The following is a 144,179-nucleotide window of genomic DNA, read 5'->3' as shown; positions in this document are numbered from 1 at the left end:
TCGCATTGAATGGCGGAGCAGGCTCGAGGGGCCAAATGGCCTACTCCTGCTCCTATCTTCTATGTTTCTATGTTTCTATCCTCTGTTCCGAGGGATTGCCTGAGAGCATCAACATAATCATGAATCTAAAATAATAAAAGGTTTAGGACATTTTTGCCATTTTTCAATTTTATTCTCTGATTTCAAAGTATACAATAATGCAATTCACCTGTGCCACCACTGTTTTGTCAAATGAATGCAAGGTTACATTTTGCTTCAGTCGTATGACACAGGCATAGTTTCTGAAATGACTGAGTGCCATCATTTACTGTCATGACTGGGAACAATCTACTGTTGTGCACTCATTGTGTATCTCTTTACAGCAATTCCCAAAACAACCTCAGCCATTTCCTGGATTGTACAAAAGCAGAAGAAAGTGGTCAGACTTTGACATCAGGTCACATGCTGGACATTAGGGAAGGTTTATGTTATTGGCTTTTGTCTCCATCTCAAAAAATATCAAAGCTGCAGTAACAAACCATACAATCTTATGTCACCCTTCAATTTAAAAAAAAATAGAAACCCTGTATATGTTATCTCCCCTATTTTAACTCAAGGTGTGAATGTAGCATGCAGAGACCGGGGCATGCAGGAAATGCCCATGATTGCGCCAGTTTGAAGCCCCGGCCATTTTAATTGCACCAGGAATGCAATGGGTAGCGCCCGACTGCTATCTTAACCCCCGCTTGCCCCGTTCACGCTGGGCAGGCCGGGTTAAAATCAGGCATACATGTTCTGCTGAAACTGAAAGTCAGATGTTTACATGGGTGGAAGTTTAGTCCATCGATAAAAATAAGGCCAAATGGAAAAATTGCACCAGCATTTTTTTTTAACATCAATTGTGTGAAAAAGAATGAATAAACACGTTGTGTATGTGCATTATGCTTTTTTCCAAAAACCTGGCTAATTGTTTTGAATTGTGTACACGATGACCGGATAAACAGAGGTGCGTTGGTGGAATCAGTAAAGACTACAGTCTGTTCAACCCGTGTTGTTGTAAATGTGTTGCAAACTCCCACCCAGAACCGAATGTCAAGCAACAATACAACTTTGTTAATTAGAGTAACATGCTTATGATTGTATGTTATTTAGAAGTTGTTTAAACCATGAATTATCTGTGTAATGTTGTGAATGGGATCATGATCAGATGTTAGAACAATAGGGGATGATTTTTCATATGTAGCCTAAATTGGGTGGGCAATGGGCGGTGCGTATGCTCCGTTCGGCCAGAGGAGGTAGCATGCGCCCTGTTATAAATCTCTTCATTCATCAAGAAACTACTCGTGAAATAACGCTGGGCGGCCAGCTGGTGGTACCGTCCAAGGAGTATAAATACTCGGGCGTCGGCCTCAGCTTTCCAGGGACATTTTGTAAGACAAGAAACTAGTGAAGTACAACTAGACTTCCATGTTCTGAAACAAGTTGATTAAAGCCTTGCTTTATGCTCAAACCAAGTGCGTAGTGAGTTTTATTAAGTCAATTTAATCAACTTGATATCAACTCCACGCTTTGGGTGATTCAGGAACAGCCAGCTACGACTCAAACCGTAGAAGGGAACTCAGACAAGTAATCGATCCATCATGGAGAAACTACTCAGACCCGCCCGTCTTGACCTGGAACCGAATTCACTTACAGCCGCTAAGGTATGGAAACATTGGTATCGTACCTTTAGCAACTTCCTTGAGGAGTGTGGTGAGAATGTTCCTAACAAGTTACAAATGCTTGCTAATTATGTATCCCCTCATTAGTTTGATTATATCGAAGACTGTGTAGACTATGACGCCGCTATCCAAATACTACAGCAGCTGTATGTCAAGTCCCCAAATGAAATTTTTGCTCGGCATCTACTGGCCACAACTCGACAACAACCCGGGGAATCACTTGACGAATTCCTTCAGAAACTTTGCAGGCTCAGCAAGGATTGTAATCTTAAAGCTGTTACAGCTGAGCAGTACCAGGAGGAGTTAATTTGTGGTTCCTTTATTAATGGGATTGCGTCTCCCTTCATACGTTAGTGTCTGTTGGAGAATAAAACCCTCAAGTTACAGGCTGCCTATGACCAGGCATGTTCTCTGGAATTAGCAAAGAGGAATGCAGACACCTATCTTTCACCATGTGCACGGGCTGCTGCTATCACTTTTAGTGACTCTTTCGATAGGCCTCGGGCGGAAGCCCTCAGGGATGATGACTCCAACCCGGCTGATGAAATCCCTACCCTAGAAACCTACACTGATGACGACCCTGCCCTAGCGGCATCTTGGCAATCTGCAAGGAAGTGTTTCTTCTGTGGAGGTGCGTTCCATTATAGGAAATTTTGTCCTGCTCGTAACGCGACCTGCAATCATTGCAGCGAGAAAGGTCACTTTTCTAAGGTATGCCAGTCAAGAGCTGCTGTTAGTAAGAAAGGCTACTTTTCTAAGGTATACCAGTCGAGAGCTCCTGTTAGTTTTGCAGCTACTATCAATAAAACTGCTCCTCCCCCAAGAGCCACTACTAAGGTTACAGCTGCAATCTATAAAACTGCTCCTCCCCCAAGTACCACTACTAAGGTTATAGCTGTCAAGGGTAAAACTGCCCCTCCTCCCATCACAGCTGTTTTTCCCCAAAGTCTGTCCCATGCAGCCACGAAGGTTTCGGTAAATGGACACATTTTGAGTGCACTAATCGACTCATGCAGCTCTGACAGCTTTATTAGTGAGCGGGCTGTCAGTAAGTTAAAACTGCGTATTTACCCCTCGGACAGAGAAATTGCAATGGCTCTGACAACACTGACCACCAATTCTTCCGGCTTTTGTCTTGTCGACCTTATTCTCAATGGCCGCACTTATTTCTGCACCCGGCTCGGGGTGCTCAAGAACCTATGCAGTGTTGTGCTCCTGGGACAGGATTTCCAGAAACAACACAAAAGACTCACTTTCGAGTTTGGAGGGTCAAAGCCGGAGCTTACTATTTCCAAAGTACCATTCTTTGCACTTTCGCCGGCTTCGCTCGACGAGCCCTCCTTGTTTGCCAATCTTTCCCCCCGATGTAAGTCGATAGTCACGAAATCACGACGTTTCAGCCAAGATGATCGATCCTTTATCGAGACAGAAATCTCTCGCCTTCTAGCTGACGGTATCATTGTGCCATGTTCATCTTCCTGGCGTGCTCAAGTCGTCGTTGTTAAAAATCCTCTGAAGCAACACAAGAAACGTCTTTGCATTGATTACTCGCAAACTATTAATCAGTATACCGACCTGGATGCCTACCCACTACCACGCATCGATGACATGGTCAATAACCTTGCCAACCACAAGGTATTTTCAACTTTTGATTTAAAGAGCGCATATCATCAAGTGCCGTTAAAGGACTCTGACAGGAAGTATACGGACTTTGATGCCAATGGTCGGCCTTACCAGTTTTGTTGCCTTCCATTTGGGGTCACCAATGGGGTGGCCGTCTTTCAACGGGCAATGGATAGCCTAGTCAAACAGGAGAACTTAACGGACACTTTTCCATATCTGGATAATATCACCATTGCTGGTCATGACCAGAAGGAGCATGATGCCAACCTCCAGAAATTTTTTGACGTTCTCCGTCATCGCAACTTAACCTTAAATGAGTCCAAATCTGTGAAATCAGTACCATCAGTCAACATCCTTGTCTACTGGGTGGGCAACAGTGTCATCAAACCGGATCCAGAGCGACTTCGTCCACTTCAGGAGCTCCCTCCCCCTACGAATCTCGGCTCTCTTCGTCGGGCACTCGGCATGTTTGCCTATTATGCGAAATGGATACCCCACTTCTCCGACAAGATCCAGCCCCTGCTTCACGCAAAGTCATTTCCATTGGAGGCAAAGGCTATTTCAGCTTTCAACCTCCTCAAGCGACAACTGGAAAATGCCACGCTTCGTTCCATTGATGAAAATCTTCCTTTCGTGGTTGAGTGCGATGCATCAGATGTGGCGATCTCTGCTACCTTGAATCAAGGTGGTCAACCCGTTGCATTTCTGTCCAGAACTTTGCAGGGTAGCGAGCTCCATTATCCTCCTGTCGAGAAGGAGGCTACGGCCATCATCAAAGCGATACGTAAATGGAGTCATTTTCTCACTCATCGCCATTTCACACTTATAACCGATCAGCTCTCCGTGGCCTTTATGCTGGATAACCGGAAACGCACTAAGATCAAGAATAACAAAATACAACTCTGGAGGATGGAATTGGCCGCCTTTGGATACACCATACATTATCAACCCGGCAAAGAGAATGTGGCCCCGGATACCCTCATGCGAGCATTCTGCTCTTCTATGTCAACTTCGACTCTGGCGGATCTTCATACTGACTTATGCCATCCTGGCGTTACCCGTATGTTGCACTTTGTGCGATCTAAAAATCTCCCATTTTCTACGGAAGATGTGAAAAGAACGTGCTCCTCCTGTAGAATTTGTACGGAATTACAACCGCAATTCTTCCGTCCATCGGATGGCTTGCTCATACACGCTATGCAGCCTATGCAGCGACTCAGCATTGACTTTAAAGGGCCATTGCCTTTCTCAACGCGAAACACCTACTTACTGACTATGGTGGACGAATATTCACGCTTTCCCTTTGCTTTCCCCTGTCCCAATATGCTTACTTCCACAGTGATGAAATGCCTTGATCAAGTCTTTTCCCTTTGCGGTACGGCCAATTTCATCCACTCTGATCGGGGTCCCGCCTTCATGTCAAGCGAACTCAAAAGTTATCTCTCCCAACGGGGAATCACCACAAGTAAAACGACACCATACCATCCCATCGGTAATGGACAGATTGAGAGATACAACGCTATCATTTGGAACGTTGTTCATCTTGTGCTGAGGTCACGCAACCTACCAGACCAGCAGTGGGAAGCTATGCTCCCTGACGTATTGCATTCCATCAGGTCTCTCCTTTCTATGTCTACCAATGTCATACCTCACGAGCGATTCTTCAGCTTCCAGCGTCGCTCCACCCATGGGACGTCTCTACCGTCATGGTTGGCAGCTCCCGGCCCCGTGCTGCTCGGAAGATTCGTCCGATTATCTAAAACCGATCCTCTCGTCGAAGAGGTAGAACTCTTGGACGTCAACCCCACGTACGCGCACGTGTGGTACCCGAATGGCCGGGTGTCCACCGTTTCACTCCAGGACCTGGCTCCCTGTCCAGCCGGTTCCACGGACCCAACCGATAGAGGGACCCACGGGGATGATGCCGACACTCTGCGCTCCCCCGAAGATGACGCCCTACCTGGGGTATCGAGAGATCTGCCAGCTGCCCCACTGGATCCACTCGGGGAGCCGAGCGCTCCCCGTGGGATGGCCACCCGAGGCCAGGACGCCGGTCAATCCCCGGCTATCCAACAGGATGAAGCCAGTACTGCGCCCGTGGGGACCCGCACCCAGAGTCAAGACCTCCCCAGCCTCCCTCAGGTCGATCAGAGCAACATGGGCCCTGTCGATCCACCGTTACGGATCAAGCGGCCCAGGGACCAAGACACGGTCCGGGGAGACGTGCCTTCTAGCCATAAACAAAAATCTAAAAGACTGCGGCTATTCATGGTCCGTCTGATCCGCTAAGAGAAAGTCGTCGGACTTCCAAATCTTTTAGGCAGGAAGAATGTTATAAATCTCATCATTCACCAAGAAACTACTCGTGAAATAACGCTGGACGGCCAGCTGGTGGCGCCGTCCAAGGAATATAAATACTCGGGCGTCGGCCCCAGCTTTCCAGGGACATTTTGTAAGACAAGAAACTAGTGAAGTACAACTAGACCTCCATGTTCTGAAAGAAGTTGATTAAAGCCTATGCTCAAACCAAGTGCGTAGTGAGTTTTATTATGTCAGGCCCCTTTAAATTCTTGTGACCAGAGCTAATTTAAATAGAATCAGTGCGCTGCCAGCACTCATCTCACTCTCTGTACAAACAGCCTGCCATTTGGAAGGGTGGGAAGTCTGGCAGGGCGGCCACTACTTAAAGACAGTCTACAGTACCTTAAAGGGGAGGTGCATTTTTAGTGGACAGCAATATTCTGGAGCAATAGGCAGCATGACTTCACCCAGGGTCCCCCAGATTCTCAGATTCAGCAGTGGAGGCGCTCACAGGAAAGTCAGCAGCAAGAAGGAGGTCCTCTTCCCCTCTGATGAGCAAGAAGTGCACAAACAAATTGCTTAACAGGAACTGGGAGAGGTGGCAGAACATATAAATGCCACAGACATTGTTCCCAGGATGTGGCTGCAGTGCAGGAAAAAAAATAACCTCAACAGGATAGCTAAGGTAAGACTTCCCTTCATATCTCTCTAACTCTCCATAAAGCCCTGCATGGCCTCATTTTAGCTCTAGGACCATCAATCCTTCCCTTCCGCTTCCCATCCCACTCCTCAAGTCAGCAAGGAACACTTCACTGCACCTCCTTCTACTTGCACTCACAACCAAACACCCATTACTGTTCTCACAGCTACTGCCCACTCTTGGCCACACTTGCTGCTTCTTACTGTACTCATGCACACTAGGCAAAGATTCCTCGCACATTTAAAAATATGCTTCAAAAGGGCTCACTTTCACTATTCTTGCAGGAGAAGCTGACACACAACAGAAAAGAGAGAACAAGAACTTGAGGAGGTTCTCCCTCTGTATAAACCCTGACACCAATGGAAGAGGCTGACTTCAACATCATTGACAGTGCAAGGGCATGCACAATTGGAGATGGCCAGGCTGGAGGCCATTCACAGCAGGGTATTTCCTACTCATCTGCTACTGCTTACCCTTGCTACTTCGTATGTGCTAACCTTTGTCCCTCTCCCCTTTTTCTCAGACTATTAGATGTCTCAGGCCTTGCAGTCACACAGACTGAGGAGATAACCCGCCCAAAGTTACTTCCTCATGCTCTTCCAAACATCAGCACAGAAATACACACACTGCATAGAATAGTCGCCGGGAATTTCCTCGTGGCTTCTCCCTATCAGCCACTGTAACTTTGGCAGAAGATTGGCGGAAACCCCAGACACCACATCAATGGGCTTTCCACTGATCTTCTGCCAAATCTTCAGCATCAGGCAAGGAGAATCCCCAAGGAAATTCTCAGCGAGTGAATTAGTTCACCAAGCACAAATGAGCATGAGCAGGTGCAGGTGGAAAGGACGGTTCGCTGCAATCAACCATGGAGAGTATTATCACATCAATAGATGCTACAGCTGGGCCCTCCCTACTGGAGTCTGTGGCACCATTAATAGCATCTCATAGGGATTCGTACTGGGGCTCGGGCTCTGGGCTCAACCTTCTCCTCCATCTTGGACAGGCTGAGAGAATGAATAGAGGCGGATCAGATAACGGATCTCTTACAGTCTGCTCTCTTGTAGATCAGTGGGAGTGCTTAGCCACAGCCTGATAGCAGGGGCAGTCATACAATGGGAATGGAACATGTTGCCATCTCTCAGGATGAAATGTCTGGACCCTCATCATCCCCTCAACCAATGCCTGTGCTGGTGCCAGAAATGCAGCCGACCAAACTGCCCCAGCAGTCGTCGAGTTGCTGCAGTTTGTAGCCACTCATCTGCTACTGCTTACCTCTCATGCCCAAGCTTCAAAATGTAGCTGACCACAAGTATCTCAAAAGCCCTTGACTGAGCCACAGCAGCCTTCCACTTCTCATGCTGCAGCCAATGAGGGAGCATGTCATAGAAGCACTGGACTACGTAAGAGATCACTTAAGACAGGCTCTAGCGTAATAATTACATGGTAATAATTAGTGTTAAGTATTTGTATAATGATGTAAAATTATTAGCCTTTTTGAAATCATTGTGAAGCCATCAGACTTGTCCAAGCATTGGAATCATTGCTTAAGGACTCCAATGGTCTGCTCAATGAGGACACTAGTTGACCCATGAATCTTATTATAGCACATTTCAGTCACCCAGCGTGGGTTACTGAGAGGAGTCCTTGCTGCCAAGCAGCCAGCTTCTCATTTGCTATGCAGGGTGTGATAATAATAATAACTTCCGGGAAGTTATGTGCACATCACTTCCTGTGAACTGTGAACTGTGAACTCTGTGCATACATCACTTCCAGTGCATACGTCACTTCCTGTGTTTGGACTAGTATAAATACTGAACTGCTCAGTATGGTAAAAGGGCTTCACCTAGAGGCATGGTGAAGACTGCTCTTGTATATAGTTTAATTATAAGTTGCTTAAAGCTTACTTTAAAGTTCCTTGATGTGTGAGACTCTTTTGTTACATCAATTTAAGCAACTTAGTATTTACACTCACAAATACTAGACCTTCAGACAAACTCGGAGTTAAGGATCCAGGGAACCACCCATCATGGAAAACATCCTTAAACCTACTCGTCTGGACTTGGACCCAAACGCACCAGCAGCTGGCAGGGTATGGAAGCATTGGTACCGTACTTTTGAGAATTTTCTTGATGAATGTAAAGCGAATGCTTCTACTAAACTGAGGATATTTATCAACTATGTGACCCCAACAGTGTTTGAATATGTTGATGAATGGGATAATTACGATGAGGTGATCCGGGCACTTAAAAAACTATATGCCAAGACCGCAAATGAGGTCTATGCTAGACATCTACTGGCCACAGCCCGACAAGGGCCAGGGGAATCGATTAATGAATTCCTTCAAGAACTTCGCAGGCTCAGTGTAGATTGTAACTTTCAGGCAGCCTCGGCTGAGCTGTACAGAATCACACAGAATCACAGAATCTACAGTGCAGATAGAGGCCATTTCGGCCCATCGAGCCTGCACCGACACATATCCCACCCTATCCCCGTAACCCCATGTATTTAATCCCCTAACACGAAGGGTCAATTTATCATAGCCAAATCAACCTAACCTGCACATCTTTGTACCTCGAAGAAATGATTCATGATGCCTTCATCTGCGGGATTGCCTCTCCATTTATACGCCAGCGTCTACTAGAAAGTAAAACACTTGAGCTACAAAAGGCTTTTGACCTGGCTTGTTCTCTGGATTTGGCAAAGAAAAATGCAGACCTCTATCAGCTGCCCAGATCTCGATCTGCTGCTGTAACTGCAACCAGACGATTCAAGTGGCCTCAGGTGAACCCTATCATGGAGGAATCTAATCCTGATGATACTTCTGATGAAGAAGAGGAGTATGACCCCACTTTAGCAGCCTCTTGGCAATCTAGGAAGGAATGCTTCTTTTGTGGAGATTCTTTTCACCCTAGGAAATTCTGCCCTGCTCGCAATGCGATCTGCAGTCATTGCGATAAAAAGGGACACTTTGCAAAAGTTTGCCAATCAAGAGCCTCTACGAGGGCCTAGCCAGCTAAGGCCTACCGAACTGCCCCAATTAGGGCCTATCAAGATGCTCCGGCTAGGACCTATCAAGCTTCCTCTCGAGCTCTCTCCCGAAGAAGCACACCTAGAGTTTCAGCCACTCTCTGTGCAACCACACCAATTACAGCTGCTTGCCCACAGAACCTGTTTCATGCAGCTACAAAAGTTTCAATTAATGGGCATACCTTAGATGCCTTAATTGACTCAGGAAGTACTGATAGTTTCATTAGAGAACAGATTGTTGCGAAATTGAAACTACATATCTTCCCATTGGACCAGGCAATTGCGATGGCTCAGTCATCACTTAATACCAGAATCTCCGGCTTTTGTATTATTGATATGACACTTAATGGTCGCATGTATCCCTCCACCCGACTTTCGGTGCTCAAGGACTTATGTAGTGATCTCATCTTAGGGCTGGATTTTCAAAAACAGCATAAGAAACTCACCATTGAGTTCGGCGGATCCAAACCTGGACTTACTATTTCTAATATACTGTCTAAATTACCGTTTTGTGCATTATCAGCAGCTTCACTTGATGAACCCTCATTATTTGTCAGTATTCCTCCTCGATGCAAACCAATAATAACAAAATCACGGCGCTTTAGTCAGGAAGACCAATCTTTTATTGAGGCTGAAATCTCTCGACTTTTAGCAGAGGATATCATCGAACCATGTTCGTCGCCCTGGCGGGCTCAAATCGTCATCGTCAAGAACCCTCTAAAACCTCACAAACAACGACTATGCATTGATTATTCGCAAACCATCAATCAATACACTGACTTGGACGCCTACCCATTGCCGCGCATTGATGATATGGTTAATAAACTGGCCGAATACAAAGTTCTCAACTTACGATTTAAAAAGTGCCTATCATCAGGTACCCTTGAAGGTTTCAGATAAGCAGTACACGGCCTTTGAGGCTAATGGACGGCTGTACCAATTTCGTCGCCTCCCATTCGGGGTTACTAATGGAGTGGCTGTCTTCCAACGGGCAATGGATGGCCTGGTTAAGCAGGAAAACTTAAGGGACACTTTTCCCTATCTTGATAACATTACTATTGCAGGTCATGATCAACAGGAACACGACGCCAACCTCCAAAAATTTCGGGATGCCCTCCATCACCGTAACTTAACTTTGAATGAATCTAAATCTGTTGAGTCGCAACCGACCATCAACATCCTTGGCTACTGCGTAGGCAATGGTATCATTAAGCCAGACCCAGAAAGACTTCACCCGCTCCAAGAGCTCCCGTCACCTAAGAATCCGGCTTCTTTACGTCGGGCTCTCGGTCTGTTTGCATACTACGCTAAATGGATTCCTCATTTTTCAGACAAAATCCAACCCTTGCTGCATGCTCGATCATTTCCATTGGAAACAGCAGCTGTTGCAGCCTTTAACCTTCTCAAAAAACAGTTGGAGAAAGCGGCTCTTCACTCCATCGATGAGAATCTCCCTTTCATAGTCGAATGTGATGCCTCGGAGGTGGCGATCTCGGCTACTCTAAATCAGGAAGGTCGTCCTGTAGCATTTATGTCCAGGACCTTGCAAGGTGCCGAGTTACATTATCCTCCGGTTGAGAAGGAAGCCACAGCCATCATAGAGGCGGTACGGAAGTGGAACCATTTCCTAGCTCGCCAGCACTTTACATTAATCACGGACCAGCGATCAGTCGCCTTCATGCTCGATAATCGAAAACGAACCAAAATTAAGAATAATAAAATACAGCTTTGGAGGATGGAACTGGCCTCTTTTGGTTACACCATTCACTATCGACCTGGCAAGGAGAATGTGGCCCCGGATACCCTCACATGAGCATTCTGCTCCACTATGTCGTCCTCTACTCTCATAGATGTCCATAATGGATTGTGTCATCCTGGCGTTACGCGCATGCTACATTTCGTACGATCACGGAATCTCCCTTTTTCTACTGGAGATGTAAAGAAAATGTGCTCAGAATGCCGGCTTTGTGCAGAATTAAAACCACAGTTCTTCCGCCCCTCAGATGGTATGCTCATACACGCAACCCAACCAATGCAACGACTTAGCATCGATTTTAAGGGCCCAGTACCCTCTTCAACTCAGAACACATATTTGCTCACCATGATTGATGAATATTCACGTTTTCCGTTTGCCTTCCCCTGCTCCAATATGCTGGTGTCCACAGTAATCTGCTGCCTTGAGCAGGTATTTTCTCTCTGTGGCATGGCGGCTTACATTCACTCGGATCGGGGTCCATCCTTTATGTCAAGGGAACTCAAGGACTACCTCTCAGAACGGGGAATTGCTACAAGCAAAACGACGCCATATCATCCCATCGGAAATGGGCAGGTAGAGAGGTATAACGGTATCATCTGGAATTCTGTACATCTTGCTTTAAGATCTCGGGGCCTACCAAACCAGCAATGGGAAACAGTGCTTCCGGATGCATTGCACTCTATACGGTCCCTTCTTTCTACAGCCACAAATACTACACCTCATGAGCGGTTCTTTGGATTCCAGCGTCGCTCATCTTATGGGACATCCCTCCCGTCATGGCTAACTACTCCTGGACCTGTACTACTCCGAAGATACGTTCGGACATCTAAAAATGACCCTCTCGTAGACGAGGTCAAACTAACCGATGCCAACCCCACCTATGCATACATACGATATCCCGACGGCTGAGAATCTACCGTATCATTATGGGATCTGGCTCCCTGCCCACCAGGACCTAGTGGGACATCAAGTGATGGTATTTTACCAGGAGCCTCTTGGAACCTACCGGGTACCCCTCTCCAGGATCCTGATCTGACACCAACTAGCTTGGTGCCGGTAGAACCCCGTACTCAAAGTTGCGACACTCCCAGTACCGCGCACCAAAGTACTGATCCGCCACAGACCAGCTCTGCACCTCCCTCTGAACAGAGACAGACCGACTCTGCACCTATTGGGACTCGTACACGAAGCCATGATCTCCCCAGCCCTTCACAGGGTAATCCAGGCCACACAGACTCTGACCAATGGCCAACAGCATGTAAGCGGACCAGCGACCCTCTACGACGGGAACCCAAACGGGTGCGACTCTTCCTCGTTCGGCGGCTGCGGAATAAAAGGAAGACCACAGCCTTCTAATCTCGCAGGAGGGAAGAATGTGATAATAATAATAACTTCCGGGAAGTTATGTGCACATCACTTCCTGTGAACTGTGAACTCTGTGCATACATCACTTCCTGTGCATACGTCACTTCCTGTGTTTGGACTAGTATAAATACTGAACTGCTCAGTATGGTAAAAGGGCTTCACCTAGAGGCATGGTGAAGACCGCTCTTGTGTATAGTTTAATTATAAGTTGCTTAAAGCTTACTTTAAAGTTCCTTGATGTGTGAGACTCTTTTGTTACATCACAGGGGAATTGAGGATTGTCGAAATGCATTATGGCAGCTTTCAGAAAACCTGCATGATATGCTGCTGGTGATCATGCACCAGTTGCACATTAATAGAGTGGAAGCCCTTACCATTCATGAAGGCAGTGGGGTTGTCTGAAGGAGCCCGTTGGGCAAAGCGGGGACAGTCAATGATACCCTGGACTTGGGGGAACCCTGCAATCTGTGTGAACCCCAGCCCCCTATTTTACTGCTTCCATTTGTCCATGGAGAAAATGATGTGTGTTTTTTTTTATTCGCTTATGTGATCTGGGCGTCGCTGTCAAGGTCAGCATTTATTGCCCATCCCTAGTTGCCCTTGAGAAGGTGGTGGTGAGCCGCCTTCTTGAACCGCTGCAGTCCGAGTGGTGAAGGTACTCTCAGTGCTGTTAGGTAGGGAGTTCCAGGATTTTGGCCCAGTGACGATGAAGGATCAGCGATATACTTCTAAGTCAGGATGGTGTGTGACTTGGAGGGGAACTTGGAGGTAGTGGTGTTCCCATGTGCCTGCTGCCCTTGTCCTTCTAGGTGGAAGAGGTCGCGGGTTTGGGAGGTGCTGCCGAAGAAACCTTGGCAGGTTGCTGCAGTGCATCTTGTAGATGCTACACACTGCAGCCACAGTACGCCAGTGGTGGAGGGAGTGAATGTTTAAGGTGGTGGATGGGGTGGCAACCAAGTGGGCTGCTTTGTCCTGGATGGTGTTGAGCTTCTTGAGTGTTGTTGGAGCTGCACTCATCCAAGCAAGTGGAGCGTATTCCATCACACTCCTTACTTGTGCCTTGTAGATGGTGGAAAGGCTTTGGGGAGTCAGGAGGTGAGACACTCGCCGCAGAATACCTAACCACTGACCTGCTCTTGTTGCCACAATATTTATGTGGCAGGTCCAGTTAAGTTCCTGGTCAATGGTTCCCCCAGGTTGTTGATGGTGGTGGATTCGGCGATGGTAATGCCATTGAATGTCAAGGGGAGGTGGTTAGACTCTCGCTTGTTGGAGCTAGTCATTGCCTGGTACTTCTGTGGCGCGAATGTTACCTGCCACTTATCAGTTTGCTTATGACATCAGTCACCTGCTTAATGCAAGCATGAACTGCAGATTGGCTGATGTTACTTATATCCCCTGTGGCAGGCTGGAAGTAGCCAGAAGCAAAGAAGTTCAGGGCTGCCGTGACCTTGACTGCAAGAGGCAATGCTGTGCTAGCTGGTTGCAGGACTTGTTGCAGGAGGTGACATAGGTTTGTCAAAGCCTCACTAGGGAAGCACAGCCGACTTCTGCACTATTTCTTGGAGAACTACAGGTATGTTGTCCGGGCCTATAAAACCTGTTAGAAGGGTAAGAATTTCTATGAGCACAGCTCCTTCTATTTTACTTCCTGCAGCTGCAGCTCTTTTTACTCCTTCCTCTTACTGTTGCTCCTCCTCATTCTCTTGCCAGACCTCCTTGTTTTTATATTTAATAGCATTTGCCCATTCATGGCTTTTTCCATCTGCAATCACACTTTTAAATATCTGTGTTTCTATACCCCAAGATCTCTCTGTTCCTCCAAACCATTGAGAATTTGACTAATTATGTTATATTTTTATTCTTCGTTCTATTTCCCTAAATGTACTCCTTTATATTTATCTACATTGAACTGCAGTTATCACATTTCTGGTGACTCCCTTAGCCTGTCTATGCCCTCCTACAGTCTATTGAATTCTTGCTTAAGGTTTGCCACACACCATACTTTGGAATGGGCAACTAATTTTGATATTAGTCCTTCGCTGTTCCTGTCCAAATCATTTTTGCATATAAAGAAGCGGTCCTAACATAAATTCCTGGGCACACCATCAGATACATTTGCCAGTCCAAGAGCCATCCATCTTTTCCTACTGTCTGCTATTCTCCAGCTAAATCTCTGTCCATGCTACCACTTTAGCGTTAATAATATGGGCTTTAATCTTCACAAGTCTCTTACTGGCTCTCACATTGTCAAATGTGTTTTGAAAGTCCGAATGTACTACATTCACTGCATTCCCTTTGCCTATACATTAAATAATTTCCTCAAAGAATTTCATTAGTCAAGCCTGGCCTGCTCTTTACAAATCTGTGCCGACTGTTCCAGATTAGCACATGCTTTTCTAAGTGTTCACTAGTGTTATTTCTTATTATAATGTCTAATAGTTTCCCTACTACTGACTTGAGGTTAACCGATCAATAATTACCTTGCTTAGGCCTCTCCCCTCTTTTGAACAGGGAGCCAACATTTGCCACTCTCCAGTCCTTTAGTACAATTGCCACTTTCAATTAATTTTAGTAAATTATGGTGAATGCTTTCGCTACTTCATTACTAACCTCACTAGGTATTCTGGAGTGTAGATCAGGAGCTGCAGGAAATAGTGTGCTGTTTGCTTAAGGATTTAAAGGCCTGGAGCAACTAAAAGCATTGTTTGATTTGTTTTTCCTGCATCCAAGCAAGATCTTTTCCAAAAAATATCACTAGAGAGGAAAGTGCCTCCCTGCTTCTTAATAGGTAATGCTATGAAACATGTGAATTGTCATGCACAAGTTATGAAAAAGGGTATAAAAAGTGTGTGTTGGGACAAATACTTTGGAATTCGAAGGTCTAGCCCACCAAGTACACTGAGCTAGGAAGTGTGACGTGCTTTGAATTTCCCAGCTAAAACACGCAAGATGTTGTCGTAAGTATTACTGTTAAGTGTATGTTTAATTATTGTCAATAATACTTATAAGCTTAATAAATCTGTGAATGACTGACATAAATGCTGTGAACCCTATTATTTTGAGGAGTAATTAAAAGTAAGAACACTCATCCTCTAACACTTACCATCAATACCCATAAAATAGCATGGTGCCTGAAACACCCCCAGCCCTTCACCAGCAAGTGTTCCTTCACTCACATCCAAACATGCTTTCAGCCCACAGAAAGGCAGTGTGAGAGGGAAGTCATCCTATGAGGTCATAATATATAACTGCCTGTTGCATACATATGTCATCACACCCATTATGGCTGCATGCGAGGAACTGCATATTGATGCATGTCATGGCAACTAAATGTAATTTGGCCCTTTCTACTTTCTTTTTCAAGGGGGAAAGACCAGCAAGAGGTGATGATGGTAAACCTCTGCCCTCTCACCCTCTATAAGGAGGAAGCATGGAGGGAAGTTTAGAGAAGATGTCAGAAATGATGGAATAGGAGGGTATGTGGCAGCTGTGGGATTGTGATAACATTCTACTCTTTCTTTTCTTTTTACTGTCCCAGACATTAACTGGCACTGAACCAAAGTATGGAAATCTCATGCTACTCCCCAAGGATCTATTCTTTGGCCCCTCCCATTTCTCATCCATATGCTGCGCCTTGGCAACACAGTCCGAAAACACAACATTGGATTTCACATGTACGCTGATGACACACACCTTTGCCTCACTGCCACCTCTCTCAAACCTTCCACTGCATCTGATTTGTCACGTTGCTTGTACAAAATCCAGTATTGGATGAGCAATTATTTCCTCCAATTAAACATTGGGGAGACCAAAGCCTTTCTTTTTGTCCCTCTGCCACAAACTCTGTTCCCTAGTCACCAATTATAACCCCCTCCTTGGCCACTGTCTGAGGCTGAACCGCACTGTACACAACATCGGCATCTTATTTGATCCTGAGATGAGCTTCCGACCTCATATTGTCTCCATCACCAAGATCATCTACTTCCACCTCCGTAACATTGCCCATATCCACCCCTGCTTCAACCCATCTGCTGTTAAAACTCTCAGCAGTGCTTTTGTGATCTCCTTTTGCAGACGAATGATCTCCTAGCTGGCCTCCCATCTTCCTTCCTCCGTCTACTCAAACTCATCTAAAACTCTGCTGCCTGTATCCTACTCTCTCCAAGTCCCGTTCACCCATCACCCCTGTGCTCATTGAATTCTGTTGGTTCCCAATCTAGCAATTCCTCAAATTTAAAATTCTCATCCTTGTGTTTACATTCCGCCATGGCCTCACCCCTCCCTATATCTGTAACCTCCTCCAGTCCTACAACCCTCCGAGAACTCTGCATTCTTCCAATTCTGGCCTCTTGCACATCCTTGATTTCCTTCGTCCCACCATTAGCTCAGGGTCAAATAAGATGCCAATGTTGTATGCAGTCTGGTTCAGTGTAGAATGCCTTCAGTTGTCTCGGCCCTAGCTCTGGAATTCCCTCCCTTAACCTCTCCACCTCTCTCCTCTCTTTTAAGACGCTACTTAAAAGTTATCACGTCACCTGTCCTAATATCTCCTATATGGTTCGATGTCAAATTTTGTCTGATAATGCTTCTGCAAAGTGACTTGGGACATTTTACTACGTTAAAGGTGCTATATAAATGCAAGTTGTTGTTGTTGAAAGTGGTATGTGAGCTCTGCTCCTCAGGAAACCATTCTAACCTCTCTTCCTTCTGTAGATGTGCCATAGGATGAAGACACAGGTTTTTCTGCTTCTGAAGCTGCCAGCAGCAGTAACATATCCCATCACTCTATCCATCCCAAGCACCAGTTCAGAGATATGCACCCCGATGAATTACAGAGTGAGCCAGAAGGGAGTGCCTTGAGTGAAACACGGAGCAGGAGTGAACAAAATTAGCTGGTGTGGCATATGAGGAGCTTTGATGGCTAAAGGGCCAGGATGCGTCATCTCTCAGCTGAAGTACCTGGGAATCTAGAGCTCATAAATCCTGATTTTAGAAGAACGATGCTGGAAGAGCATCAAGAGTTAGAGCTGCATCAGGCAGTGTGCTGCAGGTAGTGATGGATGAGTCCACCAACAGCATACTCAGTACATTAGAGAACAATTTAACAAAGCTGCTGGCCATTATGGAGCATGTGGTAGCTCTAGAAATATTTGCAGAGAAGGCCCCTGCGACAAAGGCACTAAGGCCAGTCTGTGCTTCCATCACAACATAGACTGCTACCATATTGGTTTCACTTTCTGGATTGGAGAGGGCTGTCTCTTTTGTCTTTGACAGGTTTGGCAACCAGTTACAGACAAGCATGTGGCAGGGCTTAATTAATCTCACTGCTACCATTACGTCTGTTTCACTGTACATCAACAGCTATGTTGTACTATAGTCCAACCTTAGTAGTATGACATGAATCGACATGGAGGATAATGAAGTCTCTCAGGATAGCAACACATCTGGGCCCTCTCACCAACCCTCTCAGATGATTGCACATGTGACTGAAAGGATGCAAGCCCAGACTGCCCATAGAAGCAGAAGAGGTGCAGTCTAGATCCATCTCAGAACTTGACTGCTGTGAGACGACAGCCACCTTGGTCTTAAGAAGCTCCTACTGGATCACAGCGGCCATCCTGCTACTCTTGCCAATCAAGTGGAACCGAGGAGAATCACAAGAATAGATTTAAGAATGCACACATCGCACACTGCCACCAAGGCAAAACAAGGTGGTAAAAGAAATTAGGCACACACACACTATGGGCTCCCTATAAAATTTATGGCTGCACTGATGGTGCCGAGTATGCAGACATTGTTCATGACAAGATCTGGAAGTTTCTTTCATTTGTAGCATGAATGGGAGCTTTGCATGCTGTAGCACCCGGGAAAGGTTCTGTAGATGATCGCACACTTGTGGACTGAAGAGGGAAGATGTACACTGGACGGTTATTAGCCATAGAAGTAGTCAAGAAAAACTCTCCTGTATGAGAGTGGCATGAGTGTAACTTGTAACCAGCCAAGGTTTGTCCTCCGCATCCCCTTCAGTCTACTGCTGCTCCTCTTACTGATCCCCTTAGTGCTCGTGGGGTCTTTCCCCTCAGGGGCTTCATGTGGAGGTCTCTTAATAATGTAAAGTTGGGCAGCATGCAGCACACAAACATACCCTTTGAGATCTTCGCAGGACTATATTACAGGACACTGCCAGAATAATCCAGGCACCTGAAGTGGCCCTTCAACATATCAAATATTACTCTGGTACATGAACAGATCTCTTGTGTGGAATCTTATCAAATGCCTTCTGGAAATCCATATAGATAACATTCATAGACACTCCCTTGCATGTTACATCCATCTAATAAGGCCAGTGGCAGAACCATGGAAAATTGGTTCCACCAACCTGATTAGGATAGTACTGGTGAGTTGTGGGTGCCATTTGCAACCCAGAGACAGCTCACCGGTCGTGAAATTAGCTGGCAGGCCTCAGAAGAGTTGCGGGGGTACTCAATCGAGGGGCTGGGGGAGGGGGGAGGACGGTGGTTGCAAGTGGTACCCGACAGCAGCCTGCAGTTTTAATGTGGAGTCAGAAGGAGCTAAGGGAATTAAGGTAAGTTAAAACTCTTTAAGGACCGCTGAGCACCTGAAGAAACTGACTGCAGCTTGCATGACAGACATTGCAGTCATTCGCAGACCAATTTGGCAAAGGAGCCTGAAACAGGCGTTAGGTCCCCGATTTGCATATGCAATGGCCCTAATACCAGTTGCAGTCGTGCGCCTTGGATGCCTATTGAGCAGCCCCAACAAATATGGGGGATGGAGCATTTTCGGCGCAGAATGAGCAATGTCATCTCCCGCCATATTGGGCCCTTCTGCACCCGTTTTACTCCTGTAAAACAGACACAGCGCGATCCAATTACTAAGCCATTGACTTTAATAACTTCCAACTTTAACTATAGCCTCTATCCTTTTTACTGAAGGAGATGCTGGCAGTGTGGGATGGGTGTGTCGATGTCGGGTGGAAGGGGGGCTGGCAGGGGAAGGTAGGTTGGTGCTTGGGTTGGAGGCCCTCCATTGGAACACCATGCTGGCAGAGGAGTACTCGCTTTCATGTCGGCCCGCTTTTCTGCCCTTAGGATCGCTGGACCCGGCCCTGTTTTGTCAATTTCTCATGTTTCAATTTCATACCTAACTTACCTTCCACTGCCTCAGCTATTCTGTGTCTATTTCTTTTATTATGTTTTGTCCCATCGTTTTATTTCATACATCTTATTATGTTATATAATCTCAGTCATCTAACCATCTGTTTTTCTTTGAAGCGCATTGCAAGTTATTCCACCCATATTTCCTCCCTCAAGTATATGCTGTTACTTCTTTTCCTCCCTCTTCCCTTTGTTCTGACCCTTTTTAAATGTTGTGCATTTTTCATTTTGTCAGCTCTGATGAAGGGTTACACAGAAACATTAACTTTTCTGGTCTCTCCACAGATGCAGACTGATCTGCTGTATGTTTCTAATATTTTCTGTTTTAGTTTAAGATTTATTTTATACTCAAACTGGAACCTGAAGAATATTGGAATTTTAGATTGACGTTATTAAATTTTAGTTTTATTATATATTGGACGCTTGAGCAATCTGAGTGATTGCAACGAAGTGGAATGTTTGAAAATGTTCATTTGAAAGGGAGTTTCAAAATAACAGAATGTCAATGTGATTGTTGGTCCAATTACCCTGAGATTGTTTTATTGTTAATTTTGGCAGAAAAAAAATAGAGAACAGTGTCCTTTAGAATGTTTTGAATGTTGGGATCCAGATGTTATCAGATCAGAAAGCAGAGAACATTTATCTTAGAAAATTTAACTTAGTCTTTCATAGAGTAAAATGTTAACATATATAAAGTGTATGCTGTTCACTGTTTCATTTTTAACACCAGAAGCACTTGTGATGATGATATTTACACATATAGCAGGAAATAATTCAGTTATACAGTACAAATGTCAAATACTGCATAATCTTATTGATTTATTTATTCTGATTAAATTTCACATGTAAAAAGCAGAATTGCTTAATACCTTGGCCTTGAATTTGCGGTCGGTATGATGGCGTACTCTCATACCGCCTTTGAAATTGACTGCAAGTTCGGGATTTCCACAGGCGCTTGTGCATACGCTAAATCCCGAACTTGTGATCTGTCAAGTTTGAACTGCACATCAGCTTCGCTGCACGTTTCACCGACCCATTCAAATCAATGTGCTGGCAAAAAGTTGGGCTAATTGCCCACCTACTGCGCATTAATTACCCTGAAATTTTTTATGTCTGGTGCAAACAGACGCAGGAGCCTGTTGCACAGCGTAAGGGGAGGGGGGATGAGAAAATTGGATTAGTTGACAGCTGCTGACTGGCCCATTTTGTGTAGACAATATTTTCTGAATAAAAATTTACAGGCCAGGCATCTTTTCATGTGTCAAAACCTTTCCCGATGAGTTTTTGAACCCAGAAATTAAGCACAGTAAAAACCAGCAATAGGCACTCTATAGATTGGATATATTGGTTTAAGGGCAACGTTTTGTGTGCCGATTATTTCTCCACATATTACAATAAAAAAAAACTACTGATTGATACAAACATTTTTACTGGGGCTTGCTACTTTATGGGCACAATTCAAATAATGGAGCATCTAATCTAATACTATATAGGTAAGAACCATATATCTAACAAATGCAGCATCATTATTATTATTTACACACAATTATGAAAGATGTTCATTCAAATGTATATCTGGCAAAACTAAAATATATATACCTACCTTTTTAAATCCCTTTAACCAACATTTCCAATTAAGAGTGGCTATTAAACACTATGTAGATTATAAATATGCCAGTAGAAGACTTCTGTCTTTTATTGACGTATATTTACAATCCTGTTTTAGCAATCTCCTCTGTTTCCTGATTGGCTAAGAGTCAGGAAGTGCCCGGTGCGCCCCTGGGATCTGTGGGCCACTATGCTGCGCACAACTCTGCAGCATCTAAAAACAACTTCACAAAGGGGAGTTTGCACGAGGGAAGTGCTGATTTCATGCAGATGTCGACGGCGTACTCCTTGTCTACACCACCGACCGCGAATTCAGAGCCCTTATGTTAGGTTATGATACTCATTCTGTGACTTTTTAGTTTAAATTCCTTCTGCTGTCAATGTTCTTCAAAGTGCAATTTTGATCAGAATATGTTGTTACTTTTTATTCAACAGCCAGAATGAGAGAAACATTCTTTAAAAATTCACTTGCATTTACTAATAGTTTAATGCAATCAGAACAAAAGAAATAGGAGCAGGAGTAGGCCATTTGGTCCTCGAGCCTGCTCCACCATTTAATAAGACCATGGCTGATCTTCTACCTCAACTGCACTTTCCTGCACTATCCCCATATCCCTTGATTCCCTTAATATCCAAAAATCTATCGATCTCTGTCTTGAATGTACTCAACGGCTGAGCCTCCACAGCCCTCTGGGGTAGAGAATTCCAAAGATTCACCACCCTCTGAGTGAAGAAATTTCTCCTCATCTCAGTCCTAAATGGCCAAACCCCTTATTCTGAGTTTGTGACCCCTGGTTCTAGACTCCCCAGCCAGGGGAAACATCCTCCCTGCATCTACCCTGTCAAGCCCTTTAAGAATTTTGTATGTTTCAATGAGATCACCTCTCATTCTTCTAAACTCTAGAGAATATAGGCCCAGTCTACTCAATCTCTCCTTATAGGACAATCCTCCCATCCCACGAATCAGTCTGGTGAACCTTTGTTGCACTCCCTCTATGGCAAGTATATCCTTCCTTACTTTGCAACCCTTACTCAGAGAATTATTTTAAGTAGAGTTACATAAAGCATACATATAAGAATTCAATATAGAGCAATATAATTGAATTACATTAATTGTAAATAATGTATATAATCTTAAATTAATTATTTAGTAAAGTAAACAATGTTGCACACTGTAATGCTTCCATTATACTGAAGCTAATTGGTCTTCATAATAGTCATGTCTGTTGATGTCTGTGTATGTGTATGTTGCAAGTACAATAGTTGGACAATAGTTTCTCATTTTTATAATGAATCAGCTGCAGGAACTAGGACTACCCGTGCTTTCCTCTGTTCCTTAATTAACTCAAAGTTCTGAACAATATGCAGTACTTTAATCATTTGTCATGGGGCTATTTGTAGTTTCTCTATGCTCTATGACTCATCAGCATTGTACACATTACAGAAACATAAATGAATATTTAACAGTGTAGCCTTAATTCTCACTGCTAAGTATCAAGAACAACAAATTCCATCCTATTTCAATTTACCATTTGCCAGGTGAAGGGAGAACTTAAATCAATGTTTGTATTCATGAAATTGGTGTGGTAAGGGCACATATCTGGACCGTTGCATTTTATAACATTTAATTTAAACATTAATACAAAATATATAACATGATATTCTAATTTTGCAGCCAGAATTATTTCTTTATCCTCGCTATTGATGTATAAAATATTTACCCTAGTCATTAATCTGCCTTCTTTTTCAGAAACAAACCTGCTGTATATTTCCAGCATTTTCTGTTTTTATTTCAGATATTCAGCATTTACAGTTTTTTTTCTTATTATTTATTTTATCTTTATGGTTTGATTCAGTGCAAATTATCTTCCAGGTGTGCTAACCTGAAGAAGTTCTTGTTCATTCTTCAGTGTGATTTTTTTTGTTTGTCCCTTTCATGCTCATCACAGTATGGAGGAACAAAGAGATCTAGGGGTACAGATACATAGTCCTTCAAAGGTGGGAGTGCAAGTAGAAAAGGCCATGAAAACAAATGAGATTCTGAGTTTTATACATCGGGGCATTGATTATCAAAAGCAAGGAAGTGATTCTGAATTGGTACGTAAGTTGTTCATGCCACAGTTGGAGCGTGGTGTGCAGTTTTTAGGAAGATATTAGTCATGGAAAGGTTCACAAGCACAATACCAGGAATGCAAGGTTATAGAAATGAAGAAACACTCAATATTTTTTTCATTGGAATATAGAAAATGAAGGGGGAATCTAATAGAAAGTTTTCAAAAATGTTAAAGCTTTTGAGGGGTTAAGATTGTTTCCACTGGTTGAGGGCAGACTCTGGATGATCACTGGTAGAATGATGGGGGAAGTTAAAAGACAGTTTTTCACTCAGATGGAATGCTGTACCACAGGTAGTTTTTGAATGAGTATCTGGAAATGAAGAATATAAAAGTTTATGGGGAAAAGGCAAGGAGATAAGATTAGAGCAGGTAGGTCCAGTATAGGAGCCCTGCATAGGTATGATGAACTGAATAACAGAAAGAATTTGCATTTATATATAGTCTTTCACAACCTCAGAATGTCCCAAAGTGCTTTACACCCAATGAAGTACTTTTGAAGTGCAGTCACTGTTGTAATGTAGAGAAACATGGCAGTCAATTTGCGCACAGCAAGATTCAACAAATAGCAATAAAATAAATAACCAGGTCATCAGTTTTAGTGATGTTGGTTGAGGGATAAATAATGGCCAGTACACCGGGGATAACTCCCCTGCTCTTCAAATAGTGCCATAGGATCTTTTACTTCCACCGGTTTAATGTCTCATTCAAAGGATGCCACCTCTGACAGTGCAGCACTCCCTCACTAATGGCTTCCTCCATGCTGAAATTTCTATGATTGGTATGCTCCAAGGATCCATCTTTGGCCCCCTTCTTTTCTTTGTCTACAAGCTGTCCCTGATAATCTTATTCATGGACATTGTTTTAACTTGTCTGCCACGAACTTACCTGCCACATTTCCTACATAACAACAGTGGCTACACTTCACAGGTACTTAATTGGCTGTAAAGTGCTTTGGGACAGCCTGAGGTCATGAAAGGCACTACATAAATGCAGGCCTTTTGTTTGTTTTTCTTTTTAAGTTTCATATATAGTTTGATGACACCCAGTTCTGCCTCGCTGCCACCACTCTTGACTTCTTGACCACCAGTGTGCTGTCCAAATGCTTGTTCAATATCAAGTCATGGATGAGAAAGAACCTCCTTCAACTCACATCAGCAAGACTGAAGCCATCTAGTTCAGCTTCCACCAAAAACTCACAACTTAGCATTCAACTCTCTCTGGCAGCTCCCAGACTAAGCCTGATGGTGAGTAATCTCAGTGTCATGTTTGACTCTAAGCTAATCCTTAAAGCCCAGATTCTAGCCACCACAAGACTGCCTATTTCCACCTCTACAACATTGCTTGCATCCATCCTTAGATCGCCACCACGCTGCTGAAATGTTTATCCATATCTTTGTCACCTCCAAACTCGAGTAACCCAATGATCTCCTTGGCAGTCTTCCAAGTACTGTCCTTCACAAATTGCAACCCATCCAAAACTCTGCCACACATATCCTTTTCACTTTAAATGTAGATCCCCTATTACACAAGTACTTGCTAAATTTCATTGGCTCTCTTTCTACCTACACAGAAATTTTGAAATCTTTGTCTTCATCAACAAATCCATCCATGCCCTCACTGTAAAGTCTGTGGGTTGTGCAGTTAATTACGACACAGACTTCAGGAGTAACATACAACAGGACTTTACTATTCGAAGGTCAGGGCGAATCTGCCCTATAAATCATGCCACAGCACTTATATACCGGTGTGGTCACCGTCGGTATTACCGTATACAGAAGCCAAACAAGTAGTGCCACACCTAAAATAGTTCTCTTAAAGGTGAACGGTTACATACAATAGTCTCTTAAAGGTAGACGGTTACATACACTACAATCCTCCCTTTTTAGCTTACAACATACTATTTCTCATTAACATACATATATTCAACTTCAGGTAAACAATTTACAGATATAGTCTCTGTGGGAAACAGTTCACAGGTTCAGTCTCTGTGGGAACAGTGTATAGATTCAGTCTCTAGTCTTGACTCGGTCCGAACAACATCGCTGTGGTGTAGCCGGTTCACATTGCTAGCGTGACTCCTCCACTAGTCTTCCCCTTGACGTAACAGCTTGAACTCCCGTCCTGCTGAACCAGCAATGCTGACTTTTACAAACAGCTGTATTGCCTTGGTAATTTTCCTTACTTTCCAACTGATTTATCTCCCTTTGTAGGGCCCACGTGCATGATCTGGTAGGAGTGATAATGATTTTGATGGTTATCATCTTCTGCTTCTTCTTTTTCTTTTCTGCTTCTTGGAGACTCTCGGGGCTCCCTTATCAGCTGCCAGCTGTAGCGCCACCATCTCCCTATGTTCCTTAGACTTTAAGTGCTTCATCCTGATTTCTGCACTTTGGGAGTTTTCATCACAAGCTGGGCCGACCAGATCCTCGTAATATTCAGTGTCACTCAACAGGTCATGATAATATTCGGTGTCGTCCTGAGCTAGTCTAGCGAGAGGGCCTGCTACTTCTTCCGTACCCAACCGGACGTTAGCCGACTGTTGTTCCCTCCCTAGATATCTTTCCTGAAGAGACTTCTTCATGCGTTCATATTCATCCCGCTCTTCCTGGGTTTCCTGCAAATCCTTCACTAATGACCTCGTTTGTGATTTCAATACTTCCCCTTCCCTCGGGGATTGATTGATCAGGCTATTCAATCCTTCTACTGGAGCAGCTGTTTCAACATTCTGCTGTTCACATTGACGTGATTCAGCGTACTTTTGGCATCCCTGTAAAATCTGTGTTGCAACCTCAGCTATTTCCATAACTTTTGAGAGCTCCGAACTCCTTCCCTTTGAAGATTGAAGCTCGTGTTCAGATTGTTCCCATTGTAGAGTCTTGTCCTTCAGCATATGAAGGAGTTGGCTGACCGTTAACTCTTCCACGGGAACACTGTGGGTCAGAGTCTTCTCCATTTCATCCACCTTTTCCTCCAATGCTTTCACCTTCTTTTCCTCTTGTACTTTGGCTTCCAGCGCTCGGAGAAGTTGCGCCTTGATGCTCTCTAGCTCATGTTCAGAGGCCATTCTTACAGTCTCTGTGTTTCTTACAGTTCCCTTTTCTTCCACTGAATGGATTCCCAGTTGAATCTGTTCTTCAAGTTGTTGAATCTCGGTCATTGCCGCCCCATATTTGTCTTGGGTTTCCTTTAATATTTTTATGAGTTCTTGTACATCTTGTCTTTCAGGTTCTGCCATGTCTTTCACCTCTAATTTCTCATCTATGGATGGAACTTCTACCGATGAGTCTGTCTTGGCCTTGAGCTCATCAAGAATTTCCTGCAGCCTTTGGACTTCTTGCTCATGTTCAACCTTCAGTTGCTCATATGCTTCCACTGAAACTAGCTTTTCGGAGGTTGCCGAGTTAACCCCTTCCAGAATTGTAGCCTGGGCCTGTTCATACTGTTCTTTCAACTTCTCACACTCTGCTTGTAAGGAGTCGTAGAGAAGAACTGGAATAAAATCCTGGCTTCCTGAAGATTCCTCTTCATTTGCTTCTTCCTGCAAATATTCTAACTCCTGAACAGCATAAGGGAGATGTGATCGGTAATTGGTCACGATGGCTCTATGGTCGCTCTCTGCTTGAGCTAGCTGCTTCTGTTGTCTTTCCAGATTCTCCCATTCGGTGTCATAGAACTTTTTCATTGTTTTCATCTCTTGTACGAGACGGTAACTCAATTGTTCTAATTGTTGTCGTAATTTGAAATAAGTTTGAGTCCGAGCTCGGTGTTCTTCCGTCATGGATATGTCCGTAACTTGAACAGGCTCAGAATTTTCTGTCGAACTAGGTTGTCGTTGTTTGGTGGAGTTCTGTTCTGAAACTTTGTTCTTCTCTGGAGCATAAGCCTTTATGCATGCCTTCGTTTTTCCAACCTTCGTCGGCAAGTCCATTTCAGCCTTGTCTTTCATATTTGGGTTGGTCTTATCGTCATCCGTTTCAGAATCTGAGCTGATTGTCTGCACCGAGTCCTCACTCGTTATGGCTTTTAGATAGTGCCATTCCATGTCTATTTTCTTGATCCACTCCCGTCCTAGAAGTGGTGGTCCTCCCTCATGTAGTACGTATAAGTTCATTCTTGGGTGCTCTTTACCCCTATCTCTCACTTTGACTCTTATCTTTCCCATGGGGTATACTTTATGCCCCGTGTATGTCTGCAATACGAACTTGGTATCTCTTAAGGGTATATGTGAGAATAGCCAGTGGTAATCCCTTCGATTTATGACTGATAGAGCTGATCCAGTGTCCAACTCCATTTTCACTTGGATTCCAGCTATTTTTAGCATGACCCAGATAGTTTGTAGGTCAGCTTCCTTACTCACATTGTGAATTCTCAGACTACCCAGCTCCTGGCCGTTTGGGTCTGAGTCTGAATTCTGTTCGTCTGAACTCTTCTCAGCCACCTTGTGTACCTTGTTGTACTTTTCCTGTGATGGCTTCCTTTGGTTGTTGGTCCTTTGGTTGTTGGTCTTCTTCCCTGACCGGCATACCTTAGCTATGTGACCCAGTTTGCCACATTTCCTACATTCCTGGTTCTTAAACCAGCATTGGTTCTGGTCGTGTGTTGTCTTCCCACAACGATAGCATTTTGTTGTTGTCGAGGAAATTTGATCCACACTTAGTGCTGCTGTCTTTAGCTGCATTTCCGCAGTTCCCTTCGCTGCGGCTTCGTGCGATGCTGCAATAAGGACAGCCCTGTCAAGTGTAAGGTCGTTCTCTTCGAGTAGTCGCTTTTGCGTTCCTTCCTTTGCCAACCCGCACACGAACTTGTCTCGCAATGCCTCTGTCAGATTCCCTCCAAACTGGCAGTATTTCGCTAGTCTACGCAGTTCGACCAAGTATTCTGCGTTGCTTTCGTCTTTCCGTTGCGTTCTCGCATAGAATTTGAATCGTTCCGCCAACATCAATGGTGTAGGGTTCAAGTGGTCCTTCAGGACAGCCACAATATCATCGAAAGTCTGATCCGCCGGTTTAGCTGGTGCTAGTAGATGCTTCAAGAGCCCGTATGTCTTTGCGCCCATCGAGTTCAGTAAGGTTATAGCTTTGTCATCTTCTATTTTATTGGCCTCACAATAGATCTCAATGCGTTCCACGTACGTGGCCCAGTCTTCTACCTCGGAATTAAAATCGTTGATGTTACCACGCTTAGGCATCTTCCTCTCTTTGGGAACAACACAAGTATTTCTTTAAATGATTCTTTCTTTCTTTTTTTTCTAAGATGGCGGTTTTCCCTCGAAAATGGCGGTTTCCCGCTCTTATCTTCTCTCCCCGCCCACTTCAATGGCGGTTTCCCGCTTCTGTCTTCTTCCCCCCTAATGGCGGCTTCCCGCGTTTCTTCCCTGGCGGGAGGGGTACACTTTCCCCACGGGCGACGGCCGCTGGCTTTCAGGTTCACAGCCTGCGCGTCGGCTTCAAGGCTTTCCCTTTTTTTTTTATTTTATGGCAGGGCGACCGGCTCTGGGTACCCCGTTGACGGCGAACAGGTTCAGCCGCTGGGCTGGCTCTCGCACAGTTCCCCTTGCTCGGCTCTGTCTCTCTCCCGCTCGCTCGGCTCTACCGGCGCTGGGTACACCCCGTTGACGGAAGACAGTTCAGCCGCTGGACTGGCTCTCGCACAGTTCCCATTGCTCGGCTCTGCCTCTCTCCCGCTCGCTCGGCTCTACCGGCGCTGGTTACACCCCGTTGACGGAGGACAGATCAGCCGCTGGACTGGCTCTCGCGCAGTCTCTCTTGGTCGGCTCTGCCTCTCCCGCTCGCTCGGACCCCAATCACGCCTCCCAGCCCCTCGCAGTCCGGTGCTTCTCTCCCCGGCTGCGGCTGAGTTTCTCTCTTCCCGTGCCTACGCTCCCGGTCGCAGCGCTTCGTGGCTTCGGTCACCGCCCGGCTTTTCTCGTCAGTCGTGGTCTCTCACGACGCCGTTGGACCCGACTTTTTGTCCGGCTTCTTTTCCCCCTGGACCGTGGTCGAGTGCCCAGCCCTTATCCTCCGGCTATTCTTTTCACTTTCCCTTACTCACAGTCACCGTGGCAGAAGGGACAGTCAGTGCCTGTTGCTGATGGAAGTTTTTGTCGCTAAAGTCTTCCTCCTTTCTATTGCTGCAGCCTTGAGTTTTCTCCCAGCCGAATGACGAGGGCGGTTGCCTCTTTTCGACGCTCTTTCGTTGCTTGAAAATATTGTTGCCGCAGGGTACGATCGGACTCGTCGCCACTGTAAAGTCTGTGGGTTGTGCAGTTAATTACGACACAGACTTCAAGAGTAACATACAACAGGACTTTACTATTCGAAGGTCAGGGCGAATCTGCCCTATAAATCATGCCACAGCACTTATATACCGGTGTGGTCACCGTCGGTATTACCGTATACAGAAGCCAAACAAGTAGTGCCACACCTAAAATAGTTCTCTTAAAGGTGAACGGTTACATACAATAGTCTCTTAAAGGTAGACGGTTACATACACTACACTCACTCTTTCCTATCTCTGCAGTTCTGTCCATGCCCTCACTCCTTCCTATCTCTGTAGATCCATCCATGCCCTCACTCCTTCCTATCTCTGTAGATCCATCCATGCCCTCACTCCTTCCTATCTCTGTAGATCCATCCATGCCCTCACTCCTTCCTATCTCTGTAGATCCATCCATGCCCTCACTCCTTCCTATCTCTGTAGATCCATCCATGCCCTCACTCCTTCCTATCTCTGTAGATCCATCCATGCCCTCACTCTTTCCTATCTCTGTAGATCCATCCATGCCCTCACTCCTTCCTATCTCTGTAGATCCATCCATGCCCTCACTCTTTCCTATCTCTGTAGATCCATCCATGCCCTCACTCCTTCCTATCTCTGTAGATCCATCCATGCCCTCACTCCTTCCTATCTCTGTAGATCCATCCATGCCCTCACTCTTTCCTATCTCTGTAGATCCATCCATGCCCTTACTCTTTCCTACCTTTGCAGATCCATCCAATCCATCACTCTTTCCCGCCTCTGCAGCTTCCTTCACCCCTATGTTTCTGTTCACACCCTCAGCTCTTCTGACTGGCCGTCTTTGGATCTCCCATTATCTCTGATTTGCCGTCAGCTGCAGAACCTTCCTCCTTTTTGACTAGGGTTCCCGACCTTCCCGAAATGACCAGGCGTTTCCCAGAATAGGGGATTCCTATCCCGAGCGCTGCCTCCAGCATGCTGGGAGATGCGATTTAAATTTCCCACAGCAGTGCGCCCACGTGGAAAACAGACACTTCTGTGAGTTACCGTAAATAATCACTGTTAGCCTGGCATCGGGAGTCAGAACGAGGTTAAACCGCATTCATTTTAAACAATCATTTTCCACAGAGTGTGTCACCGGCTGCTGCTCAGAGCCATCACCCGCGGAGAGCTGGGACCCGCCAGGCCAGGGGGTGTCAGGGATGAGGGGCCTGAAATCGCAGCGGGGCGGCCTCGAAATCATCGGGGCTCAAGTTAGAGGGAGAGGGAAACTGGAGAATGGGGGCTTGGGGGAGTTGGAGACTGCAGAATGGGGGATCAGGGGAGATGGAGTCTGCGGAATGGGGGATCAGGGGAGTTGGAGACTGCGGAATGGGGGATCAGGGGAGTTGGAGACTGCGGAATGGGGGATCAGGGGAGTTGGAGACTGCGGAATGGGGGATCAGGGGAGATGGAGTCTGCGGAATGGGGGATTAGGGGAGTTGGAGACTGCGGAATGGGGGATCAGGGGAGATGGAGTCTGGGGAATGGGAGCTTGGGTGAGAGGGACACTGGGCAATAGGGGCTAGGGGGGAGAGAGAGACCGGGGAGTGGGGTTGAGAGGGAGATGGGCAAATTGGGGCTCGGGGGGGAGAGTGAGAGACTGGGGAGTGGGGGTGAGAGGGAGACGGGCGAATTGGGACTCGGAGGAATTGGAAACGGGGAATGGATGCTCTTGGGAGAGATGGAGACTGGGGAATGAGGGCTCGGAGGGAGTTGGAGACTGGGGAATGGGAGCTTGAGGCAGGGATGGAGACTGGGGAATGGGAGCTTGAGGCAGGAATGGAGACTGGGGAATGGGAGCTTGAGGCAGGGATGGAGACTGGGGAATGGGAGCTTGAGGCAGGGATGGAGACTGGGGAATGGGAGCTTGAGGCAGGGATGGAGACTGGGGAATGGGAGCTTGGGGGGAGTTCGAGACTGGGGAATGGGAGCTTGAGGCAGGGATGGAGACTGGGGAACGGGCACAGGGGGAGTTGCGGAATTAGGAATGGGGGCTCGGGTGGAGTTGGGGAATTGGGGCTTGGTAGCTGGGGAATGAAGGCTCGGGGGAGAGATGGAGACTGGTGAATGGGGCTGGGGTGGTATTGATGGAGACGGGGCAATGGGGGGCTGGGAGTGGGAGAGATGGAGACTGGGGTTTGGGTTAGGGAGAGATGGAGAGAATGGTTTCCCCTGTACCCGCCCTCGGTTTCCCCTCTTCGCCTGCTCAGGGGTGGCCTCCTGGCCCTTAGAACTTCTCACACAACGGCTGCTGGCGCGAAACCACAAATAAAGATTCTCAACTACAGGAGATCCAACCTTCATAAGGTAAATCCATTAAGGTTTGTAAAAGTGATGTGATCTGGTGTCACGTGATCCGGTGTCATGTGGTCAGAACATCATGTGATCAAATCTCCAGGAATACCTCCAACTAAGTTGGCAACCCTACTTTTGACCCAAGACTATGGAATACTCTCCTTAAACCTCTCCACTTTCCTACCTCTCTTCCCTCCTTCAAAAGCCTCCTCAAAACTTACCTCTTTGATTTTGTCTTTAGTCATCACCTATAATTCTTCTCCCACCACTGCTTGATTTCTGTTTATTTTCACTTCTCAGCTGCACTCTGAGACGCTCTATTACAGTAAAAGCACTAGATAAGTGCATATTGTTGTAAGTTGTTGATTCTACGATTCTTATGATCCTGTGAACTGTGTGGTATTCCTTACCCTTTTTGTTTGTGACTGTATTTGACAAAATGCATTTTCACAGCCATATTGCTTCTTTTTCAGCATGTGCCTCTCTACTCGTCCAATTGGACCAATTAGGCCAACACTGGGTTGCCCCAGTATCATCAACCCAAATCAAAATAAATCTAACAAAAATGCCCCCTTTTTAAAGGGATACAAACAATAAACACACAAATAATAAAAAAGCAAAGAAAACTTCTCAAATTAACAACAACAACAACTTGTATTTATATAGCGCCTTTAACATAGTAAAACATCCTTCACAGGAGTATTAAAAGACAAAACATTTGACACCAAGCCACATAAGGGGAAATTAGGGCAGATGACCAAAAGCTTGGTCTTAAGGAGCATCTTAAAGGAGGAAAGAGAAGTAGAGAGGTTTAGGGAGGAATTTCCAGAGCTTAGGGCCTTGGCAACAGACGGTGTGGCCACCAATGGTTGAGTGATTATAATCAGGGATGCTGAAGAGGACAGAATTAAAGGAGTGCAGATGTCTCGGGGGTTGTGGGGTTGGAGGAGATTACAGGAGGGGCAAGGCCACGGAGGGATTTTAAAACAAGGATGAGAATTTTGAAAGCGAGGCGTTGCTTAACCAGGAGCCAATGTAGGTCAGTGAGCACAGGGGTGATGGGCGAACGGGACTTGGTATGAATTTGGACACGGGCAGCCGAGGTTTGGATGACCTCAGGTTTACGTAGGGTAGAACGTGGAAGGCCAGCCAGGAGTGCGTTGGAATAGTCAAGTCTAGCATAACAAAGGCATGGATGAGGGTTTCAGCAGTGGATGAGCTGAGGCAAAGGTGGAGACAGGTGTTGTTACGGAGGAGGAAATAGGCGGTCTTAGTTATGCCGTGAATATGTGGTCGGAAGCTAATTTCAGGGTCAAATATGACACCAAGGTTGCAAACAGTGTGGTTCAGCCTCAGACAGGGAGAGGGGTGGAGTTGGTGGCTAGGGAACAGCGTTTGTGGTGGGGACTGAAAACAGTGGCTTCGGCCTTCCCAATATTTAATTGGAGAAAATTTCTGCTCATCCAGAACTGGATGTCGGACAAGCAGTCTGACAATTTAGAGACCGTGGAGGGGTTGAGAGAAGTGCGTGCTCCTTCTCCAGGGTGTCATCAGCGTGCATGTGGAAACTGACACTGTGTTTTCGGATGATGTCGCCAAGAGGCAACATGTAGATGAGAAATAGGAGGAGGCCAAGGATAGATCCTCGGGGGACACCAGAGGTAATGATACGGGAGTGGAAAGAGAAGTCATTGCAGGTGATTCTCTGGCTACGATTAGATAGATAAGAATGGAACCAGGCGAGAGCAGTCCCACCCAGCTGGACGATGGTGGAGAAGTGTTGGAGAAGGATGGAGCGGTCAACCGTGTCAAAGGCTGCAGACAAGTCAAGAAGGACGAGGAGGGATAGTTTACCTTTGTCACAGTCACAAAGGATGTCATTTGTGATTTGATGAGAGCCGTTTTGGTACTGTGGCAGGGGTGGAAACCTGAGTGGAGGGATTCAAACATGGAGTTATGGGAAAGATGGGCACAGAATTAAATAAGAATGTGATTCCCTGTATCTACTACACACTCCAATCCCTGTGGTACCCACCGGTTGCGGAAAGCCTCAAGTGTACCAGTGGGCACTGTGTGCTCCTTCTCCAGGATAGCATCTGCTTCTAATTCAGATTCATTCCCTGTAGATTCCAGTTTAACTTTTATCCTCCTCTCAGTGGAGCCACTGCACTACCACCACTGGAAGGAGGGTGTAATTGCAGTGCGGCAGGTTTATCCAGGCAGTTCCATTATAAATGCGAGCAGTACAACAAGGGCATAATTTCCATACATTACAACAGTGACTGCACTTCAAAAGTACTTAATTGGCTGTAAAGTACTTTGGGATGCCCTGAGGTCATGAAAGGAGCTAAATGTAAGTTCTTCTTCTTCTATAATGTATGACTTTAAAATGGGCACTGAATTATATCTGCATACCATGGCCCACATAACTCCTGGCCTGTATCCCCACTTCACTTGAAGACTACTCTTGGTTTTGACTCTCCATATGCAATTCCACAGGTGATCGACTAATACTAATAAAAATAGCTTTTACAATTACAGCTAGCACTGTCGTTTGGGATCCCAGGATTGTGTGTTGTTTTGTGCAGACTGATAAGTAGGGGTACTACCAGAATAAGTACAAGTACCATTCTTTAAGGAAAGCATAAAATGATGGATAGCCGGTCCAAACTAAAATCAGTGACCGGAAAATTTTGAATCTGTAATACATACATGTCTGTGCACACTTCCCGTCAACATTTACATCTATGCGCCATTGTCCAATTATCCATCAGCCTCTAACCCCATTTGAATGGAAGACTAGATTTAGTCATGACTTCCTGTGTACAATGCCACAGGAAATCAACTAGTTATTAAATACATTTTGTCAAAATGGTGGCAATATGCAACTGAATGTTGTTCCATCGTGGCAGATAGGGTGACACAGGGACCAAGCTTGAGTCTCCTTTAAGTATTCTTAAAATTGTGATGGTGCCACTTCAGCAAGCATATTCATTTTTTTAACCTAATTTTATCCATACATGACGTAACATGTGGCGCTGCTAATGCAGCAGAGTGGGTGGCTGCACAAATGCAGTTTTACAGTGCTGCAGAATGATAAAATCTAGCTAATAGTGTTTTGAGCTGAGAAGGTCCATGATTTTGATCATTCCTGTTATGAAATTAAAAAAGAAATGTTTGGTACGCATTAAAGTGAGCGAATATATTCACTAAATACTCATTAAATATATTCAAGAAAGAGTTGGATATATTTCTTGAGGCTAAAGGGATCAAGGGATATGGGGAGAAGGCAGGGACAGGGTACTGAATTTGGATGATCAGCCATGATCTCATTGAATGGCGGAGCAGGCTCAAAGGGCCGAATGGCCTACTCCTGCTCCTATCTTCTATGTTTCTATGTTTCTATGTAAGTTAGTTATGTGAAATGGAATTTTGGGTACACAGAGCCAGCATGAAGCACTCCCAAGTCAGTTATAGCAGTTAGCTGCATGGTTAGACGCAGAGAAAACTCACACTACTCTGCCCCAACTATGCACTTCAAATCCAACCTCCAGCGAGCAGCAGCAATGTCACAATTTTCATTTCCTATCCTATAGTCTTTCTGAGTTGCCAATTTAGTATCAAGTGGAGCCAAATTAGGGGCTGTTTTTAACCATGTTTATGTGTGAATTTTGTGCTCTTCAAGCTGTGGAATTTTTTGCACCTATTATCAGTAGCATGTATTTCCAGTTCAAGCTGTAGTACAAGTAGATGCAGAATAAAACTGCTTCTACGCTGTGTTCACAATATGCTGCAGCCTCAACCTAGTTTTATCAGTGTGACATTTTTTCATTTGCCACATGAGCCATTCGGAGTAAGATTGCTAATTTAGTGCCAATTCGGTGCAGTTTTGTGATGTCGTCCCATTACCATTAGGAATTGGACTGAGATGTGCCAGATATATTACAGCCAGCTGACAAAGAGGACTGTTATCTCATTCGTGTGGGCTCAATTTAAGCCCAAATCCTTTGTTTTCTGTCTACAGGTGAGGAGTTCAAAGTAAAGGAAATGGTGTTGAGCTTGTGTGGGACCTTGGTTGGGCTGCACTTGCAGTGTTACATGCAGTTTTGGGCACCCCTTAGTGGGAGAGATGTAGAGACAATGAAGGAGGTGCAGTGTGGATTCCCTGTGGTATTCAGGACTTTGCAGCTATTGGGAGAGACTTGAGAGGTTGTAATTTTTTTATTGGAGCTTGGACCCTTGGGGGTGGCCTGGTAGAGGTCTTTGACACTGTGAAGGCTGCGGTGGGGTGAATTGTTTCCACAGATTGGTGGGGCAGTGGCAAGAGTGCAGTGCACAGACTTAAGATAGTCATGACAGGAGTTAGGAGATAGGTTGGATGAGGACTGGTTGGATTGTGGGGTTCTCTGCTTTGGACAAAATCCATGGACTATTTTGAAGGGGAAATTAATGGAGGGCTACTTGAGAATAGAGAATGTTGAATGGTGTGGGGAGTGAACAGCACAGTGAGGTTGGACTGAGTGGCTCATGTGGGGAAAAATACCGACATAAATTCGTTGGTCCAATTGGTCTGTTTCTGTACTGTAATGTTTCGTGGTTCTATGCAGGTGCATGTATAACAGACTGTCCACCACCTAGTCCGCTTCAGTCTTTTTGTGGACTATATTGCACATTTTATACTGGGTACCTCCTTCATCCCAGACTATTGCAATACATTCCCGATTTTTTTCTGTCCAATGTTGACCCTGATTGCAGCTGACCAGAAACATTAAATGCACTTTTGTGTAAATATAAAATCTTGCACATTACCTTAATGGTAAATGATCTGCGTACACGGGCAATTTAATTTGTAGGTTTCCTTTCATATAGTGGCAACAGAATCCACGACTCTTGACAACGTCTCTCTGAATTGAGTTTTGAAAGTCGCATTTTGTTGGATATCGGAATACAAATGTATTTATTAGTTCTACGACTTGATAAAAGGGGGAAAACTGAATTCACCCAGGAATACTGCAGCACCCTTAATACGACGTGTTAAGTTTATCAGTATGACCCTAATAGTGAGAATGTAACTTATGTTTCGGGGTAATACAGTATATTACTTTGCTTTCTTTCATCAGTGTTGTCGATAGAAAACAATGAAGCCAAGCTATAGATGAATTATCAATTACTGTACTATTGATTTTATTTTGTGTTATCTAAGCTCATCGAGTATTTTTCGAGGTAGTTGGGTTATTTATGCAGGCTGTCTACCCTGCTTTTTAAAAAAAAACACACAGATCATCTTGGATGAAACAGCTCGAGCGCTCTCCGGCAGCGAGCTTTCCCTGCCCTTTGTGAATGGTGCCGGCGCCGCAGCCCGGCTTGCCCCTCGCTGATTGGCCAGCGCGCTGTCACTCAGGGTGTTTTCCCGGGGATTTCCGCTCTCGCGCTCTGTGACTCGGAACACTTTGTAACAAAAAGAGCAAGCGGAGAACCGGGTGCTAGCGGGCGCGCGGCCTCTTGTCCAGCAGCTGCTGCAGCATTTAAACCCCTTCCCGCTCCTTCTCTTGTAGCCAGAGCAGGGCCGCTTCAAACCGACGCACTTTATAGTCAAATAACTGCAAAAAAACAACCAGGTCTGTCTTTATTTTATGTATGAACCTGGGTGTGTGTTTTATTTATATATATATATATATGTGAACCTGGGTGTGCGTGTGTGTATATAAACCTGGGGGTGAATATGTGCACATTATATCCTTTCCGGAGTCTTGGCCGTCTGTATTTTATTGGAGTTTCTCCCGGGGAAAGGGCAGCTGATGGTATGTCCCTTCGATTTTAATCTCAGCCTTTGGGTTTGATGGGGTTTTTTTTTGGTGTGGGGGTGGGAGAACAGAGAAGGTTATCCAATTGATTTTCCGCTGACATCCGAATTTGTGTCATGGAGGGCAAACGGGGGAGTTGGAATCTTATTTTATTTGTAGTTTGTGATGTTGTGACTTTTAACATTATATAAGGCCACACGTTATTTAAACCCCTTTTAGACTGGAAACGATAGACCCCCCCCCCCCTTATTGGAATATGCTTAATTAGTGTTTCTTTGTTTATTTACACCAATAAAAGGTTAGTCGTAAAATATATTAGACAACATGTAATTGGTTGGTAATTACTTGGATGTTATGTCTCTTGAGTGCTTTCTGTAGTTAGCACTCACTCATCTTGTGTGATGGTAAGATAACCTACTGGCCCTGACTTGGGTCTCCCTTCTGTCGCTGATCCTGCCACTGCTCTGGGTTGAGCACTGTAAATTTACATAGCTGCCTTTCGTTTTCTTCTTGCAGAATTCCCGATAAGAAATCTACCCGGCAATGAAGAGCACTTTGTTCACTGGTTTTAATGAGTAACCTAAGCCTACAGACGATTCAGTTTACTGTGCGATGACGTTGAACTCGCAGTTTCCAAAAAGAATCGTCTGAACCTGTGATTTCGCAATGTTTGTAAATACAATTTAGGAAGAACAAAAAAGCGAGATTGTATTTGGTGGGAGGGTGTTACAGCGCAGGTTTGATCTTGTGTTGGAATTACAGGGTTGTTTAAACAGCGCTTCCTCAGTGAGGCCTGGAAGGACTCGCCAGTGCTTCCCCCCCCATCATTTCTGTCCGCTTGCATGTCCAGCAATGGGAATGTTGGCTCCAGGGTCGCTGTAATTTCCATGTGTTGCATTTTTTTTTTTTTACACAGGCCTGGTTTAAGTTTGCTGGAGCTGGCTAATCAAAGCAAGCCATGCGAGTTGTAAAAGTACGTACTTGTGCAGATATAGAAGGATGCCTGGCCAGCTGTGGAATATGATTTATTCTATTCAACAAGTGAGCTGCTGGCGACTTGGGGCCTGCCTCTTGCATCGGATACAAAACCTGTTTTGTGAATGGCCACGACCTATTCTTTTTATAGCACATTTATTAAATGGAGAATAAGGGCAGTTGGTTGAGGCCGTAATCTCATTGAAGGGTTCACGTTCTAGACAGGGGGAGGGATTTGCAATGCTCTTGTTATTTTTTTTTATAATGTACATGCTCTGCAATTCATGCAGGCTCGAGTCGCTGGTGATTTAACTGACCCCCCAAAATACCATGCGATGAATTATTTTAACAACCCTATTCCGTGGACACTCACCGAGCAGAAAGAAGGCTGTTGCTTTCTCGACGATATAAAGTCGCTGTGTTGGGATATAGGGGCAGCTGGTGAGTTCAGTGTCGAGGCAGGCTCGGTGGTTGTGGAGCAAGGAACAAAACAGCCAACATTTTCATCCTTTTGTTACAGTATCAATAATTTTAAAGAAATGGATGTTGTGGTAAGGATTGATTGACGGTTATAAATTGGTTGAAGGGAGGACAGGTTGAAAGACAGCCATCATTGTGTGATGACTCCTGCAAATTAGTGAGTCAAAAAACGTGGTGCAGGTAGTTCAGAAATAATCAACGCCAAATAACCAGTATACAGTCTGCCTATGATATAATATACCATGATTAAGGCTATCAGGGTGTAAAATTACAGTCTGCATACATTTTGTTTTAAAAATGTGTGCTTTTATAATTTTTATTAACTCGGACTATTATTCCATGTTTATATCTTGAAAGTTTATGGAGCATTTATTGAAGTTGAAAATTTGGGCCAAAAACAAACTTGAATTATTTGTTATCAAACTGCTGCAGTTTGGGAGGATTATTGGTGAATCCTTTCCTACTTTCTGTTCCTTCTATCCCATGTACCATTTAGGAGGTTGAAGGTAACCAGGTTTTGGATTTATTGGATTAATGTTTGTTACGTGTTAACCAGTTCACTAAAAATAATGTGCTGAGGAAATGAAGCTTGTTGGCGTATGAAAATGAATGGTTGTCACTTTGTGTCGCCTCTTTGTAAGGAAGTATCTGATCCAAAACATTGCAGGTAGGAATTTGTGACTTTGCACCACATGCCCTAGCATGTTAGGCAGTGCCATATTTTGGTTTACCAAATAAGTATGTAACAAAACTGACCACAAGTGAATTGGCTTACTAGTATCTTTTCCACTAGTAAATATTATGGGTTCTTGGCCTTGCTTCTAACTATATTAGTTCCTGATCATTTTGCATACCAGCATATACTGACATATCTAATACAAAACTAGAGGTAGTGCTATTGGCACCACAACGTGTAAAGGAGTGAACACACATTTTATATTAAAAGTTAAATAAATTTGCTGTGCTAAAATTGTGGGCCAAGCTACATGCACATATGGATACTTTCAAGTGAGTTTTTTTGAGCTGTAGACTCCCAGCTCTCTATCTCTTATACTTAACTGTGCTTACTTGGCTGCAGTTACTGGATATCAGCCTCCAGGTCTTTCAAGTATCTTTTCCCATCTGTTTTTCTCTCTTCCTCTCCAGAAGAAGTTGAATCATACTGTGAAATGGTTCTATGGATGCTAACAGTTCTCTGATCCAAGTGGTCATTCTTTATCAGTGAGCTTGGACAGTCAGTGTTAGTGAATGATTGAATCATGGGGAACGTCACAGTTGAGCATGTCCTCACTCTGTTCATGTGTGTACTTTCCAGTCCCTAAGTAGTTTTCCTGCTCCTACCTGCAGGGCACTAAAGTAAGTTGGAGCATTCCCAACCTGGCTCAGTATCACACATGATGGTGCATTTACTTTGAGCCACCAGGAGATTTCCTGTAAATAAACTATTAAATGTGAGAGTGGCTTGGGAATGATTCTTCTGTGTGTTTCTTCTGCAGTCTTCACTCAACAGTGAATAGTGTGGACGCAAACCCAAATCTCACTACCACGTGTTGTTACTTCACAATGGGACTCTTATTACTTAAACCTGTACTTTATGAACAATTAAAATCTAATACTTAGATGCTATACTTGCCTCATCTTTCATTGTTCTACTTGCTCAGTGTATTTTCAAGGTGATAGAAAGTCATTGGATAAGAAAAATGATGAGCAAATCAAATTGCAGGGGGGCAGCAGTGGTAGAGGAGATGCCACAGTAGCTGTTGCACTGGAGCTGATGCACTTGTTTCTGTGCTAATAGGTTGTGATTGTGTGTGAGAGAGTTTGTTTTTTGGCAGGTAACATGACACTGGAAAACCGTTTTTGGCAGGTAACTAGACACTGGCAAAGAGGAAGTGAGTATGGAGCCACAGTTATATATGCAGTTAAAGATCAAATGAAGAAGTAAATCGGATGCGCAGTGACTGGTCTTTATAGACTGGCAGTAGTCCCTGCTTCTCCCCCCTCCCTCTCCATCTGTTCCATGTGTATCCTTTTTTTGGTGTGGAAGCTATTTGGAGTTCCTACCAAATTTGAACTGGTGCTTTACGTGCCAAGTTGGAAGAAAACAAAATGCTGAATCCCAACATGAATTTTTAATTCCCACACTAGTTGTACTTAAGGTTATTCAGTTATGATTGCCCAACTTTGTACAGTATTTGAAAATTACGCACTTTTGACATCTTCAATCCACATTTGAAAATGACAAATGACAAAACTTCAGTAGCAGCTATGAGTTGTCCACCTTGTTGCTTTCTACGTCATAAAAATGAGCAAATTACCAGTGGGCAGAATTGATGTGTTTCATATCAAATTCAGTGATGGGAATTATCTTGGGACTAAAGTGCAAGATTTACAAAATTACCAGTTTTGAACTGTTTTTGTTTTGGGGGAGGATTGGTCACTTTTAAGAAAAGGGAAGAAAACTGAAAGGACATGCAGATTTGCTGATAGTGTAGCACGGAAACGACAGGCAACGCTTGTGCATTGAGCTTCATTTTTTTTCAAGAAGTTCTTGGTCTGAATTAAACCCATGTTAATTTGTCAAGTATCCACTAGATTGAAATGATTGAAATGATTAGAATTCCAACAAGAAATTTGCCATCCTGGCTCAATACCCATGATCCTGTAGATCCAGCATTTTCTGTTTTTTATTTCAGATTTCCAGCATCCGCATCAGTTTCCAAAAACATAAGTGCATCTTTAAGTAAACTTTAACAGCCCCAAGCTGTTTTTTGCTTTTGTATCCTGTGAAGTTTGTTGGTATTTAGAACGTGTATTTTCTCAGTGGTTTGCACTCCGATATTATTAAACTGTGAAGGATAATCGTTCAAATTCCTTTTAATCTCAACCAAAATAATGCTTTTGAAACTGTTGAGTTTTGGGAGCCTAATCATATATTTTGAAACATTGGTTAGATCAACTTTTAGTGCACACCACACCACAATATCAATAAATTACTGCAGGTTCTCCCTAAGGATATAGGCCTCTTCTGAAATTGTCACTGCCTCCTCAGTGAGTGAAGATACCCAGCAACCTTGTTTAGTGTCCTTGTTTGGTTGACATTTTGACAGGTTTTAGATGTCTACTCATTTTAAGTAGAGCAACAGCCTGTGTCCTGCAACCCTGCTTGGTTCAGTCAGATAATCTTTAGAAAGGACCCTATACAAGGAATCACTTTTGGAAACATTTTAACTTATCAACAAAATTGGGCAGCTCTTGGGGCTGTTAAAGTTTACTTAAAGATGCACTTATGTTTTTGGAAACTGATTGATATGAAATATTTTAGTCCACTTAATTTTTGGAGCTTTTAGCTACTGGGTGGGTTACTTAGCTGGAACATTGCACTGAAACAGAAATAGATTGTTATCTGGAGACTAGGGTTTGTATTTAGTCCAGAGAAAGGAAACTGAGACCTATGTCTGGTGCCTGCTACGGGTGATATCTGAATTAAGTTTGGTGTATCCTCTGGTAGTTGGAGGTCCATAGCATTCAGTGGCCTCTGATTTAGAGCTTCATTTGGTAGTCCAAGTTCTGAGAGGCCATCAGTTGTTGGGAAGAAAATTGACCGGTTGTTTGTGAGGAGCTTTGTTGGAGCAGTACATAGTAGCTTGGGTTGTGCTAAGATCCTGATTGAGAAAGTAAATGCTATTGTAGGGGGCTCAACTTTTTCAATGTTATGTTTGAGTCCACCCAAAAAATAAATGCTATCACAGGAGAATTATTGGAAGTATCCAGTAGGATTCACTAATTTCTGGTTTTTGTTGGAATGGTGTGATAAAATTACCTTAAATTGCATATTTTAATTAATTTCTTGATTTTTTATTTTACAGTTTTCTCCCTCCTACAGTTCTTCTGGTGCCTCACCCAACTGGGCATTCTTTATGTGTGAGTCTGGACAGTGAATGTTGGCAGGCTATTTAATCATGGAGGGCATCATGGCCAAGCCTGATCCTGTTCTCGCCTGATGCCCACATGTTTTCACAGCAGGGGGTGTTGGCTAGCATTGAAGAGCAGGAATCCTAGCATCCCTTGCCTTTCCCCACCCCCATCCTGGAAACACTGCTGGTAACTGTCGTGCTGCCCTAGCTGAGATCACCTACCAAAGCGTGGACCAGGGATTGAACCTGGAATCTTCCTGGTCTGTATGTCTCAGTACCACACCACATCGTGCATTCACCAACTGAGGTTTTTTGGGCAGATATAACAATTAAAATATAACAGTACCACAACTGCTACAATTACTCATGTAGCATCCATAGAAGTGAGATTTGAAGGTACTGCTTGAACCGGAGGAAAAAATGTTGTCCTTTCATAATGTCGATGCATGCTTGCTGACTTGGCACTTCAGTGCAGTGGTCTGTAAAGCATTGAAGATAAATATTTAAAATCCAAATTTGATTATGTATTAATTTCTATTTACTACAAACATTTGTAAAATATGTATCATTTCAATTTTTATTTTGGTGTGTGCATGGACAAGGTTCTCACCTGCTTCAGAAAGAACATTAGTTACCTAAGTCAGATAACTTGGTATTCTTGCTGAAGGCAGGGTATATAGAATGCTTTGTTCTGAGGACAAGTCAACTACTGTATTAGTTTTGATCTTCGGCAGTTAGCGAGTCTCTTTATGCTCTTGGGGGGGAAAAGTATGTGGTGCTCTGCCTGCAGTAAGTAGCTGATGGCGTAGCTGTTCATGTCTGGGGTATACATACCACTGTAAGTCTGTTTGCCTCCCACTTTCAAATAACAGTGACAGCAGTGAATGATTTAATAACTTATTTATATTTTATTTTGCAGGTCTTCAACAATTGAGTGTACCGTTGGGACGATCATCTTATACAAATGGTGGAATTTGTTTATTATTGTTGTCGCTACCAAGGAAGCTTTTGCGAATGGGATGAAAATAATGATTTTTGAATACTCTGCCAGTAATTGAACAACTTGAGCTGCTACGCTGATTTTATTCCAGATGATGCTTCCGCTGTGGAACTATACAGTCTGAAAGTGCATAACCGAGTACATACAGAAATTTGCCATAAACAGGAACTCGTTATGGAGAAAACTAAAGATAAAGATAAAATGGATGAAAGATCTAGAATGGCAAGGAGTGGTGGACGAAGTGCCCACAATTCTGGTGTTTTAATGGTTGGACCCAACTTCAGGGTTGGAAAAAAGATAGGATGTGGCAATTTTGGAGAACTTAGATTAGGTAAGACAGTGTTACATTACACAACTTTTTGATGTATTATATATAAAAAATCTGAATTTCTAGCATTTATTTAAATGTTGCAATTGCTTGGACTTCCAGTTTTCCAGATCACTTAAGTGTGTCCAGTTTAAAAAAAAAAAAAAAAAAAAAAATTTAAATAAATAAATAAATTTAAAAAAAACTTGAAAATTGGGACATGGTTGAAAATTGTAAGATGATCACATCTGCTAAAGTAGTTGGATTGGTCACATTCTAGTTTTTGTCTTTTTGACAAAATGTGGGTTTTTATTTTTTGTCTTTACTGATGTTACAACGTAAACCCAGTGTTAAAGGATATACGTAGGCTTGAAAGTGTATCCGTGACAAAATATGTTTCCTGCATTGGTAAAAGATGATCTGTTCCTTTGCAAACAGGAGCTCCAGTGATGTAGGCCAAAAGCTTTAGCATGGGAAACCCATCCTAAACTTGGAGATTAGACAAGAATTAGTCGAGGAAATAGTGTTGCATGAGTTAGTAAATTCATTCCATGCAAACTGGATTAGTAAAATATTTCTTTCTGGTTTTCAAGGGCTTGAAGCAAGTAGAGCCTGAGCAGTGTTCATCCAGCTGAGCGAGCATGAAACTGTCCCAGATTATCTCTTGCTCGCACTGATTGTCTAGTCTTAGAAAATGGAGTGTCTGAAAGAAAGAACAAGAAAGAAAGACTTGCATTTATACAACGCCTTTCATGACCTCTGGGCTTTCTAAAGCACTAGGCAGCCAATGAAGCACTTTTGAAGTGTAGTCACTGTTGTAGTGTCGGAAATGTGGGAGCCACTTTGCGCACAGCAAAGTTCTGTAAACAGCAATGTGACAATGACCAGATAATCTGTTTGTGATGATGGTTCAGGGATAAATATTGCCCAGAACATCGAGGAGAACGCCACTGCTCTTCAAAATAGTGCCATCGGATGATTTCCGTCCACCCGAGGGGACAGATGGGGCCTCGTTTTAACATCTCATTCAAAAGACAGCACTTTCGACAGTGCAGCATTCCCTCAATATTGCATTGGAATGTCAGCCTAGACTTTGTACTCAAGTCTCTGGAGTGGGACGTGAATCCACAACCTTTTATCTCCGAGATCAGAGTGCTATCAATGAGCCACGGCGAAACTGTCCCTTGGGCCATACCTGGCCCAGGTGCTCTGGCAATCTGGTCATCAGGTTCAAGCACCTCAGTTTTTGCCTTTTTATATTTCTTCCTTGTTGGTTTATCCTGTCTTAAATTTTGTGGGTTTAGAGTTTGAAAAGTACTGTTCTTGGTGCTGTTGCCTTATTGGTGGATAATTCCCAAATCAGAATACCAAGATCTGCTAATATCCTCCGTTTAAGATAAATTCAAACTATTGGGAGCATTGATTTAAACTTAAGGTGTCCAATCATGCGGTGGTGTGGGCAGGTAGCATATGGGGTAGCACAGTGTCGTTAAATGTCCAGAGCCTGATTTTCAATCGAACCGACATTGATGGGATGAAGGTTTGCTCTGTCTGCTGGTGGGAAGGGACCAATGTGAAATTAATGTTGGCAGTATCAACCTAATTACTTGTGGCTGTGGGCTCTCAGCCCCAGTCTTACAAAGGCCAAAAAGCCAATTGGTGTGGGAAATAGAAAATATCATGCTGGTGCTGTGCAGGGAAGACTGTACTTGTGAGGTTAGGCTAGTGTACTCGGGAAATTTTCTTTGCATCTTAACTTGTGCTACATCTGACCCGGGAGGCTAAGTTTGGATTACAATGCAGTTTTTAAACTGCTTATACTTCTCTTTTGTGGTTTGAACATAAGAACATGAGAAGTAGGAGCAGGAGTAGGCCATACGGCCCCTCGGGCCTGCTCCGCCATTCAATAGGATCATGGCTGATCCGAACCTAGACTCGCGTCCACTTCCCTTCCCGCTCCCCATAACCCCTTATTCCCTTATCAGCTAGGAAACTGTGTATCTCCGTTTTAAATTTATTTAATGTCGCAGCTTCCACAACACTCTGTGGCAGTAAATTCCATTGATTTACTACCCTCTGAGTGAAGAAGTTTCTCCTCATCTCAGTTTTGAAAGGGCAGCCCTTTATTCTAAGATTATGCCCCTTAGTTCTAGTCTCACCCATCAGTGGAAACATCCACCCAATCAAGCCCCCTCACAATCTAATATGTTTCGATAAGATCACCTCTCATTCTTCTGAATTCCAATGAGTAGAGGCCCAACCTACTCAACCTTTCCTCATAAGTCAACCCCCTCCTCTCCGGAATCAACCGAGTGAACCTTCTCTGAACTGCCTCGAGAGCAAGTATATCTTTTCTTAAATATGGAAACCAAAACTGTACGCAGTATTCCAGGTGTGGCCTCACCAGTACCCTGTATAACTGCAGCAAGACTTCCCTGTTTTTATACTCCATCCCCCTTGCAATAAAAGCCAAGATTCCATTGGCCTTCCTGATCACCTGCTGTACTTGCATACTAACCTTCTGTGTTTCATGCACCAGGACCCCCAGATCCCTTTGTACTGTAGCACTTTGCAGTTTCTCTCCATTTAGATAATAACTTGCTCTTTGATTTTTTTCTGCCAAAGTGCATAACCTCACACTTTCCAACATTATATTGCATCTGCCAAATTTTTGCCCACTCACTTAGCCTGTCTGTCCTTTTGCAGGTTTTTTATGTCCTCCTCACTCACTGCTTTCCCTCCTATCTTTGTATCGTCGGCAAACTTGGATACGTTGCACTTGGTCCCTTCCTCCAAATCGTTAATATAGATTGTAAAGAGTTGGGGTCCCAGCACTGACCCTTGCGGAACACCACTAGTTACAGATTGCCAACCAGAGAATGAACCATTTATCCCAACTCTGTTTTCTGTTAGATAGCCAATCTTCCACCCATGCCAGTATATTGCCCCCAATCCTGTGATTTTTTATCTTGTGCAGTAATCTTTTGTGTGGAACCTTGTCAAATGCCTTTTGGCAGTCCAAATCCACCACATCCACTGGTTCCCCTTTATCCACCCTGTTTGTTACGTCCTTAAAGAATTCGAGCAAATTTGTCAAACACGACTTCCCCCTCGTAAAACCATGCTGACTCTGTCCGATTAAATTATGCTTATCCAAATGTCCTATTGCTGCTTCCTTAATAATGGACTCCAACATTTTACCAACCACAGATGTTAGGCTAACTGGTCTATAGTTTCCAGCCTTTTGTCTGCCTCCCTTTTTTAAATAAGGGTGTTACATTAGCAGTTTTCCAATCTGCTGGGACCTTTCTTGAATCCAGGGAGTTTTGGAAAATTACCACCAATGCATCCACAATCCCTACCGCTACTTCTCTCAAGACCCTAGGATGTAAGCCATCAGGTCCAGGGGATTTATCCGCCTTTAGTCCCATTATCTTACCGAGTACCACCTCCTTAGTGATTTTAATCGTGTTTAGCTCCTCTCTCCAGCCGCGCCCCGCCGCGCACCCCCCCCCCCCCCCCCCCCCCCCCCCGTAGCCCCCTGTTTGTCCAGTGTTGGGATATTTTTAGTGTCCTCTGCTGTAAAGACTGATACAAAATATTTGTTCAGCATTTCTGCCATCTCCATGTTCCCCACCACTAATTTCCCGGTCTCGTCCTCTAAGGGACCAACATTCACTTTAGCCACCCTTTTTCTTTTTATGTAGCTGTAGAAACTCTTGCCATCTGTTTTTATATTTTTTGCTAGTTTACTTTCATAATCTATCTTCCCTTTTCTTAATTAATCTTTTAGTTATTCTTTGCTGGCTTTTAAATGCTTCCCAATCTTCTATCCTCTCTCTAGATTTGGCTACTTTATATGCCCTTGTTTTCAGTCGGATACTATCCTTTATTACTAAGCCACGGATGGCTATCTTTTACGCCCCTTTTTCCTCAGTGGAATATATTTATCTTGAAAGTTGTGAAATATCTCCTTGAATGTACACCACTGCTCATGTACCGTCTTACACTTGGATCTATTTTCCCAGTCCACTTTAGTCAACTCTGCTCTCATACCTTCATAGTCTCCTTTATTTAAGCTCAGTATGCTGGTTTGAAATCCAACTCTCTCACCCTCCAACTGAATTTGGAATTCAACCATGTTATGGTCACTCATTCCAAGGGGATCCTTTACTAGGACATTTTTTATTAATCCTGTCTTATTACACAGGACCAGACCCAAGATTGCCTGCCCCCTGGTTGGTTCAGTTACATACTGTTCAAGGAACCTGTCTCTAATGCACTCTCTGAACTCTTCCTCAAGGCTGTCCAGTCAATATGAAAGTTAAAATCCCCCATGATTATAGCTGTTCCCTTATTACAAGCCCCAACTATTTCCTGATTTATATTCCGACCAACAGAGTTGCAACTGTTAGGAGGCCAATAGACTATGCCCACTAGTGACTTTTTCCCCTTATTATTCCTTATCTCCACCCAAACTGTTTCACTATCCTGATCCTTTGACCCAATATCATTTCTCACTATTGCAGTGATTCCATCCTTGATTAACAGTCACCCCACCTCCCTTTCCTTCCTGTCTGTCCTTCCTAATTGTCAAATACCCCTGGATGTTTAGTTCCCAGTCATGGTCACCTTGCAGCCATGTTTCTGTAATGGCTACCAGATCATACTCGTGTAGTTATTTGTACCGTCAACTCATCTATTTTGTTACGAATGCTGCGTGCATTCAGATGAAGAACTTTTTAAAATATGTTTTGTGACAATTTAATCCTGCTTTTACTCCCTTTACTACTCTACCTTTTATCTTTATACATTCTGTCCCTTCCTGACACGTTCTGGTTTTTAATTCCCCCACTGCTACCTTGCTCTATTGCCTTCTCCGCTGACATTTTTATTTTTTGCTCCCTTGAAACCTCCCCCCCACTAATTAATTAGTTTAAAGCCCTCTCTACAGCCCTAGTTATTCGATTCACCAGGATTCTAGTCCCAGCAGTGGTCAAGTGAAGTCCGTCCCAACGGAACAGCTCTCTCCTGTCCCAGTACTGGTGCCAGTGTCCCAAGAAACAAAACCCATTTCTCCCACACCAGTCTTTGAGCCACGCATTTAACACTCTGATTTTATTTACCCTAGCCAAATTTGCTCGTGGCTCAGGTAGTAATCCAGAGATTATTACCCTTGTGGTTCTGCTTTTTAATTTGGCCCCTAGCTGCTCGTACTCCCTCAGCAGAACCTCTTTCCTTGTCCAATCTATGTCGTTGGTACCAACATGGACCACGACAACTGGATCCTCCCCCGCCCTCTCCAAGTTTCTCTCCAGCCCAGAGGAGATGTCCTTAACCCTGGCACCGGGCAGGCAACACAGCCTTCGGGACTCTCACTCTCGGCTGCAAAGAACCCTATCTATCCCCCTAATGATATTATCCCCTACCACTACAACATTTCTTTTAACTCTCCCCCCCCCCCCCCCCCCCCCCCCCCCCCACCCCCACCCCACCACTTGAATGGCCCCTTGTTCCACGGTGCTGTGGCCAGGTTGCTCATCCTCCCTGCAGTCCCTGTTCCCGTCCTCCCGTTTGACTTCCTCTGAATCCCTTGATTGTATAACTACCAAGTTGTTTCTTCACAAATCTGTAGCCTTTTATTTCTCCTTACTGATACCTTTCAGAAAGCTCCTTTTGTTTATTTGCTGGGACATTTCATTATCTACTGTATTTCATGAGGTCCATGGTGGTTTTACTGACTCAAACTCATGAATTTAGAAAAATCCATTAAGTATGTAGGTAAATTCTGAGAATTCCTGTGCATAAATCACATTTTAACTGCATTTTTCTTCTTAAAATGGAATTTATGACCTGTTTGTAATGTCGATCCCATCAGGTGATATTGCTCTTGTCTCTGATGAGTAGGTTTCTGAGTAAGGTATATGACCGCTGAGTATGCAAGATTTATTTCAGGCTGTTTCCTCAAATTCTGCAAAGATGTGGTAGTATGTTCTGACAATGATGTCTCTTTGTTGACTTGACAATCTAATTTAGTGGGTATAAATTCAAGATGATAGCATACCTTTGCTATGATAATTCTATTTATGTAAAGATTTGAACTAATGTGACATTGAAGGGCTGATCGAGTCTGCACTTTGAATGGCATGCTTTTTACCAATCTCAAATTCCTAATGCCAAACTTAAAAAAAAAAAAAAAAATGCTGGATTTTTTAAATGTGCTCCTCGGTCAAATGCAATCATGGTATTTTTAAATCTAATTCAAAAGTTGTCCCCTTTTCTCCACTTCGCTAACAATTTTTGTTGTATATGCACTGTATAGAGCAAAGCTGTTCAAATCAGCAGGTAAGTAAAATAGCACAGGACTGAGATGAGGCAGTTCATTGCTATATTAGGAAAGGTGGAGGTTGGAGCAGAAATGTTTGATGGTATCCGCAATCTCTGGTAGGAAGAAATATCCTTCAAATGTTCTTGAAACCTCAAGAGAAAATTAAACATTTGACTAGGCCTTGTCAGTAAAATGGATTTTTGCTCTTCCTTTGATCAGGCTCCTCCTAAAGTGTGGAGAAGTTTAATCTCCTGTTTAGTTTATTATAATCCATCCTATTGCTACTACCCTGTTCTACAACAAGCGCAACCAGCATTTATATTGTGCCTTTAAAGTAGAAAAAATGTCTTGTGCTTCAGAGGTGCAGGGAAAAAAATGGGAATGGAAGCTCAGTTCAGGGTCAAATAGGGTGCTGAGGTTGCGAACAGTCTGGTTCAGCTTGAGACGGTGACTGAGGAGGGGTATGGAATTTGGGGCAATGGTACAGAGCTTGTGGCGGACGCTAAAGATGATAGTCTCAGTCTTCCCAATGTTTAACTCGAGTAAAATGCGGCTTATCCAAGACTAGATGTTGGATGAGCAGTCTGACAACAGGGAAGGATCGATGGAAATGATAGTGAGGTTGAGTAAGGTAAATGTGGATGCTGACCCCATCAATGCAGATTATGTTGCCAAGAGGCATTATGTAGATGAGGAAGATCAGGGGACCAAAATAGATGCTTGCGGGACCCTGGAGGTAAATGTTTGGGGGTGGGAAGAGAAGCCACTGCTGGAAGTGCTCTGGCTACAATCAAATAGCTAAGAGTGGAACTAAGCGAGGGCTGTCCCACTGCTAGATAATAGAGGAGGGATGTTCGAGGAGAATGGTGTAGTCGACTGTGTCAGAGGCTGCAGAGGGGGCAAAGAGGGATAATGCATTGCAATCACAGTCACATAATGTTATTTGTGACTTTGATTATGGCTATTTTGGCAGAGATGAAAATCTAATTGGAGCGTTTGGGAGGTGACAAAATATTGAAAGACTTTGGAGAAGAAAGGAAGATTGTAGATGGGGCAGTAGTTTGTAAGGATAGAGAGGTCAGTAGTTTTTTGAGGAGAGGGTGATGGCGGTGGATTTCAATGGGAGGGGGACAGTACTTGAGAAGGGACCATTTACAATGCAGTTGTTAATGGCTTGAGGGAGAGTGATTTCAAGGACGAGTGTTGAAGGAAGTGCGGTTGAAAGGTCGGGGGATATGGGTGATGAGGGGTACAAGTAAGTGGTTGCAGATGACCATGTCTGTGATGGAGATGGCAAGATTGAGGGGTTGCTGTGAATATGGATATGAGAGTTTTTATATGGAGGGAGAGGTTTAGCGAGGGCAGTAAAATTGGAGAAGTGGGTAAGCTGAACTGAGATGGAGATTGAAATTATTGAGGATCAAGAGTCGCTCAGTGCAGAGGGTGAGGGAGGATATCTTGGTGAGAAACTCTGGGTAGAGCTTTGTGTGTGGTAGACGATGAGGATTTTAATGCGGAGGCGAGAGGGGCGAGTTACTCAAAGGAGGTTAATGTTCCAGAGGAGTAGGGGAAGAGACCGAACTGTGATTTGGTGATCAGGGCCAGACCACCACTGCGGTGGTTTGGGCGGGGCAGGTGCTAAAAGTATATCCAGGCATGGTGGCTTCAGTGAAGGGAAAGATCTCGCTATTCATAAGCCAAGTTTCAGTAAAAGCCAGGACGTTGCAGTCATGCACAACAAGCTTGTGAATAGCAAGGCCTTTATGTGAATGGACATTCTGGAGGGAATTGCGGAAAGGGGCTGTGATTGATCCACCAGCGGAATTCGGCAGGGTCGTGGTGGATGCGGTTAATGGGATGGAAATGAAGTTGGCGAGTTTAGCCCCTCGCGTGCGTGCTGGGCGGGCAGGTCAGTGAGATGAAGATCGGGCGATCGGGGCTGCTCCTCGTAAGGATGAAGTAACTGGTGTCTCGATGGGCGCTCTGGAGAATGCGGAGAGGCACAGTGTAGCTGCAGGTTTCTGCTGGGGAATTTAAGCCTGGAATGGTGGTGGCAGAAGAATAGAAAGTGGGAGGAGTAGTGGTGGATTGGAGTATAGATGTGGGGGCAAAGTGCCCACGAGGGGAGGTGGCATGACTGGATGATGGGAAGGGGCAGAGGCAGGAGAGAATGTCCTGAGGGGCCAAGAGAAAAGAAGGGATATAGAAGTAATAGACTCTGGTCTGGAGTGTTTCAAGAATGTGCACGCGGATAGCCATTTCAATTAAACTATACGTTTTAAGTTTTTTATTATCCTGAGAAAGTTGTAAGTGAGTCAACTGGCACACTTCTGACTCCTGATATTAGCAGTTGCAAAGAACATTAGAACATAAAAAGCAGGAGTAGGCGATACGGCCCCTCGAGCCTGCTCTGCCATTCAGTAAGATCATAGCTGATCTTCGACCTCAATTCCACTTCCCTGCCCGATCCCCATAATCCCTTGATTACCTTGGTATCCAAAAATCTATCGATCTCAGCCTTGAATATATTTGCCGACTGAGCCTCCACAGCCCTCTGGGGTAGAGAATTCCAAAGATTCACCACCCTCTGAGTGAAGAAATTCCTCCTCATCTCAGTCCTAAATGGCTGACCTCTTATCCGGAGACTATGCCTCCTAGTTCTGGACTCTCCAGCCAGGGGAAATAACCTCTCAGCATCTACCTTGTCAATCTCCCTCAGAATCTTGTATGTTTCAATGAGATCACCTCTCATTCTTCTGAACTCGAGAGTATAGGCTCAATCTCTCCTCATAGGACAACCCTCTCATCCCAGGAATAAATCTGGTGAACCTTCATTGCACCGCCTCTAAAGCAAGTATATCCTTCTTCGGAGACCAAAACTGTACACAATACTCCAGGTGTGGTCTCGCCAAAGCCCTGTACAATTGCAACAAGACTTCCTTACCCTTGTACTCCAACCCCCTTGCAGTAAAGGCCAACATGCTATTTGCCTTGCTAATTGCTTGCTGTATCTGCATGTTAACTTTCTGTGTTTCGTGTACAAGGACACCCAAAACACTCTGAGCACCAACATTTAATAGTTTCTGACCATTTATAAAAAAAAAATAAAAAATTCTGTTTTTCTATTCTTCCTACCAAAGTGAATAACCTCACATTTCCCCACATTATCATCCATTTGCTGCCTTTTTGCCCACTCAGTTAACTTGTCTATCACTCTGCAGACTGTGTCCTCCTCCCAGCTTACGTTCCCATCTAGCTTTGTATCGTCAGGAAACTTGAATACATTACATTTGGTCCCTTCATTCAAATCATTAATGTAAATTGTAAATAGCTTGAGGCCAAAGCACCAATCCTTGAGGCACCCCACTAATAACAGCCTGCCAACCTGAAAACTGCTCTCTCTTTTCAGTCCTTTAACCAATCCTCTATCCATACTAATATATATTACTCCCAACCCCATGAGCCCTTATCTTGTGCAGCAATCTTTCGTGTGGTACCCTATTGAATGCCTTTTGAAAATCCAAATATACTACATCCACTGGTTCCCCTTTAACTGGTTCTCAAAAAGCTCTAATGGATTTGCCAAACACAATTTCCCTTTTTTATAAAACCATGTTGACTCTGCCTAATCATATTATGCTTTTCTAAGTGCCCTGTTACCACTTCCTTAGTAATGGATTCCAGCATTTTCCTGACATCTGATGTCAGGCTAACTGGCCTGTAGTTCCTTGTTTTCTCTCTCCCGCCTTTCTTGAACAACAGGGTTACATTTGCTACCTTCCAATCCACGGGGGGCCGTTCCAGAATCTAGGGAATTTTGGAACTAATCCATCCACTGTCTCTGCAGCCACCTCTTAAAACCCTAGGTTGTAGGCCATCAGGTCCAGGGGATTTGTTGGCTTTTAGTTCCATTAATTTCTCCAATTTTTTTTTTTACTAATATTAAATACTTTAAGTTCCTCACTCTCATTAGACCCTTGGTTCCCCACTATTTACGGTATGTTTTTTGTGTCTTATATTGTGGAGACAGATACAAAGTATTTGTTTAACGTCTCTGCCATTTCCTTATTCCCCATTGTAATTTCTTCTGTCTCGGCCTCTAAGGAATCCATGTTTACGTTCACTACTCTCTTCCATTTTAGATACTTATAGAAGCTCTTGCAATCTGTTTTTATATTTCTTGCTAGTTTACTCTCTATTTTCTCCCTTTTTATCAATTTTTTGGTCATCTTTTGCTGGTTTCCAAAGTTCTCTCAATACTCAGGTTAACTACTACTCTTGGCAACATTATAAGCCTCTTTTAACCTAATACTATCCTTAACCTCTTTAGTTAGCTACAGATGGATCACTTTACCATGGCGTTTTTATTTCTCAATGGAATGTATATTCATTGAGAATTATGAAATATTTCATTAAATGTTTGCTGTTGCTCATCTACCATCATCCCTCTTAATCTAATTTCCTAATCTACCGTAGCCAACTTGCTCCTCATACCTATGTAATTGGCGCTATTTAAGTTTAAGATGCTAGTTTTGGACTTAAGTGCGTCACTCTCGAACTCAGTGGGAAATTCTATCATATTGCGATACCTCTTCCCCAGAGGATCCCTTACTATTAGATTACTAAGTAACCCTGTCTCATTACATGAGACAAGATATAAAATAGCCTCTTCCCTAGTTGGTTCCACAACATATTGTTCTAGGAAACTGTCTCTCATGCATTCCATGAACTTGCCCTCCAAACTCTTTCCTCACTACTGTCCTTATGTCATTCTTTATTATCGGGGCTACTGCCTCTCTTTTTCCATTCTGCCTTTCTTTTTGAAACGCCAAATACCCGGGAATATTTAGTTCCCAACCTTCACCATGTAATCACATTGTTGACATGGCTATTTGATCAAACACATTTATCTCTATTTGTGCCATTCATTCATCTATTGTGTTACAAATGCTTCGTGCATTCAGATAAAGTGCCTTTAATTTTAACTTTTTTAATTATTTTTCCCTGCTTCGACCTTATTCACTGATGCACTTTTACTGTTAAACACTCTGTCCCTTCCTATCACACTCTGCTTATCTTTACCCAAATCACTACACTGCTCTATGGCCTTGAATTGTCTTTCTTTTTAGATTTCTAAATTTCCCCACACCTGAACCCCCCCTCCTCCAAACCTTTTTAGTTTAAAGCCCTATCTACAACCCTCGTTACTTGACTCGCCAGGACACTGGTCCCAACACAGTTCAAGTGGAGCTCGTCCCAACGGAACAGCTCCCTCTTTCCCCAGCACTGATGCCAGTGCCGCGTGAATCAAAACCCGTCTTCCACACCACTCTGAGCCTCGCATTCAACTCTCTGATCTGTTTGACCCTGAGCCAGTTTGCGCGTGGCTCACGTAGTAACCCAGAGATTATTGCATTTTGAGGTTTTGCTTATTAACTAGAATCCTAGCTATTCAAACTCCGTTAGCAGAACCTTATTCCTAGTTCTACCTATGTCATTGGTTCCTACGTAGACCACGACAACTGGATCCTTCCCCTCGCACTCCAGGTTCTTCTCCTGCCACGAGGAGCTATCCTGACCAGAAGATTTACTTGTAAACTTCACTCGGGAGAGAAGTGGTTGCATTTTGCATTGAAGCAGATCTGATTGTTAATGTATGCCTAACATATTTCAAGTTCTTATGTACTTCACTGTCAGTGCTATAACCTGCGCTCCATGATTGGAGGAAACTCAGTTTACAAATATGAAGCATGTGGTCACCATCCCTGACAAGGCCATTTCTGGCTGCTTCCTTATATCCACATTATCATATCTACTTTCCCTCCTCCTGCATCCAAGTTTGGGAAAGACACTTCGCCGCCCCCCCAGCCTACCCTCCCAACTTGCTTAAAATTGCATTTTATAACTTCCAGCCCTCAATTCTCCTCGACGCCCCGACTGATACTGATTTGCCTAACTGTTTCCTCAGCTCTATTTGCGATGCTTTCATCTCCAACAAAACATTAACTTTCTCCCATTATCCCTGTTTCCCCCCCACCCCCGATTCAGCCCCCAGCTCCCCTTTCTCAAGTCAAGTGCAAAAGCTCACCTAATCTTAGCCCTTCACTGCCTGGTCTACCCTACTAGTTAAATTCTCAAAAAACTCAAATCGATTTGTCAAACACGATTTCCCAATCAATGAATTGCTGCTTGCCAAAACAATCCACTATTCTAGGATTATAACTCCACACTCCTGAAAACATTTTCTCACCCTCCACATTCATCTCTAATGTCAAGTGCAAGGGTTTCACGGATTTCTTTACCTTGGCCCCTTAGACAAGCCTCCCCCGAGTCATCCTCCTTCCCTACCCCCCGTTCCTCTGTCTCTAATTTCTCACCTGTCTTTCCCCGACCCCCGCCAAGCTCATTTTGTCCATGAGGCCTCCCTCTTTCTCCTTGACTCAGTCCTACCAAATCCAACTGCCTTTCCTGGCTCTTCTGCTAGCTGACATTGGTTTCTTCTCATTTGGAATTATCTCCCTCCCTTTCAAATCTGCTGGCATCATACCCCTCGTCAAAATACCCACCCATGACCCATCTCTTCTTTTCTAATCTCCACTTCATCTCCAAAATTCTTTTCCTATCAAAGACCCTTGAATGCGCTGTTGCCGTCCAGCTCCATGCCCATGACGATTGCCCATCTGCCCCACACTTGCTGCTTGCCCCAAGTTAAAATCCAAGGCTGTCTTCTTTAAATCTCTTCATGGCCTCACCCCTCCCTACCTCCATAACCACATCTAGTCCTACAACCAATGTTCCCTGGAAGCTGCGCTTTGTTCTACGCGGCCTGTTTCTTTTAATGCGTGGTCCCTTTAAATTTCTGCTCATGCATGGTATTCACAATGTAAAAGCCAGTGACCTTTCAGATTACTGCGCGGCCATGTGCGCGCCCCTTCGCAGTAAAAATAACCTACAATCCTTCCCGAACACACACTTCCTGACTTCAAACTCGTGTATCCTTCCCATCCCTTTGCGCTGTCCTTAGCGGTTATGCTTTCAGTTGCCTAGGTCCCACTCTCTGGAATTCCGTTCCCAAAACCCTCTGCTTCTCCACCTTGCTGTCCTCCTTTAAGACACTCAAAGCCCACCTCTCTGCTCAAGCCTTTTGACGCTCCTCAATATCTTTCTCTTTGGCTTGCTGTCTGTTTTTCTTTGTACCTCTGTGAAGCACCCTGGGACATTTTTCTATGTTAAAGGCACAACATAAATACAAGTTGTAGTTACAGAACCTTTTTTGACATTTCTTTTGTGGGGGAAGAATAAAGATTATTAAAATTCTTCATATATTGTTGGAATTTCAACTTAAATTTCCAAGTTAGAATTTTCTTCAAAGCCATTAAAATAATATCCTTATAAAATTATAAAATAACATTTAATTTTAATTAATGGTTCTGAAAACCTTGTGTTGGGTGAAGCTTATTGGTAACTGGCTGAAGATGGAATTTTAAATGTAACAGTTTGGTGCATTTTCTCCATTTTAATTGCATAACGTAGTACAAGTGTGTAAGCTGAGTCTTTTATCAAGCTAGGTAGGAAAACTGGTGTACTACACAGAACAAGGTGTGCCAATAGAAGTTCAAATCGGGCGCCAGCTATTGCTTGACTTCAGCTCTTTTTTGGGGGGGCGGGGGAGGTGACACAAGCTGAAAACAAACCGTTGTAAGGGGTAAAGAATAGTTAATGCCAAGCATTGCAACAACTCTTGAAAGATGACAAGCTAACAATCTCAGTACTATAATCTCCTCTCAATAAAAATAGAAACAAAAACCACAGGCATTTGCAAATAAAAGAAAACTTATTTACTTTGTGCTGCTTCAAACACTGCATAAATGAAACACTGTTCATGTTCACAATGAGATGTTTGCCTTTCCAGAATCTGTTTCAATATCAAACAGTCAGGCTTCGGCAACAACTACTTACATTTATATAGCACCTTTTAACATAGTAAAATGTCCCCAAGACGCTTCACAGGAGTGTAATCAGTCAAAATCAGACACCGAGACACATGAGCTATTAGGACAGCTGACCAAAAGCTTGCTCAGAGAGGTTTTAAGGAGCATCTTAAAGGAAAAGAGAGGGGTGGAGATGTTTAAGGAGGCATTTCCAGAGCTTGGGGCCTAGGCAGCTGAAGGCACAGCCTCCAATGGTGGGATGATGCACAAGAGGCCAGAATTAGAAGAGCACAGAGGTCTTGGAGAATTGTAGCGCTGGAGGAGGTTACAGCGATGGGGAGGGGCGAGACCATGGAGGGACTTGAACACCAGGAAGAGAATTAAAAATTCCAGGCATTGCTGGACCAGGAGCCAATATAGTTCATCGAGCACAGGGTTGTTGTGTGAACCTGTATGAATATAGGCAGCAGAGTTTTGGGTGAGCTGAAGTGTGTGGAGGATGGAAGGTGGGAGACTGGCCAGGAGCGCATTGGAATAGTTGTCTGGAGGTAACAAAAACCTGCAGGAGGGTTTCAGCAGCAGATGGGCAGAGACAAGTGATATTATGGAGGTGGAAACAGGCAATGAATTTGGCACGCCTTGTTCTGTGTAATATAGCGCAGTAATGTTTTTCACTGGTGAAAACATGTCTCTGAGATTGGGTAATGTGCAGGCATCTTCCACCCTTTAAAATGAAGTTCGGGACCCGGAACATCAGGACCCTCATGGACAACCCCAACAGTGACAGACCGGAACGCCGTACACCCCACCCACCCACCCCTTCAACCACTGTCTGCCCCACCTGTGACGGAGACTGTAGGTCCCGCATTGGACTCATCAGTCACCTGAGAACTCCTTTTTAATGTGGAAGCAAGTCATTCTCTGTTCCGAGGGACTGCCTAAGGAGGTGTCCCAAAATATTGTAAATGGAGCTTTAGCCACTAGATGCTGTCCACTTTGTAGAAAAGGAGCAGATATAACTACAATTCAGTATACTTTTCCTTTTTCTGTTAAATGAACCAACAACCTGTTTATATCTGAAAGGTAAATATTTAGAATGTGCTTTTGTTTGGACTCAACAACAACACCTTGTATTTATGTAGCTTCACAGGAGTATTGCAAGACAAAAAAAAGTTGACACTGAGCCACATGATGAGAAATTAGGGCAGATAGCCAAAAGCTTGGTCAAAGAGGTAGGTTTTAAGGAGCATCTTAAAGGAGGATGGAGAGGTTTAAGGAGGGAATTCCAGAGCTTAGGGCCTTGGCAGCTGAAGGCTGCCCAGGTGGAGCAATTAAAATTGGGGATGCTCATGAGGGCAGAATTGGAGGAATGCAGATATCTCTGGATTGTGGGGCTGGAGGAGATTACAGAGATGGGGAGGGGCGAGGCCATGGAGGGATTTGAAAACCAGGATGAGAATTTTAAAATCGAGGCTTTGCTTAACCGGGAGCCAATGTAGGTCAGCGAGCACAGGGGTGATGGGCAAAAGGGACTTGGTGCGAGTTAGGACACGGGCAGCTGAATTTTGCATGACCTCAAGTTTATGTAGGGTAGAACGTGGGAGGCCAGCCAGTAGTGCGTTGAAACAGTCAAGTCTAGAAGTAACAAAGGCATGGATGATGGTTTCAGCAGCAGTTGAGCTGAGGCAAGGGCGGAGACGGGCGATGTTACGGAGGTGGAAATAGGTGGTCTTGGTTATGCTGCGGATATGTGGCCGGAAGCTCATTTCAGGGTCAAATATGACACCAAGGTTGGAATAGTCTGGTTCAACCACAGATCGATGTTAGTGAGAGGGATGGAGTCAGTGGCAAGAGAACCGAGTTTGTGACAGGAACTGAAGACAGTGGCTTCGGTCTTCCCAATATTTAATTGGAGAAAATTTCTGCTCATCCAGTACTGGATGTTGGACATGCAGTCGGACAATTTGGAGACTGTGGAAGATGTCTAGAGAAGTGGTAGTGAGATAGAGCTGGGTGTCGTCGGCGTACATGTGGAAACTGATGCTGTGTTTTCGGATGATGTCACCGAGGGGCTGCATGTAGATGGGAAATAGGGGGTCAAGGATCGATCCTTGGGGGACACCAGAGGCAACGATGCGGCAGAGGGAAGAGAAAGCATTGCAGGTGACATCCCCTTACTTTGTTAGCAAAAATCTGTTGGACATTAGTCAACCTTAAATCAATAAACATGTCACGTTGAGTATTGGCACAGTTTTGGAGTTTGTTACCTAATGGCAAGAAACACGAGTCTGATGAGAGTTTGATCCTCAATGCTGTCTATTCATTAATTTTAATAGTACAGAAAATAATTCTGCACCTCACCTGCTGGAAAGCCTGGTGTTGGGAGGGGGTTCTTGTATCGAAGTGATGGAGTCACTCCTTCCAACACTTTATCTCCTTTTCAAGTTCTGTGAATTTCACCCCTTCCCCACCCTCCCCAACTTCATTACCTGCATTCCTTACTTGCTGTAGAGTACAATTTCAAAGGTTATAGCTGAGTTCTTGTCCAACTAATTATTCTTCGCGTGTGTCTAGGCAGTGAGTGTCAGCAGATCATTCAGCTGTGGTTGGCATCAGAGTTGAGTCTGGCCCTGTACCTTGCAGGGTTTTGACTTTTCGCTCTTGCCCAAGTTCCCTGCCCTGGATTGCCGAGCTCAATCGTACCATTGGTTGAAATTGAGTTAGCAAAGATGAATTACATACCTTCCACAGTGGCAGTATACTTGCCAATGGAACCATAGAGAAACTTTCTCTAAGTGTATGTTGTTTACCCTTGAAGACTTCTTAGGAAAGCACTTCATACTCACTTATTTTGGCTTGTGGGCTGTGCACAGAACATGTTCTAAAATTTTAAGTGGTGTGTGTGTGGCACATGTCTACGTCTGTCTGGTATTTCCATCATTTGTTCTAATTTATGTAATTCCAATGTGAATAAAATAGAGTACTTCTTTCAAACAAAAAGCAAATTATGTTGCAACATAATGGCCTGGAAATTCATGATGGCCACAAAAGCTGCCGGTGCCATCGCGACCAGGTGTTAACGGTGACTAATTAACATTAGCCCAGCCCTTAACTCCCCGTGCAACACCATCCTGGTGGCGTTGGTCCCAGCAGGAGGCTCCAATGTAACGTGGCCGAAACGTCGTTGCAGCTAGAACAGCCTCTCTGACAGCGAGGCTGTGATTTCAGAAAGCACTGTCGGTTTCTTAATGGGGCAATGCCTTCTGGAAATGAAAAAAATAAAAATGATGTAAAAAAATAGGCCGTTTTTAGCCCTTGCAGCTCAACTGCCTTCTGGAAAAAAAATTGACATTAAAAAGAATTCCCAAATGGTAGTCTTCAGCTCTTAAAGCTGAATTCCCTTTCGCACCTTAAAAAAAAAACAATGGGCGAAATGCTTCAGTACCAATACAAATGGCTCAGCAATCAGGGAAGGGGTACCCAGGTTCACTCGCACAGCACTCCAGCTTTATGCAGGAGGTCAACACTGCAAGAGAGGTTCTCTACCACCTGCCCTTATGACTTTGGTTTTATCCACTTCGGCCTTCCCAGCAGTCTGCTTAGTCTGAACCAGATGGTGTACTTGATCCTGAGCTGTCCTTACCTCTCCACTGTTGCCAAGACACCTTTTTTTGAAATATTGCCTGTCATGTCTATGGGAGTGAATTTCTAGAGGTTCACCTGCTTGTCCATCATAACTTAAGCAGAAGAGAACCCTACAAAAACAGTGTTAACACTGACATTGGTAGAAGAGCCATGTTAAACCCAAAAAACAAAGTTATGGCAACTGAGAGGGTGAAATCTCATAAATTCACTCCCTCTATCGCTGTTACTGAAACCCTAATCCATGTTTTTAATCGCCTCCAGAAACGATTTATTTAATTATTTGTTTGTGCTGGCTTTTCACTTCCACTCTTCACAAACTCCAATTGTTTCCTCTCTCGTACAAAGTCTTGCATACTCATTGCATCTTGAGTTCAACTCAGTGTTTTCTAGCACAGCCACCGTAAGATCTTTATCCTTGGTTTTTAAATCCTTTAATGCCCCACAGCATCCTGTCTGACTATCTCCTTCAGCCATATTCCCCACTTGCACACACCACTTATCTACACTGCTCATTTCTTGCTCTCTTCTCACGATTCGTGATTTCCCTTTATACTTGTGCCCTAAACTTTGGATCTCTGGCGTCAGCTGTGGCTTAATTGGCTGCACTTTCGGAGTTGCCATCTTTTGGATGAGACGTTAAACCGAGGCCTCAACACTACAACAGTGACTACGCGTCAAAGGTATATAATTGGCTGTAAAGCGCTTTGGGACATCCTGAGGTCATAAAAGGCCCTACACAAATGCAAGTCTTTTTTCTGTCCCAAAATCTGCTTTCTTGATTAAATCTCTTTTCAAAGGCCTCACTTCTTTGCTGCTTTCGGTCCACATGCCCAATGTTTCCCATCTCTTGCTTGGCAGCATCCTTGCCCTTATAAAGGAATGTCTGAGAGTGCCTTATGTGAGGATACTATGCAAATGAAGTAATTGAACTGCAAATCATTTTCAATCTAGTTGCTGGTGGCAAGGTATTTCATTAAAAAGTGGTAAATGGGGCAGGTACCATGGTAGAGCAGAAACTTACTTTGTGAATTAAAAGAAAGAACAAATTTGCATTTATACAGCACCTTTCATGACCTGAGGCCGCCCCAAAGTGCTTTGCAGCCAATTAATCATTTTTGAAGTGTCGCACTGTTGCAATGTGGGGAAATGTTACCAATTAATCGTCTCCTCCTCCTGATTCATGTCTGGACTTGCTCGCTCCTGCTGTCGTACCAGGCTGATAAGCTCACAGTCTCTCAGGATTTTCCATAGGGCCTGTCGAGGCATCTGTGAGTGACTGGGTCCTTATGAGTAGAAACCCCAACTGCCCTATCTTCATCTCTCTCCAACCTTCCCACCAAGCATGCCTGCTGAAGACTTTACACTTTACACCTAATCCCAGCCTATCACCATCTCGTCTAGCTTCTAATCTCTTTTTTTACTTCTCTTGTTTCTTTTATTCTTTTGTCTGATCGCAGCCCTGCCTCCGATCCAGTTTCTTTTCTTTCCAGTTTTGAAGAAGGGTCCAACCCGAAACGTCAACTCAAATTTCTCTCCACGGATGTTGCCTGACCTGAGTTTTTCCAGCATTTTCTGTTGTTATTCCTGCTGAAGACTAATCTTGCCTCTTTCCCATACCGCTCACCCCACCCACCCACCACTGCCACCTTGGACTGTGTGTGCCAGCAATCATCGTCCATCTCTGCATGTCCGTTCATTGTGAACAAGGTCAGTGCCATCCACAATCTAATTGTGGGCTAGTGCATTAACATCTTCTTTTGATAGAAACTTGGCTCACTGGTGTTGACACCTTGCTCCTTAATGTAGCTTTCCTGTCTAACTAGATTTTCCACCACCTGCCCTTCCCAAATCACAGTGGTGGTTGTGTCCCTAATCACCAAATCACATCTTCGTGTCTCCCCCTAGTTTTCTGGTTCCTTCTCCTTTGAGTACCTCACCTTGTTGTAACCCTCTCGCCTCTTTTTTAAATTCTCATTCTCTACTGGCGCCAAGCACCACCCAGAATCTCACCAGTACATCCTGTTTCTTTTCCTTGGTCTCTGCATTGAGCGACTGTTCTTCATCAGTGATTTCAATCTCCATCTCAATTGACCTTGTCTCCTCTCTTCTGATTTCACTGCACTCCTGTCCTCCCTAAACCTCTCCCTCCATATAAACTCTTACCCTTATTCACAGGCACTCCCTTGATCTTGCCTTAAAAAAAAAATTCATTCACTGGATGTGGGCGTTGCCGGCAATGCCAACATTTTTTGTCCATCCCTAATTGCCCCTGAGAAGGTGGCGGTGAGACACCTTGAACCGCTGCAGTCTGTGTGGTGAAGGTACTCCCACTGTGCTGTTATGGAGGGAGTTCCAAGATATTGACCCAGCGAAGATGAAGGAACAGCAATACACTTCCAAGTCAGGATGGTGTGATTTTGAATGGAATTTGGAGGTGGTGGTGTTCTCATACGCCTGCTGCCCTTGTCCTTCTAGGTGGTAGAGGTCATGGGTTTGTGTGGTGCTGTCGAAGAGGTCTTCGTGAGTTGCTGTTGTTGTGTATGTACCTTTAAGAGAAGAACTGATTCTATACTGCAGTACCGGCAGTGACCACCCCTGTATATAAAGCCATAGCAGGCTTCTGTACGTCAGTCTTAAGTTACCCTCTGTTCAGTAAATACCTGTTACCATTGGTCTCCTGCAGTCCGTGTATTATTTATACTCGGACACTACATTGGTGACGAACAGGTTCGAACTCACCTGCAGTACTGCATCACCTCACGGGGATCTTTCCCTGAGAAGAAGCTTTTGGAGGTCAAAGTCAGAACAACAGGCGTCGACCGTGGGCAACCGCCCAAGGATCCATCGGAGTTCGGAGAGTTGCAGGAGAGGCTGTGGAGAGCTGGGCTTGGCTCCCCAGTCAAGGTGTTCCAGCAAATCTTGCTGGTAGCAGGTAGTGCGGTGACCCTTCCGGACTGCGGCGGGCTCGAGCTCGTTCGAGCGGCTCTGCAAAGGGGCCGTGCAGCATCGTCTGGAGGAAAAAGAGAGAGAGAGTGGAGTGCACAGGGCGCGGTCGGTGCTCAAGAACCGGGCAGCGTAGCAAAAATAAAACAAGGGGAAGGAAAAGTGAGACACGCCGAAGCCGCGGGTCGCCACCATTACCCTGCAGAATGCTAGGAGCAGCAAGGGGAAGAAGGAAAAGCGCGGGAGGCGCCATTTTAAATCGCCCAAGATGCCAAAAAGTGGCAGTATCACTGCTTTCGACAACGACGTAGAAGAGTGGACCATGTATGTGTAAATAATTGAAGTGTACCGCAAGGCAAATGAGGTGGCCGATGGAAAGAAGGTGTCGGTATTATTAAATTTGATGGGCGCGAGAACGTACGGCCTATTGCGGAATTTAATTACCCCAGCTAAACCAATGGAGAAAAGCTTTGAGGAGATTGTTAATATCTTACAGGAACACCTAAACCCTACACCGCTGCTGATAGCAGAAAGATTCAAGTTCCATAAAAGAAACCAGCACAAAGATGAGAGCAATGCTGACTATCTTACGGAATTACGCAAGTTATCGAAGCACTGCCAGTTCGGAGCAGGACTGGCAGACACCTTGCGGGATAAGTTTGTCTGCGGGCTTCAGTGAAGGAACCCAGAAACGACTACTTTCAGAAAAGGACCTGACGCTAGAACAGGCTTTCAGCGTGGCAGTATCCTACGAAGCAGCAGCACGGGGAGCTGCGGAAATACAACAGAAACCACAGGAATACCGCGCTAACGAAATGGCGTATGGAGCAGAAAAGTGCTATCGCTGCGGCAGAACAACCCATGATCAGAAGGATTGCTGGTTTAAGGACAAAGTATGCAGGCAATGTGGGGAAAATGGGACACCTAGCAAGAGTCTGCAGGTCGGGAAAGAAAACCAACACTACAAGAACTACTAAGGAAAAGTACAAGAAAGTAAAGAAATTGACCGACAGTAGTTCGGAAGATCAGGAGAGTGATCAGGACTCCGGGAGCAGGCGACTAAGTTGTCTAAAGTTACACAACATGATCGCAAAGGAGGATCACCGAACCATTTGGGTCACCCTCACGATAGCAGGGTCCCCAGTAAAGATGGAATTGGACACAGGATCAGCCCTAACTGTCAAATATTAGCGAGACTATGAGCGGCTATTCTCTCTCATACCCTTGAAGGACACGTCCATTGTATTGAAGACATACACGGGGCAAAAAGTCTACCCCAGAGGAAAAGTAAGGGTGCCAGTTGAATACAACGGCAAGGAAACACAGAAACTGTATCTATATATACTACCAGATGGAGGACCACCATTATTGGGACGTGAATGGATCCGAAAAATACAATTGGATTGGCATTCCATTCAGGCGCTAACTGACAGATAAAAAGGATGATGACGTCACACCTGGACAACTGTCAAAAATTCTAACTGACGCAAAAGAGGTGTTCCAACAAGGACTTTAAAAGGAGTAACGGCAATGATAAAAATTGAAAATAACGCAAACCCAAAATTTTTTAAGGCCAGACCGGTACCTTACGCGATCCGCCCAGCCATTGAAGCAGAGCTGGAGAGTCTGGAGCGTTCGGGTGTGCTGTCCAAGGTGGACTGGAGCGAGTGGGCCACGCCCATCGTTCCTGCAATGAAGAAATCATTGAGCAGCACGCCTGGGGAACCGAAGAAGGTTCGCATCTGTGGGGACTTCAAGGTAACTGTGAACCCAGTCCTGCACACAGTACAATATCCACTTCCACGGATAGAAGATATTTTCGCCTCACTATCTGGAGGGAAACGCTTTACAAAGATTGATCTGGCCCAAGCGTATCTACAAATGGAGGTGGAAGAAGCATCTAGGAAATACCTCACGATAAACACTCACAAAGGTCTTTACCAGTACAATCGACTGGTATTCGGGGTAGCATCAGCCCCGGCTATTTGGCAGAGGGCGATGGAACAAGTCCTGCAAGGGATCCCGGGGACCTAGTGTTATTTGGGCGACATCCTGGTTACGGGCGAAAATGATAGTGAACACCTTGCCAACCTGGAGCAGGTGCTCACTAGATTACAGGAATATGGGCTACGAGCCAAATGCGAGTTCTTCAGGAGACAAATCTCGTATTGTGGCCACGTGATTGATGAGGAAGGGTTGCATAAGTCGCCGGACAAGATTGAGGCAGTAGTCAAGGCTCCAGCACCGGAAAATGTTTCGCAAGTGAGGTCGTTCCTTGGGTTGGTGAACTACTACCATAAGTTCTTGCCGAATTTATCTACAATTCTGCACCCACTGAACGCCCTACTGCAAACTGGAGTAACATGGAAATGGGATGATGAATGTAAGCGTGCCTTTCAGAAATGTAAATGCCTAATCACTTCAAAAGAAGTATTGGCCCACTACAATCCAACACTACCGATTCGGTTAGCATGTGATGCGGCTCCCTGCGGCATCGGAGCGGTGCTGTCACACAAATTCCTTGACGGTTCAGAGAGGCCACCTTTGCGTCGCGCTCGTTAATCTCAGCCGAACGTAACTACGCCCAGATTGACAGGGAGGCCCTCAGCCTGGTGTGGGGGGTGAAGAAGTTCAATCACTATCTGCACGGGCAGAAATTCACCTTACTGACTGATCATCAGCCCCTGGTCTCCATTTTTAACCCAAAGAAGGGCGTTCCGGTGATGACGGCTGCAAAGATGGTCACTTTTTCTAGGGGCACATCAATACGACATAGAGTACAAGGGTACGAAACAGCATGGAAATGCTGATGGGCTGTCGCGCCTGCCGTTGCCTACGGTGGAGGAAGCGCCTACGGTGGAGGAAGCACCTGCAGTGGACCCTGTTGAGATATTCCATTCAACCATAGTCGAATGTCTACCTGTTACAAACTCAAGTATAGAGAAGGAAACCCGAAATGACCCGACACACTCTCGGGTCTATGATTTAACGGTGAAGGGATGGCCAGCACATGGCGACTCACTGCCAGCATTCTCGCCAAGGAGAGAACAGCTGTCGGTGTGCCGGGGGACCTTGATGTGTGGATCCCGAGTGGTAATTCCACCCAAGTTGAGAGAGTGCTCAATGAGCTTCATGAGGGTCATCTAGGAGGGGTAAAAATTAAGAGCCTAGCCAGGGCGTTTGTGTGGTGGCCGGGAATCGATAAAGAAATCGAGGATATGACCAAGAGATGCACAGGATGCCAGAAGGTCCAAAATGCTCCACCACAGGCCCCGCTACATCCATGGGAGTGGCCCTCATCTTCATGGCAATGGGTACACATTGATTTTGCTGGTCCATTTATGGACCCAATGTTCCTAATCGCTGTGGACGCCCATTCGAAATGGCCAGAGGTCATCAAAATGTCCTCCACCACCACGGAGAAAACTATTGCAGTCCTACGGACCATCTTCGCCAGGAATGGCTTGCCAGAACAGATTTGCTCCGACAATGGGCCACAGTTTGTGTCCGAGGATTTCCGGAGGTTTCTGAGGAATAATGGGGTGAAACATTACACATCTGCCCCATATCATCCAGCCACAAATGGATTGGCTGAGAGGTTTGTTCAGACCTTTAAAAAGGCCATAAAGGCAATGCATAATGACAACATACCACTACAACACAAGGTGGATAAATTCTTGTTTGCTTACCGGAATGTGACACATGCAGTCACCAACCAAGCTCCAGCCATAATGTTCTTCAACCGAAGGCTAAGATGTCGCCTGGATTTGCTCAAACCAAGCATAAGACGAGATGTTGAGGATAAGCAGTTCCAGCACATCAATGAGAAGCCAACCAGGAGCTTCAAGACAGGGCAACCAGTCTTGGCCCGCGACTACCGAACAGAAAAATGGCAGCCAGGAACGATATGCACACAGCAGGGACCACTAATGTACACAGTGGACGTCGGAGAGAGCATCGTGAGACGCCATGCTGACCAGATTCTAGAGTCACAGGAACAAGCCAAACCCATACCACGAGCAGGTGCACCTGGTAATCAACCCGAAGTACAGATTGCGTCACCCTCAGAAGCAGTGGTATTGGAAGCTGACGAACCAACCAATGACAATGAGCCAGAATCGACTCCGCCGCAAGAACAGGATACTCGAGAAAGGCGCTATCCAGACAGGATCAGGAAGCCTCCTCAAAGACTGAACTTATAAATCAAATGAAATAATCATTTATATAGTACAGAGAAAATTGTAATTGTAATTAGTTATTCAGTTGTTAAATGAATGTTATGTACTGTTTATCTAAAAGGGGAGGAATTGTTGTGTATGTGCCTTTGAGAAGAACTGATTCTATACTGCAGTACTGGCAGTGACCACCCCTGTATATAAAGCCATAGCAGGCTTCTGTACTTCAGTTTAAGCTTACCCTCTGTTCAGTAAATACCTGTTATTATTCTCCTGCAGTCCATGTATTATTTATACTCCGGCACTACAGCTGCAGTGCCTCTTGTAGATGATACACACTGCAGCCATGGTACGCTGGTGGTGGAGGGAGTGAATGTTTAAGGTGGTGGATGGGGTGCCAGTCAAGCGGGTTGCTTTGTCCTGGATGGTGTCGAGCCTCTTGAGTGTTATTGGAGCTGCACTCATCCAGGCTAGTGGAGAGTATGCTATCACACTCTTGACTTGTGCCTTGTAGATGGTGGAAAGGCTTTGGGGAGTCAGGAGGTGAGTCACTCGCCACGGGATATCCAGCTTCTGACCTGCTCTTGCAGCCACAGTATTTATGTGGCCGGTGCAGTTAAATTTCTGGTCAATGGTGACCCCCCCATTTGTTGATGGTTGGGGATTTGACAATGGTAATGCCATTGAATGTCAAGGAGAGGTGGTTAGACTCTCTCTTGTTGGAGATAGTCATGCCAGGCACATGTGTGGTGAGAATAAGAACATAAGAATTGGGAGCAGGAGTAGTACATACGGCCCTTTGAGCCTGCTCTGCCATTCAATAAGATCATGTCTGACCTTTGACCTCAACTCCACTTTCCTGCTCGATCCCCTTATCCCTTGATTCCCCTAGAGTCCAAATATCTTTGTCTCAGCCTTGAATGTATTCAACGACTCGGCATCCACAGCCCTTTGGGGTAGGGAATTCCAAAGATTCACAACCCTCTGAGCGAAGAAATTCCTCCTTATCTCAGTCTCAAGATGTCGGCCATTTAAGACTATGTCCCCTAGTTCTGGACTCTCCAGCCAGGGGAAACAACCTCTCAGCATCTACCCTGTCAATCCCCCTCAGAATCTTATGTTTCAATGAGATCATTCTTCTGAATTCCAGCGAGTTTAGGCCCAAATCTGCTCAATCTCTCCTCATAGGACAATCCTCTCATCCCAGGTATCAATCTAGTGAACCTTCGTTGCACCATCTCTAAGGCATGTATGTTTTTTCTCATGAGACCAAAACTGCACAGTATTCCAATATGGTCTCGCCAACGCCCTGTACAGTTGTAACAGGACTTCCCTACGTTTATACTCCATTCCCTTTGTAATAAAGGCCAACATTTCATTTGTCTTCCTAATTGCTAGCTGCAGCTGCATGATAACTTTGTGTTTCCTGTACGAGGACACCCATATCTCTCTGAACACCAACAGTTAATAGTTTCTCACCATTTAAAAAATATTCTGTTTTTCTATTCTTCCTACCAAAGTGCATAACCCCACATTTCCTCAAATTATACTCCATCTGCCACCTTATTGCCCACTCACTTAACCTGTCTATATCCCTTTGCAAGGCTCTTTGTATCCTCCTCACAGCCTACTTTCTCATCTAGCTTTGTATCTTCAGCAAACTTTGAGTGTTACTTGCCACTTATCAGCCCAAGCCTGAATGTCATCCAGGTCTTGCTGCATGCGAGCATGGACTGCTTCATTATCTGAGGAGTTGCGAATGGAACTGAACAGTGTGCAATCATCAGCGAACAGCTCCACTTCTGACCTTATGATGGAGGGGAGGTCATTGATGAAGCAATGGAAGATGGTTGGGCCGAGGACACTGCCCTGAGGAACTCTGCAGCGATATCCTGGGGCTGAGATGATTGGCCTCCAACAACAAATTGCTAATAGCCTCTCTACTCCCATTGTCTCTGTCAGGGAAAAGGCCATCTTCAACCACTTCCTTATATCCCTCACAGCCCTCTTCATCCTTCCAACCCCACTTCCTTCTGCCCTAGAAAACATTATTCCTCCAAGTCACTTGGAATTCCAGTTTTGAGCTGCCAACTGCCTTGCCTTTGGCCCTGCATTTGCCATTATAGTTCTGCAGCTATTAATCTACTTAAATCACTCGCACTCTTCCATCTTTGCTGCCCTTGTCCCAGTCAAACCTTTATTCTCTCCCATCCTGGTTGTTTCTCCTGGTATGACCCACATCTAGGCTCCCTGAAGTCCAAGGGGTGCAGACTTGAGTGTATCTGGTGCACAACTGGTCTAGCCATGTATCACCAAATCTGGCAAGACCACTTTAAGTGCCATCGGGCTTCACTCTCCTCGGCCAAAACTGCTCACTACTCTAGTGGCAGCCTGTAGATCAAAGATGACCCTAGCTTCTTTTCTCCACTCGGAACTGTTTCCTTAAATCCCGTTACCACTTTCACCCTCGTCTCTAACAATGTGCAAGTTGGATGTTGGAATCTTTCCTACCAGGCTTTTGGACGTGCTAGAGCACTGAAAAAGCCCTAATCAAAGTCACAAATGATATTGTCTGTGACTGACCATGGTGTAGAATCCCTCCTTGACCTCTGCAGCTTTAGACACGATCGACTATAGCATCCTCCTCCATTGTCCAGCTACACTGGCTCCCAGTCCCTCCATGCCTTCAATTTAAAATTCTCATCTTTGTATTTAAATCCCTCACCCCTCCCTATCTATGCAACTCCCTCCAGTACTACAACCCCCAGAACTCTGCATTTCTCCGATTCTGCCATCTTGAGCACCCTTTGCTCCACCATTGACAGCCATGCCTTCAACCATCTATGCACTACACTCCGGAATATTCTCCCTAAACCTTTATGCTGCTCCATCATCCTCTCCTCCTTTAATGCCTCCCCCTTTGACCAATCCTTTGGTCACCTGTAATATCTTTTTGTCTAATTAAGACTCCTTGAAAAGCCTTGGGACATTTTTGCCTGTAGCATTTTTGCCTGTAAAAGCTACTTTCTAAATGCAAGTAATTGTTGCTTTTAACTTACTTAGCAATGTGCTTTCCCTACCTGCTTAGTTTATGACTAATTTTGCACCAGTCCGCTTGCTTTTTTTAAAATCGAATTTCCCTTGGAATGCAGGCAGGCCAGTCTTCTCCCTGAGCATCAGACCGGTCACTCGGGGGTTACGTGGGAACAGATTGGTGGAGACCATCTGATTGCGCAGCCTTCATTTTTTTCCACATCCCTTTTGTGGGGAGGTGCCTTGCATCAACTCAACACCTACAGCAGGAATTAAGCAGTGAGCGATTGAGCCTGCATCTTAATCTGATCATTTTTATTTCACCAGAAAGAGACAGCATGTGTTACAATATGGGAACAGCTGGTGATATAGTGCATGATGAATTCAGTTCTGATTTCAGAAAGCTGCAATATAATTTCGGAGAGCCCAGCCACAGTATCTCATGAGCAATGATATATGTTTATCCTTTTTCGTATACCAGTAGACCTCCTGTGGAATTGCTCAAAGTTCCATGGATTAGGCTCCACTCTATATTTGTTGTTGCTGCTAGACAGTGCTTAGCCTGTTGTGATGGAAAGTAGTGTTCTTGCATTCTCTTGGCTTACTCCTTCTACCTGAAAATCTTCCTTTTCCTTCTTAACTCATTCCCTGTTTTCTATTTCTGATATTTTAGTTGATAATTACTCTTGCTTCCCCCTTCCTCTCCTCTCTCTTCTTCCCCCCCCCCCCCGCCCAACTATGTTATGATTTCATTTCATGAGCAGTGGTACTTTGCTCTTCCTATCCCGCTCTACTTTCTGTTGCCTTCTGAGTTTAGTTCAGGGTAGGGTTGCAAAGGGGTGGAAAGTTTCCTGTAAATTTCCGGAAATTTTCCACGGGAAGTTTAGCTTGGGGAATTTTGCCCAAAAAAGCACATGCTAGCATAATATTGTTTTTTTTTGTATTTTTTTTTCCACAGGTCGCTCTTAAAATTACTAACCGAGATGGAATCTTAATTATTAAGGAATTTCTTAATCAATATACGTTTATCTTCTTACTTGGCTTGTTTTAATAATTACAAGTTTTGTGTGTGACTGTGAACAAATGTGTCCTGATTGAGTGGATGAGCGATTAGCTCCCTCTATTTGTAATATTTGCATATCGAATTGTGATTGGCCTGCAGGCATCTGTAAGACTGCTATAGTTTTTAAGATCCAGGTTAGGGGTCCTGAGGGAAGTCATTTTGTTTTCTGCTGATGTTGTGATGATGCAGTAAGTAAGTCAGACTTTATACCAAATAAACCAGTTACTTGTTGAACTCTGTTGTCCTTCAATTTAAAATATACAAAATAATACACTATTGGTGATGTAGCGTTGTGTGTGTACAGGTCATGCTTCCATCACATGGAGCATCAGCAAAAATGTACTCACCCTGTTGCAATCGTGCTGATCGACCGCAGTTCGACAGAGATGAATGCCCTTTATTTCTCTGCATAGAACAATGCCACGTTTACCGTCGGATGTGTGGAAGCATTTTACCCCAGGCATTAAAGATGGAAAGACTGTGTACATGTGCAAACACTGTAGAAAGCCATATGTAAAGAATGCCACAAAGATGCAACAGCATTTATCCAAATGCAACAACTTCACTCAAAGCTCACAGCAGTCAGCCCAGAGTTCCTCTGCTTCCATTCAAGAAGATGATGGTTCTCATTCAGCATCAGGCTCCTTATCAGCAACTCCTGGCCCACTTGGAAGGTTCTTTGATACAATGGATAACCATAGCCAGAAGAATGCAGATGAGTGCCTTGCTCGAGCTGTATATGCAACAGGCTCACCCCTCATGCTCACAGCCAATGTGTACTGGAAGAGATTTTTCAATGTTATTCGCCCTGCATACTGTCCTCCCACCAGACATGCTTTGTCTACTTATTTGCTGGAGGCTGAGTATAACAGAGTCCAAGGAAAGCTCAAAGAAACGATAGCGATGGCAGACTGTGGTGCAGTTATCTCAGATGGGTGGTCAAATGTACGAGGGGAGGGCATCATAAACTACATCGTCTCCACTCCTCTCCCAGTGTTCTTCAAGAGCACAGACACGAAGGACAACAGACACACAGGCACATACATTGCTGATGAGCTGAAAGCGGTCATCAACGATCTTGGATCACAAAAGGTCTTTGCAGTAGTTACTGACAATGCTGCGAGTATGAAGGCTGCTTGGGCTCAGGTGGAGGAGGCCTACCCTCATATTACGTCTATTGGGTGCGCAGCTCATGGGCTTAACCTGCTCCTCAAGGACATCATGGGTTTGAGAACCATGGAAACACTGTACAAGAGAGCCAAGCAAGTTGTTAAGTATGTCAGGGGAAAACGGGTAGTTGCAGCAACCTACAACTCCAAGCAAATGACAAAGAACAAGAACACCACACTGAAGCTGCCCAACAACACTAGATGGGGTGGTGTTGTCATAATGTACAACAGCCTTCTGGAGGGTAAGGAGTTGCTGCAAGAAATGGCAATATCCCAGTCTGGGGATATGGAAACCACCATCAAGAAAATACTGCTGGATGTGGTGTTTTGGGAGAGTGGTTAGCAGTCTTAAACTACTCTCACCAGTAGCATCTGCAATTGCTCAGATTGAAGGAGATGACGCTGTCTTGTCAGATGTTCTCAGGCTTTTTACTGATTTAAAAGAACAAATCAGCATTGCCCTACCCACATCCCTGCTGCTCAAAGCAGAGGAGAAGGCAATTGTTCAATTCATACAGACGCGTCAAGAATTTTGTGTCAAGCCGATTCATGCTGCAGCATACATGCTGGACCCAAAGCATGTTGGGAGACCAATACATTCTGGAGAACAGATCAACAGCGCTTAGTGTGATTTCTACCCTCGCACCATCTCAATCTGGATGTGGGCAAAGTTCTGGGAAGTCTGGCAAAGTTCTCTACCAAGCAAGGTCTTTGGAATGGGGATGGGATATGGGAATCATGCAAGCATATCAGTGCACATACCTGGTGGAAGGGACTTTGTGCATCTGAGGCCCTGTCACCTATTGCATCGGTGATACTCCAAATCCCACCTTCATCAGCGGCCTCTGAACGAAACTGGTCACTTTTGGGAATACGCATATAAAGGTGCGCAACAGGCTGACTAACGAGAGTGGAGAAACGGGTGGCTATCCGGGCGAACCTACAACTTATTGAGCCAGATACAGAAGTGTCCACCACACAGCTAGACACTGACACGGAGGAGGAAATGGACACGTCAGAGTCAGAGAATCAGGAGGAGCAATGAGGAGTAGAAGACTCAGAAGACTCGAGTAGAAGACTCAACGGGACAAAATAAGGACAAATTACAGGCTAAATAAGCTGACGCTCTTTTTATTTTAGATGGGTCTTTTTTGTGGGGGTTCAATAAAGTTCAAAATTATAACCTAAATAAAGTTTTGAAAGCCTGTTTTTATTTGTATGGAACAGTATGTCTATTTTGACAACAAAGATAATATAAGGGTCAGAGACAAAAACCATCAGTGTGCAAAAAAATTCAAAATACCCGAAAATTCCCATGGAAAGTTTCCTCTTTTAAAAATTCCCAGAATTTTGCAACCCTAATGCTGCTCAGGGAGGAAAAAAAAGTTCTCCCTGTGGGCTACTTTTTAGCCCATGCTGTGCAGAGGCTCTCTGGAGTTAGATGCTCAGTTTGTGGATGCATGGGGGGAAAAAAAGACTTGCATTTATATAGCGCCTTTCACGACCTCAGGATGTCCCAAAGTGCTTTACAGCCAATGAAGTACTATTGAAGTGTAGTCACTGTTGTAATGTATGAAACGCACAGCAAGCTCCCACAAACAGCAATGTGATGATGACCAGACAATCTGCTTTTTTTTGTTATGTTGATTGGAAGAACTCCCCTGCTCCTCTTCGAAATAGTTCCATGGGATCTTTTACGTCCACCCGAGAGAGTAGATCGAGCCTCGGTTTAACGTCTCATTTGAAAGACGGCACCTCCAACATTGCAGCATATCTCATGACTGCACTGGAGTGTCAGGCTAGATTTTTGTGCTCAAGTCTCAGACTGACTAGTTTATGCATGCATTGGACCTTTCTTGTGGGAATTGTAGTCTTGTTTGTTATACAGATCAAGCTGCTTCTGAAAGTGGGATTCAGCTGGCACGGAGGTGAGGAGGAATGCAGGTTTGTCCAAGGCGCAAAAGGGCATTCTGCTGTTTGCGGTGGTGTGAAGGGGAATTGTTGGAGTCAAGCTTATGAACAATTTTGCCACTTCATTTTATATTGGGTGTTTTATTGATGTGATTATAAATATTATTTTTCTTAGTTTATGGAGGAGAGGTTGGATGTGTTTTTTGTCTGATGTGATCATGTACTTTTTTTGGTGGAATATGATTGGGTCTCATAGGATTTTGTGTAGTTGGTCAATAACCAACTTGGAGTGAGAAAAATACAGTCTTAAACACGAACCTAATAAGGAAAAATGAAATTGTAGACAACCAAATCAACATACCTGACCAATGCAAGTAACTGTTTGAGGATGAATAAATTTCTTGGTTATTTTCAGTGAAGTAATTGATTTGGAATCTTGGTGTACTTAAGTGAGTATCAGCGTCACACAGAATGAGATTGTGTTCCTCTAGATTATTGTAGGAAATATTGTACAATTCTTAAGTGTTTTGGAAGAATAGCCAATCTTTTACAATATTCCATAATATTTGAGTGGAAGTGGCAGAAAAGATTTTTGAACTTTGGCTTACTGGGGCATATTGGAGGTAATGTGCAATGATGAGAGTTCTTCATCTTTTATCAGTAATTATAATATGAAAAGCCTGTATGATCCTTTTCTGTAACTGGAGCACCTTCAAGGTTTCAAGTTTCAGCGCATATGTTCAGCTTTGTTCCAGTGCTGTACGTACACTGTTGCAGGGCTTGGCATCTGTTCTCTTCGTTGGCAACGGGTTCAAAAATGCTTAGTGCTTCATTCATGTTGCGGTCTAGTTAACGTATTTTAAGGAAGAAGTGTAATCACCAGAACCATCAGTGCCACATGGAATCTGATGGAGAGGGTGCCAAGATGCAACACTTTATGTTCCTAATAAAATGCTGATGGAGCAAAATCCAAGCTTTTCAGTTGCACTGAGTGCTCGTGTTCCAGAGAATCATTTAAACTGAAAGTTAAAATATGTTTCGTAGCACCTTGGACATCATAAACAATGGCCAAGGATACTCCATGGGGAACTAGAATACAGAATTTATCCTGAATATTTTCCATGCAAATGAAGTTAGTTCTGTAGTTTATGACTCTCTGTAATCTGTTTAATTGCCAATCTTAATGAAGTGTTGAGTAAATTGTACTAAATGAGTGAAAAATGCTTGATAACTTTTTTTTGCATGGATGTTTGCACACATTTCCTATGTGCTGAGTTCCTGATCTCAGTTGGCCAGTCAGAAGTACCTGTTGAGAGGATAGGATTGGTGGTTAAGGCATCTCTGGTTATATCTGCATCCAGGACATGGGCTTAGCATGGAGAAGGAAAAAGCTAGAAAATAGTTGGTACAGGGCCTGAAAGAAAATGAATCGGATAGCTCGATGGGTAGAATTACTTTCTCCTGTTCCTTGTTCATTTTTTAAATTGTTTACTTGAATTTTCATTCACTATATTATAGTTGAATGCATGAGGCCAGAGTGCCTATAAGAAGAGAAATGGTGACTGCTGGAAATCTGAAATAAAAACAGGAAGTGCAGCAAATGCACAACAGGTAGCTGAGCATCTGAAAGAAAAAAAGTAGGTTAATGCTTCTCATTTCCTCAGGTTCTAATAAAGGATTGCACCCAAAACATGTAAATCTTTCTCTTTCAAATGTGTGAGCTAATGTGCATTTCCAATTTATCCTGTTTTTATTTATAAATCAAGTGATTGCTCTTTATTTAGGACAAATAATTTGTCTCCGGTACTGTACATTGGAGAGGGGTGCTTTCTGATGTTGTGCCAAGTCTTCAGGGTTGATTTACTAGATTAGGCACAAATGTTTATTTGTAATAATTCCTTGTTTTTTTTTGTTTCCCCATCAAAACTAAAGTGAAGGCTAGAACTGGGGGGCAAATCTTAAGTGTAAAAAATTCTGCCTACATCAGCATTTAGAACGTCAACTATAAGTATAAAAGTTATACAAAACCTGAGATTGGAAGAATTTTTTTTTTCCAACAATGTGAGGCTCCCAGCTGAAGCAGAAATTCATAATTTCAAAAATTGCTGGTTCAGTATCTGTTAGAATGATTGAGGGTTGTAAGAATAACTACATATAGAGTTGATTGAATGCTGTGCGCAACACAATTGTTATCCAGCTGCTGGGGCTATGCAAATATGCCAAAAATGTCAACTGAGGATGTATAAAGTATGATGTAAAGTTAGACAACCACTTTCAGAAATTCCACAGGATATTTCCTTTGCAGATGAAATGGGTTGGGTAGAATCTGTGATAGAACAGATTTTACATAGTCTGTGGAAGAACCTGCCTCCTTTTTGTTCTTAAATCCTGTTGTGATCTTTTAAGTAATTTTAAGAACTTGATTCTTGGGGTGCATTTATACCGGTGCATTATACTGTAACTTCAGCATTGCTATGGCATGGTTTCCATTTTGCAGTGACACTGAAGTTGCAGTATAAATCCGATGCTGAATCCTTACCTGACTTCTGTCTCTGACTGCTAGCTACAGTATAAATACATCTTAAGCAACTCCGTCCTGATCACGTTTACTAGTCCTAATAACCTCACACACAGTCTTGCTCTGCTTAGAATTAGTGTGTGAATTCCTACAGAGGTTATCAGTTGATTTAAAAAAAAGACTCTAAAGTAGCTATGTTGAATCTATTTGTATAAAAGTATTGGATGTGTCTGTTGCACTCCACTCGTTGCACTTTAGAATGTCAGAACTACATATATATATATATATATATATATATATAAAAATATATAAATAAATAAATCGGTACATCTGTCTGTCATTGCGTCTGTCGGGTATGCGCTCGAAAGTTACAGGGCGTACCTACGCGCGCGTTACCTCCAAAGAAAGCTTACGCTTCTGAGACGGTTTTAAGCGTATTTACGTTTCGGCCGGGCTAAAATCGCGCCCGCGGTATCCGAAAAACCTTCAACACTCCGCTCATTAGCATCTCCTTATCCGCTCATTAGCGACAGAGTGACCTCGAGGTTGACCAATCGTACGGCGGCTTGCTGCCGCGTGCGGCCGGGCCAATCGGTGCGTGTGTTGGCGGGCCTTATCGTTCTGAACCGAGGTGAGTCGCCGCCATCTTGATTCCAAACTTTTCCTTTTTCCCGCTTTCTGCGTCTTTTAAAAGCAACGTTTTTTTTAAACACATTGTTTAAAAAAAAAAAAAAAAAAAATGATTTAGAAACTAATTAACTTATCTAATCTCATTAATTTTCCTACCTTTCCCCGTTTTTCCAGGTAGGCCTCGAAGCCTCGGCTTCTCCTCCGCACCTACGCCCGAGCTAGGCACCTCCCGGCCCCACTCAAAGGCTGCAGGGGCCGGCCTCAGCCCAGCGCCGCTACCTTACTAAAGCGTGCGCGCGCAGCAGGAGCTGAGACGCGGCGTCTCTCTCTGGCTCAGCCGGGGGGCGGGGCTTGCTGAGCGTCAAGCGTCACCCTGGCAACCGGCCCCCCGGCCGTCTCGCACAGCCGCAATCGGCGGTCTTCACCGCGGGGCGGGGGGGGGGGCGGCGGCGGCAACAGCTGCCGAAGTAGAAACTGTTTCGGAATCTGGTAAACCACTCCTATTAAATCCACGTGACTCCCTTTCATCCGGAACTGCCGAAACCACGGTCGCAGGCCGATCAAAAAGAGCATAAGAATCCGAACTTCTCTGAGCCAAATCCAATGTAGAGGCTTGCTCAAAAGCACTCTTAAGATCCAAAGTCTTATTTTCTAATAACCGCTGACGAATTGATCTAGACAATAATCCATTAATAAATGCATCCCGTACCGACTCTTCCTTATGTTCTTCTGCAGACACGGCCTTATAATTACAGTTAGCACCAAGGCGCCGGAGTGCTTGTAAATAAGCATCCAAGGATTCTCCCGCCTGCTGCCTACGGGCAGATAAAAGGTGACGTGCAAATCTCATTTTTGGGTTTAACAAAAAAAAATTCCAACGTAGCAATAGCCAATTCGTAAGTTTCACAGTCCAAAATATACTTATACACATCCGGAGCAATGTAGTTGATTAGTATATCCAACTTATTCAGAGATTGCTGATCCAACACGCCCAAAGTTTTTAAATGTACAATACCAATGTTTCCATTGATCATCCACTCCTGCAGAATTAGGGTCAGCATTAAATCGTTCCGGTCGAAGATATCGTTCCATTATAGCAAAAGGTTAATAAATTGAAATAAAGAGTAGCTTGCCTTTCAAAAGCTAGGCTTTATTAACCTTAAAAAACCAGCAGTACATGTTAAGCACCCAGTCTCAACCAAACTGTAGAGAACTGAATTTAAGATGGCCACCACAGGTCACATGGAATCAACTAACCAATAAGTTTACAGCATATATCTCAAGGCAGGAAAACAGGCAACCAATTACAATGCTTCTTATAAAACAAGAATAATCACCACAGTGATGAACTGCCTTCTTGAACTGCTGCAGTCCCTGTGGTGAAGATACTCCCATAGTGCTGTTAGGGAGAAAGTTCCAGGATTTTGACCCAGCGATGATGAAGGAACGGTGATATATTTCCAAACGGGAAACTGTTCAACCTCCGTCGCCTCCAGTCCAGATCCAAGGTCATCCCATCCTCTCGTCGAATTACAGTATGCAGACGACGCCTGTGTCTGCGCTCACTCGGAGTTCGAACTCCAAACCATCGTCAACACCTTCACCGAAGCGTATGGAAGCATAGGCCTTGCACTAAACATCCGTAAGACAAAGGTCCTCTACCAACCTGCCCCGCCACACCGTACTGCCCCCCCGCCCCCCCCCCCCCCCCCCCCCCCAACCCCGATTATCAAAATCCACGACAAAGCCTTGGACAACGTGGACCACTTTCCATATCTCGGGAGCCTGCTGTCAACAAGGGCAGACGTCGCTGACTAAGTCCAACACCGCCTTCAGTGTGCCAGTGCAGCCTTCAGTCGCCTGAGGAAGAGAATGTTTGAAGACCAGGACCTTAAACCCGGCACTAAGCTCATGGTCTACAGAGCAGCAGGACATGGACCATGTACAGCAGGCACCTCAAAGCACTGGAGAGGTACCACCAACGCTGCCTCCGCAAGATCCTGCAAATCCATTGGCAGCATAGGCGCACCAACGTCAGTGTTCTTGCTCAGGCCAACATCCCCAGCATCGAAGCTTTGACCACGCTCGATCAGCTCCGGTGGACGGGTCACATTGTCCGCATGCCCAATACGAGACTCCCAAAACAAGCGTACTACTCTGAGCTCCGGCATGGCAAGAGAGCCCCAGGTGGGCAGAGGAAATGCTTCAAGGACACCCTCAAAGCCTCCTTGAAAAAGTGTAACATCCCCACCGACACCTGGGAATCCCTGGCCCAAGACTGCACAAAGTGGCGGAGAAGCATCCGGGAAGGCGTCAAACACCTCGAGTCTCTTCGCTGGGAGCAAGCGGAGGCAGCACAAGGAGCGCATGTCAACCCAAGCACCCCATCCACCCACCCGCCTCTTCAACCACCGTCTGCCCCACCTGTGACAGACTGTAGGTCCCGCATTGGACTCATCAGTCACCTGTGAACTCATTTTTAATGTGGAAGCAAGTCATCCTCAGTTCTGAGGGACTGCCTAAGAAGAAGATATTTCCAAGTCAGCATGGTGTGTAACTTGGAGGTGCTGGTGTTCTCATGTGCCTGCTGCCCTTGTCCTTCTAGGTGGTAGAGGTCGTGGGTTTGGGAGGTGCTGTCGAAAAAGCCTTGGCAAGTTGCTGCAGTGCATCTTGTAGATTCCATGTGTTCTCATTTTTATTAGCCGTCTCATGTGGAACCTTATCGAACACGTTCTGGATATATATCATCCATGGACACTCCCTTATCTACCACGTTCGTTACCTCCTCAAAATTCAACTAGGTTCGTTAGACATTACCTACCCTTTACAAATCTATGCTGGCTGTCTCTGATCCAATTGTTTTTTAATTGATTCCAAGGTTTTTGCTTCTATTCTTTCTGAGAGTCCAGTCCACATGTTAGTCACTCTATGTGAAGAAGAACTTCCTGATATCAGTGCTATGAATTTAAACCTTTGACCCTTTGTTCTACTCTCAGTTTAATTTAAAATAATTTTCCAGATATACCTGACCTATGCTGTTTGCAATCTTGTGTACCTCTGAGATCACCACTCGGACATCTCTGCTATCCAGGCTGAAAAGCCAAAATTTTCCTGCTCTTTGCTCATAACTGAGATCTTTAAGACTAGGTGTCAATCTTGTGACTCTTCTCTGCCTCCAGTGCTTGAATGCCTCCTCTGTATCTCGGTGACCAGAACTGGACACAGTACTCGAGGTGTGGTCTCCACATAGCCCTGTATAGTTCGGTTATGACTACCTCTGACTTGTATTCTACTGTTTGGGCTATTTAGTTCAACATTCGATTGGCTTCAATTTCGTGCTGTTTTCATCTGACCTGGAGGTGAAAATTTACAAGCGTCTTCCAAATTGTAAGCTTTCCTCAGTAACAGCAATGAAAGTCTAATTGACCTTTAACTTCTGCTTATGTGTAGCAGTTAGATATTGTGGTCTGAAAAGGGACTGATCAGATTAAACATATATAACTGAAATACGGTTGCTTTGTTTTGATATTTGGTTCATGATTAGCTGGTAATGGTACCTTCCCCAATGGCTGGAATACAGGGGCAATGAGCTCATAACAACTTTGCTAGCCCATGTGGGCATTTTGAGCCAAGTACACCCCAAGCACATGCCCATCTCTGGTGGTAAATCAATCTTATGTTGCTGTCAGAGGCTGTGCCCATTACTCAGAGAAGCAGTTTGTGTGAGCGTTTCCAGCAACAGCAGTGTGACTTGATTTACGCTGCTCATTAGCAACATAATTTCAGCACTAGTTACCTCTCCAGAAATTGGAGCCTCTATTATAGTCTCAAAGCATTTTTTAACATAATCATATAAATATCACCCATTCTGACTGAAGCCATTGTTTTCTGTCCCCGCCACAAACTCCGTTCCCTAGCCACTGACTCCATCCCTCTCCCTAACATCTGTCTGAGGCTGAACCACACTGTTCGCAACCTTGATGTCATATTTGACCCTGAAATGAGCTTCCGACCACACATCCGCAGCATAACAAAATCACCTATTTCCACCTCCGTAACATCGCCCATCTCCGCCCCTGCCTCAGCTCATCTGCTGTTGAAACCCTTATCTGCCTTTGTTACCTCTAGACTTGACTATTCCAACGCACTCCTGGCTGGCCTCCCACATTCCACTCTACGTAAACCTGAGGTCATCCAAAACTCGGCTGCCCATGTCCTAACTCGCAGCAAGTCCCGTTCGCCCATCACCCCTGTGCTCGCTGGCCTACATTGGCTCCCGGTTAAGCAGCGCCTCGATCTCAAAATTCTCATCCTTGTTTTCAAATCCCTCCATGGTCTCGCCACTTCCTATTTCTGTAATCTCCTTCAGCCCCACAGCCCCCTGAGATATCTGCGCTCCTCTAATTTTGCCCTCTTGAGCATCCCTGATTATAATCACTCAACCATTGGTGGCCGTGCCTCCTGTTCACTAGGCCCTAAGCTCTGGAATTCCCTGCCAAAAATGTCTGCCGCGCTATCTCTCTTTCCTCTTAATATGCTCCTTAAAACCTACCTCTTTGACCAAGCTTTTGGTCATCTGCCCTAATTTATTCTTGTGTGGATCGGTGTCAAATTTTGTGTTAAAATACTCCTGTGCAGTGCCTAGGGACATTTTATTATGTTAAAGGCACTATATAAATACAAGTTGTTGTTGTTAAATGTAAAATCCATTCAAGATTTTCAGTTGAAGGTGGCATTCTATGTGGTTTTATTAACGATGTCACCACTCGATTCCTGATCCACACCCAAAAGGAATCCAGCCAAAAAGAATATATTTTCAATGTGGCTGTTGAGGAATTTTAAATGCTGTGCAACAAAGTAGTCATTGGTCTTTAATGGATTTTTAAAAATTACCCTGGAAAGGAGAGGGAGGAGGTGGAAATTTTCCCCAAATATATTGAGCAATTTCAAACCAATTTTTATAATAAAATTGTCGAGCGGGTCGATACATTCCATTTTAAAATGTGTTTAAAAGGTCAGTATGTCATACCATCTCACTGGGAAAACTCATTATACAAGTGTCAACATTTACTTGCAGTACAAGTTCCACCTATATTCTGTGATTGGCATTCATAATTGTAAAGCACCTGCCACGTAACGTTGACTACTATCTGAATTTCAAGGCTCAAAGTCGCCAGCCTTTAATTATATGACTTGTCTTGAAGCCCATCTCCTGTCTTATTCAAGCTATTTTCGCTTCCAGACTCCACTATTCCAATGCTCTGTAAACATCAGCTCATCTAAAACCTTGCTGGCAGTATCCTATCCTGCACCAAGTCCCATCATCTATCCTGTAGGATTCGCAAAATTTCCACATTCTCCCAAGGTTATTAATAAAAGGGACCCTATGGACAATTTAAAAAGGGTACCCAAAGATGGCGTCCGCACCTCGTGACCAAAAGCCTGTAAGATTTTAAAAGCTTGGACTCTGCAGCACAGAACAAGCAGCTTTGGGAAATCGAAACTTAAAATGCATTTCTGTGAAAAGGACACTTGTGTTTGAAGGGCTAGACAGCTAAGCAAACATTGAATATGCATTTTCGTCAAATTGGAACAGATCAACCCAGTTAGGCCTAAGCATGAGTCCATTAGTTTGTCCGCATAAATAATCGGCAACAGCTTAAGGAACGGACAGGCCGATCAAAATGCATTAATGACAATACAGCCCGGACATCAGGCCATTAGGTGCGATAAACGACCATCTAAAACTAGTTATTTTAGATTGGTACAATCATTTAAAACAGCCCGCCAAAAGTGAAACAATGTACTGACCTGATTTGGCGCGCAGATAAGGGCCATCGAAAGGAGTATAACTGTAGGCCCTTGGTAGCAATCGCTCTCTTCTGACTGACCTCTCGTCGGGCCTTGGGCTGCTGCCGCCCGCACTCTTGCCCTGGCCTCGTGGCGGGTTCTCTTCTCACTCCCCGCATTGGTTTTTCAGCAGTCAAGGACATCCGTACCAATTGCGGGTGGGGGAGGAGACCCGTGTCCAAAGTCACCCAGGACACCCGGGCCATGAGAGGGCAGATGAAACGAGGCGAAACGAACCGAGACGAAGAGTAAGGTAGGCCCGACAAAGAGCAGAGAAGGGCAGCAGAAGACTCATTAAGACCGAGCGCTGAGTTATAAGCTGACGCTTGGGGAAGAAAATATCTGAGGACAGTGAGACTAAGTTGGCTAGTTGAACACTGCGAGTGAACTGGCGTAAAACGCAGGTGTCCACGCCATAACTAATATACCGACGTTCAAAGAATGGGTAGGAAAATCTAAGCAGTGAAAACTGCCAACCGTCTCGCTGACTCAACATTACCGCCGACGACCGCCCGAGGGAGAAGAGAACCCATCGCAACGACGACGGTAGCTGAGGAGAAGAAAGGTGTGTCGCAGCAGCAGCTCCAGCACCGCGCCCTGAGACCACGTGGCGATGGAGTACCCCAAAGGACAAGAGACCAGACCTCAAAACTCGCAATTGCTAAAACAACAGGCTGTGCTTTGGATTGGTGAGCATGAATTCCTGGCCCCTCATAGCTTAATCTAGCTAGGTATAGGGGTGGGATAAGGATAAGGGGATTGTTAAAGTAGTTGTTTTTCCCCTCTGTGCCATGTGTTCCCCATTCCCTGTACAAGTATAATTATAGTGTTATATGCCTGTAATTGTTCTCTACCAGTAATTTTTTCATAAGACTGTGTTTTCGTTTCTGCTTTAATAAAAATCTTGGTTTTCTTACACCGAACCACCTGTCTACTTGAGTTTTCTGTATCGCCGCCTGTACCTAAGTCCGGTGTCTAGAACCCAGGGGCATGGGAGCGATTCGAACCGCTCACAGGCAGTCGGGCATAACTGACTGGGCGCACCCGCCACCCCCTACAATCCCTTCTGCCCTTGACTCCTAGTCACCCAAAGTCTCCAATTTAAAATTCTCATCCTCGTGTTTGAATCCTTTCATGGCCTTTCCCCTTCCTATCTGTCGCCTCCAGCCCTACACCGCCCGCCCCCCACCCACCACCCCGAACTCTTCATTCCTCCGACACTGGCCTCTGTGCAGCACCCCTTCCACACCCACCTTTCACCCCACTATAGGTGACCGTGTCTACAGCTGTCCACACTTTGTAATTCCCTCCCTAAATACCTTCAAGACTGGATTGACTAGAAGGAAAATGAGATGAAGGGATATGGGAACAGGGTGGGTAAATGTTATCTGTGCTATTTGCTTGCGTGGAGTGTAAATGCCGACACGGACTGTTTGGGCCGAATGGCCGATATCTGTATTGTAACTTGAATGTATTTCTATGAAGTCCAGGTAAATCCATGGTATTAGTGAAAGAAAGAACGAACTTGCATTTATATAGTGACTTTCATGACCTCTGGGCGTCCCAAAGTGTTTTACAGCTAGTGTAGATGAAGGAGCTGGTCTGATGAACAGTTGTAGGGAGATGAGGACTACACAAGAAGCAGCAGGAACAGGAGCTTGAGCAACCAGTGCAATCCTGTCCAGCGAAGGGTGATGGAGGAGTTCTGTAGGACGAGCGGAGCAGAGTGGAGTCAGCTGCCGTGGAAACCAAGTGGCTGGCAGCAAAGTCTAGATCATTCAGCAGCATGGGAACCAGCAGGATTGGTTCAGAGCAAGCTCAATGTAGAGTGAAAAGTTCCATAGGAGGAGCAGAGACTGAGCATGCAGGAGAAGGCCAGTCTAAAGCAGGGGTGGAGGTCACAGTAAAGCCCAGAAGCCAGTGGAAAAAATTAAATTTTGCCAAGGAGAAAGTGGATTTCTGTTCAGGACCCAACACAGCAGCAGAATAAAGCTGAGAAACCAGCAATGCATTCTTTCCCCTCTTTTTTTTCTCTCCTCCTTTCTGTTCCTCCCCCGCCCCCGATCTCTCTCTCTCTCTCTCTCTCTCTCTCTCTCTCTCTCTCTCTCTTTCCTGCCCTCTAACTGTACTTGAACGGAATACTGAACTTAGTCTTGATTGCCCCTTTTGCAACACTATGTAAGATGGACTAGTACTTAAAATAACTCTTGTCTGAAACAAATTGTTTTAATTAGTAGAAATTTATTCTAAGTAAGTTTGTTGGTGATGATCTGCACCTTTTCCCCTAAGAACTTGTTCGCCTATATGGAATCTTGGGATGTTCTGAAGAGAGCTGCAAGTGTGGGCATGTGGAGGCTTGCACCGGCTACTTGCCTGTTCATGCATAGTGGTGCTTTTGAGCAATCCAAGCACCTAGCATTATCCAGCTGACACAAGTTTAGATTAGCTTTTGACTTGAAGGGCCAAGGTAACTCACCCTGGAAGGTATAAAAGGTTCTCATTTTAAGAGTATGATGAAAGGAAGGGAAATGGGGCTAAGTGGATAGGTCTTACAGATGATACACAGGTGTCCCGAGCCAAATGACTGCCTTCTGTGCTGTAGACATCTATCATTTTGGTTGCGGCGTGCATGATTTGTTCTTGTTATGCAATGTATCGTGGGATGCTGCTGACTACAGGTGTTACACTTAAGCTGACTGTTACTCTACCTTTGAATCTCTACCTTGATTTGGTTTTGGTGTCAACACTTTTTTTTAGGGTGCTTTTGGATTTGGTGACTATGCTAGGATTTATGTATCCCATTTTTACCATTATGGCCATTTAGGAGTGAGATGAGAAATTTCTCCACTCAAAGGGTTGTGAATCTTTGGAATTCTCTACCCGAGAGCTGTGGATGCTCAGTCGTTGAGTAAATTCAAGACAGAGAGCGATAGATTTTTTGGATCCTAACGGACTCGAGGGATTTGGGGATAGTGCGGGAAGGTGGAGTTGAGGTGGATCAGCCATGATCTTATTGAATGGCAAAGCAGGCTCGAAGATCCAGTCTGGGACAGATAATAGAGAAACATTTCAAATCATTTAGATTAAAATGATCATGTGTGATGTGACAAGATCATGATATTTGTGAAGTTTGTTGGAATTTGCTAATCACTTAAAATTTTGTTTTAACTTTCCATGCCAAATTTCAGATCAAGTGTGATAAATTGCCACAAGATTAGGTCAACTCTAGATGATTATGGAACAGAAGGAGGCCATTTGACTTTTTTTTGTGATGTTGATTGAGGGATAAATATTGGCCAGGATACCTTGGATAACTCCTGCTCTTCTTCAAAATGGTGCCACATGATCTTTTATGTCCACCTGAGAGAGCAGACGGGGCAATAGTTTAGCGTTTCATCCGAAAGACGGCACCCCCAACATTGCAGCACTCTCTCAACACTGCACTGGAGTGTCAGCCTAGATTTTTTGTGCTCAAGTGTCTGGATTGGGACTTGAAAACCCACAACCTTCTGACTCGGAGGCAAGAGTGCTACCCACTGAGCCATGGCCGACAGCCGTGCCCTGTGACAAATCATTCTGTGCTCCCAACAAGGTGCATCTAAAGAAATTTATTCTAACTTCTCTCCTCATTCTCTTAGTGAGGCTTCTAAATTGATAACCCTTGATACTGATTCTCCAACCAGATGCAATAGTCTTTCCCTATTCTTATCAACACCCTTCATCATTTTAAAAACCTCTATTATATTTCTTGGCCTTCGCTGCTCCAGTGAAAATAATCTCCATATCTCAAGTTAAAATAAAGACGGCCATTTGATCTAATTTTCCCAGAACTACAGTGCTGCTGTCTATCCATAAGCATTTAGCTGTGTTTTCCATGAGTACAGGAGCTTCAGCCACTGTTCCTAGCACCCTTCAGCTGTTGATTGCCCTCTGACCACTGTCCTAAATTTGCCCTTCCAACCCTGAACTTGTACCCATTTGCCCTGCTGTCGAGATGTATTTGAAAGTATTGTTCTGGGTTTTATAATTTTTTTCTAAGTTTAAGAGCCCATGCTTATTCAGTTGTTCATCATAGTGCTTCCCTCATAATATATTAGATATGGCTAGTGATGAGTCAGCTAAAACTCCATTATCTGTCAAGTTCATGCTTACCCAAGGAAAAACCCATGTTTTTTTTTTTTACTTCAAATTAATTTATTCATACTGAACTTCATTTGCCACTGATCAGCCCATGTGCAAACTCTGTCTGGCTCTCTCTCTCTAAGATTTTATCTGCTTCGTAAGAGTGCACATCAGTTCCTCCCTCCACCTCCCAGCTTGGTGATATTGTGAATTTAACTATCTTGCTTTGAGAGTTCTATTCCAGGTTATACATGCATATCTGGAGCAAAAGGGTTCTCGGCACTAACCCCTTGGCACCACATTCAATAGCTACCCCTATTGTGATCAAATTCTCCCGACAGCTGCCACCTGTTTCTTTCTCTTCAGTGATTTATTCATTTGCATACATATCTTGCCATTGATGCCCACTGAATTTAGCTGGTAAAGGAACATATTGTGTAGTTTTTAATCAGAGGGCATTTGGAAGTTGAGTTGCGCTGGGGCTCGGGTTGATTTTCATGTACTGCTCTTAGTTCTAAATGTTTAAGTATTGATGTGAATTTTGCCAGTATGATGTGTGCTAATGTCCCTCAACTGTTGAGTCTGCCTGTTTGCACAATTATTCATAGCTGTAAGTGCAGATTTAGACGGGCACAGATAATACACTAGTAGTGGAGAGGAAAATTGCACGTAGTTGAAATTTAAAGGGATGCGGACAATTAAAGGAAAGTGCCCAAATAAGGGATAGAAATTCTTTCATCCTTTGGATAGGCTCAAAAGGCACTTCAACCCATTGGAAACCTTTACCAAGGGTGAAGAAATAATAGACAAAAATGAAGGGAAAAGAAACCTGAAGCTTCTGAGACAAGCGCTGGCGTGGTCCAGCACCTATTTGACTTCTGCTGAAGTGAGGTGATGGTCTTGTTTGCCACTCTACAGCACTAGTTCTGTAAGTTAGCACTGTAGAATGTCCAGAAGAAGCGCGCTTGAGTCAGCGGTTAGCCAGTATTGTCACTGGCTGTGTCAACTTCATGGTGCATGATAGCAGCAGAGTTAGCAGCTCTGCATTTGGCCCCTTGCTAATGCGGACTTTAGAGATAGTTCCTCATAGTCATTACCAGGTAGGTGCGATAATACCTTCAAATACAGCTGGTGGTATCTCAGCAAGTGTGCTCAGTTAGGCTAATAATCACCCTGGCATGCCGCCTTTCATGCAGCACCATGTAAATAAAGCATGACGTACTACTGTGATTGGGGTGCTTCTGAAGAACTATTCAGTTAATCAGGCTTTCTATCTGTGCCATCAGGCCTGCTGTCATAATCTATTTTGGGAGTTAGAGGTTCCACACGTACTAATCATCTGCCCAAGGCGGGGTATGTGCACAACTGTCCATAAATGCAGGTCTGAGGATACTGGTGGGTGAGCAAAAAACACATTTGATGCAGCTTGACCTACCTGCCCAACCCTCTGTCGATCCTCCTCTTCCTCCTTGAGCAAGCTCTCATATATGAGCATTTCCCATTGGGAAATTGATTGGTGGCACGGACAGAGGTGGCATTAAGTAGATGGTAATTACTATCTGAGAGCAAATATTGAGCAATTCAACTTTCTAAAAACCATTTGATTCACTTGCTGCCTTTTTATCTGTCGGTCCCCTTTTCGCTCAGGCTGATGGAGCTGCAGCCTTGTCGGCCTCTGGAGACCGAGGCCTACACAGCAAAGTCATTGAGGGCTAGATTGGAGGCAGAGGAGGCACTACAAAGTCTGGATGGAATACAAGAATGTGTTCAAGACAGCAAAAGGCTGGTTTCCATTCTGTACAGTGGGTGTGTTGAAGGAGATCCTCAGCTGTCACGAAGCCTTGTTATGTCTGCATCATACCAATTGGCTCTGGATACACACCACCAGAGACCAATTAAAAATGAAAGCAGCAAAAATGTTGATTAATGCCAGGGAGTAATTCTATGAAGAAGTGCTCATCATTGATGGTACTTGCCCTGTACGTATACTTACCAACCGTTCTCTTTAACTGTGTTTCAAATGTTTTAAATGAAATGGTAATAGTGACACTGGGCCTAAAGACATTTAAAATCACGTAAAACCTAATCTACTAACATCAAGTTTTCTTTTTCAATGTTAATATAGCAAAAGATACATTGTGTTATGAGGCGTTCAATAAAGTGTAAGAGGGCATGTGAAATTTTCATGCCATTACGTACTTGAATGGAGGGGGAGTGGGAGAGACCCGCAGTACAATTACAGATTGACAAATTGTGTCTTTCCAAACGTGGAGAGCATTTTGAACAATACAACATGAGGATGAAATACCAGAAATGAAAAGGTGGTTGCTGGAGGTGGTAGTGGTGGCAGTAATTGAAGGTGATGAATTGAGAGCATTGCACAAGAAGTGTATTATACAATACTGAAACGTATTGGTTTCAGTGTGAGTGATTTTTTGTTGTTATAAATATACACAATATAAACAACAACTACTAAATTCCCCATCCGTCAGCTCAACAGCGATGATGGGACTGAATATAGATTGATACTAATAGTAAAATAAACAGACTGTCAACACTAAATACTTTGTATTGGACACATCCCACAGTCAATGTTCACTTTACTTTCAGATTAATTTCAGTGGGATAAATTGCAACTATTTAAACCTGGGAGGTGGTCTGAAAGGAACAGTTTTAAGTCTTAAAATTTGAGCTGATAATTTTTTGTAAATAGTTTAAGTAACTTCCACTTAATCTTGTGTAAAGGAAACTTCACAACTCTGTGTAAGGAAGTTCCTCTTGCTTTCTGTTCCAAATCACTTGCATTTAATCTTGTATCTAATGGCCTCTCGTTCTTGATCCCTTAGCTACTAGAAATGGTCTGCTTCTATCTACCTTGTCCTGGTACTTGTCTTTCATAATTTAAAACATTGGTCATATTGCCCCATAATCTGTGTTCTTAGGGGAAAAACTCCCCAATTTTTTCTCATATATTTCTTTGTATTTGTATTTCTTCATACCAGGCAGCATTCTAGATCTGCATGATACCCTTTCCAAAGCCTCGATATCCTTCCTATAGTATGGAGCCCAGTATTGCACACAGAATTCTAACTGAAGTCTTATTCAGACTTTATCTAGGCTCATCATTACCTCTTGACTTTTATATTCTATACCTAATGTGATTAAACCTAGAATTCCAATAGCTTTTTTTTTACAGCTTTATCAACCCGCGGTGCTGCTGTCACTGTTCTGTGAACCTGCACCTCCAAATCCCTTTGCTGTTCCACAGCAAGCGTATTCAGTGTAATTCTTGCTGTTGTTTTACCCGAATGTATCACCTGACAATTACTAACGCTGTGTTCCAGCTTCTGCTTTTTGCCCATTCCCCCATGTTGCAGTTTCATTTGGTCTTCTAAGGAATAAGCTAATTGGCCCCTAATTACCCAGATTAACGCTGTCTCTATTTGTAAAAATGCGTATGACATGGCCCACTCCAGCCATCTGACACACATCCACGCTCAATAGAACCTTGAAATATAATTTCTAGGGCTTCAGCAATTTTCTCCCTTACCTACCTCTGGATCCTAGAATATAATTTGTTGGGCCTGGTACTTGTCTTTCTTTAGCTGAATTAACTTATCCAAAGTTTTCCTTTTATCCATCATAACATTGCTCATCTGGCTCTCGACCACTTTAGGATTCACCTTTTCTCCAATATCCTTCTCTTTAGTAAAGGCTGATATGAAGTAATTATTAATTGCCACCATTTTTTGATCATGATCTACAAATTGACAATCTTTTCATGGGTCCTAGTTTGGTTTTGACAATTCTCTTTTTACTGACATACTTGTAAAATACTTTGCTATTCCTTTTGATTATTTTTGAACTTTTTTCTTTCCTACTCCACCTTTAGCTTTCTTTATCCTACTCAACCTTTTTTTTGTATTTTCATATTTTCCTTTTGGTTTTTCATTATTACAGTATTATTGTTATAGCCCTCTTCAATTTTTTAATTTTTTCTAAGCGCTTCAATTATCCATGGCATCCTGAAATTAGGGGTAATTTCCTTTTTTAATGGAATGTACTTATTCTGTACATTTGTGATCTCTTAACACAAATATTCTACTGTTGCTCTGCGGTCATGTGTACCAATTTCTCCTTTCACTTTCCCCTCAGCTGGCCCACTCCTATTCTCTCTCCAATCTGCCCTAATCCAATCTGGTGCACTAGTTTTTGTACTGACTGTTTTCCTTTCTCGTTGAATCTTAAACTTTCTATTGTGGTCACTACTCCCAAGATACTTCGCCACATTACACTCATCTACCTGATCTATTTCATTACTCATAACCAAATCTAGCAATACTACTGCCTTTATAAGGTCTGCTAACCTACTGCTAGAGGCAGGGTAGATATTTTACGATTTCCATTCGTTCCCTTTTCTCCATATGCTCCCTTGAGCTGATAATTAAAATCTCCCAGAGCAAAAAAATTGTTACTACTCTCATCTCTCTAATCTGATTGCAGATTTTCTACCTACAATTTAGAGGTCTGTTATACGCTACTACTAATGTAACAAACACTTTTTTATCTTTTGAGGTCCAAACATATTGACTGTCTGTACCACTTCCTTGTCTACATCAGCCCCCTCTACAGCATGTATTCCTTCTTTTGCCAATATTCCGCCTCCTCCAATACAGTTTTTATCCTTAAATATATTGTACTCCAATGCATTTATTTTCCATTCTTGTCTAGTTTAGTATGTTAATGCTATTAATTTTAGATCTTCCTGTAAAAGGATTGCTTCCAGTTTTCCCACTTTATTTCCCACGCTTTGTGCAGTCTAATGCAGGCATGTTGATCTATTTTTATGCTTTTTCTAATCGCTACTGCTTTTCATACTTTGTGTGTTGTCTAAGGTAACCCCTATCTTTACTTCCATCTTTTCCCTGTTTATAAGTAGTCCATCTGATTTTATTCTTCTACTCTATCTCTCTCTCTCTCGCTAAATTGATTATCCTTTCATCTTTTTCTCCCTTCAGTATGAGCTGATCCTGGTTGTTTTAATTTTCCCAGGCCCCCTCCCTTCCTAGTTTAACTACTTCATTACTTCCCTATTTAACCATTATGCTAATACTTCAACACCATCCCTGTTCAGATGTAGCCCATCCTTGTGGAGTAGCTCCCATCTTTCCCAGAACTAATACCAATTTCCAACAAAGAGGCATATCTCTTCCTAACACCAATCCTTGAACCATGCATTGATTTCCATAATCTACCTGTCCTTCCTTTTTCTAGCACATGGCTAAGGAATTAATCATGAGATTACTACCGGTGAAGTCCTGCTCCTAAACTTGTTCCCTAATCTCCTAAATTCACGGTGCAGAATTTAAAGCCTTTCTTTACCTACATCATTGGCTCCCACATGGACCTTGATGACTGACTGATTGATTGATTGCTTTCCCTCCCCCTGCAAAATCTTTACCAGTCAATATGATATATCCCTTACCCTAGCACCTGGAGGAAATAAAGCATCTCGGACAGTCGGTCTGAACTGCAAAACATTGCATCAGCCCCTCTAACTATTGAACCCCTATCGCTACTGAATTTCTAACTCTTATTAATCTGTTTCCCCCTTGAGTTTGTTGGTGTCATTGATATTTGTTTGACGGCCCTGCCCAGAATCATCTTTGTCCCCACAGGAAGTTGGAGCTTCGAATCCATTTGAGAGCATAAGTTGCTCTGGATGCTCTTGCTCTAACCTTTCCTTCCTGCCTTTCCTCACCTCTCAGATAGTTATTCATCTTTCCTCTTCCACTGCCTGCTCCCTGTCTTTCATTGGTGTGATTACCCTTTCAAACGCTTACCCCAAAAACATTTCCAGCTCCCTTATGTGTCAGATTGTCTCCATCTTCTCAAGTTGTGAGGTTTCGAGCTCAAGCAATGTGAGTTTGGTGACACTTTCCACTGATGTGTTTGCTCAAGTCAGCATCTGTTGCTCAAAACTCTCTCACCTTGCGGGAATGACACTTCACTGCCTCTTCCATTTATAGATTCAGTTAGCTTCTTCGCCTTGAAAGTTTATATTGTTTATGTATAATATTAGTGAGTCTATTTAAAATCTTTTTCCCCTCTACACATTACTCCCACTTCATTTTAGATGTCCTTTTGCACTGTTCCCACCTTGCTCCGTTGCTAGCTCGCTCTGTGTTCTTGGCTGAGATAGTTGTCCCATCGCAATCATATTCCTTAAAACAGCAAAATATCACAACTGAATTTTGAATCCTGACTGGGATGGCAGGAATGACGTATGATGGGATGGCAGGAATGACGTATGAGGAGAGATTGGGTCAATTGGGCTTATACTCGCTGGAGTTTAGAAGAATGAGAGGGGATCTCATTGAAACTTATAAAATTCTGACAGGACTGGACAGACTAGATGCAGAAGGATGTTCCCAATGGCCGGGGAGTCCAGAACCAGGGGTCACAGTCTAAGGATAAGGGGTAAGCCATTTAGGACTGAGATGAGGAGGAATTTCTTCACCCAGAGAGTGGTGAACCTGTGGAATTTTCTACCACAGAAGGCAGTAGAGGCCAATTCATTAACTATATACAAGAAGGAGTTTGATATATTTCTTGAGGCTAAAGGGATCAAGGGATATGGGGAGAAGGCAGGGACAGGGTACTGAGTTTGGATGATCAGTCATGATCTCATTGAATGGCGGAGCAGGCTCGAGGGGCCGAATGGCCTACTCCTGCTCCTATCTTCTATGTTTTCTTACAGTACATTTGACTTTGTCAGGCATAGTAAGTTGGCTGTAGAACAGCTTGTTTTTTAAAACTACATAGCATTTTAGGAGTGTACATTAAAGAAAATACTAGTTGATCACTTCTGTTCATGAACAACATTTTTCAAAGAATATTTTTCTCTTCTTGTAACTGTTTCTTTACTTTTCAACTCTTCTGTTTTCTCTTGCGCCTGCTTGCTCTCGCACTTTTTTTCTTCTTTCTCGCCCTCTTTTTTACTTGTGCCTCTCCCCTCATTTTGCTCCAGCATTGTTGGCTCTTTTAGCAGTCTAGACCCCATACTCTGGAACTCTCACCCTAAATACCTTTGCCTCCTTTAAGCCAATCGCTAAAACTCTCCCCTTTTGACCAAACTTTTGATCACCTCTCCTAATGTCTCCTTCTTTGATTCAATGTCCATTTTTTCCCCTTGCTCCTCTGTTAAATGCCTTAAGATGTTCTGTGTTAAAGATGCTATTTAAATGCAAATTGCTGTCTCTTGAGTGTTTGGTTGTCTCTCTGTCGCTTGCTGCTCTTGTGCTCTCCGTCTCACACTTGCTCATGCTCTCTCTCTCTCTGTCTCTCCTCTGTCACTTGCTTATTTTATCTGTCTCTCTCGCTCACATTTTTTCTGTCTCTCATTGTCTTTGTGTTTCTTCCCCCACCCCCAATCCTCACTGACTGGTGTGTCTGCCTTCTGTTCTTATCTGACTGCCCTTATAAAGAGAGTATGCTAGAAACATTTATGATGGCTTTTCTTTCTCTTGTATGGGTCAGCCTGGAGGGACAAGGGAGAGGTTAAAGCTTCATTTTACCGTTGGTTTCACAAGAGACTCTAGAATCACCCTCCACCTTTTCTGCATAAATATACTTGATCAATAGATTTACAGAACGCATTCACATTTAGCTTTTCTGGCAATACTTTATAGTGTTTTATAAATGCACTAAATTAGTCATTATTTTGCTGGTATCCTTTTAAAATAGGTGCAGTTGTTTAGCAGCAACATTAAAGAATGCACAGTTTTTGATTTAATGGCCAAAATAATTGTGTTCACAATACTGCACTGTCAAATCACCAGATTAAAGATATCTAATTGTTTTTCTCTTTCTTCAAGGTAAAAACTTGTACACAAATGAATATGTGGCAATTAAACTGGTAAGTCAGTAACTGTTCCTGTTCTTTTGCTGTTGTAGTGAATTGGACCCAAAGTAATTCTTATTTGACTGTTAGTGCACATTATTGGAAGAAATCTAAGATTTGTGATGGTTATGTTTAAAAGGCAAAGTATTCAAGATGTCCAGATAAAATGTCAGTGTTATCTACAGAGATTTTGCTTTAATATTTATTCATAAGATGGTGGTGGGGAAGTAGTTTCGATATGAAGCAGTTTTTTTTAACCGCACTCTAAGCTCGGTATTCGGACAAAGTTTTTTGTGTCAAGACGTGAGATCTGTTTCTTTTCTGTGGCATTTTAAATCTCTCAATTGTTGGTAGCCACTCTGCTGATATCACCAATGAAGACAGTCAAGGAGCAGTTTCACTTGAATTTGTGCATTTTGGTATCCAGCACCCGAACAGATGCCAATCTGGAGAGATCTAAGCTGGTAGATTCAATACTGTGGTGTACCAAACTAGCGTGCCCCATTGGATTGATTTACTGAGTTTTTGAACATGGGCAAGTCTGGATATCAGTGGTGCTGTTTGCTGCTGATCCTTTGTAGTTGATGCCCGAATGGCACACCCCCATTGAAGTTAGTATTTCCTACAGATAGGAAATATTACTTTGATTTTCTTTTTCCAAAATACCTCACTGAGATGTGTGTTAAATTACAAGTATTTCCCCTACTTCATGGTAATATCCTCATATCTGGATAAGATAAAATTTTCTTGACTGTTAATAATGGTTCACGTTTAACATGGATTGGGCACTGCAGGTGCACGAGAAATGGTGAACTGAGACTGCATTGTTGCAGCAAAGTTTGAAGTATTTGTTTCATTTAATTAAAAGATCAGATTGAATTTGATCGATTGGTTTGATTACTTAGAGTTGTTCCTTTGTTCAGAATTAAAAAAATGTTTTTCATAAGTTCGCCACAATGTTTTGTATCTTCCTGGATATCCATCGCCCCTGTGCTCGCTGACCTACATTGGCTCCCTGTCTGGCAACACCTTGATTTTAAAATTCTCACCCTTGTTTTCAAATTCCTCCATGGCCTTCCCCCTCCCTATCTTGGTAACCTCCTCTAGCCCTACAATCCCCCGAGATATCTACACTTCTCCAATTCTGGCCTCTTGCGCATCCCCGATTTAATCGCTGCATCATTAGCAGCCGTGCCTTCAGCTGCCTCAGTCCTAAGGTCTGGAATTCCCTCCCTAAAACTCTCCTCCTCTCTAGCTCTCCCACCTCCTTTTAAAATGCTCCTTAAAACCTACCTCTGACCAAGCTTTTGGTCACCTGTCCAAATATCTCCTCCTTGGCTTGCTGTCAAATTTTGTCTGAATGCTCCTGTGAAGTGCTTTGGGGCGTTGCACTACGGCACTGTATAAATGCAAGTTGTTATTGTTGTGGTTTAAAAAAAAAATTGAATATATATGTATGAAGTATTGCGCTTGTCTGGGAAATTCTTCATCAGAGTTCACCAGAAGTGTTGATTTTGATAATTAAGGGCTAAAAGCAAGGATCCGATGAGCATTGAAGGTTTTTTTCCCCCCCAAAGAGATTGCAAGAACCAAATTAAAAGTCTCAGAAGTGAATCCTGCTACACAGTGAATGAAGATTCAAACCAGAGCACAAGAACAGGCTGAATTTCCTAGGCAGTGGCAAAACTTCTGAAATTAAGATTCTTAAGTAATGCAGACTTGATCTGTGACAGTTTTTCTTGTGTATGTTATTTTTAATATAATCATTATTGTTGTGCTACATATTACTTGTGTAAATTACGATATTTTCTTTTGCCTACAAACCTTTGGCCTGCGTGGTAACATCTGCGATCTTGAATAGAATTTGGTAGTGCAAGTCCAAAAGTGTGATTTGGGGTAATTGTCAGCCCCATTTGGTTTGCAAAGACAGAGTGTAGAAAAAGTACAGCTTCCAGATTGTCACAGGAAGTGAGTGCAAAAGACAAAACTGAAGCATTTGCAACCAGAAGTGTCGAGTGGCTGATCCATATCGGCCTCTTACTGAGGTGCCCACCATCACAGAAGCCAGTCTTCAGCCAATTCGATTCACTCCACATGATATCAAGAAACTGCTGAGTGCACTGGATACAGCAAAGGCTATGGGCCCTGACAACATCCTGGCTGTCGTGCTGAAGACTTGTGCTCCAGAACTAGCCGTGCCTCTAGCCAAGCTGTTCCAGTACACCTACAACACTGGCATCTATCCGACAATGTGGCAAACTGCCCAGGTACGTCTGGCCAATTACCGCCCCATCAGTCTACTCTCAATCATCAGCAAAGTGATGGAAGGTGTCATCGACAGTGTTATCAAGCGGCACTGACTCGCCAATAACCTACTCACTGATGCCCAGTTTGGGTTCCGCCAAGACCACTCGACTCCGACCTCATTACAGCCTTGGTCCAAACATGGAAAAAGAGTTGAATTCCAGAAGTGAGGTGAGAGTGACTGCCCTTGACATCAAGGCAGCATTTGACCGAGTGTGGCATCAAGGAGCCCTAGTCAAACTGAAGTCAATGGGAATTGGGGGTGGGGGGGGGGAACTCTCAACTGGCTAGAGTCATACCTAGCACAAAGGAAGATGGATGTGGTGGTTGGAGGTCAATCATCACAGCCCCAGAACATCGCTGCAGGAGTTCCTCAGGGCAGTGTCCTAGGCCCAACCATCTTCAGCTGCTTCATCAGTGACCTTCCCTCCAACATAAGGTCAGAAATAGGGATGTTCGCTGATGACTGCAGTGTTCAATGCCATTCGCAACTCCTCAGATAATGAAGCAGTCCATGCCCGCATGCAACAAGACCTGGACAACGTTCAGGCTTGGGCTGATAAGTGGCAGGTAACATTCGTGCCACACAAGTGCCAGGCAATGACTATCTCCAGCAAGCGAGAGTCTAACCACCGCCCCTTGACATTCAATGGCATTACCATTGCCGAATCCCCCACCATCAACATCCTGGGGGGTCACCATTGACCAGAAACTTAACTAGACCAGCCACATAAATACTGTGGCAACAAGAGCAGGTCAGAGGCTAGGTATTCTGCGGCAACTGTCTCGCCTCCTGACTCCCCAAAGCCTTCAAGGAGTGTGATGGAGTACTCTCCACTTGCCTGGATGAGTGCAGCTCTAACAACACTCAAGAAGCTCAACACCATTCAGGACAAAGCAGCCCGCTTGATTGGCACCCCATCCACCACCTTAAACATTCACTCCCTCCACCACTGGTGCACCATGGCTGCAGTGTGTACCATCTACAAGATGCACTGCAGCAACTCGCTAAGGCTTCTTTGGCAACACCTCCCAAACCCGTGACCTCTGCCACCTAGAAGGACAAGGGCAGCAGGCGCATGGGAACACCACCACCTCCAGGTTCCCCTCCAAGCCACACACCATCCTGTCTAGCAAGTATATCGCTTCTTTCATCAGTGCTGGGTCAAAATCCTGGAACTCCCTCCCTAACAGCACTGTGGGAGTACCTTCACCACACGGACTGCAGCGGTTCAAGAAGGTGGCTCACCACCACCTTCTCAAAGGCAGTTAGGCATGGGCAATAAATGCTGGCCTTGCCAGTGACGCCCACATTCCATGAACGAATTTTAAAAAAAAAAAGGAAAATTATTCTTACAGGAACCTTTATTGGACTGAGTAGATAGTTCAAAAAATCCAAAACTATAATATTCACATTGAATCACGATCAACCTGGATTCGGTACAATCACCTGTGCATAACTTACACAGCAACTTCTGTTTGGTACCATCATTCCTTCCTCCATTCATACACATCTAAGATGAATGGGGTGAATAGCTAAAAGTGCTGAATCCATTAAAACTGAGACTTGCACATCTGCTTGTTAAGGGGGTGCAGGCAGGTGGGAGGGCTAACTATTAAGGAGGGGTAGTTAGGAGTGGGTGACTGAGTACAAAGTAGTCAAACGGAATTTGATCTGTGATTTAAATAACCCTACATAACCTAACCTAGTAGGAGAACGTTGGTTGCTGGTAAAACATTTTAATTTGAAGTGTGCATCATGAATATTAGCAAGAATGTACAGCCTTGAACATTTTGCAGGGGTAACATAAGACGTAGGAGCAGGAGTAGGTCATTTGGCCCCTCGAGCCTGCTCTGCCATTCAATAAGATCATGGCTGATCTGATCTTGGCCTCAACTCCACTTCCCTGCCCGCTCCCCATAACCCTTGACTCCCTTACCTTTCAAAAATCTGTCTATCTCCACCTTTAAATACATTCAATGACCCAGCCTCCACAGCTCTCTGGGGAAGAGAATTCCAAAGATTCACGACCCTCTGAGAGAAGAAATTCCTCCTCATTTCCGATTTAAAAGGGTTTCCCCTTATTCTGAAATGATGCCCCCTAGTTCTAGATTCTCCCACGAGGGGAAACATCCCCTCTGCATGTACCCTGTCAAGCCCCTTCAGAATCTTATATAAGTTTCAATAAGATCCCCCCCTCATTCTTCTAAACTCCAATGAGTATAGGCTCAACCTTTCTTAAGACAACCCCTTCATTGTTGGTGTTGGAACCTATATTCAAGGTTGAGGTAACCTTTGTACTAATACTTAAGTGGTGTATCTTGTGAAGTATATGGAGCTGTTTGCCAGCTGAATACTGTGAATGTGATGGTTGCAACCTTACTATCTCTTAAAGGAACATTGAATGGTTAGAGTTCGGGTCAAATTGTGACAAACTGTGCATTTTTTTTGATATTTTGCTTTTGCATTGCAACATCGAGCAGGAAATAACTTGCATTTATATATTGCCTTTCACAACCTCACAGCATCCCAAAGTGCTTCACAGCCAAAGAGTGTGGCTGAGCGGAGATATGAAATTACTTTTGATGTATCTAAATAAAATTCAATACAATTTAATGCTTGGGCCCCGAACCGGGCCAAAACTTGGATAAATCGAGATAGTCAATTTGTTGATGTATGATGTGTCAAGATTTCACTGTTAAAGCTCACTGTTCTGCTTGTGGTAAACTGGGCAGCTGTTGCTTCCACGGCGCTTTCTGTGTGTGTGTGCCTAGGAGTTTGAAATGTTATACCTGGTAATAGATACACTTCAATTTAATGCCTTCAGTGACTGGTGCCAATTTAAAGCCTCAGCGTGTTATACAGAGCTAAGGAAAATCTTGTGCAGTGCTCTTGGTACTGTACTGTTATGAAATAGGGTAAATGTGATTGCCTTGTTTTTTTGACAACTTTATCAATGAGCAAACCTTCAAAACAAATATCAGGTGCACTAAGTTGACAGTGGGCGCAACATCCAGTTCTAATTGGATCTACTGGCACAGTTTGAATATTTCAAAATCAGTCACATAGCTTGAACCAAAATACAAATTTCAGATGCTTGGTTCAATACTGCATATTATTGTGTGCAAACTGTACCTCTTGCAGGGATAAGTGCATCCTACCAACACTGACCTCCGCAAAATGAAGGACAATGAGGTGGCAACTGACTGCTCTCTCTCTAATCCCTGCTGAGTCTAGTTTATATACACACAGTAATAAACTATTATGTATAATCTGCTCTGCTAAAATATCTATCCTTAATACAGTGTGCCACTCGATTTATTAAAACAAAAATGAGCTGCATTGTGGTCAAAGCTACTTGTGAAATATTTTCTGTTTCATAGCCTCTTGTGGGGTATTCTTGGTGCAATCTAGTACTGCAAATAGGAGCTGGGAAGCAAAAGAAAGAACTGTTCAATTTGTCATGGTGCTAATAGTATTAAATTGAACAGGAAAGCTTAAACAATTCCATGTACAGATGTGTCTACTTTGAGGTTGAACATAGCAGCATTTACTGAAAACAACAACTTGCTTTTTTTTAGCACCTTTAACGTATTAAAACTTCCCAAGACGCTAGGTCTTTTATAAGTCACTGCATTTCACTGAAGTTTTCTGAGGCTCATTGATGCAACATAAGTGCAAATATTATCCACGTTTACTAGAATGTCCCTTTCTTGCATGTTTAAATTAATGTATCTTTTTTTAAATTTAGGAACCTATGAAGTCCAGAGCACCACAACTTCACTTGGAGTATAGGTTCTACAAACAGCTGGGATCTGGAGGTAAATGTAGATATAATACTCTAATCGTCTCAAAATCTTGCTACAGGAAACTTTCTGGTATCCGGCACTGACTGGACTGAGCTGGTGCCGTACCATCAAAACTGCCGTAGAAACCAGAGCTAATGTTAAAACATATGGAGCTTTTGAGCTCCGTGTGAATCAACAAACCCTGTTGCTTAGCAACAGCTTCAAAACAGTCGGCCGCAGCTTAAAAGCGTCTCTGTAGCTAAGCAACAGCTTCAGCTAGACCTTGCAGAGCCTGACTGGGGGAAAAAAAAGCAACGAGAAGTAAAAAAAACTTATAGGAAACGGCTCCTGAATTTTGCCGGTAGATAGAGCTTTCTGGACATTTAACCTCCGGTTAAACGAAAGTTTCCTGTAATTTGTTTGAGTGTTCCTGAAGAGTTTCGGTGACTTTTTTTTGTGGAAAATTGTGGTGACTACTGTGTGTGAGATTTGATGAGAGGCAATTAGAGGGTTTGTTTTAATCTAAATTTGTGCTTGAAGAGTTGTAGTTTTTTTTAAAAATGGTTCTTCACTCAGATTGATAGAGAGTTACAAAGTGTTTTGTATAAGTGTGGTCTTTCTGTTTGGTTTGGTGAAAATATTGCAGATCCAGTTGACCACTGTTTAGAAAACTAGTGTTAAAAGTGCATGTAATATAGTAACAGTATTGTCTGTCATATAGTCCTCATGTGTCACCTATGGCTCAGTTGGTAGCACACTCGCCTCTAGGTCAGAAGGTTGTGGGTTCAAGTCCCACTCCAGGGACTTGTGCACATAAAGCTAGGTTGACACTCCAGTGCAGTGCTGAGGGAGTGCTGCACTGTTGGAGGTGCCATCATTCAGATGAGACGTTAAACCGATGCCCCGTCTGCACTCTCGGGTGGATGTTAAAGATCCCAAGGCACTATTTCGAAGAAGAGCAGGGGAGTTATCCCCGGTGTCTTGGCCAATATTTATCCCTCATTCCACATAACAGATTATCTGTCAATATCACATTGTTGTTTGTGGGAGCTTGCTGTGTGTAAATTGGCTGCCGCGTTTCCCACATTGCAGCAGTGACTACACTCCAAAAGTACTTAATTGGCTGTAAAGTGCTTTGAGATATCCAGTGGTCGTGAAAGGTGCTATATAAATGCAAGTCTCTTTTTCACCACCTATAGCGGGTGCATTGATGCTAACGCGATTTGCCCGCTACATGGATTGAGTGGTTTACATGATCAAAAAGTTCTGATGCTAATTAAACCTTAAAATGGACAAAAACAATTATTTCAAGAGTACCTGCGCATAATGACATTGAGACTTGGCACAGAAAAGGTATACTCTGATTTAATCTGTATTGTTTGTTTGCTGTATCTTCTTTCGCAATGGTTGCCTGTAAGAACAGCAAGGCAGTAGCAGAGGAACTTGAACTCCACTGTAGGGGTAGCAGATGACAAAACTAATACCAAAGATAAAAATTGTCTACTGGAAAAAGATGGTTGGATTAGCTGTACCTGAATTGCTTAGTTATTTATTTGGAAGTACACCTTAACGAAGTGCAAACTACTTACTGAACACCAGTGTCTGCTTGATATAGCCAGCACGCTTAAAAAGCTGTAAGGAGTGACTTTGTAATTGACAATAATGGGAATTGGTTAGCGAGATTTGCCTGATTTTTAAACATGGGCAGTTTAAGGGGTGGGGACTGTATGATTGAGCAAATAACATTACTGATTGGTCTTGCATAATTGTGTGATGGTGTGGACCCATCGGATCTCAAAACTGGCCCAAGTTGAATACAAAATCCCACTGTTCAGATTGCTGGGGAGGGGAGAAAAATTCGGACAGTTTTTGGCTGCCATAATGGCTTTCCATTACCCAGCCCCAGGTATTTTGCCTACTCTGTTCAGTCTGTACTCCCTCCTGAATCAGCTCGGGTTTCTGCTCCACTCCTTCTTTGGCCCACCTTGGGTGTTTGACTCCTCTCCATCCCTTTGCTTTTGAGGCCAATGTTGGAAGCTCCATCTGTGCTCCATTCCTTCCGTTCCTTCCATTTGAGGGCCTGCCTGGGGGTACTCCAACTCCACTCCCTTCTCCCTTGCAGTAATTTTAAGAGTGGTCCTGCTCTTGTCATGTTTGCGTTCCACTTCTTGTGTTGGGGGTACTGACGGGTTCTGTTGTAGACCTGGAAGGAGATTTTTAAATGAGCGTACAGGCCTCCTCAACTTAGAGACCGGTAGATCAGCTGAATTGCTGACTAATGCTCCTGCTGCTTGTAACAGTTGGAACTGTGAAGCAGCAGTATAAGTGCTCAGAAAATCAGTTGATCTGCCAGTCCTGATGTTGACTATGCTTGTGCCTATTCAACGTGCACTGCCCCTTTACAGCAGCAACACTATGCATCCCTGATTCAGAAGCTTGCAAACCTTTCTATACCCCCAAAATACAAAGAGGCCAGCACCACTTTCATCTACCCACTTCTCTTTCACCTCTGGATTTCAAACCCTGCTCTGCTTAACCCCCTCTCCTCCCCTACCTCAGATTCACTCTTTAGGACCTGCAGTTTGCTTTTACTTGCTCAACTTTGTTCCCTCAGATCCCAAGAGTTCCCAACTCTTTACAATCTATATTAACGATTTGGAGGAAGGGACCGAGTGCAACGTATCCAAGTTTGCCGACGATACAAAGATGGGAGGGAAAGCAGTGAGTGAGGAGGACATAAAAAAACCTGCAAAAGGACATAGACAGGCTAAGTGAGTGGGCAAAAATTTGGCAGATGGAATATAATGTTGGAAAGTGTGAGGTTATGCACTTTGGCAGAAAAAAATCAAAGAGCAAGTTCTTATCTAAATGGAGAGAAACTGCAAAGTGCTACAGTACAAAGGGATCTGGGGGTCCTGGTGCATGCAACACAGAAGGTTAGAATGCAGGTACAGCAGGTGATCAGGAAGGCCAATGGAATCTTGGCTTTTATTGCAAGGGGAATGGAGTATAAAAGCAGGGAAGTCTTGCTGCAGTTATACAGGGTACTGGTGAGGCCACACCTAGAATACGGCATACAGTTTTGGTTTCCATATTTAAGAAAAGATATACTTGCTCTCTAGGCAGTTCAGAGAAGGTTCACTCGGTTGATTCCGGAGATGAGGGGGTTGACTTATGAAGAAAGGTTGAGTAGGTTGGGACTCATTGGAATTCAGAAGAATGAGAGGTGATCTTATCGAAACATATAAGATTGTGAGGGGGCTTGATCGGGTGGATGCGGTGAGGATGTTTCCACTGATGGGTGAGGCTAGAACTAGGGGGCATAATCTTAGAATAAGGGGCTGCCCTTTCAAAACTGAGATGAGGAAAAACTTCTTCACTCAGAGGGTAATAAATCTATGGAATTTACTGCCTCAGAGTTATGGAAGCTGCGACATTAAATAAATTTAAAACGGAGATAGACAGTTTCCTAGCTGATAAGGGAATAAGGGGTTACGGGGAGAGGGCAGGGAAGTGGACGTGAGTCTAAGTTCGGATCAGCCATGATCCTATTGAATGGCGGAGCAGGCCCGAGGGGCCGTATGGCCTACTCCTGCTCCTACTTCTTATGTTGTTCTTATCATCCCCCCCCTCCCCCAGGACCCCAGCTCTCTCCCAGGCCCATGCCTTTAGTTTATGCTGTTGAGGTTCTTGAATGTGCCAGTATTGGTCAGCTGTATGCTGCTTTTCTGACCAGAACCTGGTGTTTCCCTCCCAAACTCCAACCCCTAGCTTGTCTTATACTAGCATGTGCTGTAGCAACTCGACTGCCTGTGTCTAACCAGGATGGATCACTCCCTTCGACCACGTTCATTTTGATTCTCGTATTGCTTTAAAAAAAAATTAAAAAAAATATTCCTGGGATGTGGGCGTCGCTGGCAAGGCCAGCTTTTATTGCCCATCCCTAGTTGCCCCTGAGATGGTGGTGGTGAGCCTTCTTGAACCACTGCAGTCTGCATGTTGAAGGTACTCTCACAGTGCTGTTAGGGAGGGAGTTCCAGGATTTTGACCCAGTGACAATGAAGGAATGGTGATATACTTCCAAGTCAGGATGGTGTGTGACTTGGAGGGGAACTTGGAGGTGATGGTGTTCCCATGTCTTTGTCTTTCTAGGTGGTAGAGGTTGCGGGCTTGGGAGGTGCTTAAGCCTTTTAAAAGGAAGATGCAAATTCAGGAAAGGAACTTTAATGGGCATATAGACACAAACATACAGAAGGGAGAGGCGACAGGAAGAATTGGAAATCGAGAGTGAGATAACGATCCAAGTGTGAAAGCAATCCAAAGACAGTGAGAGACAAATTAAGACATAGTAGGAAACATAATTAGGACTGGGAGAAAAGCGGAGCGAATTCCAGGAAGAGAGACTATTTTTGTGCATTTTCAGTGCCATGCAAAATAAATTAATAAGAAGACTACATTGTAAACATTGACACATTTCCTGTCTGATCAATACGTAGCAACTATCAGTTGGTGCAGAAAGAATATGAAAATAGGAAGTGACTGGTAACATTTCTGGAAATTCTGGAGGTCAGCATATTGAAATTGTAGCAATAAACCATTGCTTTGTAAAATTTTGAAATTTACCCATTTTAAGAAAGACAAACTTGTATTTATATAGCACCTTTCACGACCACCGGACATCTCGAAGCACTTTACAGCCAATTAAGTACTTTTGGAGTGTAGTCACTCTTGTAATGTGGGAAACGCGGCAGCCAGTTTGCGCACAGCAAGCTCCCGCAAACAGCAATGTGATAATGACCAGACAATCTGTTTTTTGTGATGTTGATCGAGGGATAAATATCCCCAGGACACCGGGGATAACTCTCCTGCCCTTTTTTGAAATAATGCCATGGGATCTTTTATGTCCACCTGAGAGAGCAGACGGGGCCTCGGATTAACATCTCATCTGAAAGATGGCACCTCCGACAGTGCAGCACTCCCTCAGCACTGCACTGGAGTGTCAACCTAGATTTATGTGCTCAAGTCCCTGGAGTGGGACTCGGAGGCAAGTGTGCTACCCACTGAGCCGCAGCTGATACGTAAGACCATTTGTAGTGGCGCTTCTTAGTTTCCAAACAGGCAGCCACTGAGCTGTGGGGCTTTTAACAACGAGTAGACGCGTGTCGAAATAAAACGTTCCCAAACGTAGCTTTGTCTTTTAAACTGTTTACTATAACACTTAACAAACGGAATTACAAAGCAAACACGTATAAACGAACACGGTCAAAAACTGTATTGCTCCAAACCTCACAACTTCTGCCTCCTTCAGCCACGTGCAGTTTAAACTGTAAAATGGCTGCACACCATGTGTGGCTTAGGGACTGTACCATTGTGGCAAGAATGAAGGGGGTGTCTCGGACTATACTACTGGAGCAAGAAAATAGGGGGTTTCTTAATACAATAAGTCGGTCAGGTAAATTAACTATTATGCCATTTAACCACTATTTTAAAGTATTTTCTTAAGCTTTCATGGCTCTTACATTCCGGCCCCTAATTGACTAGGCACATGAAGCATATCAATTACTCAAACATTAAGAGCCATAAACTAATGAGTTCAACATATTTACAATATAAGTGTCCACTTTTTTCGTTCAGGAACCTTTCACGCTGCTTCTTGTAGCAGGCAGAGCTTTGTGATCGGTCTTTCCAGGGTACTGGTCTTGGTTTGCAAACGAACGCGACGAACGACGCCTCTGGAGTCTGGCATGGTCTTAATTATTTTTCCCATCAACCAAGAATTTCTAGGGGCTGAATCGTCCACGATTAAGACAATGTCTCCGACAATGAAGTTCCTCTTTATTTTGGACCATTTTTGACGCTCCTGTAGCAGAGGTAAGTATTCTCTTGTCCATCTGGTCCAGAAAAGGTCTGACATATACTGAACTTGCCTCCACTTCCGACGGGCATACAGATCTTCCTTTTTGAAGACTCCCGGGGGCATGGCTGGCTGTGTTTTCAACAACAACAGGTGGTTCGGAGTCAGGGCTTCAAGGTCATTGGGATCATCTGATGTCTTAGTTATCGGTCGGTCATTAATGATGGCTTCGACCTCGCACAGAACGGTTTGGAGTCCCTCGTCGTCAAGCGCTTGCTGCTTCAGTACAGAACTGAGTAGTTTTCTTACGGTGCGTATCTGTCTTTCCCAGACACCTCCGTGGTGGGATGCAGCCGGAGGATTGAAGATCCACTTAATCCCTGTTTGCATCATGGCTTCCTGTATTTTAAGCTGATTCCAACCTTCAATAGCTTCCCGTAGTTCTCTCTCCGCTCCGACGAAATTAGTGCCATTATCAGAACGCATAATGGACACCTGTCCTCTTCTACAGACAAAGCGCCGCAAGGCGTTAATACAGGAATCCGTGTCAAGCGTGTGTGCCACCTCAATATGAACTGCCCTGATGGTCAAACAAGTGAAAAGCACACCATATCTCTTGACAAGGCTCCGTCCTCGCTTTACCTCGAAAGGCCCGAAATAGTCCACCCCTACGTTTGTAAATGGGGGCTTGTCTGGTAACAAACGGTCTTCAGGCAGGTCTGCCATTTTCTGCTCCCCAGCTCTAGCGTGTAACCGTCTGCAAACAATGCATTCAGAGAGTATTTTTCTTATTACGGAATTAGCTCCTGGAATCCAGTATCTTTGTCTTAGCTTCGCAAGCACGTGATTCCTCCCACTGTGTCCAATACTCTGGTGTATATGCTGAAGAATGAGAGTAGCAACCCGGAGGTCCTTAGAAAGGATAGCAGGATGCTTGGCCTCCTCTGGCATAGCAGATTTGTTTAGTCTCCCTCCCACCCTCAGTACTCCATCTTGCAGTGTAGGGTCCAGCTTGTAGATATGACTACCTTTCTTGATTGGAGTATTTCGCTGTAGAGCTTCGATTTCTTCTGGGTATCTTTGTCTTTGACTGAAGCGAACTATCTCCTTCTCAGCCTTGGCCAAATCCTCCACGGTCAATGAATTCTTGCCCAATGTGGTCTTGTGCTGATGCATATACTGCTGTAGAAGCATTCTCTGCTTATCGGGGTTACTTTCAGACTGACTGATAGTGGCTCGGTACTCTTTTCTCTTACCGCTCAGGTGTAGCAGCAACTCTTTCAACCTTAGAAACCATGCAACTGCTTTCCTCAACTGGTGCCATCCTGAGAAATGGTTAACAAGCTTGTTCACTGTGTCAAAGTTCTCTTTCGTATTTATGAGATTTACTGTGACTGATCTCTTGACTTCGACGTCGTCTTCAGCAATCTGACTTGGCATATCTGGTCTTTCTGGCCATGATCTCTCTGTTTCCAGCAGATAACTTGGGCCTTGTATCCAAGTTTCACTCCTCATGAAGTTTTCAGCCTTCAATCCCCGTGAGGCTTGATCTGCTGGGTTTAATGAGGTGTTTACATACCTCCATTGGGATGGTTGTGTAGCTTCTCTAATGGATGAGATTCTGTTTGCTACGAAGGTCTTGAAGCGTATCTTCTCATTCTCTATATACTTCAGCACCGTCGTGCTATCCGTCCAGAAGACAGATTCTTCTAATGGGAGCTGTAACTCTTTCCGCATCACCTGGTCAACTTTAACTGCAACAACCGCTGCCGTCAATTCCAGTCTCGGGATGGTGACCTGCTTCAGCGGAGCCACCCTGGATTTCCCCATGAGGAAGGCACAATGTTTCTGGCCCTGTTGATTTGTCAGCAAGAGGTAAGTAGCCGTGCCATAGCCGTCCTCACTGGTGTCCGAGAAATGATGTAGTTGAGCCGTCTTTGTAACTCCAAAACTCGCGGGCTTGATGCACCTACTGACGTTGAAGCTAGAAAGTTGTTGCAAATCTGTCAACCATCTGTGCCATCTCTGAGCTTGACCTTCTGGGATATCTTCATCCCACCCTCTCTTGTCTCTACACAGCTCTCATAGCATCAGCTTCACCGGCAGAATGAGTGGTGCCAGGAATCCGAGAGGGTCGTAGATGGAACTGACCACGGAGAGAATCCCTCGTCTTGTGGATGGTCTTTCGTTCACCATTATCCTGAAGTTGAACGTGTCTGACTCAATGCACCATTGTACACCAAGAGCTCTCTCGATAGGAAGGACATCGTGGCTCAGGTCCAGATCTTTGACTTCAGTGGCTCTTTCCTTTTCTGGGATAGAAGCTGGAACTGCTCTGCTGTTGCTTATCCACTTAGTCAGATGGAATCCTCCATTCGAACAGAGTTCTAAGGTCTCTTGACAGTGCAATGGCATCGTCTTCTGTTGACATGGACTTCAGACAGTCATCGACATAAAAGTTTCTGAAGATTGTCTCCACAGCCTCTGATGGTGCTTTGCCTTTGCCATCTTCTGCAGTTTTTCTGAGAGCGTAGCTTGCACAGCTGGGAGATGATGTGGCTCCGAACAAGTGTACGGCCATTCTACATTCCACCATCGCTTGACTAACGTCGCCATCTGGCCACCAAAGGAAACGCAGAAGATCAGCATCTTCACCAGGGATTCTGACTTGGTAGAACATTGATTCTATGTCTGCCATCATGGCAACGAGCTCTTGTCTAAACCTAGTCAAGACGCCAATGAGGGTATTAGTAAGATCAGGACCTTGAAGCAGCTGGTCATTCAGTGAAGTTCCTCCTGAATGAGGCGGCGCAGTCAAACACTACCCGAATCTTTTTCTTCTTTGGGTGATACACACCGTGATGAGGAATGTACCAGACCCTTCCATCGTCTCTGTTCAACTGTTCCTCGGGCACTTTTACAGCATAGCCTTTCGCTATGATGTTTCTCATGAAGCCTTTGTAGTCTTCGTGAAAGTCGGGGTTCTTGTTCAGCTTTCTCTTTAGACTGATGGCGCGTTGTTCTGCTATGCAGCGATTGTTCGGCATCTTCGCGGTCTGTCTTCTCAGTGGCAAACCAATGTGATAGTGGCCATCAATGAACTGTGTAGACCTTGTCATCAAATCCATGAACTGACGGTCTTCTTGTGACATCTCTGTCCTTTCCTCACAGCTGCGTTCTGAGAAGTCTGCGTTGAACTGCTGTATCAACAGCTCTTCAATGCTTGCGATAGAGATGCGATTAACTGACGTTTTGTCGTTCCTCCTTGTTTGACTTGTTGCCATCATCTCTCCTTACCGGTCCATTGACTACCCATCCAAGGGCTGTCCTGACGGCGTAGGGTCCGTCATCCTTGCTGTTTATCACCTGCCATGGTTCCATAGTTTTGTAGGCATTGGTTCCAATTAATAGGCCAATTTCTGCTTCAATGTATGGGCGACGCACCTTTTCTAGGTAAGGCCATCTATCCACATCCTTCTGCAGGGCTAAGTTCCCTATTTTAACAGGAATCTCCCTCTGTGTGAAAACATTAGGCAGGTCTATGAAGTCCTTCTCTTCAAGTCCACACACTTCTAAGTCTGACAGGATATAACTTTGCATTGACTTCTCATGACCCATGGTGCGTAATAGGATTTCTGTTCTTCTGCCTCTAACGTTCAGCTGTTGCATGAGTGATTCTGTGCAGAACGTTGCTGAGCTACCTGGATCCATGAAGGCGTAGGTCTCCACAAGCTTCTCGCTCCTCTTAGACTTGATCTTTACTGGTATGATGGCAAGAATACAGTCACTGTCACCGGCCCCAGTGAGTCCACAAGTTTCTGGTTCTAGCGACACCAGAGCACTTGAAACAACCTTCTCGTCGGTATTGTTTTCTTCACTCTTCTTAGAGACTTGTTCTTCTTTATGGATATGCAGCAGACTGGGATGTTTCCGAGTGCACTCTCTGCATGTTGTTCTTTGCTTACAGTTTCTACTCAGGTGCCCCTGAGAGAGACATCCAAAACATAGGCCGTTGTACTTCAGGAATTCGATTCTGTCCTTATGTGGCTGTGCTTTGATGTCGCTGCAGAAATCCAATGTATGATTCTTCTGGCAGAATAAGCATGGCTTCTGAAAGGCATTAGCAGACGTCACTGTGCTGCTCTTTTTGGGAGATGAGTTCTGGGGCCTTTCTTCCTCGGCCTGGGTGACGATAGTTGCAAAGCTGCTTCCCCTGGAACCACCTTTCCTGAGAGTCTTTGATTCAACAGGCTTGGCTTTCACTCTTCCATCGGTGGTCGGGCTGACATCCTGGATGTTTCCAAACAATGGGTCCCTAGCAATTTTAGCCTGTTTGTCTATGAAATTCACTAAGTCTGCAAACCTGGCTCTACTTTTCCGTCTCTCCATTATCTCAAAGGCTGTTCTTCTCCATTGTTCTCTCATCCTGTAAGGAAGCTTAGAGATGATGATTCTCATAGTCGTAGGATTGTCCATCTCTTCCATGAATTCAACATCCTCCATGGTGTTGCGACATCCTATGAGGAAAAGAACATATGCGTTCAATGCCTCTCCGTCCTCTGATCTGTGGCCACTTGGTAGCCTTTTCAATATATGCAGTGGCTATCTTCAGCTCGTTACCATAGTGCTCCTGCAGCAACTTCCTGGCTTCTATGTATCCCCGGTCCGGTCTCATGTGTTCACAGCTTCTGACCAGGTCTTGTGGTTTACCACTGGTGTACTGTCCCAGGTAGTACAACTTATCGCTGCTGCTCTCTGTTTTGGAGTCAATGGCTTGTTCAAAGGATCTGATGGGCTTATACTTGAGTGGGTCGCCTTGGAACACTGGTATGTCTCTTTGAGGGAGTTGAAACAGATTCTGTTGTTTTACAAGCATCTCTGTAATTTCGTTCTGACGTTGCATCACTCGGTATAGGCTTCTCCCTGTGTCTTCAGGCCTCTGGTGGTCATCAGCAGGGTCTAGTCTAGACTGTCTGACGTCTGGGGTAGCATCACGTGCTCCTGTTAGTGGAGAGGCCACTCTTCCACGCTGTAATGCCAGGGGATTGCCTTCGGACTCTCTTGTAACTCTTGAAGGTGCCCTGGATCCAACTCTGTGACAACATTGACTGGCAGTATTCGCTCCCGCCATCCCGTGAGCCTTCATAATCTTCGTACGCACTCAACCTGGCGTCTGAGACCGCGATAGCTGTTTTTATCTCCAGCTGTTCTTTCTTTGCCTGCACTTGGGCCTGCAGCTGGGACTGTTGGGCCTCTTGGACCTGCAGTTGGGCCGCTTCCCGTTCAAGAGCTTGCTTCTCCGCTAAAGATGCTGCGCGCGCCATCAACGCCGCCCATTCAACCTCCGCTCTCATGCGTCGCGACGAGCTTGTGGTAGAAGCGACTGACCTGCGTCCAGAAACAGAGCTACCTTCTTTTCGATTTTTGCTCGGTCTGGCTGAAGTCTCTGAAATGCTATCGTCTGGTCCGACTTCATCGTCAACTTTATCTTTCTCTACTGTATCAGCATCTTGACGAATCTTTAACATCCACTGTTCCGTGGCCTTGATATAGTCCTTAATGCTGGTTGATTTAAGATCAAACCAGTTGTGCTGATCAGCGTTTCCCTCTTCTTCAGACAGAAGTGCTAATACATCTTCATTGAGTACATTAAATTCTTCATGCAGCTTGGAGAAATCGTAATACATTATGTCTTCAGCTTTCTTAATATTAGCATTATCTTCCATGAGACGATCAATTATCTTCATTTTTCCAGTTATCTGAGCTAATTTAGCCTTCCTTGCACCTATGCTTCTATGTAACTTCTCTTCCATTGCCTTTGGGGTGAGCTTTATTTCCCTCTTTTGGCCAGCAATCCTTCTGGCTGGGGGAAGCTCCTGGCTCCGTAAGGCCTCGGCCATTTTACCTGCAGCTCTTACTTGCTTTGTTCATTCTATTGAGAAGCTAAATAACAGTCACTGTACCTTCGCTTTCTTATATTGTCGTCTGGCTCCGTGACCATTCGTGTATACATTCGCCGACGATTCCGTCCTTTCCTTCTTAGGGAGCTAGTTTTTGACTAATGTAGTGGCGCTTCTTAGTTTCCAAACAGGCAGCCACTGAGCTGTGGGGCTTTTAACAACGAGTAGACGCGTGTCGAAATAAAACGTTCCCAAACGTAGCTTTGTCTTTTAAACTGTTTACTATAACACTTAACAAACGGAATTACAAAGCAAACACGTATAAACGAACACGGTCAAAAACTGTATTGCTCCAAACCTCACAACTTCTGCCTCCTTCAGCCACGTGCAGTTTAAACTGTAAAATGGCTGCACACCATGTGTGGCTTAGGGACTGTACCATTGTGGCAAGAATGAAGGGGGTGTCTCGGACTATACTACTGGAGCAAGAAAATAGGGGGTTTCTTAATACAATAAGTCGGTCAGGTAAATTAACTGTATTATGCCATTTAACCACTATTTTAAAGTATTTTCTTAAGATTTCATGGCTCTTACACCATTCTCCACAGCACATTAACTATCCAGGGTTAAAACAGATCCAGTTTGGTCCAAAGATTAATGGTTATATTTTTCTTACCCATTTATTGAAAGTGGACTGCAGCAAAATTGCTAGTTGTGTACAAACAAGCAGTCTTTATCTTTTCAGCTGAGTTTCACCTCCATGTCCAGGCTTTTTCAGTTGTCTGCAAACATTGATGATGGCAGAAGGAAGCCAGGCTTGATCCCTGTGACAACTATATGCAGAGCAAACTGCTAACTTACTATAGCCAGCGCTGTAATTGGTGGAATTGCTGCAGTAGAAATTGGGTAGATAGCTCCTGAAGTAATATTCATGAACTAAAATTAAAAAATAAATAGAACTGGAATCTTCAGACTTGTACCTTATTTAAACCAACATGGATTTTTTTGGGGCTACAAATTGCCGTATCTTGGAATTTTCTTAAAATTTCCCCCCTCGCTACCCAGAAAAAGCCCAAATACTGCAGAATCAAATGAGAAACAATGGGCTTCCTTTTAGCAGTTTCAATCAGACAAGCAATAATTTTCCCTATTACGAGGACTCTGGTGTCCTAACTACATACAAGACACTCCCAGCTTCCACTGTTGCTTACTGGCCTCTGTGGAGAATCTCTCTGCCACTGGATGCTTGCCATCTGTTGGTTAACGTGTTCATGCAATCGCGGATCTGATTAAGTGAAGAAGTTTCAAATGACTTGACACTAGTTCTTCCTGTTGATTACATATTCTATCCAGTCAGTGTCATTTACATTTTCTGTTTTTTACCATGGATATGCAAATACAAAAATCTTGTTTTTGTTTAAAAATAGTAAATATTTATGTGCATCAAAAAAGGCAATCTTACAGGTTCTGCAAGTAGCTGAAGTGATGTTACATCCTTTATGATGCAAGAAATGTGCCTGGAAAAATTGTATTTCAAAAGTTTTGATTGGACACTGAACCTCATGGGTTAATTACTATTTCTAAAAGGTTACCTGGAATATTGATTTATACCTGTAAAACCCTGACAAATCTGTTGCTTTAGTTTTCAATACATGGGGCTTCTCTTGCAGAAAGGTTCAACCAAAAGTGCAAAAAAATTGAAACTGAGGTAAGGCACAGTGTTATTAAGGCGGGTGGGAGTGGCCATGAGTCCTCAACATTGACACCGGACCCCATGAAGTCTCATGGCTTCAGGGCAAGGAAACCTCCTGCTGATAACCACCTACCGCCCTCCCTCAGCTGATGAATCTGTAATCCTCCATGTTGAACAACATTTGTGGCAAACCTTTAAAGAAATATTCCAAAATTCTCAACGAATATACATTCCAGTAAGTAATAAAACTCTATGGGAAAAGTGATCCATCCATGGCTAGCTAAAGAAGTTAAGGATAGTACTAGATTAAAAGAAGAGGCGTATAATGTTGTGAAGAATAGTAGTAACCCTACTTGGGAGAACTTTTAAAAACTAGCAAAGGATGACCAAAAAATTGATAAAAAGGGAGAAAACAGAATGAGAGTAAAGTAGCAAGAAATATAAAAACAGATTGTAAGAGCTTGTACAAGTATGTAAAAAGGAAGAGTAGCAAAAGTAAGCATTGGTCCCTTAGAGGCTGAGACAGGAGAAATTATAATGGGGAATAAAGAAATGGCAGAGACTTTAAACAAATATTTTGTATTTGTCTTCACAGTAGAAGACACTAAAAACATACTGTAAATAGTGGGGAACCAAGGGTCTAATGAGAGTGAGGAACTTAAAGTATTTAGTATTAGTGAAGAAAAAGTACTGGAGAAATTAATGGGACCAAAAGCCGACAAATCCCCTGGACCTGATGGCCTACAACCTAGGGTTTTAAGCGGTGGCTGCAGAGACAGTGGATTGATTGGTTTTGATCTTCCAGAATTCCCTAGATTATAGAACGGTCCTCGTGGATTGGAAGGTAGCAAATGTAACCCCGCTGTTCAAGAAAGGAGGGAGAAAAAATGGGGAACTGCAGGCCAGTTAGCCTGACATCAGTTGTCGGGAAAATGCTGGAATCTTCTATTAAGGAAGTTGGAACAGGGCACTTAGATTAGGCAGAGTCAACATGGGTTTATGAAAGGGAAATTGTGTTTGACAAATTTATTAGAGTTTTTGAGAATGTAACTAGCAGGGTAGATAAAGGGGAACCAGTGGATGTAGTATATTTGGATTTTCAAAAGGCATTCGATAAAGTGCCACATAAAAGATTGTTACACAAGATGAGGACTCACCGGGGTTGGGGGTAATATTAGCATGGATAGAGGATTGGTTAAAGGACTGAAAATGGAGAGTAGGGATAAACTGGTCATTTTCCAGTTGGCAGGCTGTTATTAGTGGGGTGCTGCAAGGATTGGTACTTGGGCATCAGCTATTTACAATCTATATTAATGACCTTCGATGAAGGGACTGAGTGCAATGTATCCAAGTTTGCTGACAATACAAAGATAGGTGGGAAAGTAAGCTGTGAGGAGAACAGTCTGTAAAGGAATATAGACAGGTTAAGTGAGTGGGCAATAATGTGGGGAAATGTGAGGTTATTCACTTTGGTAGGAAGAATAGAAAAACAGAATATTTTTTAAATGGTGAGAAACTATTAAATGTTGGTGCTCCGAGAGATTTAGGTGTCCTCGTACAGGAAGCACAAAGTTAGCCTGCAGGTACAGCAAGCAATTAGGAAGGCAAATTGCATGTTGGCCTTTATTGCAAGGGGGTTGGAGTACAAGAGTTAGGAAGTCTTGCTACAATTGTATAGGGCCTTGGTGAGACCACACCTGGAGCACTGTGCACAGTTTTGGTCTCCTTATCTAAGGAAGGATATACTTGCCTTAGAGGCGGTGCAATGAAGGTTCACTAGATTGATTCCTGGGATGAGAGGGCTCTCGTATGAGGAGAGTTTGAGTAGATTGGGCCGATACTCTGGAGTTTAGAAGAATGAGAGATGGGCTGATTGAAACATACAAGATTCTGAGGGGGATTGACAGTTGATGCTGAGTGGTTGTTTCCCCTGGCTGGAGTGTCTAGAACCAGGGGCATAGGCTCAAGATAAGAGCCGGCCCTTTAAGACTGAGATGAGGTGGAAATTCTTCAGAGGGTTGTGAATCTTTGGAATTCTCTACCCCAGAGGGCTGTGGATGCCGAATCGCTGAGTATATTCAAGGCTGCGATAGATAGATTTTTGGACTCTCTGGCAATCAAGGGATATGGAGATTGGGCGGGAAGTTCAGGCGAAGATCAACCATGATCTTATTGAACAGTGGAGAAGGCTTGAGGGGCCAAATGGCCTACTCCTGCTCCTAATTCTTATTTGGAGGAAGCTTTGAGGGAAGCAAGGGCACAGAATGTACTTTGAGTAGAGGACTTCAATGTTCACCACAAAGAGTGGCTCAGTAGCTGGCTGAGTTGCTGCCAGACTGCGCCTGCAACCTACGTGACCTTGCCCTCACCAGCCTACCTGTTGGAGACATGTCTGACCATGATAACACTGGCAGGAGTGATCACTGTACAGTCCTTGTGTAGGCTAAGTCTCCACAATGAGGACATCTGCATCATGTAGTGTAGCATTACTACTGTGCTAAGTGGGACAGACTATGATCAATCTAGCAGCCCAAAACTGGGCATCTCTAAAGTTCAGTGAGCCATCAACAGCATGATTATACACCACCACAATCTGTTACTTCATGGCCCGGCACATCGCACAACCTGATTTAATAGGGAGTGGAGTGGAAAAGGATGTGTTGAGTAGCACCAAGCATACCTTAGAATGAGGTGCCAACTTATTGAAGCTACTGCTGCACATGTTAAACAACAAAAGTAGCAGGCTATCCCCATCCTCAACCATGGTGGAGCCCAGCACATGAATGGAAGAGCCAAGGCTAAAGTGTTTGCAAACATCTTCAGCCTAAAGTACTGATGCGCTATCAATTACTCATAAAAGACTGAGAGTTAGAAGAGTAACTAAAGGCTTTTATTAACAACAGAATGGAGGTCTGCCTCGCGTGGTCGACCGGTCCATGATACTAAGGGCTGGGGAGCAGTCACCTTTATACTAGGATCTGTGGGAGGAGTCAGCCGAGGCATGTCCAGGCATGTACACAGTGGAATACAAACAGGACAAACAGGAATACAAACAGTGGTTTACCACATTCACCCCTTGTTTAAAATTGAGTCCGGCGGGGTGAAGTGTATTAAAAGTTAGTGTATTGGAGTCTCTCCGGAGGTCTTGTCTGCCGCTGTGATCTGCGTGGCGACGGCAGGGGTAGTGAAGTTTCCGGCGTCGAGTCCAGCATAGGCTGTGGCACAGGCGTGTCGTCCTCGTAGATGTCGAGCGGGTCGCGGGGCCCAGGCCTGCCGTCTGCTGGGGCTGGATATCGGATCGTGGGGGGGGGTGGTAGTGGGTAGTGGGTTACTGCGGCCCCCGAGGGTGCAAGGTCTCTTATGGAGACACTGTCCTCCCGCCCGTCCGGGTATGCGATGTAAGCATACTGGGGGTTGGCGTGGAGGAGGTCGACCCTCTCGACCAGGGGGTCCGTTTTATGGGTCCTCACGTGTCTTCTCAGTAGGACCGGCCCTGGGGACGTCAGCCATGGCGGTAGCGATGTCCCCAATGTGGACTTCCTTGGGAAGACAAACATTTTCTCGTGAGGGGTGGCGTTAGTGGCAGTGCAGAGCAGTGACCGAATAGAGTGGAGCGCATCGGGGAGCACATCCTGCCAGCGGGAGGTCAGAAGGCCCCTAGACTTTAAGGCTAGCAGGACGGCCTTCCAAACTGTCGCATTTCCTCTTTCCACCTGTCCGTTCCCCCGGGGGTTGTAACTGGTGGTCCTGCTTGTGGCAATACCCCTAGTTAGCAGGTACTGACGGAGTTCGTCGCTCATAAACGATGAGCCCCGGTCGCTATGGATATAGCTGGGGAAGCCGAACAGGGTGAAGAGGTTGTTCAGACATTTAATGACCGTGGCACTGGTCATGTCCGGGCAGGGGAAGGCGAACGGGAAACGGGAGTACTCATCAATAATATTGAGGAAGTACACATTGCGGTCGGAGGAGGGGAGAGGCCCTTTAAAATCGACGCTCAGGCGCTCGAAGGGGCGAGTGGCTTTTATCAGGTGGGCCCTGTCTGGTCTATAAAAGTGCGGTTTGCACTCAGCGCAGACTTGGCAGTTCCTGGTCATGGTCCTGACCTCCTCAATAGAGTAAGGCAGGTTGCGGGCCTTGATGAAGTGGAAGAACCTGGTGACCCCCGGGTGGCAGAGGTCATTGTGGAGGGCCCGCAGTCTATCGATCTGCGCGCTGGCGCAGGTGCCACGCGATAGCGCATCCGGGGGTTCATTTTGCTTCCCGGGCCGGTACAAGATCTCGTAGTTGTAGGTGGAAAGTTCGATTCTCCACCTCAAGATCTTGTCATTTTTGATTTTGCCCCTCTGCTTGTTGTTAAACATAAAAGCAACTGAACGCTGGTCAGTGAGCAGGGTAAATCGTTTTCCGGCCAGGTAGTGCCTCCAATGACGCACAGCCTCCACAATTGCCTGGGCCTCCTTCTCAACAGCGGAGTGTCTGGTCTCCGGGCCTTGGAGGGTTCGTGAAAAGAAGGCCACGGGTGTCCCCGCCTGATTAAGGGTAGCGGCCAGGGCAAAGTCAGACGCGTCGCTTTCCACCTGGAAGGGGATGGATTCGTCCACTGCGTGCATGGTGGCTTTGGCAATGTCCTCCTTGATACGGTGGAAGGCTAAGCGGGCCTCTGCCGTCAAGGGAAAAGAGGTGGACTTGATCAGCGGACGGGCCTTGTCCGCATAGTAGGGGACCCACTGGGCGTAATAGGAGAAAAACCCTAGGCACCTCTTCAGGGCCTTGAGGCAGTGGAAGTTCCATAAGGGGACGCATCCGGTCGGGGTCGGGGCCGATGACTCCGTGTTCCACAACACAGCCAAGGATGGCGAGGCGGTTTGTGCGGAATATGCACTTCTCCTTGTTATATGTCAGGTTTAGGAGTTGGGCGGTGCGGAGGAATTTTTCGAGGTTTGCGTCATGGTCCTGCAAGTCATGGCCGCAGATGGTCACATTGTCCAGATATGGGAAAGTGGCCTGCAACGCATTTTGATCTACCATCCGGTCCATCTCCCTTTGGAAGACGGAGACCCCGTTGGTGACGCCAAAGGGAACCCTAAGGAAGTGATAGAGGCGGCCGTTTGCCTCAAAGGCAGTGTACTGGCGGTCCTCAGGGCGGATGGGGAGCTGGTGGTACGCTGATTTCAGGTCAATGGTCGAGAAGACGCGGTACTGCGCGATCTGGTTGACCATATCAGCTATACGGGGGAGTGGGTAGGCGTCCAGCAGGGTGTAGCGATTTATTGTCTGGCTGTAGTCGATGACCAGGCGCTGCTTCTCGCCGGTCTTAACGACCACAACCTGGGCTCGCCAGGGGCTGGTGCTGCCCTCAATAATCCCTTCTTTCAGGAGCCGCTCCACTTCGGTTTTAATGAAAACCCTGTCCCCGGCACTGTATCGCCTGCTCTTTGTGGCGATGGGCTTACAGTCGGGGGTGAGGTTAGCAAACAGTTGGGGGGGGGGGTGACTCTGAGTGTGGAGAGGTTGCACCTGGTGCGCGGCGGGCAGTTTGGAAGCTGCTGGCTGCGGACTGTGAGTGGGGGTAGGGGTCCACCGTACGCCATCGTAACACTTTTAAGGTGGCACTGAAAATCTAACCCCAGCAGGACGGCAGCGCAGAGGTCAGGCAGGACCAGAAGTTTAAAATGATCGTACACGGTCCCGTCTACTACGAGTGTCACCACGCAGTAGCCGCCGATGTCCGCCGACTGGGACTCGGAGGCCATAGAAATCCGCTGTTGCGCAGGCAGGACTGGGAGAGAGCAACGCCGCACCGTGTCGGGGTGGATGAAGCTCTCCGTGCTCCCAGAGTCAAAAAGGCAGATTGTATCGTGACCATTTACCTTAATGTCCATTGTGGAACTGGCCAGTTGGTGCGGTCTCGCTTGGTCCAGTGTAACGGATGCCAGCGTAGGGGTCGGTGTGTCGCTGCGGGTATCAGATGAGGCGGTGTCGGGGGCCTGCTGCGTCCCGGCTGTCGTCCAAGATGGCGGCGTCCATGATCCCCATGTGGCTGGAGGCGTCCAAAATGGCTGCTGTACCGGTGATTCGCACATGGCCGGGGAGGTCCAAGATGGCGGCCCGCATGGCCCACACGCGGCGCTGCTGGGGTTCGGGGTGGCTTTGGCCCTGCAGACGCTAGCGTAGTGTCCCTTCTTCCCGCAGCCCGAGCAGATCGCGTTTTTCGCCGGGCAGCGCGCTCTGGGGTGTTTTGCCTGGCCACAGAAGTAGCATTTCTGGCCTTGGGGCACTGCTGTCTGGCCTTGGGACACTGCTGCGGTAGTTGGGCCGTTGTTGGGGTGTGGCTGGGGTGGCACGGCGCTATGAGGCGGTCCTACCGTGTCCCAGGCTGTCATTCCCCGCGGCGTCCACGGTGCAGAGGAGTAGGCATCCATGCCCTGGTAGGCTGCATCCAACGATAGTGCGAGTTCAGAGGCCTTGTTGAGGTCGAGGTTACTCTGCTCCAACAGTCGCTGTCGGGTGTAATTGGATCTGTGGCCCGCTACAAAAGCATCCTGGATAAGTTCCTCTGTGTACACGGCGGCCTTTACATCCTTACAACCACAGGCCCGGCCAAGCACAGACAGTGCCTGAAGGTATTCCACGGTCGATTCCCCAGGTTGTTGTTTACGACTCCCCAGGAGGTGCCTGGCGTACACTTCGTTCACTGGGCGCGTGTACTGGTCCTTGAGGAGCTTGATAGCGTCCGCGTACGAGGTCGCGTCTTGGATGACCGAGTACACTCGGTGGTTCACTTTGGAGGTCAGGACATCCAGTTTGTCCTCGTCCGATTTGATTGCTTCGGAGGCGGTCAGGAATTTTTCGAAACACTTAAGCCAGTGAGTAAACTTGGTGGATGAGTCCGCCTCCCGATGATCTAAGTCCAGGCATGCTGGTGTGAGGATCTTCTCCATTATAAAAATGTTGTTAATAAAATTGATGCGCTATCAATTACTCATAAAAGACTGAGAGTTAGAGTAACTAAAGGCTTTTATTAACAACAGAATGGAGGTCTGCCTCGCGTGGTCGACCGGTCCATGATACTAAGGGCTGGGGAGCAGTCACCTTTATACTAGGACCTGTGGGAGGAGTCAGCCGAGGCATGTCCAGGCATGTACACAGTGGAATACAAACAGGACAAACAGGAATACAAACAGTGGTTTACCACAAGTACCAAGTAGGCAATCCTACTCTGCCTCTTTTTGAGGTCCCCGTTAATAGATGCTAGTGGACAGCCAATTTGGTTTACTTCATATGATCTTAAGAAGTGGCTAAGTGTACTGGTAACATTCTAGCTGTAGTGCTTAAGACTGCTGCAGCAGAGCTAGCAGCTCCTTCCCCCATCAGCCAATCTGTTCCACTACAGCTATGACGCTGACATCTATCCGACAACGTGGAAGATTGCTCAGCTATGTCCAATCCTCAAAAAACAGGATAAATCTAACATCGCTAAATGCCAGCCTGTTAGCCTCCTCACAATCATCAGTAAAATGATGGAAGGAATCATCAATTGTGTCATCAAGTGTACCTACCCAACAATAACCTGCTTGCTGATGCTCACTTTAGGTTCTTCCAGAATCACTTGGCACCAGACCTCATCACAACCTTGATTCAGACATGGATGCAAGAGCTGAATGCCAGTGGAGATGTGAAAGTAGCTACCCTTGACACCAATGCAGCATTTGACTGAGAATGGCACCAAAGAGCCCCAGCAAAACTGAGGTCAATGGAGAAAGGGAACCCTCCAATGCCTGATAGCACACTGACAAAATGGTGTACATGCACTGGAGTTTAAAACTGCAAGAAAAAAAAATGATTGATTAATTTATTTGATAAATGTGAAACTTTACATAGGAATCCAAAATTTGAAAAAATGGGAGATACAAAAAACTACCAAATGAAATATACATGACAGTTACCGTGACGTGTTATCAACAGTCCCTTTGAGAAGACAGTAATATAAAAGATCAGTCAGCATGATACCATTTGATTTTTTGATCATTGGTTTGTGAAATATGTCAGGAGGCAGGGGAAGAGTGGGAACTGGCAAAAATTAGAGGGATCACACATTTTTCTGTCCAAAAATGGAGTCGGGGATTTCTCGGGAGCCTTTTGGCCCTAACTTTCTCTCTCATTTGCCAATACCATCTTGTTTGGGGGGGGGGGGGGGAAATCGGGTCCATGGAGAGCTGAAGTGCTTTGATGTATTTTATTTTGAATAATAGCTGGCAATTTACTTTACAGAAGCTATAATTATGGCTGGTGTGGGAATGAAAAAATTCACACTTAAATAATAGGAAATGCTCTTTTAAGGTTATATGGCAGAATAAAATCAGTGCACCTGTAATGGGAGTGCTCCATGTTGATATTGGTTGACAGAGCTGGAAAAAATGTTCCACTCTATAGTATTAACATTTTTAACCTTGCTGAGCCCAAAAGAATCACTACTCTAAAAACAAATCTTGAGGACTCTCTATGGGCTGTATATTCCGATGCCTACGGGTGTGTATGCGCTGTGTGCACGCCCGTAGGGACGTCAGAAATGCCGGTTTCAGGCATGCGAAGCGCATGCACTGAAAACCGGCATTTCCGATCTGTCAAGAATGCTCTTGACAGATCGGACGCCTGCCCTGGAGAAGGGTCTCTGCAGGCGGATAGTTCCGCTTTCTGGAAAACCCCCGCCTGCAGAAAACCCTTAGAAATCTTACGCCTGGTAAAAGCAGGGGTAAGGCCTGCTTTTACCAGCATAAGATTTGAAAAAAAGTTAAATGAATGAATTTTTAAATTTTTTTTTATCATTTAAAAAATACTTCAAGAAAAGGTAAGTTTATTTTTAGCCCTGTAAAAAAAAAACTTTAGTTTTTTCAAAAAATAAATTTTTGTTTAAAATATTTAATTTATTGTAATTTCAACTCATTTTAAAAATGTGTGATGTTTTTTTAAAATTTATTTAATGTTTTAGTGTTTTGGGGGTGATCTCCCTTCATACACTTGACAGATAGACCTGTCAAATATATGAAGGGAGATTCCCTCCTTTGATTGGCTCCCCATGGCCCACGTGATCCCAGGGTCGCTTGCGAACCGCCTGCGTCTCTGGGATATGTGGGCCCTGCACATTTCAAATGGGAGAGGCCCAGGAGCTGAAGTGTCCGGACCTTGGGAGCCCTCTGGTAAGTCCGGAGATTTTTTCCGATCGGAGGCCTCTGCACGCAGGAAGCCTCCGATCGGAAAATATAGCCCTATTTCTTTATGTACCAGAATATCATGAATTCAGTACATGCATTATACAATTCAAGTGGAACTATTAATGTTCGCCCCGTGTAAGCACGAGATGCAACACGTGCCCTTTTACCTCCTCCCTTCCCACTGTTCAGGGCCCCAAACACCCCTTCCAAGTGAAACAGCGATTTACTTGTACTACAGGTAGACTATCCTTTATCCGAAAACCTCGGGACCAGCCGAGTTTCGGATAAAGGAGAATTTCGGATTTCGGAAGGTGGGTCAGCAGGGGTCCGCGGGGGGGGTCGGCGGGGGGTCGTGCGCACGACTTACGCTGACGCTCAGCGTAAGTCAGTCGGGGTCGGCGGGGGTCGGGGCCGGCGGGGTACGCTGGGGGGGGGGGGTCGGCGGTTGTCGGGGCCGGCGGGGGTCCGCGGGGGGGGGGTCGGCGGTTGTCGGGGCCAGCGGGGTCGGCAGTTGTCGGGGCCGGCGGGGGGGTCGGCGGTTGTCGGGGCCGGCGGGGTCCGCGGGGGGGGTCGGGGCCGGCGGGGTCCGCGGGGGGGTCGGCGGTTGTCGGGGCCGGCGGCGGGTCGTGCGCGCGACTTACCCTTTATCCGAACTTCCAAAACTGGAACCCTCTAAAAACCGAAGGTTTTTTCGTTCGTACGCACGACTTACGCTGAACGAAAAAACCTTCGGTTTTTAGAGGGTTTCGGTTTTCGGAAGTCTGGATAAAGGGTAGTCTACCTGTACTTGCAATTTAGTATACTGTATTCGCTGCTCACGATGTGGTGTCCTCTACATTGGGGAGACCAAACGCAGATTGGGTGACCGCTTTGCGGAACACCTCCGTTCAGTCTGTAAGGGTGACCTGAGCTTCCGGTCACCTGTCACTTTAATTCACCGCTTCACTCCCACTCTGATCTCTCTGTCCTCGGCCTATTACACTGTTCCAATGAAGCTCAATGCAAGCTCGAGGAACAGCACCTCCTCTTTCGATTAGGCACTTTAAAGCCTTCTGGCCTCAACATTGAGTTCAACAATTTCAAACTATAACCCCTGCCCCCATTTTTCATGCTGTATGATTTTGCCATTCCCATTTGCAACATTTTATCTTTCCTGCCTCTTACAAAAGCACAGTATGTTCCTTCAATTTCTTCCACCCCTCCTGTCTCTGCACCTGCTTAATATCTGTTACATCTCCAGCTTTTTCCAGTTCTGATGAAGGGTCCCAGACCTGAAACGTTAACTCTGTTTCTCTCCACGGATGCTGCCTAGCCTGCTGAGTTTTTCCAGCGTTTTCTGTTTTTTCAGATTTCCAGCATTCGCAGTATTTTGCTATTATATGGAACTATTAATGTCTTTGATCTTAGTCAAAAATGTTATTTTTTCTGTGGTAATGAGAAATTTTTTTGCTTCATGAATGACTTATATTCACAAGGAATAGTCAGGAGAATTTAATCTGATCACAGCATTTTTTTGTTCACTGCTGCCTTTTTGGTTCCATCTCAGCAGCATAATCAGTGTAGATCATAATTTTATTATCTTTCCATGCAATTTTCTTATGCAACCTTGCTGCCTTTAGTATGGCTTCACTATGAGTATGCTGCTGTATCTTGCAGCAAAAAATAGTTTTGCAGGCAGTCAGAAGTGTGGCTGTTTTTGGGGTGGTGGGAGGGGAGTATCTGAGGTACCCTTTCCATTTTAATGATCTGAGAGATTTAGGGGGAAAAACTGGGTTGCTTTGTGTCTCCCTTTAGCACCCTAAGAGGGCGCCAGCGGGGCGCAAAGCAACTAGCGCCCGGGTGCGGCGTCGCCCACGCCTCCCGCAAAATTCAGCGGGTGGTTAGCGGCAGCGCTAACCGGTAGTGCCCCGCGGCGCTGTGCTGCTGGCGATGACGTTGTCGCCGTGTGTAGCGCTCCGGCCGCGATCTTCGGGAGTGCCCTCGGACTTGCCGCCGGACACTATGTCCGACGGGGTCAGGGGGGCCTACTTGCAGCCGGGGTGGCACAATTTAAAGGCAAGGTGTGGGGCGGACATTTTAGTTGCTGGCTGCCTGCCAGCACCTGCTTGCGCTCCCGTCCCCGACCTCCTGAATGGCCCCCCCAGCGGAGTGCCGGCTGCACTCCAAGAGCCTGGCACTTCTCTTGAGTGCCGGGCTCTTTTGCCAGCACTCCCGATCCCCGGGGGCCCGGCTGGGCCCTGGGTCGCGCTGCGCAAGGCCCTTCCCCTTTTAAGAAGGGGTGGAAGGCCTGCAATACCGCGGCACATAGCGCCGCGATATTGACTCTCAGCGCCCCAAGGGGGATGCGGGGCGCTTCCAGTAGTGCTACTCAATTTTTAGCCCTTAATCCCTGGCAGGTTGTAGGCTTATTCTTCGACTGCTAGATAGTTTTGGTCAGGAACACACTTCAGGTCGGCCAGTTAATTTTATATTGTTTCTTTAGTGATTTCCCCCCCCCCCCCCACAGATCCTTCAGTTCACTCTTGTACTGTATTACTATGCTCACCTTGAACTCTTTATTTGCAATTTGTCTGCTCGTTGATTTACTTAAGCAACTTTTCCTGCCGAGAAAGCCTAGGTGGGCAAACTCTGTTTAGGAATTCCAAGCTGGGACGAGAGCTCGCCTATTCCGTAGACCTGATCTCCACAAGTGTGCAGAGAATTTGCAGAGCTGCTCACCTTGACTTTTGCCCTAACATGATGCATGTCATTTCTTTAACTATGTATTTGAGTAGACAGTACTTTCCTGCAGAAGGCCAAAAGCTGCAGCTGGCTGAAGGAGCTGAGAGGAGCTCCCTTATCGATTAATAAAGCTGAGATTCAGCTACTTTAAAGGCAAAAGGAGGGAACAAGTGCATTTTCTGAGAGCTTTTACTCTTTTTTTCTTTAATCTACCTGGGATATGTACCACCTGCATCTTAAGAGCATTTTGTGATTTGATGCCAAGCATCTGTCAGTGCTGTTTTGTACTAGTCTGCAGTGAAGTGAAGTAGTGTATGGAACCTTGATTCCAGCATACTGCACACTCCGGAAAAAGTTACTGTTTTTCCTTTTGGCTGAACAGGTGGCAAAACGCATATCGACATTTACATTACCTATGTTTCAATGAGAGATGTAGCACTGATCTTTTATATACTGTTTTGAAGTAGTCTTCAGTGTTTTTTAAATTGACTGACTTACATCCTTTAGTATTGCATGGTTTTAACAGATCAACTTGTTTAACTCGCTACCAAATCCAGGTGTTCAAAGATGGTTGTCAAATATTTCTGCAATGCTGTAAGTGTTAGGAATGTAACTGAAGTTTATGAAGGTTTTGCTAACCTCTTTGAGAGCATTCTTATGTGGTTTCTGTTTGGTGTGCTGTTGGTAAGTAAGGTCCAATACATGCACATCAACAGAGCTGCTTTTAGCAGCAAACTATAACAAGATTTCACATACAGTAGCTGCGCAGTCATTGGCCCAAGGCCAAGGGAGGAGTATTGGTTAGACCAGAGAGAGAGAGCTCTTTTTTTCACTCAGTTCTGAACTTATTGTTTTACTCTTGAAACAAAATGGTTTGCACTGAAGAGAATAGCTGTCTTTAACTAGCTAGAGTTATATGCTTGGCTTGTACACTTGCTCTTCATCGCTGAACCTCTCTCATTTGCATTTTTAATTGCGTGGCTAGAAACAGGAGAGGGATTTGTTCAAAAGCAAAATACTTCGGATGCTGGAAATCTGAAATAAAAACAAAATGCTGGAAATACTCAACAGGCCAGGCAGCATCTGTGGAGAGAGAAACAGTTAAGGTTTCAGGTCGATGACCCTTCGTCAGAACTGGAAAAAGCTGGAGATCGAACATGTTTTTAAGCAAGTGTAGTGCAGGGAAAGGGGGCGGGGAGGAAAGAACAGTAGGGAAGGTCTGTGATGGGGTGGAAGACAGGAGAGATTAAGAGACAAAAAGAGATGGTGCAAGGCAAAATGAGGGGTTTGTTGCCTTATTATCAATTTGGAAAACTGCTAATGTAAAACACCCTTATTTAAAAAGGGTAGTAGGCAGAAGGCTGGAAACTATAGACCGGTTAGCCTAACATCTGTGGTTGGTAAAATTTTGGAGTCCATTATTAAGGAGACAGTAACGGGACATTTGGATAAACATAATTTAATAGGACAAACTCAGCATGGTTTCATGAAGGGGAAGTCATGTTTGACAAATTTGCTGGAGTTCTTTGAGGAAGTAACATACAGGGTGGATAAAGGGGAACCAGTGGACGTAGTGTATTCAGACTTCCAAAAGGCATTTGACAAGGTGCCACACAAGATTATTGCTCAAGATTAAAAATCACGGGATTGGGGGTAATATTCTGGCGTGGGTGGAGAATTGGCTCTCTAACAGAAAGCAGAGAGTTGGGATAAATGGTTCATTCTCAGACTGGCAACTAGTGGTGTTCCGCAGGGGTCAGTGCTGGGTCCCCAACTCTTTACAATCTATATTAACAATTTGGAGGAGGGGACCGAGCGTAACATATCAAAGTTTGCAGATGATACAAAGATGGGACGGAAAGTAGTGAGTGAGGAGGACATAAAAAACCTGCAAAGGGACATAGACAGGCTAAGTAAGTGGGCAGAGATTTGGCAGATGGAATACAATACTGGAAAGTGTGAGGTTATGCACTTTGGCAGGAAAAATCATAGAGCAAGTTATTATCTTAATGGCAAGAAACTGGAAAGTACTGTAGTACAAAGGGATCTGGGGGTCCTGGTGCACGAAACTCAAAAAGTTAGTATGCAGGTGCAGCAAGTGATCAAGAAGGCCAATGGAATGTTGGCTTTTATTGCTAGGGGGATAGAATATAAAAACAGGGAGGTATTGCTGCAGTTGTACAAGGTATTGGTGAGACCGCACCTGGAATACTGCATACAGTTTTGGTGTCCATACTTAAGAAAAGACATACTTGCTCTCGAGTCAGTACAAAGAAGGTTCACTCGGTTAATCCCGGGGATGAGGGGATGGACATATGAGGAGAGGTTGAGTAGATTGGGACTCTACTCATTGGAGTTCAGAAGAATGAGAGGCGATCTTATTGAAACATATAAGATTGTGAAGGGGCTTGATCGGGTGGATGCGGTGAGGATGTTCCCAATGATGGGTGAAACTAGAACTAGGGGGCATAATCTTAAAATAAGGGGCTGCTCTTTCAAAACTGAGATGAGGAGAGACTTCTTCACTCAGAGGGTGGTAGGTTTGTGGAATTTGCTGCCCCAGAAAGCTGTGGAAGCTACATCATTAAATAAATTTAAAACAGAAATAGATAGTTTCCTAGAAGTAAAAGGAATTAAGGGTTACGGGGAGCAGGCAGGAAGTTGGACATGAGTCTAGGTTCGGATTGGTCATGGCCCTGTGGGTAGTGGAGTGGGCCCAGGGGCCGTGTTGCCTGGTTCTGCTCCTACTTCTTGTGTTCTAATTCTGTGTTAGATTTCAGGAGATGGTTTTATTCCTGTTCCTGGCTGGGTTGGAGATCGCCTTTACAGAAGGTAAGTACTGTAGAAAATATAGGGACAGAGTGATCTCCTGGACGAGTTTCGATTGCCTTGATGGGTCGGAGAGGAATTTCCCAGATTTTTTTCTCCCAGATTGGCCATTGGGTTTTTTATCTGGTTTTTCGCCTCTCCCGGGAGATCACATGGGTTCGGGTGGATGGAGAGTGATAGAAGATTTGAGGTTAGGATCAGATCAGCCATGATCTTATTGAATGGTGGAGCGGGCTCGAGGGGCTGCTTGGCCTACTCCTGCTCCTATTTCTTATGTTCTTATGTTCTGTGAAGAGTGAATGGTCCCCTTCGTATCATTAATGCGCTATTGACTACTATGCTGCCACAGATAGCAGACAAGTATCTGACAGTACTCTTGCAAAGTTGAGGTGAATTATAACGGTTGCCCCCAGAGGCCATAACATAAACCTTGCTGACAGAACTAAAGATACCGGGGGAGAAATTCAGTTGTTTGCGCCACCTGTTAGCGCCTTAAGAGGGTGATAAGTGGGGCGCGAGACGGCTAGCGCCCGGGCACGGCGAGATTGAGTGGACATTTAGCGGCAGCGCAAAACCGCAACGCCCGCTCAGCTGCACGCGCAGCTCCTGACGTCATTTCATGGTGCAACGCCCTTGGGGCGCCCCGAACCGGAAATTCAGTGGCGCCCCCCTTTCTGCCTGGTGCTCCCAGCGACTGGTTGACTGGAACGGTTCCCAGTCGCTGGGGGGGTGATATTTAAAGGTGCTCTTCCTGGCTTCTTTGTGGTAGCCATTTTTGGACCACTCCTGTGTGAGAGAGAGAGAGATTTGCAGAGAGACAAAGGGAGAGAGCTTTCTGCATTGAGTCAGCGCTCACAGAGTTACTTTTGGCTTGGGCCCAGAACTTGGTAGTTGGTTTGCTTTTTCACTGGCATAACCTTGAGTGGCCACATACTATGGGGGCTGCAATGGGTGGAAACGTTGGGCTTCTCCATTACATTGAGAGGGCTCCGATGCGCAGGGTGTGGCTGCAATCCAAGATCGAACCTCCCCTTTAAGAGCTGACCGGCGCCAGCGTGTCTGCGTGCAATCGCTAACCGGCCGCATCTGCGCTGCGCCCGCCCTCGGTGGTAGCGCCTCGCTTCTCCGGCTTAGCGCCTTAAGACAGTTGTGCAGCGCCTGTTTCAGCGCTCCAAGCACCTCCTGGGGCGAAGCAGGTCAATTTAGCAGTAGGTGGTGATAATTTGCGCTGGGCGCTAAATTTCGTGCCCGCTCGAGTATTACGCCCCAAACGTGGCGATACTGAATTTCTCCCCCACCATCTTTTGTTACCACGGATGCAGTTTATCACTCATGAGTTTTTTGATGAGCTAACCGGGAGGGTGGATGAAGGCCATGCAGTTGATGTTGTGTATTTGAACTTACAAAAAGTTTGATAAAGTACCACATAGGCTTGTCAACAAAATTGAAGCCCATGGGATAAAAGGGGCAGTAGCAGCATGGATACAAAATTGGCTAAGGGATAGAAAACAGAGTTGTGGTGAATGGCTGTTTTTCAGGCTGGAGGGAGGGATACAGTGGAGTTTCCCCCAAGGTTCAGTATTTGGACCATGCTGTTTTTGATGTACATTAATGACTTGAACTTAGGGGTACAGGGCACAATTTCAATTTGCAGATGACACGAAACTTGGAAATGTAAACAGTGAGCAAGATAGTAATAGACTTCAAGAAGACATAGACAGGTTGGTGTAATGGCCGGACACATGTTCGATGAAATTCAGTGCAGAAAAGTGTGAGGTGATTCATTTTGGAAGAATGAGGAGAGATCATACACACTAAATGGTACAATTTTGAAGGGGGGTGCAAGACGAGAGAGACCTGGAGGTGTTTGTGCACAAATCTTTGAAGGTGACAGGACAGGTTACCAGAGCAGTTAATAAAGCATTTGGAATCCTGGGCTTTATAAATAGAGGCTATGGGCTGGATTTTCAGTGTGGGCGGGCTGGGGCGTGTCTGGTGGAAATCATGTCAGGACCCCGACTACTAATTGAAGTGTTGAAAAAGTTGGATTTTCCCCTAATTGGGTAATTGATTTCCTGCTTGTGGGAACACCTGGCCCAATGAGTCTTTTCATACAGAAAGTCGCCTCCGATGACATCATCAATGTTGCTGGATTTAAGACCTGCAAGCAGCCTTGCTTCCTCTGGAGACTGCAAAGGCTCTGCAAATTGTATGAAGGTGTTGATTTCCTGACAATGTCCACGATCAAGCAAAAGTGTGCTCCTCTATTTGATGAGCCCTCCCTCCAAGCTCTGGTGCACGGAGCCAGATGTAATAAGGAGGTGCTGTTCCCTTCCTCGGAGAAAAAAGCCACCCCAGCAGTCAAAAGCTGTGTGGCTGCTAGTGGCCCAGGAGGTCAACCCCATTTCGCTGAGCCGCAGAACCTGGCTACAATGCAGGAAAAGGTTTCATGATCTTCTCCGCACAGGAAAAGTGAGTATGACTTTCCCATCACCCTCAATCTGATCCCTATCACCTCTCCTCACCAGCACTCTGCTTTGCCAACCTCTTCCTCCACATGCCACTTGACACTTACATCCCTGCACCCTTACCCATTCCCTCTCTCTCGAAGGTCACATTCTCTTAACTATTCAACCATGCAGCTCACACACTCCCTATCACTGTGATGCCATGATAACAACTTTCAACACACAGGGAGGGTCCTTTGTATCCTTCTAAGTATCTATGCTATGGATTCTCTACACTCACTCCTTCATTCTCACTCAAGCTCCACTTGTCTCCCTCATTGCAGGAAAAGAGAGCCCACAATAAAAGGGAAAGAGCCATGACAGGAGGAGGGCCACCCTCAGTAGCCCAGCTCACCGCCTGGGAGGAGGCGGCCCTGGAAATCGCCGGGATCGAGGAGGATTCCCAAGTGGGAGACAGACAGATAGGCGCATCGCAGCAAGCTGGTGATGGAATAGTTTGGCATCTCATTGACATTGCGTGAGTCACTGATAATGAATCTGATGCTCTAACAGATTGACTTATTATCATCTGCACTATTCAATGTTCATGTAACCTTGACCTCACATCTCTAACTCTTTCCTTTACTCCCCCACAGGACCATCGAAAGCCTCCGTCCCCACTGTCCAGGAGGAAGAGCCTGAGCTTCCAGACTCCTCAGAGGAAGCTGCAGCCTCAGCAGAATTCAGCGCACCCAGCACCAGCGCAGACACTCGCACCTCGGTGGGACCTTCGCGAGATAGAGTATTGTTGGCACCTGGTGTATCACAGTTCATAAGTGAGCATCAGCAGATGGTGGAGACAGGGACAACAGTGGAGAGTCCTCGTCGGAGGGCGGAGGACTCTGCCAGCTCGGTTCAGCTGCATGTCGACCCTGTGCTTCCGGGTCCATCCAGAACGAGAGCGGTACAGGAACTCCAGGAGTCTCTGGCAGGTTTTGTCTCCAGGGCCGCTGCAAGTGTTGAGTGAATGGAGGAGTCCATCGCAAACATGAGCAGAGCCTTTGTGGAGGCATTGGCGCATGAACGCATCACCATGGAAAGGATGGCAACCTCTGTGGAAAGGATGGCGACAGTAGAGGAGAGGATGGCTATGGCCATGGAGGAGCGGAAAGGATGGCTACAGTAGAGGAGAGGATGGCTATGGCCATGGAGGAGCTAAGTCGCCAGAGTGTTGAAAACATGGTCATTGTTCAGAATAGACTGGCATCTCTTGAGGAGCGATGGTCAGCTACTGAGCATAGAAACCAGACCTTCATGGAAGTCCTCTGGAGTAGGGCACCCAGTGCAGAAACGGGTCCTCATGGCCCCCCTGAAGTGCAGCAAGGTACTGTCAAGCCACTTGCTAGCTCTGAAGTGGGGCTGACCCATGAGAGGGATGTTGGTGGCAGACAGCAAGGAAGTGGGGGCTCCTCTCCAAGCTCTCGGGACCAGCGGGAGCAGCGAGGAGGAGCTCGGGAGAAAACCCGGCGACCAGCGAGGCCCGAGACCAGTCGGGAGCAGTGAGTCGGAGCCCGGTATAAAAACCGGAGAGAGGCGAGGCATACCAACTCAGCAGCGGGGAGAGAGGTAAAAAGTAATCAGTGTGTGACGTCACCAGGGAGCAGGTAGGTGATTGGTTGGTGAGTATTTCTCTTTTTTCAATACAAGCTTAAATTCTGTGGTGTTAAATTTCTGTGGTGTAGTGGGGATAGTTGGTAAATAAAGCGCCCTAGAGCATACCTGTAACTGGGGTATTGAATAAATTTTTAAAGAAATTAAAGGGGTAAGTCATGGCAGGAGAGTTCAGACCCGTGCTCTGCTCCTCCTGCTCTATGTGGGAAGTCGGGGATGCTGCCAGTGTCCCTGATGACCATGTGTGCGGGAAATGCATCCAGCTGCAGCTACTTGTAGACCGCATTGCGGCGCTCGAGCTGCGGGTGGATGAATTTTGGAGCATGCGCGATGCTGAAAGGCTCGTGGATAACACGTTTAGCGAGTTGTGCACGCCTCGGTAGGGCAGCACAGGGGGTGACCATCAGGCGGAGCAACAAAGGCAGGCAGGTAGTGCAGGGAACCCCTGCGGACATCCCCCTTTCAAACAAGTATACCGCTTTGGATACTGTTGAGGGGGATGACTCACCAGGGGAAGGCAGCAGCGGCCAACTTCCTGGCACTGGGGGTGCTCCTGCTGCCCAGGAAGGGGGGAAAAAGAGTGGGAGAGCAATAGTGGTAGGGGATTCTATAGTAAGGGGAACAGGATAGGCGTTTCTGTGGCCGTAGACGTGAATCCAGGATGGTTTGTTGCCTCCCTGGTGCCAGGGTCAAGGATATCACTGAGCGGCTGCAGGGCATTCTGGAGGGGGAGGGAGAACAGCCAGTGGTCGTGGTCCACATTGGTACCAACGACATAGGTAAAAAGAGGGATGAGGTCCTGCAGCAAGAATTTAGGGAGCTAGGTGAAGGATTAAGGAGCAGGACCTCAAAGGTTGTAATCTCTGGATTACTCCCGGTGCCACGTGCTAGTAAGTATAGGAATAGGAAGATAGAACAGATGAATGCGTGGCTAAAGGGATGGTGCAAGGGGGAGGGCTTTAGTTTCCTGGATCACTGGGTCTGCTTCTGGGAAAGGTGGGACTTGTCCAAGTCGGACGGTTTACACCTGAACCAGGGGGGAACCAATATCCTTGCGGGGAGGTTTGCTAGCACTGCTGGGGAGGGTTTAAACTAACTTGGCAGGGGGTTGGGGTACAGAGTGGAGCTATAGTAGGGGGTGATTTACGGCCAAATACAGAGGGGAAAAACAAGTCAGCTGGGAAGGCAGAGCAAATATGTGAAGGCAAAAGAGAATATGGCAGGGCTGGAAGGCATTTATTTTAATGCAAGGAGTCTTGCAAATAAGGTGGACGAACTGAAGTTGTTGTTGAACACATGGGAGTACGATATTGTTGCTATCACGGAGACATGGTTGAGGGAGGGTCAGGACTGGCAGCTCAATATTCCGGGGTATAGAATCTTCAGGCGAGACAGAGGGGGGTGTAAAAGGGGAGGGGGTGTTGCAATATTAATTAAGGAGTCAATTACTGCTGTAAGGAGGGATGATATATTAGCGGGTTCCTCTAATGAGGCCATATGGGTAGAACTTAAAAACAAAAAGGGGGCAAGCACTTTGCTGGGAGTGTACTATAGGCCCCCAAACAGTCAGGGGGAGATAGAGGAACAGATATGTAGGCAAATCTCTGAGAAGTGCGAAAATAATAGGGTAATAATAGTGGGGGATTTCAACTTCCCCAATATAAATTGGGACAGTCAGAGTGTGAAAGGCTTAGAGGGTGCAGAATTCTTAAAGTGCATCCAGGAGAGCTTTTTGAGCCAACATGTAGAAAGTCCTACAAGAGAGGGGGCGGTACTGGACCTAATTCTGGGGAATGTAGCCGGGCAAGTGGTGGAAGTGTCAGTAGGAGAGCATTTTGGCGACAGTGACCATAATTCGGTGAGATTTAAGGTGGTCATGGAAAAAGACAAAGACGGCCCGGAAATAAGGGTTCTAAATTGGGGGAAGGCCGATTTTAATATGATAAGGCAGGATCTGGCCAAAGTGGACTGGGAGCAGCTGCTTATAGGAAAATCCACATCAAAACAGTGGGAGACTTTCAGAAGGGAAATAGAGAGAGTACAACGCCAACATGTTCCTGTAAAGGTCAAGGGTGGGACCAACAAGCAAAGGGAACCTTGGATGACAAGGGATATACAAAAATGCATTAGAAATAAGAGGGGGGCTTTTGGCAGTTACAAAAGACTAAAGACAGAAGAAGCCCTAGAGGAGTATAAAAAGTGCAGGGGCATACTTAAAAAAGAAATTAGGAGGGCGAGGAGGGGCCATGAAATAACACTGGCGAGCAAAATAAAGGAAAATCCTAAGATGTTTTATAAGTATATTAAGGGCAAGAGGATAACCAGGGAAATGGTAGGGCCCATTAGGGACCAAAGTGGCAATCTGTGTGTAGAGCCAGAGGATGTAGGCGGGGTTTTAAATGAATTTTTTGCATCTGTGTTCACTATGGAGAAAGACGATGCAGACATAGAAATCGGGCAAGGGGACTGTGACATACTTGAACATATTAGCATCGAGAGGGAGGAGGTGCTAGCGGTTTTAGCGGGCCAAAAAGTGGATAAATCCCCAAGCCCGGACGAGATGTATCCCAGGCTGCTGTGGGAGGCAAGGGAGGAGATTGCAGGGGCTCTGACACTAATTTTCAGAACCTCTCTGGCCACAGGGGATGTACCAGAGGACTGGAGAACAGCTAACGTAGTACCATTATTCAAGAAGGGTAGCCGGGATAAACCAGGGAATTACAGGCCAGTGAGTCTAACATCTGTGGTGGGGAAATTATTGGAAAAAATTCTGAGGGACAAAATTAATCTCCACTTGGAGAGGCAAGGATTAATCGGGGATAGTCAGCATGGCTTTGTCAAGGGTAAATCATGTCTAACAAATCTGATCGAATTTTTCGAGGGGGTGACTAGTGGGGTGGATGAGGGAAATGCTGTGGATGTGGTTTACATGGACTTCAGTAAAGCTTTTGACAAAGTCCCGCATAGGAGACTGGTCAAGAAGGTAAGAGCCCATGGGATCCAGGGTGCCTTGGCGCGTTGGATCCTAAACTGGCTGAGTGGCAGGAGGCAGAGGGTGATGGTCGAAGGTTGCTTTTGTGACTGGAAGCCTGTGTCCAGTGGGGTACCTCAGGGATCGGTGCTGGGTCCCTTATTGTTTGTGATCTACATAAATGATTTGGATGAAAATGTAAAAGGTATGATCAGTAAGTTCGCAGATGACACGAAAATTGGTGGGGTGGTAAATTGCGAGGAGGAAAGCCTCCGGCTACAGGACGATATAAACGGGTTGGTCAGATGGGCGGAAAAGTGGCAAATGGAATTTAACCCTGAAAAGTGCGAGGTGATGCATTTTGGACGGACAAATAAGGCAAGGGAATACACAATGAGTGGTAGGACCCTAGGAAGTACAGAGGGTCAGAGGGACCTTGGTGTACATGTACATAGATCCCTGAAGGCAGCGGAGCAGGTAGATAAGGTGGTTAAAAAGGCATATGGGATACTTGCCTTCATTAGCCGAGGCATAGAATATAAGAGCAGGGAGGTTATGATGGAGCTGTACAAAACGCTGGTGAGGCCACAGCTGGAGTACTGTGTGCAGTTCTGGTCGCCTCACTATAGGAAGGATGTGATTGCTTTGGAGAGGGTGCAGAGAAGATTCACCAGGATGTTACCTGGGATGGAGCGCCTCAGCTATGAAGAGAGGCTGGACAGGCTGGAGTTGTTTTCCTTGGAGCAGAGAAGGCTGAGGGGGGACCTGATTGAGGTGTACAAAATAATGAGGGGCATAGATAGGGTAGATAAAGAGGAACTTTTCCCCTTAGTGGGGGGGTCAATAACAAGGGGGCATAGATTCAGGGTAAGGGGCAGGAGATTTAGAGGGGATTTGAGGAGGAACTTTTTCACCCAGAGGGTGGTTGGAATGTGGAATTCAATGCCTGAAAGGGTGGTGGAGGCAGGAACCCTCACAACATTCAAGAAGCATTTGGATGAGCACTTGAAATGCCATTGCATACAAGGCTATGGACCAAATGCTGGAAAATGGGATTAGACTGGACAGGGATGGATGGGCGGCGCAGACACGATGGGCCGAAGGGCCTCTTTCTGTGCTGTAAAACTCTATGACTCTCTCAAACGACCATGCTACTGCAAAGCCCTTGGTCAGAGCCCCACCAAAGTCCTCACCCAACTGAGATGGGCACCTCATCCCCTGCACAGCCGCAGGAGCAGCAGACTGTTGCCGAGCCCTCACGGGTTCGCAACCCCAGAGGACGGCCGCCAAAGGTGTTGGGACAGGAGCAGCAAGAAAGTGAGCAAGGGGCCTCCACATCTGCTGAAGCCACAGGGGAAGCACCATGTAGGAGCATGCATAAGAGGAAGATAATGCACAAGTAGTCACTTGGGTGTTATGTTGTGTTTATTTTTGAAATGCCACCAGTTGCTTGTTATAAAAAATTCTGATGGCAAACTGTTGAAGTTGTGGCAAATGGGACTTCCACATTGAGGGCTTGGAGCGACTTGCAATTGTCAATATGGTGGTCAGAGTGATAGGAATCCACAGGTTCTTGTCCATTGTTGATGCTCTGGTAAGAAGGTGCGAGGCAAAAGTGTTTTGATTGTACAGGCTAAGCAAATGTGACCAATATGAGTGGGTCCCTTGCATCCCGGGCAGCAATATGGACGCGCTCTGGCGAATTCTGGCCTGTCATCTTCAGGTGGGTGACTAGCAGCTTGATGCTGTTGCTGTTGCTCATGGTTCTGCTGCTGCCGCGGTTGGTCTTCATCCGAACCTGATGTCCAGGAGGAAAGGAATTAAATGGTTGCCATGCTTCTATATGCCTTAGTTGAGGAAGCACTTAGTCAAGGTGGGGAGAGGGATTTCCCAGGAGGTCACACTGGAGATGGGTGTCAGGCTCCAAACTTCCACAACACTGAGTATGCCTGCTAAAAGTTCCCCCAGACCTGAAACAACAAAGTTCTGCCACCTGCAAATGATCATTGGTGAAAACTCCTTTGTAATGGTGGAGCTGCAGCTGTTCGTAAGCAATCCACTTGTGAGGCCGCCAGCATTACCAGCCGTGTTCCAGAGGAGGTGTGAGGGATGGGGGGAATGACTAAAAATCGGAAAGGCCTCAAAATGGGATTATAGAGGCTATTAAGTGGCTAAGGGCCTTAAGGGCCTATCCCACCTCTGAGGTGGGATGGAAAGGGGGTCACAAAACACGCTTTTGGGAAAATTGCTCGGAGGTGGGATCGGGCCCGCCTGCCATTTTTGGTGATTTTAACAACTCGCGCCTCCAATCCCCTCCTCAGGCCTGGCAAAATCAAACCCATAGAGTACAAAAGCCAGGAAGTTATGCTAAACCTATAGAAAACACTAGTTCGGCCCCAGCTGGAGAATCGTCTAATTCTGAGCACCGCACTTTAGGAAGGACGTGAAGGCTTTGGAGAGGGTACAGAAGAGATTTACTAGAATGGTTCCAGGGTTGAGGGATTAGAGTTAAGTGGATAGACTGGAGAAGCTGGGGTTGTTCTCCTTAGAGCAGAGAAGGCTAAGAGAAGATTTGACAGAGATGGTTAAAATCATGAAGGATTTCGATAGAGTAAATAAAGAGAAACGGTTTCCAATGGCTGAAGGGTTGATAACCAAAGGGTGCAGATTTAAGGTGACTGGCAGAAGAACCAGAGGGAACATGAGGGAAAAACTTTTTTACGCAGCAAGTGGTTACGATTTGGAATACACTGCCTAATAGGTTGGTGAATACAGATTCAATAGTAGCTTTCAAAGGGGAATTGGATAAATACTTGTAGGAGAAAAAATTGCAGGGATATGGGGAAAGAGCAGGAGAGTGGGACTAACTGGATTGCTCTTCGAAAGAGCCGGCACAGACTTGGGCTGAATGGCCTCCTTCTGTGCTATTCTGATTCTATGATTTGCCTGTATGGGCTTTCCACAGCCATTGGAGAAGGTGTAACAGTCAGGAATGACATTTAGATGTGACTTCAAAACAATTTGGGTTTTTGCACATGGGTCCATTTTAACACTACATTAAACTATTTGTGTGCACTAGTTTTCATGTCTGGTCATTAAGCATCACCTGGGCGAAGCACAAAAAGGAAAATCATACATGGAGCACCTGTCATTGGGCCTGCTCAATGTTTCTTCCATTATAGGCGTGCAATCCCCATTCTATTTTCCTCTGCTCAGTCCAGGTGATGTTCAACTCCTAGGCATTAAAGACGGAAATCTTCCCCATACCTGCACGGACTTGTGGATTATTATCAAACTTGAGTGATTTCCTCCATTCATTTTCTGAGTTTCTTTCTGGAAATGGGCCTGTTTGGAGCCATCTACATTGGATCACACGTCTGTAAACATTCTGTACTTGAACTGGTCACCTCACTAATTTCAAAATGCCAAATTTAATGAGAAACATTAAATCTGTGATCCAGCTGCACTGCTATAACTATGGCAGAGAGGGACTTTCTCTGGGCTTGACAATTAAATGAAACACACGTGCCAGTAATTGGGCCTGCTTGGGGGATGGGTGGAAATTGTGGCATTGTCCAGCTGCTGGAAAACGATGTCAGCAGGTATGGCTGAAGAAAGGAGACATTGGAAGAAAATATGTTCCCTTTCCAGTAAGGCCCCTTTCCTTGCTCCTAACAGATCACATTACTTCAAGCAGGCATGGTTGTGGGAAACAGATGTGGGACTGATGGGTGTTTTAGCTGATGATATCACCTCACCTGTTCGGCCTTCTTCGATGACTTCAATTTCCCCGCTCTCTTTAGGAAACTCCTGCAGAGAGTAAACAAGTCCTGCTCCAGGAAGCCGTGAGCACAGAGGAAATTTGGGGTCTAATGTTGTTTAGTGAATCAAAGCCCTCCCTACCTAATGTGTTTATGTGCCCATAATCATGATGTGACAACAATCAATTCAACCTTGTTTAATTTTAGACTTGAGACCTATTTCTTTCTTCCCCAAGGTGTTGAATGTGTTTAAAAACATGCATTAAACATTCTAGTTGTCCCATACCAAAAATGCCATTTGCTCGTGCAAATAGGGTGCAATTTTAATAACCCTGAACACAAAACCAAGTTCTTGAATAATTGTGAGTTTGTAGTTTAGTTTATGGTGAGTTGAATTCTGTAAATACATACAAGATTGCCATAAATGTTCTGATACCAATGTTTAGCATAGGACAGTGAGTCAGTGGTGAATATTATGTTTAAGTGCATGTACTGACTGGCATATCCTTCCATCATCGAAAATACTTCATTCTGGTTTAGTTGCAGATTTTTAAAAAAGTTTAGACCCTAAATGACTTGTACATAAGATTTTATTAAATGTGCTCAAGTTGTTTCAAATCTTTGGAAGATAAAGAAGGTTAGAAGACAGTTATTGTGAAACATTCTATTCAAATTAATGCAACAGCATGCCCAATAATTAAGACAGACAAGGGGATCATAGAGGTTTTGTTCTGTTTATTTTCAAATTGACTCATGGCTGGGCTTTCTGATTTTGGGGGTTTTATTTTTCCAGAATTTAGATCAAAAAAGGTCAGGAGAAATGAGCTGCAAGCAATTTGAGCCTGAATAAAAATAAGAGCTTGTGATCAGAACACATTTCAGGGCTTGGTCAGCAAAAATGCTTTGGGAAGACCAATTCAGTAATAGTGAATCTCACTTCTGTATAAGTAGCCCCCCCCCTCAGTCTCATTCTGACAATCCAGTACTTTTTTCACCTCGCAACTCTTGATTAAAATGCTGACTATATTTAATTTTTAAATCTGACACTGGAAAGAAAAAGTGCCAAATTGTTTGCTTACTAACACGCTCACTCGAGTTAAATAATGAAACAATTAATTGGTAGGTAGATGCGAGTGGTTTGACTGCTGTCCAGATTTTTTAGGCAGTGCAGTTAAGTCCCCCTGTGGTTCCTTCTTTATTCCCTCAATGCCACTCCCTTATTTGCTGGTATTCATCTTCAGCCTGAAACACGACTGTACAACCCACTCCTGCCATGCAACCACCACCACCACCTCCTACTCTCATACCCTTCAATATTCCTCTATCTATTCAGCTATCTAAATTTGATTTAAAAAAAATTAGGAACAC

The 144,179-nt window shown here is 44.8% G+C and overlaps 1 protein-coding gene across 1 annotated transcript; it reads left to right on the top strand.

Annotated features, from left to right (window-relative positions):
- Positions 1–37,381: 37,381 nt before the first annotated feature.
- Positions 37,382–144,171, top strand: LOC147081231 (casein kinase I-like). The gene is made up of 5 exons (XM_085980869.1): positions 37,382–37,570; positions 44,048–44,459; positions 97,631–97,671; positions 103,713–103,782; positions 142,729–144,171. The coding sequence occupies exons 2-5, from the start codon at positions 44,303–44,305 to the stop codon at positions 142,776–142,778; spliced, it is 318 nt and encodes a 105-aa protein (XP_085836995.1). The 5' UTR covers positions 37,382–37,570; positions 44,048–44,302; the 3' UTR covers positions 142,779–144,171.
- Positions 144,172–144,179: the final 8 nt, after the last annotated feature.

Source organism: Somniosus microcephalus, unplaced genomic scaffold (genome assembly GCF_052327205.1).
Source record: "Somniosus microcephalus isolate GS21.2 unplaced genomic scaffold, FLI_Smic_1.0 scaffold636, whole genome shotgun sequence".
Taxonomy (NCBI): Eukaryota; Metazoa; Chordata; class Chondrichthyes; order Squaliformes; family Somniosidae; genus Somniosus; species Somniosus microcephalus.
This window is presented reverse-complemented; position numbering and strand designations above follow the sequence as displayed.

Bases quoted from the DNA above. Each gene is read 5' to 3' on its own strand.
- LOC147081231 (XM_085980869.1), top strand. From the start codon at position 44,303: ATGGAGAAAACTAAAGATAAAGATAAAATGGATGAAAGATCTAGAATG. The intron at 97,672-103,712 runs GTAAGTCAGTAA...TTTTAAATTTAG, and splicing joins AATATGTGGCAATTAAACTG to GAACCTATGAAGTCCAGAGC. The intron at 103,783-142,728 runs GTAAATGTAGAT...TGCTCCTAACAG, and splicing joins CAAACAGCTGGGATCTGGAG to ATCACATTACTTCAAGCAGG.